Source organism: Equus caballus, chromosome 26 (genome assembly GCF_041296265.1).
Source record: "Equus caballus isolate H_3958 breed thoroughbred chromosome 26, TB-T2T, whole genome shotgun sequence".
Lineage (NCBI taxonomy): Eukaryota > Metazoa > Chordata > Mammalia > Perissodactyla > Equidae > Equus > Equus caballus.
This window is the reverse complement of record NC_091709.1, coordinates 37586757-37730935: the sequence shown is the minus strand read 5'-3', so window position 1 is coordinate 37730935 and position 144179 is coordinate 37586757. Positions and strand designations below refer to the sequence as shown.

At 43.4% G+C, this 144179-nt stretch overlaps 2 protein-coding genes and 2 long non-coding RNA genes across 5 annotated transcripts; all 4 read right to left on the bottom strand.

Moving 5' to 3' along the window:
- Window positions 1-4188: 4188 nt before the first annotated feature.
- On the bottom strand, window positions 4189-14617 carry LOC138920943 (uncharacterized). Its single transcript, XR_011433021.1, has 4 exons — window positions 13832-14617; window positions 12999-13153; window positions 10055-10189; window positions 4189-4727 (listed from the first exon to the last, which is right to left on the bottom strand). It is a non-coding gene; the product is annotated as an uncharacterized lncRNA (long non-coding RNA).
- Window positions 14618-16076: 1459 nt separating this feature from the next.
- On the bottom strand, window positions 16077-19506 carry LOC138920944 (uncharacterized). Its single transcript, XR_011433022.1, has 2 exons — window positions 19394-19506; window positions 16077-17456 (listed from the first exon to the last, which is right to left on the bottom strand). It is a non-coding gene; the product is annotated as an uncharacterized lncRNA (long non-coding RNA).
- Window positions 19507-43291: 23785 nt separating this feature from the next.
- MRPS6 (mitochondrial ribosomal protein S6) lies at window positions 43292-120229 on the bottom strand. Its single transcript, NM_001433627.1, is given in 3 exon segments — window positions 43292-50935; window positions 68758-68897; window positions 120071-120229. Coding segments are annotated over 3 exon segments (375 nt in total). The 5' UTR covers window positions 120116-120229; the 3' UTR covers window positions 43292-50745.
- SLC5A3 (solute carrier family 5 member 3) lies at window positions 85190-120569 on the bottom strand. Of its 2 annotated transcripts, XM_070252066.1 has the most exons (2): window positions 120514-120569; window positions 85190-96833 (listed from the first exon to the last, which is right to left on the bottom strand). In XM_070252066.1, the coding sequence occupies exon 2, from the start codon at window positions 96492-96494 to the stop codon at window positions 94338-94340; it is 2157 nt and encodes a 718-aa protein (XP_070108167.1). In that variant the 5' UTR covers window positions 96495-96833; window positions 120514-120569; the 3' UTR covers window positions 85190-94337.
- Window positions 120570-144179: the final 23610 nt, after the last annotated feature.

The window sequence follows — 144179 nt, the reverse complement described above, 5'->3', positions numbered from 1 at the left end:
GGGGCTGGAACACAGGCTCCCGGCGCCTCCCCCTTCTGTCTGGCTGACTCCTTTCCTTCCCCCGCGGACACGCATCCCCCTCCCCCGCAGTGGCGGACTGCGCAAGATGTCCCTCCGTTGTGGCCCTGGAATTTTCTGCGCGTCTTTGGATCCTAGCCCTGATCCTGTTGCGTTGGTTTGCTTGGTGGCTTAGGTCCCCCTCTGCACCTTCATTATATTTACATCTTTGCTGACTCCTAACCCTTCGCTCTCTAGGACCCACCGGCCTCTTCTGGAAGGGCGCCGTAGTTCCCTGGTGGAAGGATCGAGAAAGGTACCCCTTTCATTCATTCTCCCCACACACATTGAGTTGCAAAGCCCGGGGGCTGACCTTGGGGGACAATTCCAGCCAGGACTTATAGCTTGAGTAGGTAAGGCAGAGGTGGGGACGGTGATTTATAACACACACCAAATCGCAGGGGGAACAATGCCACCATAGGTACCCCCTCCCCCCCAATGGCACAGGCATCGCCAGCTTTTCTTTGATTTGCTGAAAGCTTTTGTCGCAGAGAGTTGGGGAGAACGAGAGAAAACCTAGCTTCTCGCAGGGGGACTGGCGGCAAAAGCACCTAGAAACCGGGCGGTTTGATGGACGCCGCGAGCGGACCCGGCTGGGAATGCGGAGCGCGCGTCGCCGCCAGGGGCCGCCGCCGCCGCCGCCGCCGAGCGCATGGAATTTTCCACCGCCCGGCCGAGCTTGCACAACTGCGTCTCATTGGCCCAGCGGGGGTGTCTGTCCCCGCGTGGGGACGCAGATTAGATTAGCCAGGGAGTCCTCCTCAGTGGTCTTGGCAGGGTTCTGATTAGTCAGGTCATCGGGGCCAGGGAGGGAAGGGGAGGGGCGGGGAGGGGAGGGGAGAGGGGGGAGAGAGGGGGGAGGAGGGGGGAGGGGAGGAGATGGGAGAGGGAGGAGGGAGGGAGTCAGGAGGAGCCCACGTCTGTTTTCAAACCCAGCTCAGCTGCAGCCTTTGGATGTCACCTTTCCGCACAGAAAATGCTCCAGTGAGCTGGGAGCAGTGGAGGGTAGACATCAGAATTTGCCTCATCGTAGTAAAATTCCCCTAGAAACCACTGAAAAATAAGATTTCCAATGCCTGAGTCCTGCCGCCTCCCCCGTCTCTCGCCTGACTTTTAACCCTTTGAGCCTGCCCTGCTATCAACAGATTCTCTTTTGACAGTGACTTTCACAGACTCTGCAATCCAATCAGAACTTCAGAACCAAACTGGTCCCCCCCTTCCCAGGGTCAATCAAGAAAGGCAGACAGTAACAGACAATTAGAAATGGGGAGAGTGGACCTTTGCTGTCTGCTGGATCAGCGTGGACTCCTCACACTGACATTAAACTATGCAGCAAGACAGAGAGAACATCATTGTGCTCACATAGATTGTTGCCTTAATGGAATTTATGTCGGAGCTCATCATGTTGACTTATGATTAAAAATACTCCCCTTGTTTTGTTTTCTCCTGAAGTTTCTGGCATTAGGAAGCTCTTTTTCTGAGAGAGATTGTTAAATCTGCCACAAAGGCTGGCTGTGGCCCTCAGTTGGTGTTTGATGAGTGAATGAATGATGTGCCCTGTGGTCAGGGTCCTTAAAATGACAGCAGGGTCCTAGTGCTGGCTGCATCATTTTCTAGTCATGTGACCTTGGACAACTCATAATTTCTTTAAGCCTCAGATTCCTTACTTTGAAAATGGTGCTAATAGGTTCCTCGAAAAGTTAAATAGAGAATTACCATATGACCCAGCTATTCCACTCCTAAGTATATAACAAAAGGAATGAAAATACGTGCTCAAAACAGATACTTGTACAGGAATGTTCATAGCAGGAATGTTATTCACAATAGCCAAAAGGTGGAAACAACCCAAGTGTCCATCAATAGAGGGATAAACAAAATGTACAGTCTATACAATGGAGTATTACTCTGCCATAGAAAGGAATGAAGCACTGATATGTCCTATGACACGGGTGAGCCTCAAAAACATTATGCTAAGTGAAAGAAGTCAGACACAACGGGCCACATATTGTATGATTTCATCCGTATGAAATATCCAGCATAGGTCAATCCATTGAGACAGAAAGCAGGTGGTGGTTGCCAGGGGCTGGAGCTTAATGAGTCCAGAGTTTTCTTTGGGGAGTGATGAAAATGTTTTGGAACTAGGTAGAGGGGGTGGTTGCACAACGTTGTGAATGCACTAAATGCCACTGAAATGTTCGCTTTCCAATGGTGAATTTTATGTTGTATGAATTTCACATCAATGAAAAAGCTTTAATGGAGCTAATAATAAAAATACCTGCCTGAGGATTAAATGTGACATCTGCATAGAGATGTTTGAGCAAGTTAAACGTCTGTTCTTTGAATCCCTCACCCTATTCCCTGGGCCGTGTGGATCTGTGCGAACATGGACTTTGTGATGTTGCTCTCAGCTCCAGCACCAGATGCTCCACAGTGGTCTGTCTTGCAGGCAGAAGGGCCTTGAGGGACCATGAAAACCACTGAAAATGCCAAATGGTAGGGTTGGAGTATTTAAAATTTTCCATACAGGCTCCCAGAGGAGACAGTTGCAGAACAGGCGCGTGGCCCGCTGCTCAGACTGGGAACCAGGCTCTACCACGTTCCACGCGTGGGACCTGAGCCCGAGGCTCTTGCTGAGAGTCAGTTCTCTCATCTAAACAGTGGGTTTTATTGAGGTACCTGCAGGATAGGGATGTTGTCAGAATTAAGCTAATGAATGTATGTGCTAGAAAGAGCGTATAGGCTTACCAAATGTTAGCTGGCAAAGGTACGCAACCAAGACTAACAGTGGGTGGTTGGTGCTCTGCTGGGGGCTGGTGGGGTGAGGAAGACAAGGGGCCACTTTGAGCAGTTCAAGCAAAAAGGGGAGGCGCTTTGAAGTTGTTTTGAAGTTGCTTTGAGCAGTGTGCAGCACTACAACGTGGGAGGGGAGAAGGGAAATTGGGGGACAGAGGACAATAATAAGAAGAGAGAGAGACGTAGACCGTCCAAGGGGATATTCTGAACATAAAGGAAGGAGGAGCTGTCGGGTACCCAGAGTGGGTCAGAAACAGTCTCCAAAGGGCGTGGGAGGAGCCTTCTTTTGTTGTAACAGCAAAACGAGGACTGAAATTTTGTCCCCTGAACCAGGGCACTTGCCGAGTCCAGCTCTCAGAGCAGAATCCGCTGTGCCAAGTGACTCCCTCAGAGGAAAGCCACTAATGAACTAAACTCAGTAGAGACTCACCCTGCACACGCCCCTGAACCCTCGTCTCCGTCCCACCTGAGTTCCCACCAGGAGAGTGAATCTTTCTGCAAAGCGGCTTGAGGCCGACAGCCTTCAGCAGCAGAAGGGCTGCTGTGCCGTGCAGACCTGAATGGGAATTAGGACGCTTCATGGTTCCCTATGGTGACTCTGACTCAACTTGGGTAATATCAAGCATCGTCCTAATGGTCCCAATCCCCTCATTGTGACTGGAGCCCCCCACTCCCCAGTGATGTGCCAGTGTGAAAACCCAGAGGCGCCACAAACGAAGCGCTGGTCTGCGATACAGCCCCCTGCATGGTCAGTCTGTGTCCCCAGAGCCGTTCCCACCAGCCGCAGGGCGGGGAGCCAGTGAGCTGGCTCTCCAGAAAGAATAGGTCACGGAGCCCCAGAAGGACAGGACGTTTGTCTTTGTTGGAATGCATTGTCCTCAGCCTGTCTTCAGTCTTTCTTAGAGATAGAGATAAAGATAGAGATAACAAGTGTATCAAATCAGTACATTGTACACCTTAAACTTTACGATGCTACGTGTCCATTATATCTCAATAAAGCTGGAAAAAAGACGTATAGATTTAGACACACACACACTAACTGTTAACACTATATTAATACTGAGATTCTGCAAAAAACTGAATATAAAAAAGCAGAGGTGGCTCCTACTAAAAAAAAATTTGAAACCACAGTTCCACATGACTTTTTTTCTGCCTATGGTACGTCTCCCCCTCCTGCCATCCTGCCACCCCGCCCCTCCCCACTCCCACCTCTGCCCCTCTAACATTAACACAGGTAAAATACTTGCCTTGGGTGGCAGGAAACTCACATTTAAGTGAACTAAGCAATTAAGTGTATTTAGTGATTGGAGCCGTAACTGATTTCAGGTGCATCTTAAGTTTTTCAATACAAGTAATACATGTTTATTGTGGAAATTTTAAAAACACAAGTAAGCAAGAAAAACATTTAAAACATTGAAGCACCCCAATCTTGCCATTCAGAAGTTACTACTATTAAAATTTTAAATTCCAGTGGATACTTGCACGTGTATACGTGTACATGTATGGGGGACCAATTGAGAATGATGAACTTGGGGTCCCCACAAGCTCATCTGGGGCTGGAGAGAGCTGGGAGGTTGATGCTGGATGCACGGAGGCATGGGGTCAGGCAGGCCTGTAGAAATGAGGTCAGCAGGACCACTGGCATGGCCTCTGGTCCCCAGCCTGCCCTTGAGCCACAGTTCAGCCCCATGGAACAGCCCCTGTTCATCTTCCTAGTTCTCTGCAGAAACCAGCATGACCCCACGCAGCACAGGACCAAGGCAAGTGTTTGCAGTAAAGTGAGCATGAGGCAGGCATCTGGGGCAGACCTCTCAGAGGCACCCGCGGCAAGAGCGGGGCTGGGATGGTCCTCACGCACCTCTGCAAGTGATGGAAACCTAGAAGCCAGAGCGAGAATTTGAGGGATCCTGGTCCAAACGGGTGGGAAACACCCTCCAGTCCCTTCAGAGATAGCTGGGGGAGATTGAGGAGGAAGGTGCTACCATTTCTCAAATGACGGCCACCAGCCAAGGGATTTTGAACAATTACAATTCATGTGACTTCATTTTTTTCCAAAAACTGGTGAAGCCTGGGAGAGCTAGTGTTTATATATATTTTTAAATATAAAATTGGATCATACCGTAATGTGATTAGTAAACTGGGTTTTTTTTTGCTTAACAAGATCTCATGAATATTTTTTTCACGTAGGTCAAGAGATCACAACAACAATGTTTTTCTAACTGTTTTCTATTGTTTTACCAAATTCTAGAGACCAATGAAGGCATTTCAGGGCCCCTACAGAAGAGAGTAGATTTTGCAGGTGGAAGGAGAAGATTATGAATTCCTACCCCCAGTTCACCAAGAATAGTCTACTTTTGGGGCCGGCCCAGTGGCATAGTGGTTAAGTTCATGTGCTCTGCTTCGGCCACCAGGGGTTCATGGGTTTGGATCCCAAGCACGAACCTACACACCACTCATCAAGCTGTGCTGTGGCGGCGTCCCACATACAAAATAGAGGAAGATTGGTAACAGACGTTAGCTCAGGGCCAGTCTTTCTTACCAAAAAAAGAGAATAGTCTACTGTTAACAGTTCTATATACTAGGATTCTATGAAAGACTGAATATTAAAAAGAGGAAGTGTCCACTGCTAGAAATAATTTGAAACCACAGTTCTGAGTGATTTTTTTAATGCTGTAAAGCATTTCATTGTGCAGATAAATGATAATGTATTAATCAAGCCTCTGTTTTTGGACATTTAGGTTGCATGTAAGTTAGGAGTTGTGTTCAAATCCAAATGTCACACTCCTGAGACACAATCACTTAAACAAATTAGGGTTTTCTTTTTCTCATATAATGAAAAGTCTGGAAGGAGACAGTGCTGACATCGGGTCAGTGGGTAATGGATCTCCAACATCCCATCAGAGTTCCAGGCAGGATACAGGGGAAGAGGGGGCAGAGGTCATAGGTCAGAAGGGGGCTGGTAACTGAGTTGATTGCCCTCATCAAGTTTTCCTGGAGATGCCTCCCAGTGACCTGTGCTTACACCTCACTGTCCATCCTTTTGCCCAGAGTCCAGAAAAGGTTTTTAGCTAAGCACGCTGCTCCCCGTCTCCCCGCCTCCCCACAAAACTGGGATTCTGTTAGCGAGGAAGATTAGAAAAACAGCTAAACCATTGTCTGAAAATCCTTTTCATTGTATCTTTAAAGCTACATCACACCCTACTTTTTAACTTAAGGTCAAGTCATAGAAATGAAATTATTCCTTTGGCTGAGGATCTTTCCAAGACTTCTCAAACAAGTTGCCTTTTAGAAACCTTGTACTAATTGACCTTCCCACCAGCAGCGTCTAATAAAAAAGTATCTCCTTCACATAAACATTGGTATAATCTTTTTATTTCTACTCTTTGCTACCTTGATAAGCAAAAGTTTTCATGATTTTTTCCTTAATTGTTTAAAAATATTTTGTAAATACAGGCTTGTTTTGATTCATTATCAGTGTGAGGGGAATGCGCTCGAGGAGTACTTTGTAAATTTTACCTGTGCACTAATAACCTGGGATTATTAAAATGCAGATTCTGATGCAAGAGGTCTGGGGGCCCCTGAGAATCTGCCTTTCCGAGAAGCTCCTGGATGCCCGGTGCGGTGCTGCTGGTCCGCAGACCTACTTTGAGGAGTGAGCTCCCAGGTGCCCTCTCAGAGCAATTTCATTCTAAGAGAGAGGACCTCTGTACTGCTGAGTGAGAAGTGCTTTCTGCCCTGAAGAGGAGCTCTGCACACGCAGGAGGGTCAGGCTGGCAAGCATGCCCAGGGGAGATTGGGTCTTGAAGCCAAGTCTCTGCGCAGATGCTGCTGCAGAGGGAATAACTTAATCCTGCTCCATTCGACATGAGATTCCTGGGTGAGCTGGGAGCCCCCTGCAAAAAGTGAGGGCCCCCTTCAACGGGGTAAAGTCTGGGGTGGGGGACGATAAGAGAGCCAAGCACCTCTGCAGCTATTGTCCAAAAAGACCAAGAGACTGGAAACGTCCAGGGCAGGAACAATGAGTGCCACTTGTGGGCGCCGGGGAAAACGCCAGGGCATTGTAAGGGTCGATTGTTAAAATACTGATTTGAGTTTGGGTCCCTTTATTCGCCACCCACACCAATTTCCAGTGGGTAGCCAAGCTTCACACTTCTTTGCCTCGGGGATGTGGGCCAGCTGGAAAGAGTCTTCCCTGCTTTTGCAAAAGCCAAGTCCCTAGATGAGATTATGCCAAGGGCCTGGAAGAGGAGAGGAGAAGGGGGAACAAGCGAGGAGAACGGGGAACAAGCGAGAAGGAATACAGAGCAGGGCGGCGCAGGAGGAGCTGCCGGGAGCTGGGGAGGCTGGAAGACCTCAGAGGGCACCCCAGCACCCGCACCCAGATTCCTGTCCCGGCGGATGCAGCTGAACCTCAGGGCATGAAGGACCCCATGCTAAGGCAGTGGCGGCAGGGAGAAGGGGGGAGAAGGGGATGGAAGCGGGTGTTTGGAGGGGTGACTTCTGTCTATCCTCCTTCTCTTGAAGCCCACATTGTCTGATCCTGAGAGAGCCACAGCATCTTTCTCTACTTTGAGTTTGCACAGTTCATCTGTTTCCGTCCTTTTACTTTTAGCCTATCTGTGGCCTTCCAGTCAAGCGTCTCTTGTAAACCTTTTTGTCATAATTGGACTGGGTCATGGCCTACAAACAATTAGGGGTGTGGCATTTATAGGGCGTTTATCAAAGTCCCCGAGGGTCATAAGATGAAAGAGTTTGTAACACCAGTGACGTAAATTAAGTACCTTTTTCATCAGTGGGCATACAAGGGAGATACATTCCACAGAGTGGAAAGTGAGGTCGTGGGACTGCAGCTCCCATGGTTGCTGGACACCCTGCAAGCCCAGCCCGGTGACCAGTGTGCAGGCCTTTCAACCTACAAAGAGCGTTTGAGAGAGAGTGTGTGTGTCCACCTACCAGGTGGCCTTAGCACATGGCGATGCCTGTTTCCCTAACAACAGGGCCCGTAAACAGTGAAACTGCCTCCCAGGAGCATGAGCACTCTCCCGTGGCACTTAACCCACACCTATGAATGTCACAGTGCCACCAGCAGAAAGCCATAGAGACCCAGAAATCTCAGAAAACACAGCCAAGAGAGAGAGCTGTCATTTCTCTGGTTCAGGAGTTCTCGGCCCTGGCTGCCCCTTAGAAGCTCCCATCTGAGGAGCTGTTTTAAGTTCTAATGCGCAGGCCCCATTCCAGGGTGATTCTAATTCATTGATCTGGGGTGGGGCTAGGCATCTGTATTTTTTTTAGGAGAGTTCACTTTGAATTAATATTCGTAAAGGCTACTTTAAATCCAATGTGCGATCAGATCCCTTTGCAGGCTGGAAATATCCCAGCAGGGCACCAGGTAGAAAGCCATCAGTTTTACACAGTCAAGTATATGTTATTCTGTGGCGTTACCAATGGCACTGGGGCTGGCTGCTTCGCAAGGACCACTCTGCTGAGATGGAACGTGACCAAGCGGTGCCAGGACCCATCAAATGCACCGGCCTGCTTGGGAACAGCATCTGATACTGAAGCTCCCTGTGGGAGAGGATCATGGCTACAAAACAGCGCACGGGAGCCCTGCTTGCCCCTCAGCAGATAATGAGGCCTGAACCGCAGTGTTACGTGACATCCATCTCCAAGGTCAATGCTAATGAACAGCTCTCTTTGCTTGGTTCCTTCCCTCATAGCAAATGTTTCAACTGTCTCCATTTCCCCCCTCGATTCAGAGTATGTTGTCCGGCATGTCTGAGCCGCTCCGAAAACAAGCCCATGTGTGGGTTTAGTGGAAATGAAATTATTTCCACGAGAAATGGCATTTCTTGTTCAGCCCCGCTTACAGGAGCTTACCCAACCAGCAGAGAGAAGAGCGGCGCCTTGCAAAGTATGAAGCACCCATTCTCCATCAGAGGGAAGCCGGCAGAAGTCAGGAGCTTCTGGCTTCAGGCAGAACGAGTGAGTCTGAGGCTCATTTTTTAAAGGAAAAATGCTCTTTTCTCTTCTGCTGCTCACAGCAACGCGTTCACGCTGTGAAGCCCCAAACCAGACCTTTTGAAAATGATATTGTTCTATGACAAGGAGGTTGGGAGAGACGGAAGGTTCTCAGTCAAAGGATGACAACTCTTTTCTGTCCCCTTGACCACAATGAACCCCATTCACTTATCCAGTCCAAGGATCCCATCCCTGTAGTCACTGTTCCCAGCTGGGGACTTGCCAAATGCCATTAACTAAAACCAAAGCTCCCTGCTGTCCGGCACCAGGTCCCACCTGCTGTCCCCACTTGGCAGCATTAGTCCCAGCCCTTCCTCCCCGGCCACCCTCCTCGGCCACCAGCTTCTTGGCTGCTGCAGAAGCAGAGGTAGTGTGTTGGGGAGCTGCATATCTCAGGTGGATGCGCAAAGCCCCATCCGTTTTCTGCAGACGTTTCAACACACAAAAGCCTGTGGGAGGCTGGAGAAGGGGGAGTTGGGAGGATTATGCGGGGCTCTTGTGGCCCAGAATATGATGCCTCTCTGCTACTTGGGAACAGCGGTAGAAGGCCACAGCCACCTGCTCCTGAACTTCGGGCCACTTGAGAGGAGCAGTCGAAGATGTTCTGTGCAAACGTTCCCTCACCAGTGTTCCCTTCGTTTTCAGTGGACAGTCGGCTTGCATCTTCAGCGGTTAACAGCCCAGCTCTTGCCCTAGATGGCCAGAGTGGACACCGTGAAGGCGAGAGAGGTGGGGAGAGAATGCAATTCCTTCTTAACCCCAAGGCAGGCGTGGCTTCATCAAACAGAAAGCCTTGAAAGTAAAAATAGATGGCATACTCACCTAGGATAGTTGTCCATGGTCTTTTTCTTTTTCTTTTTTGAGGAAGATTAGCCCTGACCTAACATCTGCTGCCAATCCTCCTCTTTTTGCTGAGGAAGACTGGCCTTGAGCTAACATCCCTGCCCATCTTCCTCTACTTTATATGTGGGATGCCTGCCACAGCATGGCTTGATAAGCAGTGTGTAGGTCCACACCTGGGATCTGAACCAGCAAACCCCGGGCCACCAAAGCAGAACGTGTGAACTTAATTGCTGCACCACCCAGCCAACCTGTATAATAGTCTTGATACATTGAATGGCCTTGGAGTTTACACCCGCTCACAAGGATCATGAGACGCCCTCGCTCAGACAGAAATTCTACTAACCAGATATTTGTGTGCGCTCGGCAGCCAGTTGTTTGGAGGGCAACATTACTCTCGAGGATCCTTTCCCTGTGTTCGCTGTCTCCAGGTGGGAACTTAAGAGGTTTGATTACTTCCTTGTGGCATTGTTTCCTGGAGCTGGAACTTACAATATGCAATTCAAAGAATAAACAAATCGCAGAGGCTCCTCTATACACCCAATACTCAGAGGCAGATTTTTCTGCGTGAAGAAGGACTTGGAGATAAATGACTCCTTCAAGTGACCCCGCATTGCTCTCCGTGGCTGCTCTGTGGATGCCTTGGGGAAGCAACACCACATGAGGAATGAGCAGACCTGGATTCCGATCTTAGTCCTGAAGTATGTGTGAAGTGTGGTGTGCACGTGTGCATGCATGTGCATGTGCAGGTGTGTTTCCACATGCACACACTCATGGTCATTTTCCAGGTCTTGTTTTCCCTCACCTGGCAAACAGCAATGATGGTACCTGAGCCAGCGACCTCACAGGGTTGCCTGGTAGAGCACATAAGAAATGGGTGTTTTAGGGTTCTCCAGAGAAACAGAATCATCAGGATAAATAGAGCTACAGATAGACTGAGAAATTTATTATAAGGAACAGGCTCTTGCAATTATGGAGGCTGACAAGTCCTGAGATCTGCCGGGTGAGTTGGCCAGCTAGGGCCCCAGGAGAGCCAAGGGTGTAGTTCCAGTTTAAGTCCAAAGGCCTGAGAATGAGGAGAACCAATGGTGAAGTTCTAGCCTGAAGGTCAGCAGGCTCAGGACCCGAGAAGAGCTGATATTTCAGTTCAAGTCCAAAAGCAGGAAAAATCTGATGTCCCAGCTCAATCAGTCAGGCAAGAGGAGTTATTTCTTAATCAGGGGGGAGTCAGCCTTTTTGTTCTATCCATGCCTTCAACTGATTGGATGAGGCCCCCCCACATCGGGGAGGGCAATCTGCTTTACTCAGTCTACTGATTTAAATGTTAATCTCACAGAAACACCCTCACAGAAACACTCAGAATAATGTTTGACCCACTATCTGGGCACCCCGTGGGCCGTTCAAGTTGACACAAAATGAACCATCACAGTAGAGTGAAAGGCAGCCTCGAGTACTGGAAAGAATGCCATTTCTGGAGTCCAACAGCCCAGGTCAAGTTCTGACTTTCTTACTTACTAGGTGTGTGATCTGTAGCTTACTCAGTCTCTCTGGGGCTGCCCCCATTACCTCTTTGGTAACTCGAGGATAGCAAAAGAATCAGCATATATACATATGCGACCCATAGCAGGCACCAAAGCCTCTGTGGTTTTGGATGCAGAAAGCACTTTCTTCAAGTTCAATTTGCCCTTTGCATTTAATGTACATTATTATTTTAGGCAAAAGAGACTTTTGCACATAGAAAATATAAGAGGAATAAAAGACGAATTAATATCAAGGAAGAAAAATAACAGACCAGACGATGATACAGACCTTGTTGGCACTTCCCTACTCTTAAATTAGGAGAAGAAAATCTGGGGGTTTGGGGGAGCCATCAGAACTACTGAACTGTGTGCCTCCTCTCCTTTAATGAAACGCCTTTATTTCCCCAGGAGGTCTGTGGGCCCATATTTACCTTGGAGCCTCATGGCGGGGTGGCTGTGGTCTTTGCAGAGTATGGACATGTTTCACATTATATGCACGGCTGTTGGATGAACGTGAAACCTAATACATCTGGGACCTGATACCATCATCCACCATAAAAGAAAAATATTTTCCCGTCTAGAAATCAAGTTGGAAGACCTCTCGCACAGTTGCTTTGGGTTTTAAAGGTCCCGTAATGACTGCAAAGATGGCCTGTTCATCCAGATAAGACTGGAGCCAACCTGACACCTCATTGCAGTACTGGTTCCTCTTCCAAAGTCCTGTTAAGCATGTGGGTGGTGTTAACAGCGTCCTTCTGGCAGCTAAAATGGACCAAGAGAATGGCATAATGGTTGGAGAAAACCTAGATGGTACAGCAAGAAATGCAGAGGCTGGACTGGCCAGTGGAGACTGCTGGGGGCCAGCGTGACGGCTCTAACAGAGTGTGAGGTATTTGGGGTTTGGCAAACCCTAAGCAACCGGCTGCCAAGCCCAGCTACCCCCTTGTCCCCCTAGTGTATTTCAAAGGAAATTAAATCCACATGTTTCTGATTTGCTGACACTTAAAGCTCATCCAGAGGTGGTTTTGCAAGAGTGGTTTGGACACAAGAAGCCTAGAGAAACTTTCATTATTATTATTTTTTCATTTTGAAATGCAGACCTGTACGCTTACATAATAAATGCCATGCCTAAAAAATCAGAGCCTAGTTTTGCCTTCCCAAAACTTTCTGTCCTGGGCCCACAAGAGACAGATAATTGAAGTCAATTAGAGACGGCAAACAGTGACTTTAATATCCAACCTAGAAATGCATCTTGAAAATGGCACCCTTAATGGCCCCTTTTGATTGGGCTATACCTAAGAACTGCCAAAGCTAGAGTTCAAAAATATATGCCCAGGATGGATTGAGTCTATAGATTTCATTATTTCCTCAGACTCTGGCCAAGGAGAGAAAAACCTAAATTCAAGATGGTGTCCATGGTAGGTCCTGGGAACCCAGGTCCAAGTATTTGGGCGTGGGGCCTCAAGGACAAGAAGCCATCACAAAGGTGTTCTGTAGAATGTTCTGAAACGTCCTGCCATGTCGTTGAATGAAAACTAGATAAGCTGCAACTCAAATTCTGCTTCAGAGAAATAGAATCACATTATACACTTAGAAAGAATTAAAGTTTCTGGATGTGACATGTGACCTCTTCAAGTCCAGTCACATGAAAACTATTGGCCAGAGAGATCAGGGACCGAAGGGTCTTTTTCTTCTGACCACAGGTTAACATTTTTGGTTTCCCCGTTTCCCTCCCATAGCCCATGCATGTAGCTTTTCCTCAAGATTCACCTGAGAGTTGGCTTCCTCCGCTGCTCCGAGTTGTCCTGACAGAATTGGTGGCTCTGTTCTCTCCGTCTGCTCCCATCTCTTTTCCCAGCCCTGGGCCATCAGCTGCTTGATGGGCAGTTTACGTGTTGGTCTCCACCACGGGCATCCCCCAGCCCCTAGCTCGGGGGACAGAACATGGTAAGTGTGCTGTAAACCTTTGATGAATGAGAAGATGAAGGCTGAGAAAAAGAACTGGAAGCTACTATGCCGTCCCCAGCTGCTCTGTTCTTGGATTTCTCTGGGTATGTGTGTACGCTCCTTGCTTCCTCTTGCCCTAGAGCCTTCACACCTGCTCCTTCCACAGCCCATTTTTAAAATCCAGATAACCCTTGCTTATGAGGTCTCAGCTTAGACATCCTTTCCTCTGGGAGACTTTTTTTTTTCCAGCCCAGCTTGGGGTGCCTCCCCCAGGATGTGCTTCGTCGGTCCGTCCTCTGCACACTGAATACATATTCATATTTAACTGATTAAGTACAAGATCATCTTCCTTGCCTCCCCTTCCCACCAGACTGCTGGCTGCTGGAGGCCAGGAACCACATCTGTCTCCTTCACCATCTCTCCAGCGCCTGGTGCTGAGAAATCGGTATTGGTTACTGACCGACTTCTCACAGTAGCCCCGCCGGCAGCCTTGGCCAGCAAGATGGCTCATTTCTGTGAACTGTACAAACCCCAAGAGCAATGAGAGCGTTTTTAGACACTTTGAAACCAGTACCCGCTTGAATTAGTTTGCTCAGGCTTCCGTAACAAAATACCACACATGGATGGCTTGAAACAACAGAAATGTATTGGCTCACAGTTCTGGAGGCCGGAAGTCCGAGATCAAGGTGTGCGTAGGGTTGGTTCCTTCTGAGGGCTGAGACGAAGGATCTGCTCCAGGCCTCTCCCGGAACTCCTAGCGGTTTGCTGACAGTCTTTGGCACCCCTTGGCTTGTAGAAAGATCACCCAATCTTTGCCTCCCTTGTCACATGGCATTCTCCTTATGTGCACGTCTGTCTCTGTGTCCAAGTTTCTCCATTTTATAAGGACATCAGTCATATTGGGTTAGGCCAGTATTGATGACCTCATCTTAACTTGATCATCTGCAAAGACCCTATTTTCCAAATAAGGTCACTTCCACACGTGCTGAGAATTAAGACTTCAGTGTCTTTTGGGGGAACACAATTCAACCTATGACACCACTCTTCTGGTAAAGAGAGAAGAAAAAGGCAGCTTAAAATTGACGTTGAAATACAGTAACTATTTGATTGATAGTCCAAACCGGGGCATTTTTCTAGACTCAAAGGGGGTGCTATTAATAATTTTCCAGGAACAACAGGCATAAACCAGGGCTGTCCCAGGCAGGCAGTCCGGGACACATATAGCCACTCTGCGTGGCAAGGCTCATTGCCCAGCCTTCCTCATGCAAAGATGCGTTGTACTTTCACGTCAAATCCCCCTTTGTTTGTGTTCCCAGCAAGTCTAGTCTGTTTTATACACAGTCGCAGCGAGACCAAGGGATTAGCTGTCTTCCGGCTGTAGTTAATTCATTGTTTCCAGTTACCAAATGCAAAACCAATCTCAGCAATTAATTTGGCCTGATTCAATCTAACCCTCTTACACCTGTTCCTCTGTTTAATTAGGCTCTAATCTCCCCAGGGGAGGTGGAGGCACGGGGGACCATTACCTAAGTCTTAGATTAAGAGGACAGCGTCGGTCACCCCACCATCGCCATCACGCATCAGCAACATCTCTGCAACAGCCCCAGCCCTTCAGTCTAGAAATTCATACTGACCACTGTGGACCCCAGCACGGCTGGGGAAATGATCCCTTTTTCTGTTATGGACTTTCTTTCATGTCCTCCCAAGGGAAGGAAATGTTCCCAGTGGTCCTTCTTTCTGAGGTAATTGTTGGACAGGAGTCAGCCAGTTAAAGCTGCCCATCTAATTAACAGAGTCTGTTATGATTTATCAGGATAATGAAGTGGGGAACAAAGACATCAATTTTTTTTTCTTTCTTGATATTTTGGCCACTTTTTTTCCTTTTCGAAGATGATCCAACGTTAATGAGAAGCGAGTCACTTATTGTTGGGGTGCAAATAGAGAGATAAATGACATCAGTAATTAAGTCTCAAGCCCTCTTTGGTACGCGGAGCCATTTGTCAGGCAATATTATTCACTTAATTAATTCCATTAGGGCTACCACATTTCTCCAAATCCAGCCATTCAACCGTCAGCAATGATAATTTGTATGGTACAAAAATAGAATGGTTAATAAATGCATAGTGAACCCAAAAAGAAAGTACTTTAGCCACCACAGGAAACCTAACTAGAAGCTTTGATTTGAGAACATGTCAAGTGTCCACGGCCAGCCATGCACCTCTTCCCGTCACGGTCGAACAAACGCCTTGGGTATTCCTGAGGTCAAATGCCTGGGAGGGAAAAAGAGGACATCAGATTGGTCCAGCTCACCTTCTTATGCCATATCATTGGTCATTGTCAAGGCCTCTGGTCAGCTGCCCATGTAGCCAGAGAGGGGACAAGGTGACATGGAATGTGACTATGGGCCAATTCTAAGGGCAGTACAATGGGAGGGACGTTTTCCAGAACAGCAGTTCTTAAACTGTATAGTCAGTTTTTGTCTGCTTTCTTTCCTCCCTTTTGTCAGAAGAGAATTCTGACCCTCCTTCTGACGATCCATCCCTCATTGCTCACAACTCAACTTAATTCTGTCTCTGTTGATGCTCGTGTTAATAAAAAAAACAAACCCACATTGTCTTTAATGCCCTTATCCTTTCCGCTCTCCTTTTCAACTCTTGCCAACTTGTCTCAGAATTCTTTCTCTCTTTCTTAGTGAGAAACGTGCCTTCAGAAAAAGAGAAGGTAACAGTCTAGAACCACATTTAAGAAAACCTAACTACAGGAATTTAGTATCATGACATTCTAAAGAGAAAGGCAAGCCACTCCTTCATAATCTTGACAAATCCCCAATTACCTCTCCATCCGCCTGCAGATCAACCTGTCCTTCCAGCATCAATATTAGCATAAACAAAATACTATCTCTGTGTTTCATTTATTGCTTTATTCTGCTTTGATTGGTGACTAATACTACGGGAGCGCTGTGATCTGCTCTATTTCACTGTGCCGCAGCGCTATTTCAGCTGGATTCAGGATTAAATATGCCTTTGTGTGCTGGCGTGGGAACCTATCTACCATTCCTAGGAAAACAGCTCACATTCCAAACAGCTGACTTCCAAAGTCCAGGACGGAATCTGCTTGTCGGCTGGGTAGCACCTACACAGTTCTAGCCTCTTTTCTCACCCCCCACCCAGTTCACCTAGTAATCTTTTGTTCCCTGAGCCCGTTCTCTGGGCAGGAGTGTGAAATCAACATGGGAGGCCACCAAAGCTCACGAGCCAAGTGAGAAGGAAAAGGCCTCGGACAGTCGTTCTCAAACTTGAGCCAGCATCAGAATCATCTGGAAGGCTTGTCAGAACAGATTGTTGAAGATCCGGGTGGGACCCAAGAATTGGCATTTCTAATCTCCCTCCTAGTACAAAATTTGCCTTTGGAAAAAGATGGTCTCATCCAGGAATCACACTTTGAGATCCACTTGCCTAGATCATACAGGTACAGAGAGGGACAGGCAGGTAACTAGATTCTCAGAATCCCGAGAGTCCAGCCAACAACCTGGCTGACGCAAAGGCCACCTTTCCCCGGGATGGATCAGGACAGAAGCAAAAAAGCCCTCCTTGGGTCTCCTCCTCCTTTACCTTTAGGCATGCCCTAGAGTGAGACCAACAGTTTCCTTGGAATAGGCCAACATCACTTGCAGTTTAATAATTTGTAACAGATTTGGACATAATCTATTACTACTATAGAGTGCAGAAGACTCCCAAGATCGTAGGGTTCTGAATGTTTGTGAAAATGTTCTGTTTTGTTTTGTTTTCTGTTTCTCCTGGATGTCACACATACTCATGGATATTCAACAGGTCTGACGAGGCTTGGGGATCTTCTCCTACTGTTCTTCGTGGAAGACCTAGATACTCATAAACCTGTTATAGCTGGATGGGGATGTGAAGGTTCTAATTCTACACGCTGTGATGCCAGTGGTCATCTAGCCCAGTGTTTGCCAAACTTCTCTTTGAACCCTATTCACAGAGATATACAATCCAACCAACCCCTGAGCAATTCACATTCATGTCTTCATTCTATTGTATCATTTTAGTGTCTCAGTCTGGGTTCCGCGCAGGAAACAGAGCCTGTGACAAGGGTTTCTGTAAAGGAAGGTTATTTTGGAGAATGATCCCAGCAGACAGGAGTCCCTAGACTCCTGGAAGGAGTAAAGTGGGGAAGGAGGCAGTGAAGGTGGCCACGTGATCCATCTCATCTTCTGTGAGGACCTTCTAAGAAGCTGGGTAGAATGCGCATAGAATTTTCAGCCTGAGGGAAGAAAAATGGAAGCATTAGCCCATAGACTCCCATTCCCTTTTGGAGGGTTTCCTCATGGGGTGTTGACTTCCTCACAATTTCCAGGTTGTACACACATATACCAAGATACCATCTCAGAGAAGCCCAGGACCGAAAGGGAGCCCTATGGTGCAGCTGAAATGAGGCACCATCTGGTTACACCTGCAAAAAGCTTGTTGCCCCGGCAATGGGTGGCATCAAAGGTGGGCCAGAAAGTGAGAGTCACGTATAGAAGATGTCCAATAAGGTGTATTATGAAAATATAGAAACTGGGAGTAAAAAATATTTTATATTTTATCCACATGTATTATAAACCTCATATTAGTATAATCTTTAATACTCAATATATTTAAAAATTTAAATGAATGTGAAGATCAACATCAAATTTCAGGAGGGTGTGTTTAAAACCCATAAACCTTACAATGTGCCTACATGCTCTATTTCTAGAAACTTCTACCATTTCTGTACCCAAAAGATCCAGGAAACAGTGAATAAAGAATAAATTTCATGATAACCATTTCAAGGCCACCAGATACAGGGAGGAAGTTAATAAAAGAGTTATTTTGGGTTAGTTGTTTGGTGCTTACATTAAAATATAGGCTGAAAGTAATTAGGAGTTGGGGCATCAAAAATTGCCTTCATGACCTCATGTCTGAAATTCTTATATTTTGTGCTTAAAAAAATCAACTAGCTGCTATTTATAATCACTTCTGTACAATCATTTGTTCTTTATAAATGAAAACCCAAATTAGACATAATTGTCACTGTCTTTTCTTTCTGTAACACTAAGTTTCTGAGGTCCAAGGGCATCATCGGAGGAATAGATTTTGATGAGAAAAAGACCATTTTCAGATAAAGTGAAGACTATCATCAGACAATTTACTGAATTATTAACATGAATTTCAGCATCTGTGTTGCTAATGCTTCTAGTCTTTAACAAATGATCCATTGAGGATATGGACCAAAGAACATATGGCTAAGAATAAAGGCCATTTGAAACTGCCCAATGGCTAGAAGCATTGAGAGTTCACCTCACAGAGTAATTGACTGAGGCCAGCTCAGAGCATGCTCAGTTGGGCTGCCTGCCCTGCCTGCCGCGCAAGCTACATGATACCCACTTGGGGGCTCCGGAATCGTTCTGTGATGAAAGAAGTATTTAAATACCTTCTATAAATTTTCTATCATGGAAATATTCAAAAATAGGCGAAAGTGCAGCAACTAGAATAATGAGCCCTCAGCGTCTTCACCCAGCTCAATTATCATGGCCAATCTTAAATACGTTTTAATTTTTTTCTTTTTTTTTAATTTAAACAGGCGTTTTTGCTCCTAAAGACAGGAAACCCGGGAAGATTTTCATGACCCCCTGAGGGTTTGTGACCTGCTGTTTCTTTGGGTCACTGACCTTGTTCAATCCTCTCTTTATACAAGGGAATGCTATGCTTCTCCCATTCTCTCTGGCTATCTCTCAGCTTGCAGCAAATTAAGTGGACTCTGTCTATGATTTCAGCAATGGTGACATATAATCCCAGTGTTAAAGGATGGAATTTTCCAGTGCAAGAAGCAGCAGAAAGCGAACAGAGGAACGTTGCCATGAGCAGAGGCTCCTCAACACAGTATCTCCAACTGTGCTACAAAGCAATCCAGCGTTTGGATGAAAAGTGAAAAAAAGAAATCTGACAATGGAGGGATTGTTCTCCCTCCACAAGCAATCCTACTATTTCTAACCCCTCGACGGGCTGTGCTGGCAACAGGCAGACATCGCCTGGGTCTTCCCTTCAGTGGCCGGCAAGCCCAAGGGCAAAGGGGAAAAGGACCTGCTGTTTTCCAGGAGATCAAGATCACCCCAGGATTGCAGCCACCAGAACCTTTTTTCACAAAACGAAGATGGGGTGAACGGGGCAGCTACTCACCTTGTCTCATTTGTTCACGAAGAACCCAAAGCCAGCAACATGGAACAGCTTCTTGCTTTTTGTCCAACTACTTGCCTACTACTCTAGAAAAACAACCACAGTCTGCCAAGAATCTGCAATCTCCTAAATCTCAAAATAATGACTAGCCTATCCAGTGTTTCCATCCAAGGAATTGTTGGTTCCTATACAAGAAAACCCTTAGGGGTGAGAGTCAGGAATCCAAGAAAAGCATGTGGTTATTTTTGCCACACTTTGGAAAGAAAGGGAAGTCTATTTTTGACATCAGCTATTCAGCTTTCAAATAACATCAACCCATAAAGCATACCTAATTTAAATGTTGATTCCAAATTTTACTTAACTTTGAGGCTTGCTGGTCTCCTTCGATTCTCTTGCTTCAAGCACATGCACACACATTCACACGTACACTCTATTTCCTTGGCATATTTGAGCTAAAGTTGTGGAATAGGTAAAGGAATTAATGCCCCCATTTGCACATGACAACTTTCATCTTTCTTTAAAAAATAATAAACAGGAGTGATCAAGTGGAGAGTTTTGATTGCTTCATTCATATTACAACACTCCTAAGACTGGTCATGGCACTCAATACAATTAGTCATTAAAGAAGGAACTATGTGCTCATGAGATATAAAGGGAAAGTGAAATGCAGAGGGGAAAGGAGAGAGGAAAGGAATCACACAGTAGTTTTGGAGTATTACAGCGGGTACATGAGTCATTGCACATCAACCCTGAACTGGAGGAGAGCTCAGACATGAAGTTCACTGAGGGCTTGTGAAAACTAATAATGACTGTAAGGTCACTGACAACCTAATCACCGCATTTGCACACAGACACGAAAATGACTTCCCCACGTGGGGGCCCATTGCTTGAAGGGAAAGCCAAGAATATGCGTTGCATTGTTTTGAAGAGAAAAAATATATATATATTTCTAGTAGTCATGAAAGCATTTGAAGTCCAGGGTTCAGCTAGTCTTTTAGTGAAAAAACAGAAAGCCACACCATTTTACCAAAATGATTCCTAACATGAAAGAATGGAGTTGTTTTTGGAGATGTTGTTTCCTATTGCTCATCTAAAGTAAAATAAAATGACAAAAAGCAAGCAGCTTCCCCTGCCCTCTTCACCTCTGCTTTATCAGTCTGCCACTTGCTCTGAACTCCTGGAAATGTCGGCAGATCTTTTCTCTCTAGCTGCTTATGGACAGGACTTCTCACTCCTGGTAGCTACCTTGATCTATCATTGTAGCCCGCCCCTGCCAGTACTTTAAGTAGGCACTTAAACAGTATTGTTGAATGACCAAATGCATTTAGTAATTGTAAGATTTTAGTCATATCTATCAAATTACCCTCTTTTTATGAAAATAGGAGACATGGAAGTGAAAGAAAATAAAAGTCACAGGTGTAGGTTTTGTATCAAACTTCTCCAGATATAGAAAGTAATACAAACATTAAACTAAAAGGAAACTGAATTAGAACCCCAATAGAATGACCAGTCATGCTGGTGCACCCATTGGCGCCCATTGGCACCCGTGGGACTTCCCATTTCAGGACTGAAACTCCCACATCCTGGGAAACCCCTCAGTCCTGAGCAAACCTTAAGACTGTTGATCACCCTGCAGGCTATCAAGGACTCTCAGAGACCAAAATCCAAACGTTGACTTAGTTGGAAATCAGCAGGATTTGAGAGGGCTCATTACACATGCACCTTACATCCTATACCCACCTCCCTATAAAGCTCCATCTCAGCCACCTGTTTATTGCCCTCATTGCACTAAAATAGTGTGATTATTTTTGTTTATTAATTTACCTTCTGGTCTTCCTACTCAATGTGAGGTCCATGTGGTCAAGGCAGTCATCCAGCTTGTTTCCCACTGAATCCCTGGAACATTCCTCAGTAAACTGAAGACATTGGAGGAACTTGGCCTTGGGCTAGAACTCTCTCCCAATCACAGAATCCGACAGAATTACTGTATTCTACTAATTCTAAGATGCACAATTTTTTCACAGTTTAACATCTCTGGAATCCGGATGCATCTCAATCAATGGTGCCTTTCAAAAGCCATCAGCCAAGTGGCAGTCCTAACATTGCTGCCATTGCCTTTGCATGTGCATCCACTTGGTCATAGCTGTTCACATTGTCCTCACTTCAATGAGGTATGTGCATCTGTTACATTAACCTGCGAGCTTAACTGCCATTTAGAAATGTCCTCAAAAAAATTCCACTATGATTCAACATCGAAATAACAAGCTATTTTGTACTCAGAAAGGCACAGAAGCCAAGCAGTAGGATGTAAATGCGATATTAGTGAAGAGTATTTGTCACAGAGGAATGATCCTACGTCCACGTTTTCTTGCAAAGGAACAACCAAGTGCCTTAGAAACCTCAGAAGGGAAGATATCCACAAAGTCAGGCAAGCTGTGCTAGTTTCTATTACTGAAATATTTGTTTCATTGCCAAATCCCTCAGAAGAGATGAAGATTAATTTGAAAGGAATCTGATGTGATTGATTCGTATGTCACTCAGGACTGCTGTTAAAGGCACCCATCATGGTCTATTGGCAGTGTTTTTCCTTATTGGTGCAGAAAATAATGGAGGATCTTACAGTGAAGGGTATCTTAGAGTTGATTTAATGAAATAAGTATTCCATAGACCAGTCAGGTCTATGGAACAGCCCTCCCAGGGACCACCAAGGAAATTGCTGGTACATAACAGGGTCAGTAAAGTGTGGCAACTCATTCGGTCCGTACAGCTTTTCCAGAACACTCTGGTGATTGAGTTCTTTATCAGCCCCTACTACTGGCTGAGCATGAGAAGGGCTCTCTGATTCTAATACCACCTTTAGTTGTGAGGTCCCTGTGAATTTCTCATTGGTGCCATCTCATGAAAAGTACGTTGTTGTGATTGCCCAGTTTTGTCCTTCAGCCCAGACACCTTGCTAAGCCTGAACGATGCTCATTTGTACAATCTTATTATTGTCTCAGCACTGTACCTACCAAGCCCTGTCTTACAGGACCTGAGAAATCTCAAAGCCTAATTCCAATGTGTCCTTTTTGGGACAGTTATCTACCGTCTTTGGTGACAACAGCTGCATAATTCTGGAGAAAGGATTTGTGTATTTAATTGTGTCCCCTGTATAGGATGGAAGCAAGAGATGCTCAGAAACACTGCAGGTACCACAGCATAAGTCAACAAGTAGAAAAGTAGAGTTAGGAGAGTCATTAGAGAGAGTCCAGTTCATAATTATCAACAGTGATCATATGTTGGGTTAAACAAAATGTGTCCATTTCTTAAAGTCTTTAGAGTCTCTCAATGCATTGTTATATATTTAAGTCATTTCATAGTGTGTTCATTCATTTATTCATGAAATAATTGAGTGCCTACTACATGTCAGTCCACTCTATTAGGCTCAGGGTATGGAAGGAGAAAGAAAAAAGACACAATTTCTACACAGTATATAGCATAGAATGGATTTTTAACCTGGGCCTCACAGACCCTCTCCCAAAGTGTTTCATGAACTTGGTTGGGAAAAAAATTACAACAATGCCTTCACTGACCTCTCACCCCTGAAAATCATTGATTTGTCTCTGTCACTACAGTTTTATTTTCTCTAGAATTTCATATAAACGAATCATACAATATGCAGAACTTTTGAGATTGGCTTCTCTCACTCAGCATAACGCCTTCGAGATTCATCCAAGTTGTGTGTGTCAATAGTTCATCCCTTTTCATTGCTAAATTGAGTAGCATTCCATAGGGATGTACCACAGTTTATTTAACCATTCACCCACTAAAGGACATTTGGATTGCTTCCAGTCATTGAGGATTATGAATAGAGCTGCTATAAACATTCATGTCCAGGTTTTTGTGTGAACATAAGTTTTCCATTCACTTGGGAAAATACCTGGGAGTGGGATTGCTGGGTCATACGTTAAGTGGGTGTTTAGATTTATAAGAAACAGCCAAGTGGTTTTCCAGAGTGGCTGTGCAATTTGGCATTCCCAACTGGCAATGTATGAGAGTTCCAATTGCTTTGCTTTGTCATAAGCACTTGGTATTTTCGGTATTTTTTATTTTCGCCATTCTATTTCACCATTCTCGGTATGTTGTTATTTCTGATCAGGGTTTAATTTGCATTTCTCTAATGGTCAATGATGTTGAACATCCCTTCATGTGTTTACGTATTGCTGGATATTCGCTGGTCTTTTGTTGAGGATTTTTGTTTCTGTGTTCATGAGGGATATTGTTCTGTCCTTTTCTTTTATTGTACCATCTTTGTCTGGTTTTGGCATCACAGTAATGCTGGCCTCATAAAAAGAGTTGGGAAGTGTTCCCTTCTATTCTGTTTTCTAAAAGAGACTGTGTAGAATTCATTGCATTTCTTCTTTAAATATTTGGTAGAATTTGCTAGTGAAACCGTCTGGGCCCATAGATTTCTTTTACAGAAGATTTTTAAATACAAATTCAACTTTTAAAATAGTTATAGGGCTACTCAACTTATCTATATTTCATCTTGAGTGAGTTTTGGTAGTTTGCGTTTTTTTGCATAATTTGTTCATTTTATCTAAATTGTTGCATTTATGACAGAGTCTATAGTGATAAGCCCTCTTTCGTTCTTGATATTGGTAATTTGTGCTCTCTCTCTCTCTTTCGCTGCTGGTCTCATTAGAGATTTATCCATTTTATTGAACTTCCTAAAAAGTCAAGTTTTGGTTTCATCAATTTTTCTCAATTGTTTTTGAAATAATTTTTAATTTCATTGATTTATACTCTTCTATTACTCCATTTCTTTTGCTTGTTTTGGGTTTATTTTGTTCTTTGTCTAATTTCTTAAGGTAGCAGCTTGGACTATTGGTCTGATACCTTTCTCTCTTCTGAAATGAGCATTTTAATTCTATACATTTCCCTCTAAGCACTGCTTTACCTGCACCCTATAAAGTTTGATGTGTTACACTTTGATATTCGTTCAGTCCAAAATATTTTATAATTTCCCTGAGACTTCCTCTTTGACTCACAGATTATTTAGAAGTGTGTTTAATTTCTAAGGGTTTGGAATTTTTCCAATCCTTCAGTTATTGATTTGTAGTCTAATTCCATTACAGTCAGAGAACATACTTTGTATGATTTCAACTCTTTAAATTTGTTAAAAATTGGTCTTATGAACTAAGATCTGGTTTATCTTGGTGCAGGTTCCACGTACACTTGAGAAGAATGTGAATCCTGCCGTTTTTGGGTGGAGTGTTCTATAAATGTCAGTTAGAACCAGTTGTTTATAGTATTATTCATTTTTCTATACTTTACACTTGCAGGTTTTCTGTCTGCTAGTCCTATTGATTACTGAGAGAGGAACGTCAAAGTCTCCAATTAATATTGTGGATTTGCCTATTTCTTATTTCAGTCCTGTTAGTTTTAACTTTACGTATTTACAAGGTCTTTTATTTGGCACATACTTATTTAGGATTGTATGTCTTCTTGATGAGTTGATCTTTTTATTATTATGTATTGTCCCTTTTTATCCGTGGTAATTTTCTTTGCTCTGAAGTCTGCTTTGCCTGATATTACTCCAGCCACTTCAGCCTGCTTCTGATTAGTGATATATATTTTCCGTCTTTTGCTTCTAGCCTACCTAGATCATTATATTTGCAATGAGTTTCTTGTAAGCAGTATATAACTGAGTCATTTAAAAACCTTGGTTCTGACAACCTGACTTGTAATCAGAGTGTTGAGTCCATTTATATTTAATGTAATTACTGGTATTTAGGCCATTTTGTTATTTGTTTTCTGTTTGTCTCTTTATTTTTAGTTTCTGTATTTTCCCTTTTCTTGCTTTCTTTTAGGTTATTTAAACATTTTTTAGTTTTCTATTCTAATTTAATTATTGCATTTTTACTATATATCTCTTTGTGTAACTTTTAAGTGGTTGTTCTAAGGATTAAAATATACATACTTAACTTTTCATAGTCTATGTAGAATCACTTTTTACCACTGAAAGTGATATATTAACACCATGTAGCTTCCATTACCCTCCCTCCTTTATGTTGTAGTTATTGTATTTGTTACATCAGCATACACTGAAAATCCCACTAGACTACATAGCACTATAAATGTTATAAATTTTGTTTTTAACCATCAACATATGCTATAGAAGTCAAGAGGAGAAGAATAGTCTATTAGATTTACCCATGTATTTACCATTTCTGTCGTTCCTCCTTCATTTTCGATGTTCTAACTTTCCTCCTGTTGTCACTTCTCATTTGTCTGAAGAACTGTCCTTTAGCAGTAGAGCTGGTGACAATGAAGTGTCTCAGTTTTCTTTCACCTGAGAATGTCTTTATTTCATCTTCATTCCTGCAGGATATTTTTTACTGGATATAGAATTGTGGGTTGGCAGTTCTTTTAAAGTATTCTTTAAGAATGTTCCATTTCCTTCTGGAGAAATCTGTGGCTATTTGAATCACATTCCCCCCATAAGTAATGTATTGGTTTCTTCTGGCTGCTTTCAATATTTTTTCCTTTAGTTTTAAGCAGTTTGATAACAATGTGTCTGGGCATGGATCTCTTTGGGGTTATCTTGTTTGAGATTTCCTAGACTTTTTGAGTCTGTAGGTTTATGTCTTCCAGACTTGGCAAGTTTTCAGCCATTGTTTCTTCAAACATTTTCTATGCACCGTATCCTTTCTTTCCAGGACTCCAAGGACAAGATTGTTAAGAATTTTTGGTATATTCCCACAGGTTGATGAAGCTCTGCTCTTTTTTATTTTTAATCTTCCTATTCTGTATTGTTCGGACTTTATAGTTTCTATTGATCTATGTGGAAATTCACAGATTCTTCTATCATCTCCATTTTGCTATTGAGCCCATCCAATGAGATTTTTATTTTGGTTATAGTATTTCTCCATTCTAAAGTTTCCTTTTGGTTCTTCTTTATGTCTTATATTTCTTCTCTGAGACTTTTTATCTTTGCATTCATTTTAAGAATGTTTGCTCTTACATGTTGGAGTATTTTTATAATAGCTGTTTTAAATTCTGTGTTATCTGAGTATTGGCTTCTGTTAATTGTCTTTTCCAATACAAATTGACATTTCTTCAATTCTCCATACGTGCTGAGTAATTTTTAATTGTATCCTTGACATTTTGATGATCATGTTACAAGATCTAGATTTTGTCTAAATCCTATGGAGAATGTTGATTTTTTTTTTTTTAACAGATTCTACCAGGTTGAGTTCAGGTCACAAGTTCCAACCAGTCTTCTATGGGTTGTGGTCCTAATATAAGTTCTGTTTCCCAAGACTTCGGATCTGTCCCTGTGTACACAAACCAGTGGCCAGTCTGAAACCTGGACAATGGTCTACTTTGCAGTTTAGTTCTCAAAGTCTATAATATGCTATTTAGGGTCAGGTCTATTCTTGTGCATCTCAGGGTCGAGCCCAGAAGTTCATAAACAACTTCATGGGGTTGCTTTCCCTCGCTCTTCCCTCTCTCTGGTACTTTCCAGTTCCCAGGGGCTCAACTTTTTGGTCCTCTGGCCAAAAAGCTGGGGCTTTACTTAGCCTGCCCTTCTATTCACTTCCCACAACTGCATCTGTGTCCAGGGACAAGGAGTGGGAAGACTGAAAGAAAAAAAGCATTGAGAGTTAGCCCCACACTCTTGGGACCACAGCTCTTCTGATCAGAGGGAAGATTCTCCTCCTTCAGTTTTAGGATCCTGTCAGCTCTCATGCCCCTGACACCACAGGATTGCTTGGGGGCTGGGGCACAAGAGAATGAAGAAAAGAAAAAGCAAAACAAAACAGGGGATTTCTTCACCACTTCTAAGTATTAGGAGACCTCCTTCCTGCTCCCTAGGGCACAACCTGAGGCTCTCTCTATGGGCACCATTGCCCACTTCTGGGTTTCAGGCTGTGCTGAATCCAGGCTGGGTGGTTCCAGAGGGGGAAAAAGGTAACTCACCATCAGTTCAGGGGTACTTCAGATTCTGCCTTCTTCACCAGTCGGCCAGCTACCACTTGCTTTTCAGAGTCTTCAAGTAGCTACTCCATGCCTTCTGGGCTGGTTTTATAGCAGCATTCACTGAGAGACAGTGTGGAATGTGCTTACTCCATTTTGCCCTGAACCAGAACCCAATGTGTTTCATTTCACGCATTTAAAAACATGATTTTGAGATAAGATCCATAGGCCACATCAGCTTCCAAAGAGGTCCACAGCACAGAAAGGACCCTTAGTCCAAAGGGAGAGACAGACATATCAACAATCACTTGCAAATCAGCATTGTACCTGCTCAGGAGGGGCAGCTATGATCTTTGGAAGCCGTTGGAGAGCACCTAGCCTAGTTTGGGATGAGGGAAGTCTTCCTAGTGAGCAGGGGAGGAAGAGTGTTCTCAGCAGATGGAAAGTCACGCTCATGAGCCAGAAAAGAACCAGAGCGTGGAAAGTGTGGGTCATGGCAAGCAGTTCAGAATGGCCAAGACGTGAACTTCTCTTGGCTCCTGAGACCATGCCCAGAAGAGAATCACATTGTTTCCTTAGATAGCACTGGTGGACTATTAAATTCAATGAAACGCTAAGTCCATTGGAAGCTGTCATCTTGATGATATCCATCAAAGAATCCAGTTCCAGATCTCCATCGCAGTTCTATACATAGACTCTGCTATGTAGGCATTTAACATTTGAATAAGGAATCCATTCATTTTGTATGCTTGGCAACAAACCCTGTTGTGGATACATATACCATTGGATAGCTATTTTAAATCGCTGTTTCAGAGATCAAGAATCCAATGAGGAGACTGAAAGCAAAATACAAAGATGAAGAACGCAAAAGAATAAAATAACCAAAGGGAAAAATGTTAATTCCTTCTTTTCATTATTATAAACGAGAAGAACAACCACAGATAACTGACATAATCAGTATAATGCATTTCTTTGTGCTTTCTGACAAATTCAAATTTGTAGGAGCTTGGGGCAGGGCACAGAAATAAATAGGAGGAAACAGAGAAAGTGTGCTAATAAATAAAAAAGGAACTAAATTCCCAAGGCAGGTAAATCCAGCATGCAATAACACAGATTCAGATCTCTGGAGACAAACACACAGGCCTGCCGTGAGAAATCTAGTGGCTTTGCCACAGAGACTATGGGCTGAATCTGACCTCAGGCACAGACCTTATTTCCTCACCAGGCAATAGAGGGATATTTTGAAAAAAAGAAAAAAGAAAGAAAAGACTGTGTATTCACACCACTATAGAGTTTTTTACGTAAAATATGACTGGCTAAGGATAAAATAGACAACAAAGAGATAGTTCATTTAATTTACCTTAAGAAAGCATTTGGTGCCATCCTGTGCAACACAACTTGCTTGAAAATCAAAATGGCAAAAGAGAACAAATTGAAAGACTTTTACTCAGGCGCTCGACTAACCTTCATTGAGCATCTACTATAGACCAAGCCTGCACTAGGGGTGTGTTATGCACTGAATTGTGTCCCCCAAGTTCATATGTTGAAGGCTTAACCTTCAGTATCTCAGAATGTGACTGTATTTGGAGATAGGGCCTTTAAAAAGGTCATTAAGGTTAAATGAAGTCATTAGGGTGGGCCCTAATCCAATGTGACTGGTGTCTTTAAACTAAGAGGAAATTTGGAGACACAAAGAGACGCTAGGAATGTGTGCAGAGGAAGGACCATATGAGCACACAGCAAGAAGGCAGCCATCTGCAGTCCAAGGAGAGAGGCCTCAAAAGAAATCAAACCTGCCAACACCTTGATCTTGGACTTCCGGCTTCCAGAACTGTGGAAAGTAAATTTCTGTTGTTTAAGCCCCCAGGCTGTGGTACTCTGTTACAACAGCCCGAGCTGACTAAATACAAGTGAGAAGGTGAATGGAGCTCACACGCTCAGCAGGAAGCTGACCCAGAGACAAATGGTAACAGTACCCACAACACTGGTGGGGTGATGAGCAAGCCTGCAGGCCTGTAAACAGAGCACAAAGGGAAAAGGAAGTGATTGTGGGAAACATCAAGAGACTCAAAGGATAAACTCAACTTCAAAACCGTCAACATTGCTAGTCCTCTAGAAACTGGATTCATCCTGGGATTGGTCAGACTGAAAATGTCATCGAAAGTCAGCCTCTGAATCTGAAGCTTCCCCCTTACCCAATCAAGGTGTTTGAGATCCTCTTGCCTTCCGGGAACAAACTACCCCCAAGCAATTAGCTGAAAAGTGCAGCATGCTAACAGTTTATATCCATCCCTCAGCCTTGAACTTTCTCATGATGTTACCAGTAAACAAGAGGATCTGAATGATCAATGATATGATTGATCTCAGAGCATAGAGCAAAAATTCAATAAAATGAATGAATTCAGTTCAATTAAAAAAATTCAATTCAATAGAAAATCATCAATAAAATATAAGAGCTAGGGAGTATAGATTCAAGAATATTGCATAGTGGGAGAATATTGGCTGTTGAATATTAGGAGTTGCAGAAAAAGAGAAAAAAACAATATGGAGAAGCAAACTTGAAAAACAAAGAGAAGAAAACACTCTTTAACTGAATAAACACCAATTTTTGGACCAGAATGTAAACTCTAAGTATCGAGCAAGATTAATAATAATAATGTGAAAAGCAACAAAAGAATCACACCTGGACATAATCTGCTGAATGCCCAAACACCAGCTACTAGAGAATGAAAACAAATTCTTGACATAGAGAAGAGAATTCAAATGGCACCAGATTCCTCACTGGAAACCCTTGGAACGCTGAGGCTGTGGAGCCAGGCTTAAGGCTTTTGAGAGATAAGGCTCTGATCCAACATCCCTCTGCTTGGACAATATATCATGCATATGGGAGGCGAGGGAAAGACACTTTGAGATTTGCAAGGACTTAAACAAGCATACTATCCACATTCCATTTTTGAGAAAAGACTTAGGACTCTTCTGGATTAAGGAAAATCAAATCAAAAAAAAAAGATACACGGGTGAACTTCCAATTACCAATGAGGATGGGGACAAGATGAGTAGGAAGAATTTAAGAGAAAAACAAAACTTGATCAGGAAAAATAAGGAAAGTAAAAACTAAAAGGTAAGAAGAAACTGATAAATAGTAAAAGAAGAGACAAGATGAAAAAGTAAGACCAAAGATATCAGACATCTCAATAAATGTGACTAGATTAAATTCCTCCATTGAACAACAAATATTCTGAAACAGAGTTTTACAGCACTATTTGTTATGTGCTATTTATTAGAAGCAGCCAAACGAAATTACGAAGAAAGCTGGAAGAGAAAGAGATGGCAAAATATATCAGGCAAAGGTAAACAAAAGGAGAGTAGAGGGAATGTGAAGACCAGATACAGTGGGAGTTAAGAGCAATAGCTTCAAATGGGACAAAAAGGAATATTTTACAATGATAATAGGTACAACTCTAAAGAGAAGATGAGTCAGGAGCCATTCTATATTCCTTAATGACATTGTTTCCAAATATATAGGGCAAAATTTTTCAAAAACAAAAGAAATGGGTGAAACCACAGTCACCGTAGGATACTTTGAAATTGACAGATCAAGTTATCAAACAAGAAGTGAAGATCTGGAGAAAATGAGTAACAGATAAGCTGAATGTCATAGATCTGTGTACACCTCTAGACTAAACTTAGGAAACAAATTATCTTCAAATACTCATAAACGATTTTACAACAATTGACTGTGATAAGTGTCTTAGTTGAGGCTGCCATAACAGCATACCATACACTGGGCAGCTTAAATAACAAACATTTATTGCTCACAGTTCTGGAGGCTGAAATCCAAGATCAGAGTGCCAGAATGGTCCAGTTCTTGGTGGGGGCCCTGGTCCTGGTTTACAGATGGCCATCTTCTTCTTGTATTCTCATCTGGTAGAGAGAGAGAGGAAGCAAGTGCTTGTGTCTTTTCTTAGAAGGACACTAATCCCATTCATGAGGGCTCTACTCTAATCACCTCCCAAAGGCCCCACCCCCTAATACCATCACATTGGCGGTTAAGGATTAGAGCTTCAATCTATGAATTTGAGGGGGACGCAAACATTCAGTCCATAACAATCAGGCCACAAAGGAAACCGTAAAGATAGAGGCATTCTGGTCAATGTGGAAGACTGGATGATGAGAAAGGATGTCCTGTTCCCAATGAATGGAAATATTGAGTAAAATACAAAAACAGAATATTGTTACATAGCTGAGCTCAAAACCAAACAGAGAGAAACCAGGAAAAAAAGAGGTGACACAAAGCAGTGAGCAGTAGCTAAAATATCAGTAACAGTCAAGGCCTCACAGCATCAAACAATGGTCTGGACATCTGGGCAGAGATTGGGGGAGCATACTGGATGAGGAGCCAGGCTGCTGAGCCAAGGGTGGCTGGAGCTGGAAGGAGCCACGTGATAAAACCAGGAGTTATCAAGAGCAATTTGTCTCCTGAAACCACACTAGAAGAATTCTAGCCGTGGACCCAGGAAGCTTGCCTCAGACCCAGACCAAGCCACAGATGGGGAAAGAACTACCCATGAGTGATTGGAATGAATGAATGAATGAATATATTACAAAGTTTTCTCCTGTTCATGAATCCAGAACCGCCCCCACATTCATTATTGGGATTCAACTGCAAAACTACTTCTGGGTGCCTGAATCTTTTACCTGATTACCAACTAGAAGTGTTACCAGTAAGGACCACAGACAACGGCATGTGTCGGTGCACCCTGCTTCTTCACCTGAAGAAACATTTGTTGGAAAACACAAAACCACACTCTGCAGCTCGTTCTTTTTACCATTCCTCCCACCCTGCTCTGCCAGCCTGAGGTCAAGTGCATCCTGCCAGAGATGGTACACTTCTGGAAATGTCACCATAGTGCCAGCTATGTGGCAGGCATCGCACATTTCAGAAACTGGAAGAAGGTCAGGCTTTGGAGACACGGAAGCTGGGGACTTCAGAAAGTATTGCACTTCTCTTAACCTCAGTTTCCCTGTCTGAAAATGGGAATGATAACTATTTTTGAAGGCTATCATGAGAATCAATGTAGGATAGTAACTATAGTAAACAAATGAGTATTATTATTATTAGGTGTTTAGATATAAATAGTTTCCTTGATTTAAGTAAAAAATTGCCCCAATGATTTATTTTTATTTTTGGTTTAAGCATTTTGCTAGAGTTCTTTTTTACTGCCAAATAATATTCCATTGTATGGATATACTCATTATTTATTCATTCGCCAGTTGATGGACATTTGGGTTCTTTCTACTTTTTGGCTATTATGCATAATGCTGCCATGAACATTTGCGTACAAGTGTTTTGTGTGGACACACGTTCTTCAGTTCTGCTGGGTATATACCCAGCAGGGGGTTGCTGGGTTATATGGGAACCCTGTGGCTAATTTTTTAAGGAGCTACCAGACTGTTTTCCAACGCAGTTGCACCATTTTACATTCCCACCAGCAGTATGTGAGGGATCTGATTTCTCCACATCAGTAAAATGCTTTTTAAAGCAACTGATGAGCAACTGACTACACAAAAATGGGACATTCAGCATCCCCACCGCTTCCCTGGAGAGCATCACAAGTTGGCAAAGTTCCGCTTCAGTTTTATTTGTACAAATTGAAACAGAAGCAATAGGGTTTGATCAAAGTCCTTCTGCTAAATTGTGGGGACTTCAGGCACAGCAAGCACCCTCGCTTGTGATTCCATTTTCCCTCCTAGAAATGAAGACAGAGGCAGAAGCGTCTCATTAAAGTACCTACTTAGTCCAACAAGGTAGAAAACAAGGTAAGACAGCAGTAGAAAACACGGTCAAAAACAGTAAGAAATGTGGATTCAAACCTAAGAATTTAGAACATGTCAAAAAGCTTCACATGAAATACAATGAGATCTTTTGCAAGCCTGCTTGAGCGATTAAGGAACCTCCGTGCTTCCAAGGAGAGAGGTTTTCCTTGTGCTCTTTCCAGGCCTAAGAAAGCAAAGACCAAGGTGATGGAGAAGTGGTTTGGGGAGCCAAGGTGTCTGTAACCAAAGGCTGTACGAAAATGCCTAGAGGTAAGCAATGTTTTCAACTGATTTGAATAGAAAGACAGAAGAGCAAAATGAATAGCATGCTCAAACTTCTCTTCGGAAGCCCAAACCATCGTATTCTGCAGCATATTGCATCCTTGGAGAGAATCATCAACAGTGGATGAAAGACATTGGATGTGATGCATGGGGTGGCCATACTTTGAATCTTATGTCTACCTACATTGAATTGCAAGGGTTCATAAGGAGAGTTCTTTCGAGCGGTCAGAGGCAAAAAATCATCATGGTACAGAATGACTAATAGGATGCTACATCTGTTTTCCACAATCAACTACAGGAGGGAAAAAAACACAACGGAGTATTCTTTTATGCTTCCCCTACGCAATTCAAAGCACAAGGCAGTAGGTAGAGTAATAAAATTAAATATGCTATAATGGAAAAAAACAATTCCACTATAAATAAGCTTTATTACTCCATCTGAGAAAGAAAACAGGCAGCTGGATAGTGTGTGTCTCTTCCCTTTCAAAACCAAACCATAATCAAAAGCAAACAGGTTCAAAAACACAACAGAGATAAAAGCGGAATTTGCAGCTGTGCTAGAGACAACCACGGAGGGAAACAGCCCCCACACAGTGAGTGCACAGAAATGTGCTGGCTTGTTTTATTTGGGTGATGCCTATGAAGGATCAGACCCTTTCAGTGGGGGCCCCAAACACTCTACAGTGGGGACCAGCAGTCAGGGGCCTGCAGCGGCTTGTGGCATCTGAGCCTTGGCCAGGAGCCATATTAGCAGCCCCAGGGTGGGAGGCAGGAGTGGGGTTTGATAATCTGCAGATTGTCATCCAAGAGTGAAATCCAGCCCTGCAGCTCCAGAGGCCTCTGGTGCTGTATGTTGCTGTCTGTTGCTTAAAAGGTGGGTCAGTGCCTCCACAGCTTCCTCATCTGCGGCCTCTTGTGAGACAGAAGAGGCTGTGTTCTGGGAAAGGCCTAGAATGAGGCATCTAAACCATATAGGTTGGCATCTGAGGTTTGCCTGTGTCTCTGTGCCTTCGGGCAGGTCAAGCTGTGACCTTAGTCAGACACTCTGCTAGTTGCATCACCCAAATAATTCTTATGACCTCTCATGGCTGACTTCCTCCATTCATGCCTCTCATCCTGGGAATTGTCGGGCATGGCACAAAATGTTGGCTCCTCTGCTCACCAGGCATCACCAGGTAGGTGGTCCTGTTGCCACCGCCAGGAGTTATCACCGTCAGGGAGGGGTTCAACATCCCCACAGGTGCCTCCTTTGGCTCCTGGCCACTCTCTGCCTTGACTCCTCTACTCCAATGAGCTTTAGCCCCGACTTCTCCCACAATCGCGCCAGCATCTTGATTTCCGCTGAATCCATCCCCCTCTGAAATCTTATTCTCTAACGTGAAATTTTCATCCATCAGGTTCTCATTTCAGAATCCTAATTGTTCTATCACTCAGAATTCCCTCCTTTCCATTCTGGCAGCACTGGTTGGACCCACACCCAATCCTCTCAGCTAGCTGTTAGGGTTGGAAAAAATCCAATTACCTTTTGCTTACCAAGGGGTTGGCTAATCATGGATTACATGAAAACTGACGAATCCTTCCCCTTCAAAGAATAACCATAAAAACATCTCCCCAGATGAGAATCAACGCCATGCTCTTAAAGCTACTGTCCTGATATCACTTCTCCTCCTGCTTGCCAAAAATTTATTTAACTCATTAATGAGCAAATCAGCAGGATAAGAAAGATGGTTCACAATGCATTTGCAGAATTTACTGGCATTTATAAACAAAACAGAATATTAAAATGACTGCTAGGTTAGATACAAAACTAGTTAAAGCCCTACACAGGAATAAAACCATAACCTCTGTGGGTATCTTTTCTAAGGAAGAGAAATTGACAAGTTAACATATAACTTTACCATGTCTGGGCTTATCAACTAGTAAATAGTAAAGTCAAACACAGGTATATTCTCCTCAAGAATTAAATAGTCCTTGGGTAAGTCTGTCAAACCATGCCTCAGTGTGATATCGAGAGGACACACCCCTTTGCCTTATTTCTGAGTTTTGGATCATTTTTCTTAACAATCCCTAAAGAGAGAAAATTTTAAACTAGTTATCCCAAAATATCCACACTTATTTCTTCCTGAACTTAGAAAATAAAAGAAAAAAAAAAAAAACATAAGCACATCACTCATACTCTGTTGGGCTCTTGATGACCAAAGAATGATTGTCACCAGGTAGAATTTCAGACAGCACGACTCGGCGGTAGGAATGGTAATTTGGCAGCCCTCCCATCGCACAGATGGCCACCAGCTCTGTCAAGACCAGTCCCGGCCAAGAATACAAACACTTCGAGTTCCAGGATAGGTTGTTCAGGAATGGATTCGGTGAGTTTATACTTTCATCGAGACATCAGATTGGAACTTCAAGGAACCTTCTGGAAAGTCTCCCTGGATCTTTTAGGACAGATGGTGTTTCTTATCTTCAGTCCTCCCAGGACTGAGGGAGCCCACTGTCAGCCCTTGCCAGGCTCTCATCAGCCTCCCTGGCAAGGATCTCTTCTTCAAGCTCTCTCTTAATCAATTTAAGGTCATTTCTTCTTCTATCCACAATTGATCAGTCTTCATCTAAAATCTCTTTACTTACTTAAGACAATTTTTAAGCCATAAGTTCTTTTAGGCTAAATAATCCAAGCTGTTATCATCTTCTTAATTCTTTCTTTTTTTTCTTCTTCTTCTTCCCAAAGCCCTCCCAGTACATGGTTGTATATTCTGTGAGTGCCTCTGGTTGTGCTATCTTCTTAATTCTATTTTTAGTTGTGCTTCCCTGAGCCTTCTTGGGTCTCTCATAAGACCACGAAGAGCATAATAAAGCCCCCAGGGACCATGACTTCACAAACCACGTCTACTATCCTCCCCACCATCAGAGCTTTCTCTAAACAAAAGCCTGGCCTCACTCACACATTCGCTGTGATGACCCGTTAGGTTGTTTCTCATGTTTTTTTTGCTCACTCAGTCTTTCTTCATTATTATTGGAAATATTTCTACTATATTCTTCAGCACATAGTCATTGTTTTAAAAAAATAGCAATTATAGTTAACAAGAAGAGGAAAATAAAAAAATACCCATCATCACATTTCTCAGAGACAATTCTGCTCATACGTTGGCGCCTAATATTTCCGGGTTTTTCCTGATTATTTTTTTTTTTTAAAGAAGAGATCAGGCTGTATCATACTGCCCTTAAGCTATTTTATTCATCCAATAACAACTGGGGTCCCACACTCTCCTGCTTCCCCGGCTGTTGGGTCACAGCATTAGGCTGTCACCATTGCTGCAACCCAATTCAACACAAAAGCAGCTGCTAGTCTCAGAAGCAGTCCTAGTAGCAGTTCAGATCAGTTTAGGAGGCAAAATAAAATGATTTTTACTACTACTAACGCTGATTTATTTGGACCTAAGAGAAACAAGCCTAATAGGTGGAAGAATGACACACTGGCAAGCACACAAGAGGTGCTCAGACGGGAAGGCTGGGCTGAGATATTCATTCAAACCAGAACCTCTGCTTTGCTCTGTCTTCTGAGTCCACTCAGGTTTATACCAGGGACCTTCTCCAGGACACTCTGGGCCCCAGTGAGCTGACCAGGCTGCTACGTAAATGCCCTAACATAAGGACCTGCCTACTTTGTCACTGTAGGAGTGGCTGTCATCCTAGGTTGGCTTGCTTAATGCCTACCCAAGTCCTTCCTTGTGGATGACCCTGACGCTGCTTGGTTTTCTTCCAAATTGGTGCGAACCTAATGATGCTTCTGTGCTCAAAATTATGCCAAGATCCAGTCACTGATTTTCTAGTCTATGTTATGGACTCCTGTTCGTATTATACTGACCCTTCTCTATTTTTTACCATCTTTATAAAGCTGGTTCTCTTTTATTGATGCAAATCTGTTTTATTTTCCTATGCAGTTTATGCATCTAAAATACCATCAGGCGTTATTTAAATTTCATTTTATTCCCACTGATACGTCATAAATATTTTCTGATGCTATTATATGTTGATTTCTAATGGTGGCATGGTAAATCCACACATAATTTATTTCAATAGTCTCCTACTGTAGAGCATTTAGGTGATTTTCAACTTTTTGCTTTTATTTAAGAACAATTTGGTGAACATCCTGGTACCTTAACTCTGAGTGCATCATGATTCAAGGTAAATGGCCAAGAGTGGAACTGCTGGGCCCCAGGGCATGGATTTTTTATGGCTTTTCTACCCACTGCCAACTCACCCTTGTTAGTTTGTGATTTTACATCTACAGGTATTTTGCTTTACTTTTTCGTACTAATCTTTATCCAGTTTTTGACCAATCCATTCTCCATGTGAGACGTATGGAAGACAAGGCTGCTGGAGCCAGCTGACAGAGGACGAGAGGTTTCACAGCCCAGGACACTTTCACTTTAAATCTACCATTTTCTCTTGGAAAATTCCTCTTCACTCATCCAACTGCAATGTGTCAGGCACCATCCTAGCCTGAGGATGCATCAATGAACCAGCCAGATAAAATTCATATCCCAAGGGAGCTTACATTCCACCTGGGGGGAGACATACGCTATAGATATAGGTAAATAAAAACCTATATCAGATGGCAAAATAAGTGCAGTGGTGAAAAATTCAGCAGGGTAAGGGAGTGGGGAAAGCAGGGTGTGGGCTGTGATTCTAAGCAGGGTGGTCAGGAAAGGCCCCACTGGGAAGGTGATACTGGACCAAGCCCTGAAGGAGAGGTGGGACCATGCCCCCGTTAAGATCCCGCACTCTGGGCCAGACTGCATCTGATCCAGTAACTAGCTGTGCCACCTTGAGCTAGTCTCTTAACTCCTCTGTACCTGGGTTTCCTCTGCTGCAAAACGAGGAGTGTTAGTACCCACGGCATAGGGTTGTTAAGAGAACCACATGAATTAGTAAGTTAATGTTCATAAATTACTTGGAACTGTGCCTGGTGTATAATAAACATTATGTGTGTGTCTATTAAATATGAAGATGCAAGGAAGCGTTCAGGCAGAAAGTGCTGCTGGAACAAAAGGCATGGGAGCCAGTGTACCTAAAGCAGAGTTGGGGGAAGGAGGTGCAGTGGGAGATAAGGTGGGAGGGAATGAGGAGACCAGATGAATCAGGTTTTATAGGCCATTAGAAGGACTTGTGCCTTTCCTTCCGATGAAATAGGAGCCTGGGGAGAGGGTTTAAGCAGAGGAGTGATTGCTCGAGCTGCTGGGTTGAGGTCAGACCAGAGGGCACCCAGAGTAGAAGCAGGGAGTCCCACAAGGAGGTGGAGTGGGTTGAATATTGTCTTCCAAAATGCCTGTCCACCTGGAGCCTCAGAATGTGGCCTTATTTGGAAATAGCATCTTTGTGGATTTAATCAGTTAAGGATCCGGAGGTGAAATCATCCTGGACTTATGGTGGGCTCTCATCAAAATCTGATATCCTAAGAAGAGGAACAGACACAGACACACATAGGGAGGAAGGCCATGTGAAGACAGAGGCAGAATTGGGGCGATGCTGCCACGAGCGAAGGACCATCTGGAGCTGCTCGAAGCTGGAAGAGGCAAGGAAGCATCCTCCTCTAGAGCCTTTGGAGGGAGTGCACCCTGCTGACAGTTTGATTTCATACTTCCAGGCTCCAGAACTATGCGAGAATAAATTTCTGTTGTTTAAGTCACCCAGTTTGTGGTACTTTGTTACAGCAGCCCCAAGAAACTAATACAGGAGGTTGTTGCAGTCTAGGAGAGAGATGATATGGTTTGGACCCCGATGGTGGCAGTGGAGGTGATGAGAAGTGGTTAGATTCAGGTAAGTTTTGAAGGTGAGAAAACAGGATTTGCCGAGGGGACTGGATTGGGGATGTGAAAGAAAGAGAGGAGCCCAGGATGATTCTAAGACTTTTGACGTAAGCCAATGGACGGTGGGAAAACTCTCTTGAGAGTGGGCTTGGGAGGGAAGCAGGAGCTCAATTTTGAATATGCAAAGTCTGAGATGTCTGTTAGGCTTTCAAGGGAAGACGTGGTGAAGACCACTGGAGATTCCCATGTGGAGCCGAGGAGAGACATCTGTGCTGGAGACAAAAATTGGGGAGTTTTAAGGTCTGTATATATATACTTAAAACCAGAAGAGTGGATGAGATTACCCAGAGAGTGAGAGCAGACAGAGAAGAGGTCGAGGGCTGAGCCTGGAACACTCCAACACTGAAAGTCAGGGAAACGCAGAGGAACCAGCAAAGCAGCCCACGGAGGATTCCAGAGTCAGGAAGAGCAGAGCCTGTGATGCCCTAGAAACTGAGCAAAGAAGGCCTTTCAAGGGGGAGGGTGTGAGCACCTGTGAGCTGCTGATGGGAGTGAACTGAGGACTGAGGGGGCAGTGGATTTACAGACTTCAACACAAGTCGGGTAGGGGCAAAAGCCTCATGTGGGTGAGTTCAAGAGGGAGTGGGGAATGCACTTCAACACAAAAGGTTGGGCTTCTTTTTGTTTCTTCTGCCATTATTTTCATTAAAGAGACTGAGAAGAGAAGAAAGGACGAGCATACATAACTCTCTTGAGAAGTTTTTTCAGAGAGAATTAACAGTGTGTTTTCACCGACGGGAATGACCAGAGACGGGGGAAATTCGATGATGCAGGAGCGAGGAGGAAATGCGCTGGAGCCGTGACCCAGCATGTGCTGGGCACAGGGGAGACGTGAGCCCTCTGTAGCATCACGGGCAGTCCCTCCAGGAGGGGAGCTAGAGGATGTGGTTACAGATGCGAGGGGGACAGCAGGTGTGGTTTGAGCATTTGTGGAACTTTCATTCTGATTGCCTTAATTTTTTCAGTAAAATAGCGAGCTAAGTCATCAGCTGAGAAGTGGGGGCACAAAGGTTCTGGAAGACTGGGGAGAAGGGAAGGAAGGAATATTTATCTGGGAAGGTTGGGAGTCAACGGACTAGGGAGATACTGCTGTGCCGGGAGTGCCAAAGGCCCACATGTGGTAAGTGCTGGTGAACTTATAGAGACCAGGCAGCAGAGATTCGTCTTTCTCCAGCCACATTCAACCGCCCTGGGGCAGGCACCGAGTGGGTTAAGCATTTGAATGTAACAAGTGAGAGGGGATCTAGAGAGTTGATGAGTGATTGCAGTGATGGGATTTAAGCTGGGTTAGGGAGGGAAGTGATGGCATGAGGGAGGTGAGACACAAAGAAAAGATGGTAGGATTGGTAGGTCCCATTGGTGTTGAGAGAGTGGATTGTTTGAGCTAGGGTACAAGTGGGAGGGAGCTGGAAAGATAGGGGTGGGATGCCTGAAATTGAGATGTTGGATGATATAGCTATTGGTAATGAATAGTATAACCCTGGAGCAGGTGAGTAAGGGAAGATGGGTGGCAAGATCATTGGAGGAGAGGCCAGGGTATTAGAAAGAATCATCTAAGTGGATACTGAAATCACCCAGAATCATATGAGATTGGGTTGAAAGAGTAGCAGTGAGCCAGGAGCCAAAGTCTTCAAGGAATGAGAGGATGTGGCCTGGGGTCCTTAGATGACCAGCTGGACCCAGTGGTTTAGTCTGATGGTATGAGAATCAAGTCTAGGAGGTTTAGAAGGACTGGAGAGACAATAGTCGGGATGGGGTAGAGGACGCCTGCACTGCCTCTAGGCCTAGTAGGAAAAGGGTCATGGAGCGAAAGGAGCCACCACTGAGAGGGCTCCAAGGGAAGCAGCGGCTCCAGGGGCAATCCCAGAAGCAAGAAGAGGAAGGAAATGTTTCAGAATAGGTTGAGGAAATCAGAGCTTTGGCTGGTGACTGTGAGTTCAAGGGGCACAGAGAACAAGTTTCAGGACCGGAGGGGGAGATGGGTCAAAAGGTGGAATATCCTGAGCTATATGGGATTGGCTTGCCGAGGGTGAGGGATGACCTGGAAATCCTGGCCTTCTCGTGGTGACTCTCACAAACAGGAATAAAGGGCATCGTAATATTAGTCCCAAAGTTCCCAAGGCAGATAGCAGAACCAGGCTGTGTGTGTGTATGGCAAGAGGGAGGTGTCGAGTTTGGGGAGGCAAAAGTGAAAGGGAGTGTTGCCAGAAGCATGTAGCATCTGGGGCCCCCTCTTCTCTTGCTGTCCGTGGCAGGGTGAGGCCAGGGTGGTGGTCTTAGACCCTCCTGAACTGCACTCGTATAGTAAGCATTGCCTTTCTGTTTTCTTAGGTTAGAAAAATGACAATTAATCAAAGAAAGAAACTAGCAAAATATATAAAAAGGCAACAGGGGAAAAAACCCAGAATGACCATTACCACGAAAATAAGCTCACGTTTATTATTAAGAGAGAAAATACAAGTTTAAAAAAGAGGTATCTCTTTGACACTCATTAGATCAGCAAAATTTCTTTTTAAGAAAAAAAGCACGATATTACCATTTATTGGGAGGTATTTGAAAACAGGAACTCTCAAATCTTGCTGCTGGGTGTGTAAATTGGTAAAGACTCACAAGAGAAATTTGTCAAGAACTAGGAAAGATGAAAATGAAAATACCCAATGAGCCAGCAATTCAACGTCTGGTGAAATACTCACATGTATGCCCCAGGAGATATTGGCCAGGAAGTTCACTGCAGGGTCACTCAAAACACTGTAAACTTGGACTTGCCCATTAAGAGGCAAGTGGACAAGGCAATGTAGTCATCGCTGGCACCCTATAGGCAGCGGAGATCAATGTACTAGATCTACATGAGAGAGCTCAAATGATAGTGTTGAATGAAAAAAGCCACGTGGCTGAGGCCTCCAGACCATGAATCTGTTTAGTTCATTAAAAATCCACAAAGCAGTATGATAAATTACAGCTGCTTCTATATAATGAAACATAAAATGGACATAAATGATACACACTGACTTCAGAATGATGGCCTCCTCTTGGGAAGGAAGGAATAGGATAAGAAGTAGTACAAAAGAGAACTTCAACTATATCTAACATTTTATTTCTTTAAAAGATCTGAAGGGAATAGAGAAAAACACAGTATCTGTTAAAGCTGAGTGCTGAATACCTCATTATATTATAGTATCTCCTGGACTTTTATGTGGGTTAGAACTTCTTAAAAAGTAGAATGTTTCTAGTTTATCTATCCACGTGCAAGTTTTAGGAAAGCAAGCAGAGTATGAACGGTGCTGTAAGGACAGGGAGAATCATTGCATAGCTTCCCATTTCACCAGAATAGAGATTTAACCCCAAACCGTTGCATTCTGATTAGGAGGAATAAGGGAGTACTGAGCAAACAGGGATGTCTTCAACATTTGCTTAACCACCATAACTAACTAATTCCATATTACTATATTTAGATCTGGTAAGAGGCATATGGAAGAAGAACAAGTTTTCAAAACATTGGTCATAACTGCTAACTTTGTAAAATCAGCGCCTTTAAAATTCCTTGTGATCTTGCTTTGTGAACAACCTTTTGCTGTTGCTTTAAAGGTAATTAAAATGTATCTGATTTGGAGAGTGTTAGGAAAACCCTTGAGATACCACAGGCCCTGAGGGGGGGCTGCTATACTCCTTATTTCATTACCCGCTTCCTTCCATGGCCTTAAATAAACCCCACCGCATCTGCCCTCTCCTAATGCTGGGAGATCAACGGAGCACTGTGTCCAAGTTCTTCTCTCACAGTCTGGCTTTTTCTGGCCACCTCGCCAAACCCTTCTGCGGAGGCACTAAGCGCTCCTTTCAGAGAGAGGGGCCCTGGCTCGTGCAGATGTACAGCTCCCTAGTGGACAGGAGCCAGGGCGGAGGATGAAACTAAGTGTGGATGGGGAGGGAAGGCATGGTGGCGGGAGACAAACCAGGCAAGCAGAATAAGAACAATGGTGGGAATAAAAATCTCCTTTATTGCAGATAAAAGTCAGAGAATTAGAGAAAGATGTCAAAGAGGTCCTTAGCAGGAAAACAAAGCACAAACCCCAGAGTCAAACACAGTTGATTCTAGCGATAGGTATGTCCTATAAAGTTGCCGGGAACACTGAATTAGAGAACACCATTGCTCCTAGAGGAAATGCAGGGTTAGGTTCCTGCAAGCTTCTGATCATAACATTTATGTCAACCCATCAATATCCAATCTTGCCTTATGTGTGTTTCTTTGTAAAGACACCTTATTTAATGTATATTGTTGAGTCGTTAACGTTGAAGAAGGCCAAGAGCACTATAACTCACATGTGAACAAAGCTCATGTAACACAGTTACTTTCTCCATAAGGCACATCACTGCCTTCTCATGCTTAGGGACACTGCACAGCACTGCAGCACGACACTTGGGGGCTGTTTTAAACAGCAAAATAACCAACAAAAAGCACACAAATGCAAAAACATGACACGAAATACACCACAAAAAAGGCACATTTGCAATATGACAGCTGAAACAAGAAGGTAGAGTGTTTCCTTGTTCAACCTAGGCTGGGAACGGACTTGTCAGAAGACTCAAATTTTTGCCACTCTTATCAGTCAATGACCTTGAAAAGACTATGCGTGTTGATTTGGGGGTTACCAATAAATTTTTGCGAGTGGGCAAATTGGCAAACACACAATCTTCAAATAATGAGAATTGAATGTACCAGTTAACAGAATTTGACATCTCTGTCAAAAAAGTATCTAGTCTTCCACAGAGGCGCTTACACTTTCGGATTCACTTGGACAAAGGGTGCCACATGCATGTCACACCATTTAGCTCAATACAAGCTTTACGGAAACAGTGGAGTCTCCCACTCATTTGGAATGGCGAGGTCAAGAGTCCATTTTGCATAATCCCTACTTCTGATGGTGACCACTGAACAACGCATCCTTCTCTTTTCTGCTCGCAATGGAATCCTCTCGGGGCAAATCTTCCCTGGGAAACAGGATGAAATCACACTTCCTTCCCCAGAGAAGTCACAGCTTGGTACAGGTGTTCTGGGGAAAAGGGTTCAGATGTGATACCCAGACAGCCATTCTTCCCCCTTGCAGCGACTCAAGGGTCTTGAGCACTTTGGTGACGTGGTCCGGTTTCAGGAGTCTGACTTTTGCTAATTTCCCCGTTGGGCTGGCGGGGGCTGGGAGTGTGCAGAGTTATCTTGGTATTGCTGCTGTTGCTATAAATGGAGTGGTTAATTTTGAGGGTCTTGGTGCCCCTCTCCAAAAAGCAGGCTTTGTCACCCCCAAAGGACTTCTTGGTTGCCACACTGTTTTCCTTCTGAGGACTAATAATGCCTCGTGCCTGTGTTTGGCTCTAAGTCCACATCCCTTAAAGCTTTGTTCTCAGCAGAAAGAACGCCGGCAATTAGAACCCAGCAAATGACTGTGTTGGCCTCTGGGACTCCCTTTGCTGTTTTCTTGTGATCAAGTAGAGCGCCTATTCTCTTTAGAGTCAGCCCCTCAGAACCGAAATAACAGCTATGCTTATGAGAAGCTGAAAAGAAGTGTGCACATAAGCCCCTGAGAAATTCTTTTAACCCTTCTCCATCTCCCCACCCCACCAGCCAGCAGGTTCCTGACTTACTGATGGAATAACCCTTCGGCAAACCGGGCAGTGAGACTCGGTCCAGAGCCTCATACACTTGGAAGGCTCTTCAAGACCAGCTGGCTCCCCGGCCACATTTTCCATGTGAAGACACTGAAGCCTGAGGCTGAGGGAAGATAAAGAATTGTCCAAGATCACGTGGCTCCTGAGTGGCAATGCAGGGCCACTGAGGAGGTCTCTGACCCGAAGTTCTATGCTCATTCCATTACTACGTTTTTCTTCTGGGTGACCAAGAATCCCACAAATTACTCTGGAAACTTCCCAACATCAACACCATAATGGCCCACGCCCAGGGGCAGAAGACAGGGCAGGGACTGGCAAATGGTTCTTCAGGGCGATTCCAGGTTCAGTAGTCTCTCGCTGAGCCCTCCTGACACAAATGACAGCAGCCCAGACCCCAACAACGAAAGAGTGATGTGTACTTTTCAAATGCGCCCCGACACGGCATTTCAGAGCACACCCACTGCCGTTAGGGAGCACTGTGTGCAAGCCCTTCCACCGTCCAGTCCACTCTGCCTGCAGGTGAACATGGGAAAACCTTGCCTCCACCCTCCTTGTCCCAATCCATGGTGAATTTGTAAAATCATATTTCTCTCACAAATATGTGAACAGCATGGGGGGTTGGTCAATTAGGAGGCACATTTCATAGCAAGTTAATATGCCCAGTGCTCATTCTTGGCTCTTTGAAAAGACCCCTTAGTAGTTATGAAATGTCCTCATCAGTAGACAGCGACCTGGACCCTCCCCTGAGAGAATTCCCAACCTCTCCCACCCTCCAAGCCCTTTCCCACCATCACAGCCCATTTACCCACTCCCAGGTATTCCCGTATCACACCGTGCAGTTCTGTCACCTCCCATCTCCCATCAGCCATGCTCCACACTAGCCATTCTCACGCTGGCTTAAATGCCATCTCTGCTGGAAAGCCACGCCTCCTCCCATTCCAAGTAGTAACGAATCCAGTTGTCCGTTTCCACAGCACTCGCTTCGAATCTCAATTATTATTTGTATTAGGGCCTGTTTTCTGATACTATTTCCACCTATCTCTGAGAGCCCTGAGATCAGGCACACTGCCCATTCAACTTTGCATCCTGCCCAGGGCAGGACCTGCCATGTGTGCGCTCTATAAATACATCCCTGGAGTAGTGTGGAGAGAAAAAAAGCTCTGTGGGAAATTACACAGCAGGGAAAAACATGCAAAAAGCAGGCCTGGTCTCCAGGGTGCACTCACGGTTTTTTCTGTTGTTCTCAGGAGAAGACCTGAAATTAAAAAGACTCCCAAGGAGCCCCAGATCCTCTCTTCCCCTCCTCCAGTGCTGAAGCCTGGGGCCCCGGGCTGGGTGTGAGGTAGGGAGGGCGCAGGGGCGTAGGTGGCTCAGAGCAGGCCCCTCAGAGCACGGCCTGGGCTGCTGGGAGGGATCCGCCTCCAGAGGGCGCAGTGGATCACAGGGAGACTTTTGAATCAACACTCCCAACTCCTCCCTTTGTAGCCTTGGACGAGTCACTTATTTTCTCTGAGCTCCAGGTGCCTCATCTGTACAATGGGTGTAATTCCTGCCTTGTGGAATTCTGAGGAGGGTAAAGGAAGATGATCCATTTGAGCTCTTGCTAAAAGCATCCTCAGGTGTGTTGGGTTGTGTACCTCAGGTGGGTTGAGGTAGACAACTGCTGGTCCAGATCAACTAGAAGTATGGAAACGCAACTCATGCTTTCAACACTCCTGTAACCCTTTCATCAAATATTTCATCTCCATCAACAGGAACCTGGTCTTCCGGCAAAAATCTAAAAGGCTCATCTGGGCTTAACGGTCCTTCCTTGTTGACACTCATGGTACAGCACTAATCGTCTCCGAGGCAGACGCTTGCTGAATGCCTCCACTTCAAGTGTCTCCAGGAAGCAGCTTTCGAGGCGCATCTGAGACTAGCTTCTTGGGTGCACAGCCTCCGTCTCTCTCTCCACCTCCCTGAGCCCACACCTCAGGCAAAAACGAAGTACTTCTGGAAGCTCGATCCTGTCCAAAGTGGACCACAAATAGTCAAGGTGACAAATCCGAGGAGGAAGCCTTTTTGTGGGGACGTGAGCCCAGAGGGAGCACTCTGGGGTAGCTGCTTCGCCTTGAGACCCGCCTCTTGCGCTTCTGCGGCTCACCTCACTTCAGCAGACTCCCACCCTTGCATGCGTATTCCTCGGGGGTCTTGTCTCCCAGATCTGACCCCTCGATTCCTTGCCATGTCTCCTCTCTTGCCCTCTGTTCTCCGTCCTCCAGCTCGGGGGCTCAGGGCCTCTGCATGCACTGTGTCCTCCTCACATCACAGGACGGGCTCCTCATCCTCCGGCTCTCAGCCCGACCACGTCCCTGCCCTTCCCTTGGCAGCAGGCCCCCATTTAGCTCCACCACACTTTTCTGCCTCCCCAGCTGTCAGCCCACCAGGACAGGGACTCTTCGCTCACTGAAGGAGTGGACCACCAAACTGCTCCCCTGACCACCAGCCCGGGCAGGAGGACCCCATACTCTCGGCTCTGCCAGTAAATATGCAGCCTGGAAATGACCTGCATACATGCCCCGCTCAGGCACCGCACACTCTAACAGCCTGCAAAGGGGCAACGGCCCTTTAGCGTCTGAGGGTCCAGCTATGAATCAGTGGCTCAGGGGGAAGGGACAGTGGCTTCATTTTGGAACTTCCAAGGAGAGGAACTGGCACACAGCACAGCTGTCCTACTTAGCCAGCCTCCTTGCTAACACTCTCTAAACTGTGCCACAGGATTCTGAACACTTGTGTGACCTGGAATGCCCAATGGCGTCAATCGTCCTCCCAGGGACTAGCAAATGCAGGAAAAGAAAGTGCCAGCACCACACTCAGGCCATAAGGACAACTGCTACTACCTGAGTGGCAACAATTCACCCCAGACAAGCAAGGGCCTTGTTTAACCTGAGAGGACAAAGACATCCTCGATGTTGTTGGATGGAAAAGACCACGTGGTGACAGCGTCCCCAGATCAGGAACCCAGCTCTCAGTTGGTAGCTGTGGGGTCAAGGTCAAATCATTTTGCGCCTGTTTCCTCATCCCAAACACAGGCGTGACAACACTCCCTCAAAGGACTGCTGGAAGGACCGAGGTCAGAGAGAACACGTGTGCAGCACAGCACATATAGCACATGGCATGCAGTGTGCACGCAGTAACCTTAAAGGTTGCTATGGAAAGTTACCTCCAACAGCACCTGAGTGAACGCACATCGAGGTGCAAACCGTGTGGTAGAGGAGTTGGTGCTCTCGAGCCCTGGCTGACAGCCCGCGCTTTCAGGAAATACCTAATGGAACAGGAAGTGGCATATTTTCCCAGATAATCTTCATTTCATCCCTTTTATTTCCAGTCTATCGTTCTTAATAGCCCTCTTTACTGAACCATTGCTCTTCAAAAGACTTTTTATAGCTTTTTGCCCTTGGAGGAAGTTGAAGCTGGATGCTGTCTGAGCTCTTAAGTGATGAATCTGGTTAGGAGCCAGGCTCCTCCTGGCTCCTGGGGCATCTCTCTTGCACATCTCTCTGTGCTTCAGTCCCACTGTGGTTCAAAGGGAGGCAGAGGCCAGATCTCTGGGCCCCCTCCTGCTTTAACAGGATCTGATTGTACAAATTAACATAACCAGAGAGTCCACCTCGTCTCTGGCACTTCCTCCAACATTTTATGCATAGCTTTGTCAGCTGGGTTGCTGAGAGAACAAGAGAAAAGTCGGAAAGGCTCATCAGTTTCTTCTAACTCACCGGCTCTGAGGAGACGCCAGAGACTGTTCCAGAAGAAAGCCTCACCATCACCCACCACAGAAGCCACCCCGCTCCCAGGGACCCCGGGTCCTCGGCTTCCCAGGCCTGTGGTGGAGACCACGTGTGGAACTTTTTAAAGAAGTTTTTTAAAAGGCAGGTAGCACTTACTGATTCTAAGACTGTGGCGTAAATTCAGGCTTACGAAACAGATTATCTGGAACTGACCAGGAATGAAATTTCAGTTAGTTTCTCAGTGGGTTTTCTGGTGGGTTGAGGGAGTTAAGAGTTGGAGGCAAATTAGAGCCCGCCAGCTGTGTTCTCTTCTGTAACTCCTGATCCTCTTCAAACTCACCTCACTGCTGATAGAGCCAGTTGCAAAGCCAGGATGCTGGATGCTGGCTTCATTTCCTTCTTAAGAGCTGTGCCGGGCAGAGCAGACCGTCTCTGCCTAGACAGTGCTCATTCCTTTACGTGAGTTAAACTAAGGTTACCACAGAAAATACAGGACACCCAGGTAAATTTGCATTTCAAATAAACAACGCATCAGTTGTTGCTATAAGTATGTTCTAGGCAGTATTTGGAGCATACTTATGCGAAAGAATGACATATTTATCTGAAATTCAAATTTAACTGACTATCCTGCATTTTTATTTGCTAAATTTGGTAACCCTAATTATAAGCATTTCAAGCAAAGACTAGTTGGTTCTTAGTCTCAAAGAACAGTCATGCGTCGCTTAATGACAGGGATCCGTTCTGAGAAATGTGTTGTTAGGTGATTTCATCGTTGTGCGAACATCAAGAGTGTACTTAGACAAACCTAGATGGGAGAGCCTACCACACAGCTAGGCTACATGGTACTAAACTTATGGGACCACCCTGTATTTGCAGCCCGTCGTTGACTGAGATGTCATTATGCGGAGCACGACCATATAACAACATGCCGAACCCAACCTCTCCCCTGCAAAAAAAATCCTCGAAATAAAACTTGTCTTTTTATTTCCAGGACATCTTTTTAAAAAACAGATTTTTATGAGTATCAAATAAAAAACAAAAAAAGGAGAGCTGTATCTTCATACAAGTCCCCCTAAATTAAGAGCTCAGTATGTCACCAGCCACAGGCTCTGTGCCAGCTACTCTTTGGGCCTCCCCAACTCAAAAGCACTTGGCTTTCAACTCATCAGAGGAGTGGGCAGAAGGGAGGAGGAGCAGAACTCAGAGGCGGCTACCTCCCAAAAGGGGCATGCCAGGGCCGAGGGACAGCGGAGGAGGCAGGTGCTCATGGCAAAGGAACGAGAGGGAGCAGTGTGAGACCTCATGTAGACGTGTCTCTCCACAAAAAGCAGCACCCACCACAACAAGTTAACTGTGAGATACAAAGTTCCTGATTTTATAGAATACACAATGCCCATTAGTCAAGAGACAGACACCCCCCCACTCGGCCCTAACCCCTGCTTCTCCCCGTCTCTGCAATCGGGCTGGAAAGCGGGTCACCCTTCCCACACACGGCCAGCCTTCTGGGCAGATGGGCGCTGCGAGGCCTGGGGTAATGCACTGTGCCGGGTAGGGGAAGACACAAAACACTTCCTGCAGTTTTTTAAAATCATGTTTTACTCTGGTAAGAAGTTACTCACATAATGCAGCGGCCTTAAAATTTTATTTTGCATGGTTATACAGCCTGAACGACTGGCTCGCGATCCAAGGCAGTTTTCCTGAGTTTTGCTGTTCAAGATGATATTGGTGTCGTTGCAGGGCACAAAGTCCTCACTGACAAAGAAATCACACTAATGAAACAAAATCAAAACCAGTGTACTGGGACCACAGATGACAAAGTGGCTCTAAGCAAGCCATTCCCACACCTCTCAGAGCAAAGGGAATCAAGAGCCAAAAAATACCTTTTAAAAATCAAATGGCACCTGGAACACACTCTTGTATAAAGGTCAAGCTTGTAAATTATTAATCCACGATGCTCAAAAGTGAGAGACTTAAACATAAGGCTAAAATCTGGTGAATCTTCTCACTTCCTCTTCTTCATGGAATAGAGTTTCTCTTCAAGTGGGACCGGGACAATCCCTCCACACTCTTTTACTTCCTGGGTCAGAGGGTGTTTTACAACATTCGGTCTAATCACATCAATGTCTCGAGACAAGTACTCCATTATGCTTTCAACAGCTGTTGGTGGTGCATAAAAATCCACCAAGAAATACCTGCAATAAAATAAAAATTTGTGAATTCCTGCTTTCTGAAATACAACAATTCCGCTAATTTGGTCAATGTTTTCATTTTACTCCTTCCCCAGATAAAGACATCAGCCACACACACACACTCTTTGTCAAGATAGAAATGCCAGCTGACCAGCAAAACAGAAGTGTAGTGTATACCCAATATCCCTTTTCCTACGGCCTTTTCCCGTTACACTCGCGTAAAAATCTGAATCCAAACAAACTTTGTGGTAGCAAAAAAGCAGTGTGACACTACATACAGCGGGAAACACAAGAAGTATGGTAAACTTAGGGGTGCGAGGACCGAACTTGCTGTTCAACAAGACTCAATTTTTCAAACCATTAGTTGACGTTTTTTGTGAAAACATGTATTAGTCTTCTAATTTTCCAAAGGAGTTTTCAAGTGACTCAATGTACCTAAGAGATACAGTAAGTACAATCAGCCACACTTTACAAATGAGGAAAAAGATTAAGAAAGGTCTGGGACTTGTCCAAGACTATCTTGCACATTCAAGAACTGACAAGGAACGAAAAGAAAATGACTTGAATCTTGGATGAGAGAAAGAATTTAACATTCCTCTACTCCGAACAGGCATCTCATAGAGCTCACTGGTCTTAAAGATCGACAACTGCATCAGCACTCAGCTGGGCAACAACACAAAGGAAGAAGCCTCTCTATTCCCGCCCGCCGCTCCTCTCAGTTCTGAACGTGCGAGCCTCCCTTGTATTGTGTGGTTTGGACCACAGCGTTGGTAAAGGACAGTTTCAATGCAGTGTTTCAGGATTCTGCGATGTTCCGGCTGGTTAAGATGACCTTTTGACATCACATCACTTACTTTGTTCTGGTACATTCTTCTCCCAAAGATATTCCCATCCTAGGTCTTTGCACTCAATGTTCCTTCTGCCAGAAATGTTCTGTGCCCATAACTCATCCCTCACTTCCATCATGTTTCTGTCCAAATGTCACCGTGTCAGAGAGGCCTTCTCTGACCACTTCTAAAGCAATATCGTCCTTGCCCCCACCCCCCCAGCCTCGTTACTCTATTTCACTTACTCAATGCTTTATTTTTTTTCCCACAGCACTTTATCACCACTGAAAGAGTATGTATATGTTTACTTTCTGTCTCACTCCACTAAGACATAACTGCTCTAGAAAGACGGATTTTGTTGCTCTATCCCCAGCACCCTGAACAGAGGCAAACATACAACAGATCCACAGTAAATACTTGACAGTGGTGGTGTTAGCACGAAAGGTGGGAGTCTCATAGAAAGCAGGAAAGACCAAATTGAACATGGACAAATTCAGCAAGGAAGGAAGTGATGAGAAAAAGGATGGAATTTTGTGTAATTCCACACAAACAGGGTTCAAAACTCATAAGAAAATTTCCCAAGCAACCATTCACTCTTAGCCAAGCCTAGTGGGAAAGTCATCCAAGTAAACAATAATTAAAAGTAAAAGGACAGAAAAACATTTATCATGTAAAAACATTAATCAAAAGAAAGCTCAAGTGGCTACAGTAATATCAGACAAAGTAGATTTCAGAACAAAGAAAATTACCAGGGGAAAAAAGACAATACATAATGCTGGGTTCACCAAGAAGGCACAACAGTCCTAAATGTGTCTGTAGCAGATAACAGAGCTTCAGCACAGAGGAAGCAAAAATTAACAGAACTGAAAAGACAAACAGACAAACCCACCACAATAGTTGGAGACTTTTAACGTTCCTCCCTCAGTAATGGATGGAACTAGCATACAGAAAATCAGCAAAGATAGAGAAAAAGTGAACACCACCATCAACCAATTTATCTGACATTTATAGAACCCTCCACCAGACAACAGCAGGATACGCACTGTTCTCAAGCACACGGAACATTTACCAAGGTCGACCACATTCTGGGCCATGAAGCAAGTCTCAACAAATCTAAAGGGATTCGAGTCACACAGAAAAATCTTGGAAAAAATCCCAAAATACTTGGAAACTAAACATATATCTATGGGTCAAATAACCTACAGATCAAAGAAGAAATCAAAAGGGAAAACATAAACTACTTTGAAATGAACAAAAATGAAAACAACATTAAAAAACTGGGGGGATGCCACGAAAGCAGTACTTAAGAGGACATTTATAGCACTAAACACCTTCGTAGCAAAAGAAAAAGGCCTCAAGTCAATGATCTCAGCTTCCACCTTAAGAAACTGAAAAAAGAGGAGCAAATTAAATGTAAAGTAAGACAATACTATTAATGCTAATAACAAAGATCAGAGCAGAAACCTCTGAAATCAGGAAACAGAAAAACCATAGAGCAAATCAATGAAACCAAATACTAGTTCACTGAGAAGATCAATAAAACCGATATACCTCTAGTGAGACTGATCAATAAAAAGAGATAAGACACAAATTACCAATATTCGAGAATGAGAGAGGTGAAATGACTACTATTAAAAGGATGGTAAGGGAATATCATAAACAATTTCTGCAATAAATTTGACAACTTAGCCAAAAGTCCCTGAAAAATACCAACTACCAAAACTCACTCAAGAATAAACAGATAACCTGAATAGCCCTATATTTACTAAAGAAATTAAATTTGTAGTTACAAACCCTCCCGCAAAGAAAACTACAGACCCAAATGGCTTCACTGGTAAATTCTACCAAATGTTTAAGGGAAAAATACCAATTTTGATACAAACTGATCCAGAAAATAGGAAAACAATTCTGAACTTGTTTTATGAGGCCAGCATTACCCTGATACCAAGACAGACAAAGACGTTACAAGAAAAGAAAAAAACAGACCAATGTCCCTGACGAACATAAATGAAAAAATCCTAAACAAAATTTTAGCAAATTGACTACTATAATATATAAAAAGGACAATACAGGATGACCAAGTAGGGTTTAGCCCAAGAATGCAAGATTGGCTTAACATCTGAAAACCAATCAATGCAAATCACCATATTAGCAAATGAGAAAAAGAAAAATCACGTGATCAGTTCACTAGACACACACAAAAAAGCACTTAAATTCTCATGCCCATTTTTTATTACACTCGCAGCAAACTAGGGATAGAAAGGACCCTCTTCAACCTTATAAAGAGTATCTTTGAAAAACCTGCAACTAACATCATCCTAGCTGGTGATCTGGATGCTTTCCCCCTAAGATATGGAACAAACGAAAATATCTGCTTTCACCACTTCTATTCAACATTTTACTGCAGGTTCTTGTCAGTGCAAATAAGGCAAAATAAATATATGAATAAATAAAAGGCATCCAGCATGGGAAGGAAGAAGTAAAGACTGTCTTTATACATAAGTCATGATTGTGTATATGGAAAAATGTGAAAAAATTTATCAAAAAAAAAAGCTACTTGAACTAGTAAGTTTAGCAAGGTTACAAGATACAAGATCAATATACAAAAACTCAACTATATTTCTATATACTAGCAACAAATAATCAGACCTTAAATTAAATATAAAAATACTTAGGGATAATTCTGACAAAAGATGTGCAAGACCTGTACACTAAAAACCACAAAACGTTGCTGAAAGAATTTAGAGAAAACCTACACAAATGCAGAGGGATGTCTTGTCCATCGATAGAAAGATTCAAATTTATTTAGACATCAATTCTCCCAAAGTGACTTACAGATCCAAAAGAATCGCAATCAAAATCCTAGCAGACTTTTTTATTAGAAATTGACAAACTGATTCTAAAGTTCATATGAAAATTCAAAGAATGAGAACAGTCAAAACAACGCTGATAAAGCATAAAGTTGAAGGACTAACACTATCTGATTTCAAGACTTATTATAAAGCGACAGTAATCAAGACAGTGTGGTATTCATATAAAGACACACAAATAGATCAAGAGAACAGAGAGTCCTGAAATAGACCTATACATTTATGCACAACTGATTTTTGACAAAGCTGCAAACGCAATTCAGTGGAGAACGGACAGACTTTTCAACAAATGGTGCTGGAACAATTCAATATCTAGGTGCAAAAAAATGAAGTTTGATACATATCTGTACCATATACAAAAATGAACTCAAAATGCAGCACAGATCTAAACATAAAACATAAACCTATACAACTAGAAGAAAACACAGGAGAAAACCTTCGTGACCTTGGGTTAAGCAGGGACACCTTAGACACAATCCATAAAAGAAAAATTTGATAAATTAGACATCAAAATTAAAAAGTGCTCTTTCAAAGAGACTGTTAAGATAATAAAAAGACAAGCTACAGGCTAGGATTTGTAAATCACACGTCTGATAAAGAACTTGATTCTAGAATACAAAGAACTCACAAAATTTAATTTTTAATAAAAGCCATTTTTAAAAAATGGGCATAAGATCTGAAGAGCATTTCACCGAAGATATACAATGGTGAAGAAGCACATGAAAAGATGCTCAATACAATTAGTCATTAGAGAAATGCAAATGAAAACGACAGAGAGAAACCTACTAGAACGGCTATAATTAAAAACACTGACCATACCAAGTGCTGCTGAGGACGCAGAAGAACAGGCATTCTCATGCACTGCTAGGGGGAAGCAAAAATGATACAACCACTTCGGAAAACAGCTTGGCATTTTCTTAAAGACAAACATATCCCCGCTATTATGATCAAGCCATTTCACTCCTAGGTATTTACCCAAGAAAATTAAAGAATGTGCCCATACAACAACTTGTACATGAATGTTTATAGCAGTTTTATTTATAAACAACACTAATATCCATCAATATGTAAACTGATAAGCAAACTGTGGTATATCCATACAATGGCATACTATTTGGCAATAAAAAGAAATAAACTATTGATACAGACTATTGACGAATGTCATCACAATTTTGCTGAGTGAAAGAAACTAGAGTAAAAAAGAGTACATACTGTCTGATTCTACCTAAATAACACACATCAACCTTATTCAATTGCACACTTTAAATATGTGCAGTTTAATGTTTGTCAATTATATCTTTATAAAGCTGTTGACATAAAAGAGGAATGTAGGAAATTGAAGTGGCAGGACTCAGTGAATGATTTGATATGGGGGGGTGGTGAGGGAGCAATTACAGCTAACGAAGACTCGCAGGGTTTCTCGAGAAATGAAATAAAAACAGCGTAAACTCCTCCAATACCTGGCAAACTTCTTGAGGCATGACTTGCACACTTGCTCGCTCATGAAACCACCATTTGGGCTCACTCTGAAAATTCCACACCAGCTTGGCCAAATTTTCCAAGGTTTAATTCCACTTATTTCTACTCCACATAGCAGACAGCAGGATTGCAACCATCCAACTTAAGAACCGCTCATTTGTTCCACATTTAATTATGGTCATGCATCACGTAACAATGGGGACACGTTCTAAGAAACGCATCTTTAGGCAAATTCATCTTTGTGTGACCATCACAGAGTGTACTTACACAAACCTAGACAGTACAGCCTACTACACACCTAGGTGTATGGTAGAGCCTACTGCTCCTAGGCGACAAACCTGTACAGCACGTTACTGTGCTGCATACTGTAGGCGAGTGTAATACAGTGGTAAGTATTTGTGCATCTAAACATATCTAAACATAGAAAAGGTAAAATCAAAATATAGTACACCTGTATAGGGCACTTACCATGAAGGGAGCTTGCTGGACTGGACATTGCTCTGGGGGAGTGAGTGAGTGGTGAGTGAACATGAAGGCTAGGGCGTTACTGGACACTCCTGTGGACTGTGTTAACACTGTACACGTGGGCTACATTAAATTTATTAATAATAATAAATTAACCTTGGCATACTGTAACTTTGTTACTTGATAAACTTTAATTTTTTTTAGCTTTTTGACTCTTGTAATAATGCTTGGCTTAAACACACATTTTACAGCTGTACAAAAATTTCCTTTCTTTATAACCTTATTCTATAAGCTTTTTTCTATTTAAAAATTTTTCTTTATTAAAGTTTTCTGTTAAAAACTAAGACACAAACACACACATTAGCCTAGGCCTACACAGCGTCAGGATGATCAATATCACCGTCTTCACCTTCACATCTTGACCCACTGGAAGGTCTTCAGGGGCAGTAACACTCATGGAGCTGTCACCTCCTGTGATAACAGTGCCTTCTTCTGGAACACCTCCTGAAGGACCTGCCTGAGGCTCTTCTTGAGGAGGTGCCACTCTTTGCAGAAACATGTCCATGGTGGTTTGCTTGGTTTTGTTTATCACAGATTTTCTTGTAAGCAGATAATCCACCACGAACATTCCTGTCTATTAATGAAAGCTTTTCAGTGTTATGTTCCACGTTTTCACACTTTTCAAAGAGCTTGTTGAAGTCTGCAAATGCTTCTGCTAAATCCTTCACTGAAAATTTTTCTTGAGTGTCCCTCTTTTCCTTCTCCTGCAGTTTCCTTTTCTCTTGCCTCTTCTTCAGCTATGTCCGCCTGTTCCAGTTCCAACAAGTCCTCAGTAGTCAGTTCCTCAGGAACCACCTCTAGGAGCTCCTCCATGTCATCCTCATCCACACCTGAGTTAAAGTCGTTTGCCATCTCAACACAGCCTTGTTGATTTCTGCAACCTCCTCATCCTTGGCAAATCCTTTGATGTCACGGACAAACCTCCTGAGTGTCTTCTTCCAGATTCCATTCATACACTCCTTTGTGACATCACCCCAAGCCTAAGCAAGGTTCTTGGTGTAGTCATAGTGTAATCCTTCCAGAATGGTCTCAATGTCTTCCTCAGTTGCAGCAAATAGCCTGGGCAAATGTCCTCCTCAGGGGGTAGGCCTTAAAAGCTGCTAAAACTCCTTGATCCATTGGTTGGATCAAAGAGGTGGTGTCTGGAGGCAGAAACACCACTTTGATATTGGGATGAAGATCACCAATAAAAGGAGGATGTCCAGGACATCAACAATAAACAAAATCTTGAAAGGTATGTTATTCTCCAAATAGCACCTCTCCATTTTGCTGGCATAGCAATTCAGGAGGGCATCTTGGAAGAGGAGTTGGGTCATCCATGACCTCTTATTGCTCCTGTAGTGCACTGGCAGTGTATGCTTATTGATACGCTTGAAGATCCTGGGGTTCCCACTGTGCCAGGTCACAAAGTTTCAATTTGTAGCCTGCAATACTGCCCGCAAGTCAGACTGTTATCCTGTCCTTAAAAGCCTTGAAACCTTTTGTTGACTTGGCCTCCTTATGGATAAAAGTACTTTCAAGCATCTGTTTCCAGCATAGGGAGGTTCATCCATATTGACTATCTTCTCTGGCAAGTAATTTTCCTCCACAGTCAGCTCATCCAGTTTCCAAAAATTCCTCAGCTGCCTTCACATCAGCACTCGCAGACTCACCACTTTCACATTATGTGACGAACAACATTCTTTAATCATTTAAACCACCCACACCTAGCAGCAAATTCAACATCACAATCGGATCCAGCCTTTTCTTTCATCAATTGCAAACCAACTTTTTGCTTTGGCCATTATCGTCACAGTGCTGAGGACACGCTTCCGTGCCTGGTCTTCAGTCCAGGTCATTAGAAGCTTCTCCAGGCCCTTCTTGAATTTTTGTTGGTCTCCTTGCCTTCAATGAGGCAGATCCTTTAACAGCCTTCATCACTTTGTTCTTGTTCTCCAAGATTGTGGCTATGGCAGAATGGGACATGCCTGCCTGGGGAGTAATAACCATCACTGATTTTCCACCTTCATAGTCCTTGATCACTTTTAATTTTGTTTCCAGATCAATCGCTCAACATGGCCTCTTTTTTTTTGAGGAAGATTAGCCCTGAGCTAACATCTGCCACCAATCCTCCTCTTTTTGCTGAGGAAGATTGGCCCTGAGCTACACTCTGTGCCAATCTTCCTCTATTTTATATGTGGGATGCCCGCCACAGCATGGCTTGATAAGCGGTGTGCAGGTCTGCACCCGAGATCCAAACTGGGCCACCAAAGTGGAACGTGTGAACTTAACCACTGCACCACCAGGCTGGCCCCTCAATATGGCCTCTTATTAGCAACATGAGCAGTGGATAGTGTGTGCTTAGGAGCCATGATGAACAAAGTGACACAAGATTAAATCAAGCACAAGAGAGAATGATGCAATCAAGAGATGAGATGTTTGAAGCCGCTGCTGGTGAAACACAGCATAAGGTTTTACAGCAAATTTTTTTTTATAAGTAGAAAGAGTATACTCTAAACTAATGATAAAAAGTATACAGTACAGTAAATACACAAACCAGTAACACAGCTGTCTTTTATCACTATCAAGGATTATACACTGTACTGATAATTGAACATGCTACACTTTTATGTAACTGGCAGCACAGGTTTGTTTACCACACCACATCACCACATACACACGAGTAAAGTGTGGCACTATGACGTTACGACAGCTATGACATTACAAAGGTTAGGACAACACCAGGAGATAGGAATTCTTCAGGTCCATTATAATCTTATGGGACAACCATCATACATGTAGTCCACTGTTGACCAAAATGTGGTATATGACTGTATTGATTACTTACCTTGAGCAAGGATCTGGATTGGAGCCTAAAATATAAGTGTGATTAACCTTAAATTTCCTTTTCCTTGCCACTCCCCAGCCCTTAACCCACTCCCCCAACCCCCAAATAACTTTGGCTGCCTGGGGGCCAGGGCATGGACAGCTGTCACTCAACATAGCACCCAGCACCTCTTTCTTCCCTTTTTACCCATTTGTTCTTTCATTCAGCACTCATCAAAATGTCCTTCCAAACTACCATGGACAAGTCATGACCTCACCCTTTGACTGCCAACATTCCCACTGTACTTAATTCTATGAAGGGCATTTTTTCTTTAAACACATATGCATCCTCTCTGAGCTCCTTCCTCTTTCCTTGACTTCTGTCCAGTTTTCCTGGAAGACTCTTCCTCTTCTGCTTTATCACACTTAAAGCCCTGTGCTTACAGCCTAAGGGTCTGTGCTGGTGAAATGCCACGTACTACCTAGGGTAACACGGAGGGAAGTGCTCAGCAAGGGCCTGACACGCTCTGGGCACTCAGTAACCCAAGCAATCCCCACTGCCAGTCCTGGACATGCTCCAAGTCCCCTCCCTCCAGAAAGTCCACAAGCGTCTCCTCTCCTGAGTTAAGCCTGCCTTTCGTTACAGTCAAGTATTAAAGTTAGTCAGATACCATATCTGGGTTCAGCAAGCATTGTTTTCATCCATTCTCCATTCAACTGCACCACAGAGGCCTTTCTGTGGGCTAGCCTTTGAATCTAAACCTGTTTCTAAGAGAAAGTGTGTTTACAGTTGCCAACAACCAACTCAGCTGCCCACAAATCAATTCTCTTTCAGTCTTCCTGAACGGTGTTCTCCATACACTGGTCCTCACCAAACAATCCTAAGAAATATACTCAAAGCTTTTGGATACCATTTTGCAATAAGGGTAAAAAGGATACCCAAGGATGAAGACTAGATGCCAGATACATCAGAAGCCTCTTACTTCAGAAATTAAAGGGAATGTCTTACTAGAACTTTCTAATTTTCAAATTGCTCTCACATCTTTTAAAGAGCTTCTGAGGAAGAGGATGAAAGGGAAGTGGAAGTTCCACTCCATGTGGCAATTCAGGAAATGGAGGAAGAGGAAGTGGTGTTGGCACTGGTTTGGGTTCAGCAGCCCTCTCCCCAGCAACAACTACTACTCTAGCAGTTTTCAAACTGGTTTCCTACACTTGCCTCCTCTGAGTTTTATAACAGTCAAGTCATGAGCTCAAGGTCACTCAGCTACTAAGGGGCCACAACCAGGATTGTAACAGAGAAGGCCTTTTGACTCCAGGACACAAGAAGCCACAGGTAACTTCAGGGACCAAGGGGTTACAGAACCACAGAATGTGAAGTGTGGGAGAGGACCATGAAGACACGGCATCCAACCCTTTCAGGTTTCTTATGAGGAAACTGATCTGCTCCACGTCACGAAGTGAGAGGCAGGAACCAAGCAGAAGCCCTGGACAAACTCCATCTCCACCTGCCTTAGTGACCCAAGTAGACAGGTCCAGTCTCCAGACCCCATGGTTCTCTACTCTGTCAACATCTCTTGCTACCTAGCAGCCAGCATTTTGGAGGTTTCTCAAGGACAAAATGAAGCCCTAGAAAAAGGGCCTGAAAATCCTAAGCTTGGCTTCTGGAGGCTCCCCACTACGACCAAACCCCTCGAGCCTTTGCCTTCTTTGACCTACTCTGCCCTCCCTCTACCCGTCATGACACTCCTCTAGCAACCAAACCCAAACAAGAGCAGTGGCCAAAATGCAAATGGGTTTGTGCCCACAACCACAGCTGTGACAGTCACTTCATGCTTATCACCCTGCTGATCTGTGCCTGGAGCTCATGTGGGCAAAGACTGCTTCTACTCCCATGCTCCTTATTACACCATGGAAATTTCCACAAAAAGGAACCACCACCAAAACAGAGAAGGGGGGAATGGCTCAGAGATGGACAGATCTTCCTGTATTCATCACTCCCCGTTGAAAGCTGAACCTCTTACCTCCCCACCTCCCTCCCAGGGAACCAAGAAGTCCCTCCCCATCACGAGGGAACCAAGCAGAAGCCCTGGACAAACTCAATCTCCACCTGCCTTAGTGACCCAAGCACACGGGTCAACAGTCCATTATGGCTTCCCACACAGGAAAGAACGTGACCAATTCCTGGTTGCTGCCAGTATATATTCTTTTTTCTCACCTAGTTATCTTGGGCAAACTTAACTGATCAACGAATATCTACTAAGGCCAAACCTCAGAAGGAGGCTAACAAGATGAGGTACACACGGCCTCAACCTCCTGAACATTTAGGCCAGCTGGGGAGAGAAGTCACAGGGCCGCTGTGCTAGCAGAAACCCAGGCTTCCACTACTTCCACAAGATGCCCAGTTCTGCAGGAGAGAGTGGAAATGACGTGGGGTCAGCGACACCTGACTCCCAGCGGCTGGGTTTTCTAACTACAGATGACCTGAGGCATGACAATAAGACTTTTTTCAGATATGAAAGACGCACCAAGTGCAGCCTGGCATCTGCATTTTTACACATGAAGGAAGTGAGGCCCAGGAACAACCTCCTTGGAGCTGTAGTTCTGGGCGGCTTCTGAGGCCTCTAAGGAGCCCTTCCGCAGGACAGTACTGGGCCCTAACAGACCTGTAAAAATGGGAGTTAGGTTGCAAAAATGACCTTGGAACTCCCCTGACACCCACTCCCTCCATCTTGCTGAAGGCTGCCATGGAGAAGCCATTCTGAAATCCAGATGAGCTGCTGTTAGGGGCCCAAAGAGGGGCTCAGTGTCTCCAGAGGCATCTGAGAGCCATGTGCCCCACCTTCCTCCTGGCCCTACGAGAGGGGAGGATCAAGAGGACTCAATAACCGCAATGAGATATCAACGTCTGCTTCTCCCCCTAACCAAGCTGGCAGAACCAAAACACAAGACCACAAGTCACAACACATGCGGACTCTTTCTTATCTCCAGCTTCATGATAAGCTCCTCAGTCAAGGTAGAATAGTTCAGAATTATGACTACAGTCGCAACTGCCTAAATAAACGCAAAAGTTGAGATTCCAATATGAAAAAAATATATTAGTTCCCCAAATAGTTTTCCATTCTCTACTCTGACTCTAATCAATGATTAATAGATGGGCAGAGCGTTTTGAAAAACCCCAGCTTAGCAATCTAAAATCTAATTATGTTATACGTTTCCAGGACCTTCAGCCATGTGCTCAGCGGCGCCAGTGAAATGGTTCTGCACACCAGGCAGCCAGGGTGGACGGAAGCATCACCATCGCCTTAGACACAAAGCCCAACAGTGTTTACATTTAAAGGTGTGTTTTCCCACGTGTGGTTATCTACAAGGTAGACACCAGCTTTAGCCAAGCAGCTCTCTTTTCTTTAGAAAAGCACTTAACTTTTATCAGCACCAACTCTGCACAAGTGGAAGTAAGATGACTGATACTGGCCGAGGAGAGAAAGTACAAAAAAAGGTGCAGTCCACTAACGCGTTTCTCCTCCCAGATTCTGAGGTTCAAAAGCCGGAGGAACAGCGAACTATTCTGTAGGTTGAACCTGCCCACACGGTCTTCAAGGTGAAAATTTACCCTCCTTTGTAGTTCTTAAGACACTCACACTACAAAACTCTCCACTACCATGACAAACTCCAGAGAGATCCGGGAAGACCCGGAGAAATGGCTTCCCCAGGACAGACTGAGCCCAATGCTGGAAAACGAAGCCAGCAAGAAGACTCCACCCAGAGCAGCAGCACGAGGGAGCCAGCAGCTCTCACTGTTCTTTCTGCTCCTCCTCCCTAGGGTCCTAGCGCTGAGCACCACTCAGTCACCTTCTGACACAAGTCTATGTAGACAGCCCAGGGCTGCCAGCCCCCAGCTCCGCAACCCCCCATGTTCAGGGAGGAAACGTGTCTTCTTGCAATGCTCCTAAATGTAAAGGTTCTATTTGTTTTTTATTTCACGTTTGTCTTAACCCTGTATTTACAAGTTTCCCATAAAAAGTGCTTGCTTGAACTTGAGTTATATTCTTTGTCTTTGTCTCTCTCAGCCACACACTCACAGCCTCCCATTCCCCCTGGCAGACAAGTGGAAATTTCCACTGAAGCGCTCAGTGGTTCACAGTGGGTGGGAGGTGGAGGAGGGGGATGGGAGGGATCTGAAGCCATGAAGCATCTTCGAGCTTTTTTGAAAATAGAAAACAGATCTGTCTGAATGCCAGTTTCTAGACTGTATCGGTTAAACCTTGCTGGATTCAGGCTTCACTGAGGCAGTGAATTATTCACCTTAAAACCAAGATACCCTCTGCATGGAAAAGCCCCATTCTTTTTTATCTGTTTATTCTCATACATTTTAAAAACCACCAAACCTGCTGCAGAATCCTTACAAATCTTGGGGCGCTGCCACTAAAAAGAAACCTCCAAGGCCACAGCAGCCCTGCCTTGAAACCCCGTCATGGAGCAGCTACACACAAGAATGGGGTCAGGATGCTGGCCTGGACTCAATGCTGGCAGAAGAGCACGAGAACATGGAAATGTTAGCTAACGGGAAAACTACAGAGGAGAATCAATCTCCTCTAGAGAGGGTGCCAGCTCTCTTGGAGTAAGCTGCAGACACATTTGGGGAACAAGTCAGTAAAATTCCACTGGTTCACCATACAGCCTGCTATTTTTATCCTTCTGCTTACCCGTAAATAGAAGGGCATCTTATATGTAGGCCAGCAGATCTTTGCTATAAGCACCTATTCACACTTTAAAGCGGATGAGAACAGAGAAAGAAGGGAGAAAACAGGCAAGAAAAACCTCCTTCACTACTTAAGAGTTCTTACACAGACGCATTCTGCCGTCACCCCAATCTCACTGCAGTAAAATGAGACCCGGTAGAAACAGACAAAGCCAATCTGGGGCACGCTGTTACAAACAGGCACAAGCCCGGCACTAAATACGGACCCCGATTTCTTCTATAGTTCCCTCTCATGCACCAGCAGGCACTCACGAGTCTCAGTCCAGCCCCATCTAGTGGGAAGACAGCCTTCAACTAGTACGTGCAGCCCTGGAGTACGATGCTGAAGTGGTTCTGGCAGAGGGTGATGGACACTGTGATGCAGTAAAATGCCTGCCCCTTTCTAGCAAGGGTCTGAATGAGTATCTGCTCCCACTGCTCCCCGCTGCATGTGTGACATCTTCCCCTTTCTGACTGCGAGGAACACTACGATTTTTCCACAACACCAACCCTGCCCTTCCCACAGAGTCGATGACGCTATGAAAGGTACAAAGGAGAGAGGAGCTAGGGGGCCTCCAAGAGACCAAAGCAAATCCAGAACAGAGAATGAACCGTAAGCCTTCTAAGACCTCTCAGCTCTGAATCATGCTCCAGGGGTTTCCAGACACCGCTTGGCAACAACGGGGCGGGGGAGTGGGGGGACAGTGAGCGAGGCCAGAAGCCCCCATCTGGAAAGCTGGGAGAAGACCCAAACTTCCCAACCACCCCAACCTGGTCCAAACAGCAACAGGAGGATCTGGTCAACTCCTCCCTGTTCCTAAATTCACATCACGTGGGAGACAACTAATGTGGGACGCGGCTTCCCTAGAAGAACAGTCTTACTTATAGCTGAAATATCAACCGCATCCCCGACAAAGGGGACGTGACCCAGGATCCACTCTGCGGCCAGGTGCAACGCAGAGCAGCATTTTTAAAAACAAGTTTTCAAATGGTGTTCAGCTGTACGTAAATGACTATCCCATTTCTACTGAGCCTCAGAGATTTTGAGTTAAGTAACTTTCCGTGGATCAGCCTAGGAACTTAACCATCAAATTGTTCCAATGGGAAAATAGGTTGCTAGCTATAAACCAAAGACTTTCAGACAAATTTCTGGAATGGAACCTCTTTCTAAAGGGGGGACTGACCAAATTAGTATTTGGAATATAACGATTGTATTTTGGGGGCATAAACCGCATAAAAAGGCTTGACACAATAATAAACACCAGCTACAACTTTCAAGGTACTACCTCTTCCTCCTTCACAAATACTCCTGAAGTAGCAGGATCTCTCTGAGCAAAGCACTTTTGCACTCTCATTTCTCTCTCAGGTTCACTTGGCATGTGTGCAACAGGGTGTGGATCCGGGGGAAGGAGGTGAGCATGGGAGAACAGGAGAGGCAATCACCCCACATGATGGGACGTAACTGCAACAGAGACGCCTGGCTGTCGGCCTGGGCTGGTGACCCTGCTGTGCTGGGCCTCTGCTTACACCTCCTTGCTGGCGCCTAGGTTAGCCATATGCAGGCAAGCCCCTGATTCAGCTGAAAACTCCTTGAGATCAGGAACCACAACAATCACAAGAACCATCCTGAGACCCGGGAATACCACTACGACATATTGTTTGTTCTCATAAAACGTAAAAGCAACATACACATAATACCAAGAGCACCACTGTGCAATGTGGATTCTCAGAGGACATCTAGGCTCACTCATTAGCCAGCTATAAAACTGGCTCTCGCACACCAGCCTTGGGATTCGAATCAGTGCCCCACCAAAATCACAGATCCATGTAATGGCCTCCAGGACTGTTCAAAAAGAGCAAAAAACTTCTGAATGCTGATAAATGTGCAACAGACAAGACTGCTCTGTTTCTCCTTAGAGCACTTCCTAAGAGCGAGCCTGCCCAGCACCCAGCACACCCTGGCACGTAATCTGCTTACTACATGTTTGTAACATCTCCTGTGGCTACATGCAACACACATAAACAACTTGTCAAACGAACAAAATGCCTGCTACAAATGTCGCTGAGGTTAGTGATACGGAAGAACCGGCTAAAGCCAGAAGAATTTCCGACTACGCTGAAGCTCCACCCTGCAGACACCTGACATACCACTCAACTCTACCCTCACATCCAGGGAATTCCAAACCACAGCCTCATTTACGAGAAGTCACTGAGAAGGGTATCCGTGAGCGTTACAAAAATAAAAGAAAACATGGTCAAATAAAATCGATAAATGAAGGCATCTTACCGAAGGGCTTCTGACCATTTACGTGCTAACATGTGCTGTGAATCTCGAGAAGGGATCAGATCAGGCAAGTCTTCCCAAGTGAACTGATCACACACACACACCCCCCATTTTTCGGTGGAGCATACCTGTATAACTAGTGTAGCAGAGACCACACTTCAGAAAACATCACCGTAAACAAATAAATACCAGACAGTGATTTATCCCAGAAAAACAAGCTTAAAACATGACATGAGTGACTGGGGCTGGTCACCACCTTTCTGTGTCTATATATAACACACCTTAAGAATGTTGCTTCCCTAGGGGTCGGCCCCGTGGCCGAGTGGTTAAGTTCGTGCACTCCGCTGCAGCGGCCTGGGCCGCCAGTTTAGATCCTGGGTGTGGACATGGCACCACCTGTCAGGCCACGCTGAGGCGGCGTCCCACAAGCCACAACTAAAAGGACCTGCAACTAAGATACACAACTATGTACGGGGGGGAATTGGGGAGATAAAGCACTAAAGAAAAAGAAAAAGAATGAATGTTGCTTCTGCTTTGCTGAAGAATCTGAAAGTAAAAGAACCAGAATAAAACCCTTAAATGTAAATGAACTACGTGAGAGCAACCCAGTCCTTGGTGGGGCACGTATACCTTGTCAGGAATCTGGAACGTGGGGCTAATGCTGTTAGCAGTTCTGGCGTAGTTCCAGGTGAGTTCTTCCAGGATCTGAACTTATCCAGCCATAAAAGAGAAACAGCACCACCCCACCCCACCACTGCACACAGAGGCCTGAAAACTGAGTTAGTACAACGGCTCTCAAAGTGTGGTCCTGGGACAGCAGCAGGAGCACGACCCAGACGCTTATGAGAAGTGCAAATTCTAGGATGCTGGTCATACCAGTCCTCAACAAAGTCAAATCCTCCACTTGGAAAAATGGCAGAAGCAGCACTCCTACCGCACATCCCTGAAAATGCACAAATGAGAAACTGACTTCCCCCCGTTCAGTGCGTACCATCAGAGAACCGAGCTAAGAAGTCTTGGCTAAATTTTATGAGCTTCTCTTTAAACCAAAAGGCAAAAGGATTCATAGCCTCGCTCTTAAGTCCTTTGTGGTTAAGTTAAGGAAAAAACGTTACCCACAACCTCCATCCCTCACTGTTGTTATGATTGTGGAAGAGGAACAGCCACTGTGCATTTCACGTTGCCTAGCAACACCTCAGGCACTCTTCAGAGGTGTTCTTACGACGCTGAACACCAGCACAAAACAAGGTGAAGCAATCAAAAGACGAAATGTGCAGGATGTGCCACGTCTCGGCAGAAGGTTTAAATGCAGTCAGAAAGCCTCGGTGGGAGGCAGGACTCCACTCAGGCCTGTCCTGCACCCACCCAAGACCGCGAGCTCCACGTGACTGAAAGCAGCACTCACACAAGAGCCAGGACTGTCCACAGAGCACATCCTCAGAGATGATCTCATTCAATCCCCTGACGACGTGGGTGGCTTCGGTATCCAAGGAAGCAGGGATGAGAGAAGCTAAACGACTTGCTCTAGGCCACAGCTGGCGAGTACCAGAGAGCTGATCTACTCCTGGACTTTTTCCACCATGCTAAAACCAGATTCCCATCTTCTCTATCACCGACTTCTAGGAAACCCAACACTATGAGGAGATTCTTCCTCCAAACCAGAACCACGGGTGTGAAAAAGACACCCTTAGGACCTAGAGAAGCTTCAAATCAATTCAATACACAAGCTGATCTCAAAGGATTTCTACAAAGATAGTTATTACTACAGAATCAAATCTTTGACATACGTTTGAGGAAGTTGGTATACCCCACATGAGAAAAAATTCCATTACAGAAAATTGTGATTATTGGTTAGAGCAGGTAAAAACACTTTTCTATTGTGGGTTAGGCTCTGGTTATATACGTTAGTCATAAGAAGTACATTCTGCTTGTTATTTGCAACCTGCATATTTACAAAGGACGCATTATGTATTGTTCACTGAGGTGTTTTAAAGGCAAAAGTTAAAGAAATGCCAGGGGGAAACAGTGCTTACGTTGATGAGAAAAGTTTCCCATAAACAAAAGCTTATAAACCTGTTGCTCCTAGCGTGACCTGTCTTTGTACTCTGATCATAGTTTATTACGGGCCAGCATAACGGCATCCCATTCACAACACAACATTGCTAGGGTGTGTACCTGGATACCACCTGGCACAACGGGAGTGACTGTGAAATCACAATGATTCCTAAGATTAATTGAACAGTATTCTTTACTGAGCGCATCAAAGACATTTTCAAGTGGTTCCTGAAGACACTTACCCTCCTCGACTGTGCTGCCGGCTGTGGGCCGAGATCCGGTAAGGAAGTGCTCGCTCCCCCAGGTTCTCCAGGTCCCTCACTATCGCCCCTCTGTCCAACAGGGCTTCTATCGTGCGTTTCAAAGCAGCAGCAGTCTCTGGCTGTTTTTTCATTTTTGTTTTTAAAAAGAAGAAAAAACACATCAAAATCAATATAAGAACTAAAAGGATTAAGTCTGGTCAGTTCCAATCATAACAGCTCTATTGGTAGGGGTCTTTGGGTAAAAGCAATAGAAACTGTCTTTGGCTAACTTAAAATTTAAAAAACAAAGAGAGAGAGAGAACGCCACATTTATTGTAAGGATATGAGATAGCTCACAGATACGAAGGAAAATCTGAAGAACCAGGCCTCGGAGAGTTGAGGGACCAGAGCAGCTCCAGGGATGTGCGAGGCAGGAACTAATGAGTGGCTTCTTCAGAGCACCTTGGCCAGGATCAATCAGCGCCAGTCACGGTCAGTCCTTGTATCCCATGACTCAGAATTCAAACTCCAGGGGAAGAGCATCCTCTTGGCAGGACACTTTGATTGACCATCCCACCAAAACCATAACCAGTAGGAAAAGGGATCGTCCCCCAAAGACAAATTGAGAGAGTATAACCAGCAGGGGGAAAGGATGAGTAAGACTCAATCTCTGCCCTCGTGGAGCTTACAATCTAACAAAGGGATTAACACGAACACCCATGAAAAAGACTGGGAAGCAGAACACAGGAAGTGACACAGGGAGCAGAGAGCTCAGGGAAGGAGAAAGCACATTCGCTGAGAGATGGGTTTCATTAAGGAAACTTTACTTGAGAGGAGCCCAGAAAAACAGCAACAGGAGATGCAAAGAACAAATGCACCAGGCACCGGGTAAAGCAGCAAAGTCAAGAAAGCAGGAGCACATGGAGGAAACAGCCAGGAGTCCCACCGGAGGAAGCTCAGGACAAGGGCAAGCTGAGAAGTGAGATTAAAGGTTGGGTACAAGTATATAAGTAAGAATTACCTGACATAAAAAATAAAATTCAAACAATATAAAATCCCATCATCCAGAGATAACAGACTTTAAACGTTTTGGAGAATTTCTTTTGAGATATCTCTCTATGCATATGTATACACAAAAACTTTTGGAAGAAAAGATACTTTACAAGGGTAAATCTAAGAAGATGCAACTAACGTAATGTGGAGAATGAGGGAGAGATGAGGCGAAAGAGGGGCACTCACATATAGAGGCTGGGAGAATGGTATTATTATTAACAGCTAAAGGAAATCTAGAGAAGCTGATCGGGGACAAGAACAGATGCATCTGGCTTAGGACATGCTGAGTCTGAGATGCCCAAAGCTCCTCTAGGTTGACCTCTCCAGATGTAGAAGAAAATAAGCTCAAAAGAGGGTGCATGAGAATTACACATTTAATAGTCATCTGCATAGAAGGGCTACCTGAAGGCCCAGGGGTAGGTGAGGTCAATGAGGGAAGGGGGTAGAGGGAGGAGAAAAGACATCAACAACAGAACCTTGGGGAACACAAACATTTGCGGGCTAAAAAGAAGACTCGAATCAGAGAAGCAAATAGAAAAGGTATAGTCAAACAGTACAAGGAAACTCAGGCCTGCCTTGTCACAGAAATGAAGGAAAAAGGCAGTCTCCAGGATGACAGGGTAGAGGATGGAGAAGAAGAAAGAGCCACAGTATGGTGGCTGCACGGTCACTTGGCAAGATGGAGCTGGAAGCCAGATTGCAACGGTAGAGGTGTGACAGCAATGAAGAGAAAGAAACAGCACCAACGCCAGCACTAGAGGGGCAAACAAGCGTGAGCAAAGTGTTACAGGAGAGAAGAAACACGAGCAAGTCAGTAGTGAAAGGGGGATGAGCCAGGCAAAGGATAAAATGTAGGATTTTAAAACAACCATTACAACGACGGCAGCTATGATTTATGGCGTAACTCTCTACGCCCAACATTGGTCTAGCGCTTTACTGTTACATATTTAATCTTCACCAAAAAAAAGAGCAAAGAAGGTTCACAGATTTGGAAATTGGGGCTCTGAGAGATGCCATGACTTTGACATTACAGGGCAGCTAATAAGTGTAAAAGCCTGACGCAAGGACAAGGAACCGTACAAAGCAGAGTCAGGGGAGGCGGCCAGAGGACTCCTTGGCAAGGAAAAGGGAGCTCCTCCTCAAAGACATAGTGAAGGGACGCAGGCAAAGAGATATTGAAGTGCAGGAGGGAACTTAAGAAAAGACTACCTTCCGGTGACTCATTCTGGATCAAATGGAAGAAAACTGCACAACAAGTTTAAGTGTGCATTCCGGTACTCAGAGAAAATCCACTATATGCCTGCACATCTTCCTTCTGACGCACACTGCTAAAGTGCGGTGAATGCACTAAGAATTAGTTTAAGGTTTAGAAATAAAATTTTCACTTTCATTTCTATTGTAGCCCACCAGGGACTTTAAAAATTCCTACTGAAATTATATTTATTTATGTATTTAACCAACCTTATGATAAAAGAGAAATTTCCTGGAAACAATAAAAATAGGGGCCAAAACCTCTTCACATTAATACTAACTAGGTAAAAAGTCCATGGCAATCTCTCCGTATGACTGTATACAAACATATTTTTATACAGTTCTAATCGACATGGAGACTAAGTTCTTCTCGCATTTCATTAGTTCAGAGACATTTCCAAATTTCTGCAGAAGCCTCATTACTAACAGCAGGGCAATATTTCATTTCATTAAAAATGCTATTTCTTGACCTGGTATTGCATCAATTATAAGGTGGATGAATAGTCTCGCCAAAGAATGAATGGATAAGGCTTAAAAAAAAAAAACCTGAATTGAGTCTTCTGATTAGCTATCCAAATCATAAATTTTAATTTCAGTTTTGCCTGGTTAAAAAGGAATATATCTCAATACCTCATCTTGTTTAAATTCCAACTGAAGTGTTTACAGTATAAAACACAGAGCACCCTCTTCTGAAAGTAAGAGCTTGTGAAATAAAGATTTTCTTCTGTCCAGAAAAGGGGAAGGGCTACCCAACAAGAAGGTAACTTAGAAAATATCACAACGTGTCTTCTTTGACTTTGGTACGTCAAGGTCAAATGGGAGACTGCTTGGATGGCCACAACCATTTCACTGTAATTTCAAATTACACAAAAGATTAAAAAGAAAGATGAGGAGGGGCAAAAATATTTCTTTTACGTTAGGGGAGCTAGACTTGTCCCATAAATGTTACCTCATCACTCTAAACCAGGGGTCAGCAAACCAGAGCCTGTGGGCCCAATTCTTGGACTCACTACTTGTTTTTGCAAATAAAGTTTCATGGGAACACAGACAGCTCATGCATTTATATACTGTCCACGGCTGCTTTCATGCTAAAGGCACAGCTGTAATTAAGCAGAGACTGTATGGCCCACAAAGCCTGAACTATGTACTATCTGGCCGACCTCTGCTCTACATTGGAATAGGTCGAGGGCAGCCAGCAAGGCCTTAATCCACTCATCCTAAAATGCACCACAAACAAAACCATGAGCCTGGGTCACTGCGGTGCAGACAGTGAACTCCCCATGGGACGGGTCGTCAGGCAGACACGCAGGGCACCAACCCAGCTGGACAACATCAGCCTGGTGGATCAAGTCACCGCGGGATGCAGAAGCGATTCTACGAATCTGCACCACGCCACCCACCAAGCTCCTAATCTCCTCACCAACCCAAGTTGCCATCTTCAACTGTCCTCATTTGGTGAAACTCACAGATCTACTAAAATACAATTCTTAGACTTCAAAAAAAACAAAGTTCTGCTCGATCCAGCACAATGTTCAGTTTGTGAAAACATATGGTCTACAGGAAGCCAAGCACGTCACTGCCGTAATTCTCACTTACGAGGCCTCTGAACCATAGAATTCCAACTACTCCAAGACAGGCTGTGCGTGCTCCTTATGGGCTCCCCCACCCAGTCTGAATGCAACTCCCTAAGACGCTCCTCCAATCCACCATATGTTAATGAAACACAATTTTGGCAAGGCACAGACTGGGGGGCTGAAAACGTTCACTTGAAGAAAATACAGAAAAGCAACTGAATGAATGTGAATGGAAACTAGGAAACCTGGATTCCAGTCCCAGCTCATTCACTAAGGAGTTATACAATCCTGGGTAAATTATTAAAATTTATCAATTTTAAACTTGTGTCTGTCTCCTCATGTCCTAAATTGAGGGTTCTCAGCAAATTTTCTGTCTCTACAAGCTTCGCATGAACAGCACTCATTTCTCAAAATATCCTGGGAGTATACAAAGTCTGAGCAAAGTGTCTTTGCTTTTCACCTCCTCATTCCGACATCCTTGTCACTCAAAAGTGCCCCCGCGCCCCGCGCTCTCCACGTCCTTCCCGTTACTGTTACACAGCACTGAGGCGTCTACGAAGGTTCTTTCATCACTAGAACCTACATTCAGGAGAGCAAGGACTTGGTCTGTCTTGGCTACAACTGCAGTCGCAAAGTCTGAAACAGTCTGTATTACGGAGCAGGCACTAGAAATGGCTGTCAAGGAAACGAACATAGCAATTAGGCCTCCCTAAGCGGGTCTCTTGCTTGCTTCCTCCCATTTTTTCTCGAGGAATCCTAGGTTTCCTCATATCTCTACTATGACTTGAAGCCACTTTTCATATACAACATAGCTTGCTATCAGGGTAGTGACTGTAACACAGGAGCAAAATTACAATATGACTGTTTTTCTATTTATTTCATGTAGTGCCAGAATGCTGCTGTTAACACTGATACTGTAGTTTAAAAGAATTCAGAATTCATCTAATAGACGTGAAACTAAGTATTTCATGTATTTAAAAAATATCAAGTTCAAATATATATACAAATATAAATGTTAAACTTAGATTGTTCTAATTATTTGCTGATAAGATAAAAGTACTATCCAAAACATTTACACTAAACAATACTTTAAAAAATTCATCCTAGGAGCCGCCCAGTGGCTGAGTTCCCACACTCCGCTTCAGCAGCCCAGGGTTTCCTGGTTCAGATCCCAGGCATAGACCTACACACAGCTCATCAAGCCATGCTGTGGCGGCATCCCACATACAAAATAGAGGAAGACTGGCACAGATGTTAGCTCAACAACACTCTTCCTCAAGCAAAAAGAGGAAATTGGCAATATGTTATCTCAGGGCCAATCTTCCTCATAAAAAAAATCATTCTAGACAAAATTAAATACAATTTTTGATCTTAGTATTATTAATTACTGAAAGTACTCATGTTCAAGCTACAAAAGAAGACTTAGGGAAAACCCAACAGCTAACCTCAAAGATTTGCAGGGCTACCGTGCAAAAGACAGATATGTTTTATTTTGGTTGGACCCTCAAAGTTAGTCAGGAATCAAAGGTAAAAACTACAGAGAAACAGAGCCTTGTGCATAAACAAGGACACATTTCTAAAAATTACAGCTATATGAAAGTGAAACAGGCTGCCCTGTGAAGCAGTGGCCTTCCCATCACTAGGAGAGCACAGACACAGGATGACTATTCCATTAGTCTTTGCACTGGGCAGGAGGCTGGACTCACTAACTTTTTCTAAAGCCCCTGCCAAGATTATACTATTCTGGCGCCACTCATCGTTCTGAAGGACACTCTGAAGGGCAAACGGCTTTTCAAAAAAATCGACAGTTGCATGATGGTGAGGAATACCTTGACCACTAGTAAAATTTGGTGCTGCTGCCTGGATTTATGTGACGGCACCCGCTGTCTCACCCACTCCTGCTTCTGCAATGATCCCCTGGAAGGGTCCCTGGGAAGCCCAAGTCTACATTTTGAAAAGTGCAGTTCTACACAGTCTACTGGGCAACGTCTCTACAACAAAGACAAGAGGAAAAAGATGGGAAAATAAAAGGAAAGACATCTCTACTTGCCCCCAAAATAACATCCCCATCCAGTAAGGTTATTCAAACTAAGAATTCATGGGAGTATCATACACAGCACCATTTGGCCAATGACCAATGTTTAATGTAATTAAACATATTGTCACTCCAGAAGAGAGGCTTGTCAACAAAATTATCTCCTAAATTAGACTCTCTGGGAAAATCAGTTTCAAGCCAGAGGCCCGTGGGTGCACCCAGCTATCACTACAACACCCTTACAGTTGACCAGGAAATAAACAGCACACAGAATTCACAACATTTAATGGCGTGTGGCATCTACCCACATCCTACTGTTCTCACTTTACAAAGAGTTGTACAACTCCCAGGAGCAAGAAGACGTAGGGAAGGCGAAGTCAGGTCAGAAAACCATCCAAATCTGTGAAAATCTAAGTGTAAAAGCCTTTCCCATTCTTTGCTGCATCCTGCTTTTGGGGTTTATCTCCTTAAAAGTTTTTCCTTGAAATTTACATTTTCAAATAGAGAGGACATCCCTGGCAATTCTGCATTGAGATTTTCACTGCAATTTGAAACAGAAAATGTGTGAGCAACTTTCAACAGCCGAACAGGCTTCAGGGAAGTTCTGTCAGTAGCAGACCTCGGAATAACAGCACAGATAACCATCCACCTCAAACGTGTGCAGCGCCAGCCCTGCCCAGGACATCTGCAGAGCCCACCTCCGGAAACGGTCCCCCCAGAACTGCTCTATCAAATATTTTCATGACTCATGAGAACCCCTCTTGCCCCACAAGTGGTTGAATCAAGAGCTCCAGTCCTGTAGGTAATTAAGGGCTAAAAATTATTAAGCGCAGAAGCTATTTAAAAAATTCAATAAAGACAAGTCTAGAACACTAAAAAAGTAAAGATACACAAACACAGCTCGAACGTGACTATCCTTACCTACACGGACTATGTTATACTCTGTATAACTTGTAGGTAAGTGAGTAGGAGAGTTCACTTTTATGGGCTTTTTAAAAGTCAAAGATAGAAAATGCTTTTGACAACTTAACTGCTCTACTACTTTGCTCATGAATCCTATCCAATAAAAGAGATGGGAACCAATACACATGAAGTGTACGAGGCAAGTGGCAAATACTGTAATGCAGTGAAAAACTGTTTCTTTTTACAAGCCACTGTTGTGTGCTCTGAAAACACAAAAACAACTCAAATCTTTAAAGTAACGTGAGATTAAATAGTGTAGATTCACAGTGTAGACGTATCAAGTGGTCATTTAACTATGAACACTCCGGAGCCCTAAGAGATGCTGAAGTGCGTATTAAATGAACAGCCCTCGTGACTATGACATTTAATTTACACGATCACCTTTATGAGAAACAGTTATGGGGGGCCACCTAGAAATTTTTATTGGAGAACAAGTGTAAAGTAATTTTAACGTCACAAATCAGCTGTAAGAGTAGGGCTCTACATCTGTGTCTGGAAATGAGTGAGAGCAAACTGCACGACTGCATAAGCACGCCCAGCTCTGCGGGCAGCAGGAATCAGAGTGGACCTCACGAAACTGCCGTCGGGGGGCATCAAGAACAGTCCGACACCGACCCTCTTTTAAGGCTCAACCTCGCATTCATCTGGAAACGTTCCTCTCAAGAGTCTTCCTCAAGACAAGCATTTCCAAGTTGCTCACTGTGAAATTCGCCTCCAAAAGGACAGCCACAGGGATGTGACACACAGAGTCCCACCCCTTTAGAGTCTATGATGTAGTTATGAAGACAGACACACGTAAGCAACCAATAAGAGGGAGGGTGAAACACAAGCAAGAGCAACACAAAAAACAACAATGCTACAAGAGCAGAGAAGGAGCAATGACTGCTGACTGGGGGGCTGGAGAGGGCGGACTTCAGCCAGACCCTGAGGCTGAACGCCTCTGAGAGGCGGAGAGGTGCTCTCAGAGGGGGTCTGGACTGAGAGCAGGACAGAAGGCCAGGAAGCAGGTTCTGATGGAATTCTTATTTGGGGTATAATCAATGTGGGCACTGTGTCTGGTATAGGTAGAAGCCATTGCTTTTTTCCACTCATGGCAATTTTTTGCCTAGAATATTAACATTTCAGTTTCTTCAAACACTCAGCTACACTGTTGGGAAAAATATAAACTTCCTGGAGGACAATTTGGCAATATTATATTAGTTTAAAATGTGTATACCTCCAATCCCTCAGCCACTTCTAGGAACTTACTCTACAACAACTGCCACACCCACGCACAAGGATTTAGCTATGAAAACCTCACTGCAAAGTTATTAGGACAGTGAACAAAAGGGAATACAGTTGTCCACTAATAGGAGACCGGTTCAACAAATTATTTTCATTGATTGAACAAGTATTATGCAACTATTAAAAAATGAGATGTTGGTGCCAGCCTGGTGGCCCAGTGGTTAAGTTTGCACACACTCCTTTGGAGGCCCGGGGTTTGCCAGTTCGGATCCTGGGCATGGACCTACACACCACTCATCAAGCCATACTTGTGGTGGCATCCCATATACAAGTTAGAGGAAGATCGGCACAGGTGTTAGAAGATTGGCTCAGGGCCAATCTTCCTCACCAAAACAAAACAAAAAACGGGATGTGGATCCTTATATACTGACATGAAAATATTTTAATAATAAAGGAAAAAAATCAGCATGTAGGGTAAATACGTTTTTTTCAAAAGAAAAAAAGTACTTATACACACATACATGGAAAAAAGTCCAGAGGAACATACAGTAAAATTTTACTATTTTCCCCTAGGCAGTAATATGGGAGGGGTATTCTGTTTTCTTTTTTCCACACTTTGCTTTATTATCTGTGTTTTGGTTTTGTTTTTACAATGAACCATTAAAAGGTGTTTTACAAACTTCTTTTTGGACAATTCAATTTTGTTTCGTCTTAAGAAGAATTTCTTCCTCTAAGTCTATGCCAACTGGTATCTAAATATAGATGCCATCATGTGTGAAATCTGTGTTAAAAGCCCTAAGTCTATGCCTCAAAATTGAGAACTCATTCACTGACTCTCTATCCACACAGATCCACATATTTTAATGATATAACGGTCAGAGAGGTATAGATGGCCAGCTCTCGGTAGTTACTGAAAGAGCCTTGCAAGCTGTACTTCCAGCATCAGGAGCGGTTACAACTGGCTGCTCTGCCTCTTGTGAATCGGAGGGAAAACTGGAATCCAGAAGTCAGGAGCCCAGAGATCACTGGTTCTAGAATCAGAGGAGACCAGAGATGTGACGGGACACAGTCAAGTCTGGCCCTGAGAACACAGTGGCCAATAAAACCAAGGTGATGAGAAAAGTAAGAGGAACTTTCCCATTCTACACCACGCAGCCAGGACTGAGATTCTTGAGACCTGAGAATCTAACATGAAAATGTATTCTTCGGGGTATGTGATGAAAATAAAAAGAACCCAGGGAAGAATGGAGGAAAAAAATCAGAAGCGGAGGGGTCCAATGACAGCTGAGTTCAGCAGAGATTAATCTGTGTCAATAACAAAGTGCAAATAATAAAGCAGAGAGTCACGGTTCATAATGCATGGCTGAATTTGCAAATGTAAAGGCAGTAGGATGACCAGTAGAGTAACTTTGCCTGCAAAGTAGGCAGAATGCTATTAAGTCATAAACCAGACTTGCATGAAGTGCAGTGGCTGTCCAACAGACATCTGCAGCCAGCCCACACTGAGACATCAATACCAGTACTGGTATCAAAAAGCTATAAGCAAATGTAAAGAACTAACCCAGAGAGCAAGAAGGAAGTCACGGGAACATGAGATCCAACTTTGAATTTACCAGTTGTCAATTACTTATGTGCCTAGGTTAACAGTTAATCTGTGCGGTTTTGTAATACACATATGCAGTACAAACCATAATGCAGTTTTGTACCTTAATTAATCCACTTCTTCCCAAGGTCTCAAGTCAAAAGAATATCATTAAGATGTCATCTATAGCCAAATTTCGGGGCTCCCTTGCATATGACCAAGCATTCCTTTCATGATTTGAGTAAGTCAAAGGAAAATGGCAGAATCCCCAGGGCATTCTAGAGCATGTGGCATCATCCTGGGAGCTTTAAAAGGAGATGCCTGTGTCTCACCCTCAGATATTTCCATTCCACTGACCTGGGGACTCAAAAATCTTGGGGACCAGCATTTTTTAAAGCTGGACAAAGGTGAGAACCACATTCTAGTAGGAAGCTGGCTAGCTTCTCATCACCCCACAAAGATGAATGATTCTGGCTGAAATGCAGTTTATAAAGGACTTTCAGCAATGATCTTCTCCAATTCTAATTCAAAAAACATAAAAGCTCCACTTTCCTCACAGTAATAAAGGAGCCCTCCTTGAATGTGAAATGGAGAAATGACAATCCCAAGTGACGACTACTTGTGGTTAACACTACTTTGACAGCTGGAAACAATGCCAAAATTAAGGTACCCATGCTTGCTATTCTGCGGACATTCCAAAATCCACAATCTTTTTACTGGGAGATTTCCGTTTCTATCCTCCCCATCCCCCCTCCAGATGCACTTACAGATGAATAAAAGATGGGAACCAGGGAGACTGGCAGGAGTCCTGGTTACTATGGCAGCAAGCAAATGAAATGCCAAAGCTCAGGAAACTGATAGTGAGAGCAGGAATCAGGTAGACATCATCGAGCTACGCCGGTCTTGTTGATTGCTCTCCTTCATGCACAATTCAGTTCCCTGCCTTCGCCTTGTATTTCAGCCTCTATAGAGAGTAGAAGTGGGACAGCACAGGAATGACAGGGAGACCAGAGGAGGTAAGAATCAGCAAAGGATTTTGATACTAGAGACAACAGAGTTACAAGAAAATTCTGTTTAGATCCTGTGAATCTTCGAGGTGTCAGTAGATGGGCTTTAGCAAAAGTACTAGTTAGCTGACTGCTTTAAGAGAAATTTTTTTAAATGTGCACTGACAGGATCAGAAACTTGGCCTTTGGTGAGAGAGACAGATTTGCATACCTTGCTAAATAACAGACCAAACATGTGTCCACCAACCAGGCCACTGCAGTAGTGCTTAACTTAAGTGATGGGAGGAAGGTACTTAAGGCATTGCACTACTCTGAAGAGCAGGGAAGGGAAAGGGTATAAAAAGCACAGAGGGATTAAAAGAAGAAAAACATTCTTCAAGATCCGGCTACTTCCTAGAAGTGTGCCTTCCCTCCATAATTCCACGTGTCTCTCTCTCATTCCACAGAGTCATCCCTTGGCATCTGAGGGGGGTTGGTTACAGGGCCCCCGTGGATACCAAAATCCGCAGATGCTCAAGTCGCTTAGTCAGCCCCTTAGTTGGACGTGGAGCTCACAGATTTGGAGGGCTGACGGTACATCTTGCAAGTGTAACCACTTACAAGCACATCTCCTTCCCTAACTAAGCCCCTTCAATTTGCTTCTTGCTCCTCTTTACTAGACGCTGGGGTTGCAAAGAACCTGGCACACAGGATGTGCTCCATAAATGTGTGATGACTACATAAGTTAAAGAACAAATGGAAACATGAGAGATGAAAATTGCTAACTGTACTTAATTCAACTAGAAAGGAGGAAAGGATTAAACCAAGCCATAAAATTCAAGGAGAAATAAGATCTTTGCTGCAAAGAGGAAAACAGCACCATTTCTTTTTTTCTATTTTTTTTGAAATGAGAGATGCATAATAAAGCTCCTGTTAGTCAAAAAAAAAAAAAAAAAAGAGGCAGTCAAGCAACTAGGAATAAACACGCGAAAGATGGAAACGAAAACAAAGATACAGTCAGAGACTCACAAAGGTACCTCCAAACTTCTAAAGATTCTTGGGATGTAACCAAAAAACTTGGACGTTCTGCTATTAGAGTGTACAGGGAATATTACAAGACCCAGACCCTGAAGAGCTAAGAAAACTTGTGGAATCTGAGTCAGGCAGCCTCATGTAGAGATAACATGGTTTTACAGGGAATTTGCCATAAGGTAGGACAACGAAATCTCAAAAGAAAAGTTGGAAGGAGAGTAAAACCCAATGGAACGGCAGTCCTCATTTTATTTCTCATCCTTACAGTCTAACGTCGGCAGGGTCTACCCTGCAGTACTTGTTCAGTCTGGAGGCCACATAGAAAAGGGACAGCAATTGCCTCAAAGGTGTCCAGAAAAAAAAAAGACCAGGATGATAAAGAGTTTGAAATTCGTGTCCTGTGCTGCACACATCAGAGAATGGAAGCGGTCTGATTTTGAGACTTAACAGGATACTTATCCTGAATATTTATCTTCAAATACTTAAAGGGAAGAAAAGATAACACTCCAGAGGCAGAACTTAGACTACTGAATGAAAGTCAGAGGTAGGGGCTGGCCCAGTGGCATAGTGGTTAAGTTCACATGCTCTGCTTCAGCTGCCCGGGGTTCGAGGGTTTGGATCCCGGGCACAGACCTACACAGTGCTCATCAAGCCATGCTGTGGTGGCGTCCCACACACAAAATAGAGGAAGACTGGCACAATCTTCCTCAAGCAAAAAGAGGAAGATTAGCAACAAACGCTAGTTCAGGACAAAAGCAAGTCAGAGGTGGATTTGAGGTCAATAAGAAAACCCTTTAAAATCAGAACTCTCTGAAAATGAAATGAACATTCTAGGAGGGGAGACTGGTATAGTTCTTGTGGGTGGTGGCTACACAGGTTTCTGCCTCAAAACTACAGTTGATTCTCATTACTTGTGGAATCTATGTATGCCAACTCACCTACCAGCTAAAATTTGCTTTTTACCCCCAAATCAACATTCCCATCACTTTTAGTCATTTGCAGACAAGCGCATGCACTGAGTGGTGGAAACTTCCAGTCACTCAATACACACATTCCCAGCTAAGGTCCAACGACGTCACTCTCTGCCTTCTTGTTTCAGCTCTCCTACCACAAACAAGTGTCCTTTCACACAGTGTCATGTTCTTTGCATTTTTGTGTTCTTTGTTGGTGATTTCTCTGTTGAAAATGGCCCCTGAGTAGCGATGAAGTGCTGTCTAGTGTTCCTAAGTGCAAGAAGGAAGTGATGCACCTTACGAAGAAAAGATGTGTATTAGATAAGCTTCCTTCTGGCACGAGTTACAGTGCTGTTGGCCTTGAGCTCAATGTTTACAAATCAAAAATATATCCTAAATATGATGTCTTTAAACAGAAACACATATAAAACAAGGTTATGGACTGATCACTCAACAAAAATGTGGTGACCAGCCAGAGGCTCACAAGAACCTGACCATGTACTTCCCCAAGGGGGAATGACTTAGGGGCCATGACTCAGTATTCACCCACTCAGTGTGAGACAACTTTACAGAGACAGAACTACCACAGCCATATCCACTACACTGTACATCTGCTCATGTTTCATGGACTGAGCACGGGTGTTAAATTTCACAATAGAAAGGTCTGGATGGCTGGGATGCATGCATTGTACAGCTTCTAAGGCCCCTTCAAAATGTGAACAATCACTAATTTTGCACTCAAAGAGATGAGCAGAATTTTAAAACTCCAACTGTGCTTCTGGTCATCAACACGTTCTTTTAGCGGAGAAATGGGCAAGAGACTCTGAAATTTCAACTTTCAAATGCTAAGTGAAGAGTGGATTCCAGGACTTCCTAGTAAGTTGGAAGATTCAACACAAGTATCTAATTATGCTGTCTCCTGAAAACATATGAGAACCACTGTAAAGGGATTTTTTTTTTTAATGGACAACTCGGCAAGAATGAGGGAGAAAAGAGGGGAAAACATCAATAAAACGTTAGAAGCAAGCAAGCAGATGGAGAAAAGCAGCAATGGGGAAAACCAAGTCAACCATATTTACACTGTAGAATTCCTCAAAAGATCTGGGAGTTGGCTCCATTGGGTAACTCTGAAAGTGGGGGTGAAATGGGAGACTAAAAAATGAAGAAAGTTGGCCCAAACTTTAAAAAGTGGTTGAAGCCCTAGATGCGTGTTTGGAGGTTTATTCCCAGGATTGGATAAAGCAGAGGGAAGTCTCTGGACTGGAGGACACAGGCACAGCTCTAAGTGAGAGTATCACACTAAAAAGGGATTGAGAAAAAAATGCTCACTGAATGCTGACACCCCTGTGCTCTTTCCCCACTTAGCTTCCAAAATAATGGTCCTTTCATCCTTCAATCAAAACTCTAAGAATCTTCTTTGGGGAATGTGACCCGCTCTAAAGATACTGCAGGAGTCATCCAACAAAGAGGCAGGCCGTGAAGGCCAGACAATGAAGTCGAAAAGCTCCACCCATGCGTTCAGAGAATTTTTAGTCCACCCTATTAAATAAGCAGACGACCAACACCAGCACACATTTGCAAAACGCCTTTAACATGAGGCCAATACAAAAAGAAAAACTAGAGCGAACAAACAATGCAGGAGGAGAAAACTTCAGCATCTTCACAGATGAGAAGATACAGCATCCACGAACCAAGAACAAGAGGCTATAAAGAAGATTTGAGGAACAAAGAAGCACTTAAAAATTAAAAACCTGGGAGAGATTTAAAAGAAATTCTCTTTCAACAGAAGGGGTGGAAGACAAGGTTTAGAAATACCCCTATAAAGAGCAAAAAGAGAGATGAAAATTAAAAGACAAAAGACTCTATGAAACCAACTGGACCAGTCCAGAAGGTCTGAGAGCTGACCAAAAAGGGGTTCCAAAAAGGAGAAAACAGCAGAACTGTTTCATTATCCCAGAACTGACGGACACTGAGTTGCCAAACTGGAAGAGCCCACTGAGGGCCAGTACAATGAAAGAAAAGCTTTCATCAAGGTGCCTAATTGTGCAATTTCAGAACACAGGGGCTAGAAAAAAATGGTCTTACGCTCACAAATTTCCAAAGGAAAATACTTTCCAACCTAGAATTCTATATTCAGCCAAACTTTCCAACAAATATAAGAATAAAGACATTTTTAGACATGCAAGAACTTTTTTTAATTCTAAGGAACTGTAGGATTGAAAAAAATACGTAAATGCGTCATTATCAGATTTCTTGCTGTTGTAGAAGGGAGATGCAAACATAGAATGGAAGAAGGCTAAAAGGAAACTTCTGGTGCTGGTTGAGAATCGGAGGCATCAGGAGATGTGTACATGAATTTCCCAGCCCTGTACACTGAGAAGGACCCATAAGCGATGACGGTGTTCACTCCCCTAAGAATGAGCACACCAGTCCTGGGTCCTAAACACCATTCTCTAGCGAATGCCTGACACCCTGACTGGGGCAGGGAAGGACAAGACGAGCCCAAAACACCTTGTGCTGGAAATAAGCAAGCACTCAAAAAATGACAGAAACATGTCACAAAGGACACAAAAATTAGCCTAAAGGGTATCCCGCTAGCTAAATCTGGAAACATTTGAGCAAAATAATGACAGTAAAAATAATCCATGAGTTCAAACTGATAAATACATGTGGAAAAGTGGAAGCTCTTGATTTCAGTATAGCCAAAAAAAGTTAGAAAAATTGTTTTACATCATCATCATAACGTAGGCAAGAATTATCAACGGATGCTAAAACTAGGGGTTCAAGTTTGATGAGGAATAAGTTATTTACACAGTCTCCGACTATCTTCCCATAAATTACTTTATTACCAAAGGGAAAACCAGTAACTAGACAATGCAGAAACCTGGTTACACCACCTTAACCAAGTACGAAAGTTAACGTCAACAATAATGGGAGAACACATCACACGCCTCCAAATGGGAAGCTCTGAGGACATATTCTGGCTTATGTTGTACTCTTCCCACAAACACACAGTGTGAATCTAATGAGGAAACAGATAAATCCAAATTGAGGAGGGGCCTTCACAAAATGACCGCCTTCTAAACTTCAAAAATGTGAATACCGTGAAAGACGAAGACAAGCTGAGGAGCTGTTCCAGATTAAAGGAGACAGACATAAAAGCTAAATGCGATGGACTGGCTTCTGAACTTAAAAGAAAAGTTCCTATAAAAGGACACTATTGGAACAGCAATATTTGAATTAAAAACCTAGATTAAAATATTGTATCACTGTTATTTTCCAGATTATGATAATTACTTTGTGAGTATACGAGTGAGTGTCCTTAGGAAACATATCCCTAAGTACTTAGGGGGTAGAAGGGAATGATGTCTGCTTGAATGGTTCAGAAAAGCATGTATGATTGGGGAGAATGACAAAACAAATGTGGCAAAATGTTAACTACTAGTGAATCTGGATGACGATGATGCCTGGGTTCTTCATACTATTCTTACAACTCTCCTATAATTTGAAATTATTTCAAAATTACAAGTGAAAAAACTAAGACTATTTTGATTTACTCAATGGCTGACTGACATATAACTCAATTCTCAGTCGATACCTGTGAGTCCATGCTTACCGAGGTAAAGAAAAGAAGTCACTGATGGGGGAAACTCATTGGATCCATTCAGGAGCCAAGGGAAAAGGACCCGGGGTGTAACCTCTTCAACTCTGAGACACAGATCACTGTATATTTTTGAGGGTAGACGTGCTCATACTGAAAAAACTCAGTCACAGAAATGTAAATTTTTAATTTTATTCAAAGTTGGTACAGAAGTGCTAACATTTCCATAAAATAATTACTATACTTCAGTTACAGGACAAAATACCACAGAAAAGAATATACTTTGCAAGAAATGTAGTTCATCTTAAGTTTCCAAATACTTCTGAAGGCTAATGCAGCAGCTGGCAAAATAACACACAGTACACAAAGAACAGTGTATTGTACAGAGTCAGTAATGAAAACTGACAGCTCTTTAGCAGATCTGCTTCCTTTTTTTTTTTTATTTTTTAAACAATAACACTTTTAAAAACACATTAAACCAAGATCATACATGTCTACAATTTTAAAAATCAGATTGTATACAGTAGGTTAGAATTGTCAAGTTAGAATTGTCGTGTATGGTTAACAATCCTAAATCTACAATTTCAATTGTATTCCTTTCAATATGGAAGTAACCTGGTTTATACCAAATTCTACTTTCTGCTTGCAACTAAAACATTGTACAATGAGACAGACTCGATGAGTCAAACCTTAAAAAAAAAAAAGCTATGGACAATGAAGGGTACACTGGAAATCAGTTTACAATTCAAAAAACACCAATAACTCAACAATTTCATTTATAATCACATTTGGCCTACAATGCATAACTGACGAAATGATACATGTACACAATATACACCCCCAGTGCACAGACTGGTCTCTTACAGAAAATCTGAACAAAGCATAAAAGGCAGGACACTGGGAAAACATTTTTCAATGGAGACATCTTTTAAAAATGCATTAATACTTACATATCAAAATTACTAGATAAAAGCAGCAGTATTCTGCTGACATTTGGCTTAAAAATAAAGAAATGAATGAAGCAATTTCACAGGATATTAGAAAAGGAATTGGTTTTCTTCTTGAAGAAGACTACTATCTTTTGCACAGCAACTATTTTTGATATCCACCTTATCAAAAAAAAAGCACTGAGAAGCGTAACATAGTTCATAGGTGACTGCCAACACAGGTCTGCGCAACAGAAAACAGATGTCCAAGCAAAGAATGGATGAACCCCTGCTCTATTTCTGCACTCTGCTGGCAATCTATAAACCGAAGCAATATTGGTGGGAGAAAGCAGGGGAACAGATTCCATACCATCATCTGACACTCATGTAATATGTCATTATTAAAAAAAATAAAGCTTTTGCATTTTAGCAACCCCACAGAAAAGTCCATGAGCAAGACTTGTTGATCTGTTTGCCACTCAAAAGTTAGAGATCTCACAGTGAAATTAGAAAATTCTAATTATACATATTTACACCGCTAGAACTTTCACCTAGACTAATTAAAGCAATTTCCCATGGAATTATAAATGAAAGGATATCCCACCAAAGGAATCTTCAAAAGCATTCTTTAAGTACTTACAAGCTATCTTAAATTTAAAAACAACATTTAAAGGTACGGAACACATACTACAGTCATGCACTGCAGAACGACATTTCTGTCAACCACGGACCACATATCCAACGGTGGTCCACAAGCTTAGTACCAGAGCCTAGTGTGCAGAGGCTATCCCATCTAGGTCTGTGTAAGCAACTCTGCGATGTTCACACGAGGACGTGCTTCTCAGCGCATATCCCAGTCATTCAGCGATGCATGACTGTATCCAGGACCAACAGGTTCTAACTGCTCTGCCTTATCACATATTGCTAAACCAAAGATGTTCCTCAAATCGCTCCTTTTTCCTACATTTCTGGCACTCCTCTCCCCTCACCCCCTCAAAGCCTGTGGTTTTACATTCTAAAATGCTGCTGCAGGTTCACACCCAGCTACTTTTTGCTAGAGGGGGAAATCTCTCCCTCAGAGTGTTCAGTTACCTCTTCTAAAACACACCACGTTACTCTACACCAGCTTTCATCTTCATTCCACGTATTACGAGAGCTGACCAGGTCTTTCCCTCAGAAGATAAATATACAAAATGGAGGTGAGTGGAAACAAAGGTAGTCACTTCTCTCCTGTTTTGACAGTTGTATCTTTTAACATAGGGGCAAAATCCAGGACAAACACGTATCGGACTATTCGGATGAAGAAAGTGAGGGGTGACACAAGGGCAATGCCAAGTGGAAGAAAGCACATGATCTTCTTTCACACACACAGTCACGGACTTCATCTAATCTATTCTTGAAGCGGGTGATGGAACAAGCACGGATTCTAACGGATCCTTGAGACTCTTACAACCACTGTGCAAAGCAAAGCAGTCCACTTGGCAGATCTGTCTCAGAATCAGTTTGATGCCCAGAACAGATCAAATTCTGCTCTTTTAAAATGAAGTGCAGTCAAGCATAAGAAAAAAGAAAGATAATTTCATCTCTTACATACAAACCTACACAAAGATTAAAGACAAGGAGTATTTGCCCTGGAGAGTGTGAAATTTCTCCATGTTTTTAGGGTACTATATTCATGGGAAGTAAAATTTTATAAAAATTTAAGATTAAAAAAAAAAACAACTCCAATGGCTCTACAGCTTAAAGCAGAAGTCTGTCAAACTGTTCCACACCCCCAGAAGTCTGTCCCCGTTCCTTCAGTTCCAGATCACAGGAAGAGCCCACAGACCCCATCTGAGCCAGTGACCCCCAAATTTAACCACAGCATTCTTGACATTTGTATTCTCTCCCTCCACCAAAGGAGCACAACTTACTCAGATTACTACACTGAATCGCTTACCACTTAAGATCCATAACTTGGACATCTCACCATCTAGGGCTTTCGTGGTCCTCATCCTAACAGCTCCCGAGCCAAACACCCGGTGGGCTTTAGGACTGGCACTTGTGGGCTACTGAGAGTACCGTTAGTCTTGTGCTTTCTACACGTGGAGATACACACACGTGTGAACAGGATTTTGTGCTTTCTATGGACCTTTACTTTAAGCTCTTTCCCTACCATGGAATGTGAACTGCTGTCACATACTTGCTCTTAGATATGCCTACGAAATGTACACTGGAAAAACCATAAAGTTAAATATACTCACAGAATTAATAAGTAACCTTATATTTTTAATTAAGGATATAAAAGAAACAAATACAGATGAATAAATAACATTTAAGCTGCAACATGAATTAGAGCTACTTACTTTCCTGGAACCTAAATAAAGGCTGCATATAAAGTATGTAAATATAAATGTATTTTTTCTATTTCCTTCACTAGTTGTAACAAACTTTAAAAAGAGGAATTGTAACAAATTAGAATTCTCAATCAAGAAAGGGAAAGGTATAAACTAGCAGAGTCAATATTGGCAACCAGAAGGCACTAATCAAAACACATAAACCTCAGGAGCTATTATATTATGGAACACCCTATACATTAGCCTTTGCCAATTTGAGATTTCAATAATAGCCTAATTTCAGTTTCCAACTATTAGAACAAAAAGTGAGTTACTAAGGAATACTTTACTTATGGAAGTCTGGGTATCCCGATAAAGTGAAAAATGATCTAGACCGGTTTGTCTAGAGGCAATAAAAAAGGTAAACACTCCTTATTCAGGAATACTAGGGTACAAGGTGAATTTACCAAGTTAAATCTAAGTCTCCACTAAGGCTGTGGTTATCTACTGTCAACTTGTGCTGTTGCCGAAATCACTGCAATAGGTATTTCCCTCACTGACAGAGTTCACTGCAGCTTACAGTGTCTTGACCTGCGGGTGGGGCTTCATCGCCAGGGGCAACAATCACTGCATAGTGCTTTTTTTCCAAGGAGAGCAAAGCCACGGCTCCTGCACTGAGGAGAATCTGAGACCACTGTGCTTTGTCTTGACTTGCTCTTCAGCTGCTTGTTCATTCTAGCATCCCTCTCTTCAAACATGCCATCCATCCAGGTAAGCAAATCAAACTTAAAAGTTGTTACGTAAAGGAAGGTTACTGGTTTAAGTCTACGGCCTCAGATAACGGTCCTCTCCTAAAAAGTAAAGGATGTGATCAGTAATGATACAGAAACATCAAACCTTTTTTGTCTATTTCTGAGTAAAAGACTATATGCCAATGGTTACCGGCTGTTAGGTACCAGATAAACGGGCTGCTTAACCCAAAACAAAAAACTAAATCCTATCTTTTATAAAGGATTTGAGATGGAAACAAAAACATAAATTACATCAATTCTCACAACATTCCTTTAAAGGTGAATCAGTAGTTTAAAGGCTTACTCCCAGCACTGGAGAGAGAAGTTTGGGGGAAAAAAACATTTCTGAGACTATGGGAATAACGGTGCGGGACTCAGCGCTGGCAAAGCCTACTAATTATTTTGAACCTTAGCTAAATTCTGCTGTAGAAGTCAAACCAGCTGAAGACCTCATCTTCCAACAGAGGGGAGGGGCGGACAAAAAGCACACCAAGTTAAGAGAATTAATGGAGAAAACGGGGTTTGCAGCCCTGAGGTAAGTCAACCAAGTCCAACCACGTGTAGTAATCCAAAGACGACTTCTTACGTGATCCAACTTCACACCTAACCAGTACAAAAGGGTTTCTCTATACGCCAACTGACCAGTTCCAATGTCTTCCTTTAACTACTGCATGAACAGGGCTTTTTGGCATTAAAACAAACTCCATTTCTCTGCACTGTCATACCACCATTTTAAAGAAAGCTGCATGAATTTTAACTACTGCTGCCTCCCTAATTTTTGAGAAAATACTGATTATTATTAGTGAATGCACAGGCTGAGAAAATTATTCTTGAGAATTAAGTTTAAGCTAATAGAAATTTAGTATATTTTAAAATAACTGTATTTAATTGTGTGGATCCAAGTCTTCAAAACTGGAGCAAAGCAGCACTTTTGCCACGAATGGCAGTAAGCCTGAAAGGGAATTAAGCTGACAAAAGGTCAAAACAGGAATTTCCTAAGTGCTGAAAGAATTGGTGAAGAGTTAAAGCAATGAGAGGAAAGACAAATAAAGGGGAAGACCAGTCTCTCTGAGCGGTAGGTGGGTCTACACACAAATAGGAACACAGCCTACCTGTGAAGGCTACTGAGGCTAACGTCAACGCTGAAATGACTTAAGCAATTTAACGCCTGGCTAATCAGGAATCTGACAAATCCTCAAGCTTAAAAGTATTTTTTCTACTAAAGTATCACTATCAAATATCATTCATTTAATCTCAAATATGTTAATAAACTCCTATTTCACAATAATTGACAAGAAACCAGGGTTTAACAGGCTGGATCTCATTCATTGGTACCTAATCTATGTGGGGAGGGATGTACACCACCTGACAGCCAAGATGCCTCAAGTTCTAGAATTCAATGAACATGATTCTATGTCTGCACATCTTAAGCTAATGTGTATCCTTCACTAACTTAAGTCTGTACCACCCAGGTACTCCCCAGCATTTTAATAGTTGTTCTAACTTCTTAGGAAAACCTTGTCCTGGCAAGTCTCTGAAGTCACATAATTTAACAGAAACGGGCTTTACACATCTCTCAACCCAAACCTGGAGAACAGGGAGGTGTCACTACGAGATACCCATGTGCTCCTTTCCAGCCATTATACCTCAGGTGAAAATGACACAGGAAAAGTATAAGGAAAGCAAGTAAGCTGTATACTGTCAAGTGCCAACACTGACGGGTCTAACCTTTTAACAGCTAATACAGCCAGTTTATAGTGCAGTAAAGAACGAGAAGAACCCACAGACTACATTAAACGCTATTCAAAGAAAGGGGAAGAGCCACGCACCCAGTATAGGAGAGAAAGGAATGGACTGAGAAATGCAGATGCTTAAAAGACTTTAATCACCCTGGACAAGATTTTTCAACCACACCCCCATAGGCGCTTAGCCTCAGGTTAGAGAACTGAATGACAACCTTCCCACCCAATTCTTAAAACGTGAAGTTTCACAGAGCCATGGGTCTCTGCCAATTACTTGAGGTGCCATCCCTAAAAGCTATGCCTATGTGACCCTGGTCAGCCTCTTTGTGCAAAAAGACAATGGATCCTTTGAGCCACGTGAAAAGGAAGCCTTGAGAGATCAGATCTGCTGAATTAAGGCCAAAGGACACAGCACCATTGTCACTGCTTGATGCTTCTCTGACCTAAGGGTAAGAGTGATAAACTCACCAGGAAAGAATGGCTGGGGAAAAAGACTGGCTCAGCTGTTTCAAAAGCTGCTTACTATCTTGGGGTGGCAGGACAAATTAGAGGTCCCACAAAGGAGCCAATAATGAATTGGCATACCACAGTAATAACCTCTTCTCATCAGATCTTGAGACTAAGACTGTCTGAAAGTTCAAAAGTTTAAGAACTAGGGATACCATTAACAGCAGATAGGACAGTATTTGTCTCCACCTTTGAAGACAAGTGTCCTCACTTCTTTCTGACTCTTAGCTAACTATTTTAGTCAATATCACTTGATCAATTCTGAACGTCAGTCTAAGCCAATATAAAAATACATACACGTTAATGTCCAGACATCAGTGTCACCACTTAGGACCCATTTAAAGTATGAACGTTTTGCTAGCTTAAAACAGACCACGTATCATTCCAAGAACAATCTAATGAAATACAGACTGAAGAATGGTCTGCTGAAATGAAGCTGCAATCAGCAATTCACATACTTATTCAAGCACATTATCTATTACTGGGAAGCAATAAGAAGGGCAAGCTTCAGGGACTTCAGTCTAAATAAAGTGATGTTTATACTGGCAAGAATAAACAATCCTAATGGATAAGCTAAAGTCATTCCTTATTTACAGACGCTAATACTCTAAACTTGACCTACTGCTATGTACACACAGACAGACACAAGATGATGTATTTTATGTATTGTACTACACCGACAACAGAGAGAAGGTAGGGGGACCCTAATACTCCAAACTGTTAGGACTCAACATTAAATAAAGAGGAAAAAATCCACATAAACACCACCTATTCATTAATGCTGTAAATAGAAGGGTTAAGAAGGCTGCCCAGCCAGTATGTCAGTCCTCACTGCTGAGTTACACAGCAATGTGTTCAGAGTCAAAGAAAATTTTAATTCCTACAACTTAATGCCAATTTGAAAAATCTAAGATCCTATTATTTCCCTAAATACCAAATGGCTGTCTCGAAGAACGTCATTTCCTTTGAGAAAAGAGGACAAACCATGAACCCAGATTTAGACACCTGGTTTTCTGTTCTTCCCAACAGACTGTAACCTTGGACATGTCACAGCCTCAGCCTCCACACAAGAAAAGGATGGTCCCTATTTATTTGGCCCCCATTTATAAACCCTAAGAATGAAATTGAGAAAAAAATTCTACAAGGCACTCTAAGCTCTCAGAAATCATGCTATTCATACATGAATTATTTTTTCATCAACAGACTCAGTCCATCAGAAAGCCCCCTGGAGATGGGAAGACATTATGCTACCTGATAATTTCTAAAATCAACTTTGGACTAATCAAGTCCATCATAATGAACTAGTTTACAGAATACAAAAAATTTAAAGTCATTAGGACTGAGTTTTGATTCAAAATCTATAAAAGTATCTAAAAAAGTAATAATTTTCCCTAAAGAATATAAGCTTAATAAAATCATGCAATTTAAAAAGTATCAGAGATTACAGGAAAGTCAAACAAAGTAGATACACAATTAGTTTCCTTCATCTGTCATGGAGGAAAAAGGACAGTGTTGAGTACACACAGACACAGAACTACATAATCTGCAAGAGCTTTAACATCTTTCGTAACCTGTCCTCACAAAGGGGAATTACAGTCTGTGAAAAACAGATTCCCATCCATGAAAGTTGCAACTGGGTACCGAGCCATGTCAAGATAGAAGGTCCTACAACTATACAAGTCCCGTAATATCCATGAGACACACCATTAAATCCAGAAGCTGTTGTTCATGGCACCTCTTGAACATGCTATCCATTCTACAGAAAAACTAAAGTGACAATCTACCAATGGCAAAGCATGCACTCTTCAGTTTTCTGTTACTGATAACCAGTTTGCAATCGAACATCCTCATGCTCTAAGTCACCGTAACTTTCTAAACGGAAATGTAGACGACATGTACAGATGGCAAGTCTTTTGAAAAAAAGTAAATCAGGAAAAAAAAATTACCAAGGATACAATGTGATTTCAGAATTAAATTTTCCCTCTGAAAACTCAAGCTCAAAATATCATGATCTAATCAAGTAGGGCAACCCAACACAAAGGCAGTGTCAATTTTTCTTCAAAGTTCTGAACATATCTTCCAAGTGGATCCACTTGGGAGGGCATCTGGCTAATAAAGAATGTTACCAAACGACAAGAACAAAGCTAGAGAACTAGCGGAGTATGAGTAACCAGCTGTTCAGCTTACAGTGATTGAACACTGCTTGGCGGCTGCCAATTCCCAAACTAGAAAAACAATCTTAATTTTGGTCAATAAATTTGGGGATCATCAGCAATGTTTACTTCATTTTCTCCCCGATAATCAATTTAAAAATACAATCATGACATATAACTTTATAAAGACAGACCTGGTGATCACTTGAGTATGGTTCACTTAAACATCAAAGAAGGAGAAAAAGAAATGGAATAAATTTTCCCAAAACTCCATATATTGGTGGTTCAAGAATAGCTACAGGAAAACATTCTTCTTCCTTTCTTTTGGTAATCAGAATCCAAATACTCATGCTAATGGCAAACTAACTAACAAACTAACTTGTCCCGAAACAAGTACCCCACAAGCACATCAGTCAGATTTTCGGTACATGATTGATTATACAATGTCTACAAATTCAGGTTTTTTAATGGTGGTAGGGATTACAGAGACAGAGGAAAAAACTTTTAAATGCGCAAGTCTTCCACTCCAGGTTAAGGAGGTCTAACCGAGATGTGGCAGTGCACACAGTATACCTTATCGTCATATCTTAGCATATATTCTGCCCTAAGTGTGCTATGAGAATAATTGGTCTCTCCTTACTTTGGTATGGAAAATTTTAAACCACATTTGCACAATTCAATCTGTTAAACAAGTTTTACTTCATTTAGGTTGAAAATTTACTTTCATCCATCTCTGGGAAAATAAAGTCTTGCAAATAGATGATTTTCTGCTAAGTAAAATTTGGCTAAAACCTACAGCGTAAACAATGCCTGAGAGATGCAACAGTTACATAAGTTTTTTTTCAAAGACCAGTATTTTCTTAAGTTAATGTCTCATCATATCCTTAAAAGTTCACAAGGAGAAATAAACAAACATGAAAATTCCAAGTGAACACACAGCAACAAGTCCAATATTTAGTATTAGTTTAACTTGCGGAGGCTCTTCCAGCATCTGTAAACAAACAGCCTCCTCCTCCATCAGGTCTCTGAGACTCCTCTTGCTGAGGCTCTTACTTTTAAAGCCACAGAACCAATCTATGAACTTCCAGTACCGGCTTCCATCCTCTGTTTCTTTCTTTCTCTCTTTCTCACCCATGAGAGCTGCTTGCCCATTGGAATAAGCATCTACTGGTGTTTCTGCTTCTGAATGACCTAAGGAAGCCACTGGGTTGCCCTCCTCTCTGCAGGTCACCAACAGATTAACATCTTCCGGCTGAAGGCCCTTAATGCTATCTTCAGATTTCCCATTGGGAATGATGTGGTTGATGGACTCACTATTCTCACTGCATCTCAGAATGCTCTTCTCTTGCATCTTGTACGGTTCGTCTTTTGGGGAGCAGCTCTCCTTCACCACCACGCTCTTCTTAGACCAAAAGGTGGTGGTACGAATCTGTTCCTTCGTGGGAGGTGGCGTGAGAAGGCTAACAATTACAGTAATGAGTCCTGTGACCCAAAACAATGCTGTGGCCACATACATGTAATGGATGTCTTTGATGAAGCCTGGCCTGTTATCAGGTTGGTCACATTCTGGGGCACGGTAGGCAAAGGCTAGTGTCAAACGGACTGCTCCAAGAATAAAGCCGGCCATTCCACCATAGAAAGCCCCTTGTTCATTGCAGCGCTTCCAGAAAATGGACAGAAGGAACAGGGCCGCAACCGGGGGCGTCAGGTAATCTGCTACCTCCTGAATGTAAAGGTACATCTGGCCTCCTTGCATCTCCACGATGATTGGCACCCATGCAATGCTGATCACCACCATAAAAGCCACAAATATCCTCCCCACAATCATGAGTTCCCGGGAGCTTGCACTCTTGCGGATGAGTTTGTATACATCGAGGGTGAATATGGTACTGGCACTGTTAAAGATAGAGTCCAAGTCACTCATCAGAGCCGCAATCATCACTGCCATCATTAAGCCCCGGAGGCCCACGGGAACCAGCTTCATCACCAGGCGTGGGTAAGCAATATTAGAGCACCCAGCTCTGCTTCCACACACTTGCATGCAGTGCTCTGGGTTGATGCAAGCTATATCATCAGCAAACAGTATCCTGGAAATCATTCCTGGGACAACTATGATAAACATTGGTAGAAGCTTTAAGAAGCCAGCCATAAGAGTAGAGCCTTTGGCATGAGCAATGTTTTTAGCCGCTAGGACCCTCTGCACGATGACTTGGTCAGCACACCAGTACCATACTGAAGCTGGGGTCTGCCCAAGAACGAATCCAGGCCAAGGAACATCTTCATCTGTTGGATTCCGCAACATTTTCAGTGCATCTGTCTTAGGGTGGACATTACAAGAATTTGTGTTGGAAAGGTTGTATGTCAACAAGATGGAAGTGACATTGGGTGAGGCCAACATGTACCTTCTCTTAACTTCCTCAAACCCGCCAATCTCCATCATGCTAATAATCATAAGCGTGAGTGCCCCAACGATCATGAGTAGAGCCTGTAGAGTGTCTGTGTAGATCACTGCAACAAGGCCTCCGGTGACAGTCAGCAAAGCAGTCATGCCAATGAGCAGGATAACAGACACATAAAGGTTCCAACCCAAAGACTCTTGGATAAAGAGGGCACCTGAATACAAATCCACTGAGAGCTTGGTGAAGATATAGAGAATCAGAGACAAGGCTGCAAAATAGACCTGAATCCTATGGCCACCAAATCGCTTGGACAAGTATTCAGGCATGGTGTATACCCCTGACCGGATGTAAATCGGGATGAACACCCATCCCAGAAGTTGCAAAAGCAGTAAGGCATTGAATTCCCATGCGCCCACTGCAAATCCACTTGCAGCTCCAGATCCTGCCAGCCCAATGAAGTGCTCACTCCCAATATTGCTCACAAACAGAGAGGCACCAATCGCTACCCAGGTCATAGAGCGCCCCGCCAGGAAGTATCCACTCACGGTGCTTCTATTAGATTTCCACATGGCAAAAAAACCAATGCACATGACCAGGATAAAATACAGGGCCACTATGGCAATGTCTGCTGTCTCCAGTACAGCCCTCATTTTGGTAACTTTGAGAATAAAAGTGTCCAACGACAGAAGTGTCCGACTTTTTATTTACACATTAGTAACCCCAGCCAAGTCTGTAAACCATACGTGAACTGGACTACACAGAGCAACAAAGCAGGTCAAAGTCTTTGTCCTTTGGTTTGCTGTCTTGATGGTGGTGGTTGTGATAAACTTTGAAGGAGACAGTTTAAATTTTCCTCCGCTTCTTAATTGGGATTGAGAACTTAGCTCGTACTCTTAATCCACTCTCCACAAGACCATCAGCATTTACTCAGGTGCTGGAGGAGAAATTCTGAGTTGCAGCTAAGTCTAGTGAAGCCTACTGTACCAACCCTGCAAGGCAGCAAAGACAAAAGACAAAGATTGAATTAGAGGAGGGTCTCACCAAGTGATGAGGAAACTTTCAGTCTAGCAAAACGGCGCAACAAGACATTCTTTATAAAAAGGAAAAAACTTTTAAAATACACTTCGGTTCCACGGGAAAGAGCAGTCTATACTATCACATCTGATAAAGTCAGTGAGAACATTCATCATTTTGAACTGAGAACAAAAATTCATCAAGCTCATAACTAACTGGCCTAAATTCTCTAGCAACTAGGAACTGCCTACGATGACACTGCCCTTTCTTCTCTTATTGTGGTAGTTTCAGATCGGAACAGGTACCAAGATCTTAAGCACCTAGGGGGCAGGAGTGGGGAGAGGGGCGGGAGGACGCTAATTATTCATAATAAGGGCACCAACGAATCTTCAAATACTACGAATCCTAAGAGTAATGCACTTTATAGTGAGTTAGGGTCCTGGATGGAACACACAAGTGGTGTTTACTAGGTGTTATCATCTACCCCCCGCCCCGAACACAAAACCAAATATCATCGCTTAGTCTGTGCAAATCTATTGTTATAAAGTTTTCCTAAATTCGTACTACAAGTGTCCATCTATGCTAGTTATCATACAGTAACCTAGAAATTGTGAGATGACTCCTGCCCTAAAGGGAAATAAGACATTCCACACAAAAAAACTAGGAACATACAACTTACAAAACCACCCTAAAATTTTATTCTTTTCATTAGCTAGAAGGAAGACATTGGAAGAAAAAAAAAATTCAAAAAGGTAATTTGCTTCCCTTCCTTTTCATGAGGCAATTATTTCCAAGAGAATCTCTCAGAGGATAAAGGCATTGACTCAGGTTTGATTTTACTGAATATTTTTTCCTTTTAATGCTTTCTTGTTGAAGGGTTTAGAAAGCAAGGAGAGAAGGGAGAAGGAGAAAAGTTTTCTGAAAGACTGAAAAATAATTTGATTATTGTATCTTCCAAACCTCAACAAAACAGACATTTCACAACCATTAGATAATAAATTATCTTCAATAAGTCAATCAGATATTTTTCAGTCCTAGTTGAAGAAAATTGTTCTGCACAACAGATATTTAAATTTACCTAAAATCGAGTTTATGAATTTGATGGTTTTTTCCTGGAAAAGAGAAATTCTGAATCTTCAAAGTCAATTATAATTGTAGCTGAAAGATCAATCCGTAATACACTTTGTTATTCAACCTAATGCCTTGCACACATTAACTTCTAGAGTGATTTCTCCTTTTGTGATAAGGCAAACTCAGAGTGAAGTCTATGCTTGACAATGCAGATACTTTTTGATGAATCCAGGCATTTTCCTTTAAAATTCAGTAGCAAACTTAAGTCCTACAAATGACACTAAAGAGACTTCTTTTCAAAACTGTTCGAAATACACCACAGTACTAAAAACTAAAAAACACACCTCTCACTGGCAAAGGAAGGAGCTGGAAAACCTGCCTACAGATAACCGCCCTACAGAATTAGGTTATTGGGTCTAATTCATAAAGCTGCCTAGATAGAAACATCTTCACCCCATCACTATGTCTTTTGTTCAGTATAAAACACTACAATAATTATACTAAGAAAACTGAGTAAAATCCTTCCTCCTAAAAGCCAGTGGCATAAGTAAAACTGCCGCAGACAACAGCATAAAATACACTAAAAGCTGGAAGTTGTGTCACTTCATACTTGCCAAATCCTGAAGCTGGTCATATTTCTAAGACCACTTCCCCACCCCAAAGACTTTCCAGTTTTTAAAGAAATACTTGGACATTATTTAGGAAAAATCATCTAAATTTCAACAAAATCTAATCAAATGACCAATAAACACTAATTATTTAAAGGGTACCTTTAATGTTCCAGTATCAGGGTCAAGTCCTTAATTACAAGGACAAGTGTCGCTGGCAGTTCTAAGGCCTGCCTTCGACAGCGCTCTCCCTGCCACCCCACATCCAGGCCACAGCCTCGCCACTGGTTTCGACTCACACAGAAGCCTAGCTCACTGGTCCGAAGGGCCCTTTCGGGAGTGGCTCTTCTTGATGGCAGTAGTTGACCATGTGTTTCCCCAAGAAGGGACACACACCCGAGTGCTTTGTTTTTGTCTGGGGGGGAGGGGTGCGTGCTGTAGTAGCCACTGTAGAAACTTATGTGTTGAGAGAACCAAGTGCTCAGAAACAAAGCAAGCACTTCCCTCCTGGATCACCAGGAAGCCCTGCTGGGATCAGTAACAGTGCTTTTCACTGTCAAATACGATTTATCCACGTCAGAAATCTACGCCATACTCTGCTCCCTGATGTATGCTCAGACCGGCTAAAATTCTTTTTTTCATTTTTTTGAAGATCGGCACCTGAGCTAACATCTGCTGCTAATCTTTTTTTTTTTTTCCTTTTTCTCCCCAAAGCTCCCAGTACACAGTTGTATATTCTAGTTGCAGGTCCTTCTAGTTGTGGCATGTGGGATGCCGCCTCAGTGTGGCCTGATGAGTGGTGCCATGTCCATGCCCGGGATCGGAACCGGAGAAACCCTGGGCCACCGAAGCGGAGCGCGCGAACTTAACCACTCGGCCACAGGGCGGCCCCTGAAATTCTCATGCTACATCTAACCTCTGACTTCTCTAGAACAGCAGGGAAACTAGAGAGAAAAGGTGCTCTGCCCACAGGCGAGGTAGCAGGGAGCGGTCAAACACTAGCTCAAGCTGAGTCCTCAGCTCTCTCTGCCTTCGAAAGCCACTGCCCACAGTCCCCGTCTCACTGGGTACCATACCAGTCTGTGGGCAGGTTTAAGATTTTTCCAATTTAAACAAAAAACATCCAGAGACCAGCACCTGGTAAAAGACTGAAAAAGGAAAAACAAAACCAAAAATAGGTCAATTTAGTTTGTAGAAAAATATAAGATACTATAACACATTGCAGCTAAATTTCACATTCTAGTCACGAACTGTCAGAGCCTTGAACTTCAGTCTTTTAGGAGATAAATTGTGCATACCTTAAAAATGATTCCAAATAAAATAGGCAACATGAGTTTCACATATTTTTTCTCTTTTAAAGAAGTAAACATCTTTACAACAAAAATACAATGAACACTATCCAGAGTTCCTTTATTTTTAGGAAGAATATATACATGGAAAATTTTTTTCTTCAGCTAAAATAAAATTTTTTATATTTTTGTATTTCTAGGACTAAGCTGGTTTACAATTCAAGGAAATCTCTTCAGTGAGAAACATGAGACAAGTAATAAAATAGGTATAGTAAATATGGGAGTTGGTTCCTTGGTAGTACATTTTTAAGACAATTATTTCTAGAATGAGAGTAATATCCATAGAATGTATAAAGAAATGGTCCCCTAGTGGCAACAGGCAAAATAGATTTCACCAAATCCCAACACAAGGATGTTTTGAAACAGAGCAGATTCCCCTCCAAAGGAGGGAGCTTTCTTCTCAGAAAGCAATTATTTTCTTGAAAGTTTTCTACAAAATTAGAATACAGTTTTGGTACTGTTTCATGTATCTGGGTGAATTAAATTAAAACTGATTAATCCAAATAGAGAAGGACACATAGATATTTGCTGTATGTGAACTAGTCCAGACCAAATTTAAACCAGTCGTTAAACTCCTTCAGGTAATAGAACCAAAATATGATTAGTTACAATGACCAAATCCAACATCTTTCTTCTAATATCTTGCGAGACTACATAATTTATCTTTCAAACTAGGAAATTATTAGTAGGAAATTATTCTGGGACAATCTGTAAAATCCAGGATGTATGGTCACTTTATCTAAAAAGAAAGTTACCTGTCATAAAAACCAAATAGAGAACAAGAAAAACAGTCCCTTAAGCCACCAGGGCCCCAAATCATAATAAATTCAATGAGGCACAGGGGCTAAACAAAGGTTAGAATACAGTGACCTTAAAAGTGACCAAACAACAATATTTTTAGCTTTGGAGTCATTTAAAAACCACACACTCAAAGGACAATCCGAACAGGCCCAACCCAGCACTGTCAACAGTAGGCTTGCCAAGTCTCGCTCATATTCTGATCCAAAGAAAAATACTCACTTTACCAGTAATTCAAGGGGTATAGAACAGACACCTCTGGAAACTTACATGAGTAGGTGGCATGGTCAAGAAAGCAGACAAGCTTTGAAGGGCTGGGGTCCAAGCTCTGTCACTCCTAACTGCAGGATTTTAGGCAAATTAATCTCTAGAAGCCTCAACTGTCTTGTTTGTAAAATGCAACCATCATCCAGCTCCTAATGATTTAAGAAGGAATGAGTAACATATAGAAAGCACGCAATATTGCTGAGTGCAACAGGCAGGTGCTCAGGAAATGTCACTTTACCTTCCACAACTCACAGACTGGAAGTGACGAGGTCGGCTCCTTTCAGAGTAAACTGTCCACCATCCGCCAGGCATATTAGGATCCTCATCATAGATAAAATAACGATTTAAATCAGTTCTCTCACAAATATTTTAAAGAGTCTCCCAATGACCTCATCAACTGTTAGCTCCTATTTACATCACTTCATTCGAATACAAAAAAATAAGTAAATTTATATGAAATTCTACTTAGGGACTTTCATACCTGTTTTCACTTTTGTCATCGTGGTCTAGTAAAGGCTTCAAGGTCTCGTAAAGCAAATTCCACCAGTGGAATGGATTGATAGCGCTTGGTACAGAGTACATACGTACTCATCCAGGACCTTCCTCAACCCTCCCTTACTTTACAAACGTAGAGCATGGATCCGGTAGTGGTTTATTAGGGACACTTCAAAGCCAAAACGCGTGTTCCAGATACAACTGACATGAAGTCCAGCCAATGTTAAATTACAGGTGGAGCTGAAGACAACAATGTATTTAATTGTATGATCTAACAGCCCCCAAAACATTTAAGGAGTCTGCCCTTAAATTTCTCTGACAGAACATTTCCATTATACCTACAACCCTGGCTATTCGAAACCTACGAAATGTATGAAACCAACTGAACTCAAGTGACATTCAAATTGTACTCTGATGATCTCTCCTCCCTCTGAACCATGGGGTTGGGGGCAGGCGAAGCAGGGCCTGAAGCCCCTCAGCAGCCCTTCACCAAACGAAACAGCTCTTTCAGCAACCTCAAAGACTGGGGAGGGAGCGTTAGGAGGGGTGGCCCCATCTAAGTAAAGCATTCTTCAAATCAAAGCTTCTTCACCTAGGAGAGTTCATAAACCACCAGGTTTATCATTTCATCCACACACAGACATCCCCCAAGATATACTCACTTCTTAAGCTGCTTCTGTCAACATATAGGTCTGGCTCACAATGTTTTTGTTTTTTTTTAAAAAAAGTCTCAGAGAATGAAGACTGTTTGGTATGGGGCCAACTGTGAAACTACCACTGGTTTCACCTCTTCTGTGGATGATACTAGATCAGGTATATGGAGCAAACTCCAACAACCTTCTTGAGAGAAACGGAAATACGAAGTAACAGGGCCGCAGCGCCCATGATGCATTAGGTCATGGAATCTCAACGGCTACACACGTGTGTTCACTCTCACTGGGAAGAATTCAAGAGACCGGGCACTACTCACTTGTGAAAGACTGGTGGTCAAAGATAAGTGAGTGAGAGAATGGAGAGAAATTAAACCTGCCACTTACTGACCTGAGTCCTCACACCTCGTGCCTCGCATGTTGTGCACATTACTTTAATCCTCACGACAATCGTGGGGTAAGGACAATTACTATAATCATTTTACAGATGAGAAAACTGAGACCCCGGAGGGCGTGTGGCCTGCCCCAGGCTGCGGTTATCTGTGTTTACATCAGGATTTGCATGTGTCTGTCCAAAGACCGTCTGATCCTAATCACTAAGCAGCATCACCTTCAATGAAAAGGACATTTCTTTATTGATAGAAACAAACAGTATTAACTAATAAGAGATCAGTCAACATCATCCATGTTTAAAAATCTGTGCTTGCAGAGAAAATACCTGAGATGTATACATAACAAATGTTAACAAAATAGACTGCAAACAGCACAGAGGATAAAATCCAACTGAAGTATTCATGTACGATCATACCTGAATGGATATATGGATGGAGAAAATGAAGAGACTCAAAACAGAGAAGTCCCAGGGACAGGCTTCTTAGGTGAGTGTAAACACAGCGGTGAGGCCAGGGCTCACCCAGGTTCTCAGCAGCAAGTGCAAGGCTTTCGCCTTGTGCCCTTCCTCAGTATTAATTAACCCTTCCACCTGAGAATAAAAAACTAAGTCTCCATGTCTCGTCTACACCTGACTTTGCTACCGTGGACTGGACGAAGCTATCCAAGCCAAGCTGCCTTCACCTGCTCACGCCCACATCTTTAACACGTCAGGTGAAAAGAATCGGCTATGCAGGCTCTACAGACCGAAGAGTTCTCACAGTGGAGTCCACAGACCCCTGTTCTTACTGAAGGAAGTGTCTGTGACTGCGTACCATCTTGCCTGGCAGTGTGCAGAACTCGGCTAGTACCTCTGAACCTGTGCTACTCCATCTTCCTCATCCCTGAGAATGGCGACTTTGTCCTCACTAGCGCTCAAGCCCCAAAGTACCAATCATCCTGGACTGCTTGCTCACTTTCCCTCTCAACCCACACAAAGTCAATCCATTAGCCTGTTGGCTCTACCTCAAAAATATATCCAGAATCAGACTACTTATTTCAACTGCTAGCCCCCTGGTCCCAATCACCGTCCCATTTCATCCGGTTAACTAACTGCCCTAAGCCTCTTAACCGGTCTCCAAGCTTCGGCCCTTGGCCCACCAAGAGGGCCTTAATTAACACAACAAACAGCCGTCCATTTACTCACAATGTACCAAACACGCCTCTGGGCCTTGACAGCGGCTGCTCCCGGCGCAGGGTACACTCTGCATCCAGATTTTCACAAGACTTGCTCTCCTCTCATTTATGTCTTTGCTCAAAAGTAATTTCCCTAACCATGTCAGCCCCTCCTGAATCCTGCTTCATTTTTTTTCATAGCACTCAACACCTTAATAAAACTTGCTTATTGTCTCCTGGCTACCCAAATGTAAACTCCACGAGGGCAGAGATTGCCTGTGTTGTTCACTGACGTGGTCTGTGTCTAGAACACTGACTTGCACACTGCAAGTGCTCAAATGTTCATTAAATAAGTGAATCAAATATCAACGACCAAGTACCTGATCGAGTGCTAAATTCCCAATATCCTACACAATCATCAATACCGGCTTTAAGCAATAAGAGATGGCAGATTAAAAGGCCAAGAAGAGAGCATTTCCTCCCCCACTGAAGTGCTCAGCAATCTCCAACAGCTCTAACTGAGGGTGTGTGGAATGACAAGGAAATCAAACTAGGCAAGAATGCCCTTTGTGCAGATAAAAATCTCAATGGGCCATGACGTAGTAAGAATCCGTATCTGGAGTCACCATCTCATCCTACCTACACCGCAGGGTGACCCACTTCCCTTCATTGTACCAACTCCGCTTCAGAATGTGGTCCAGATTTTACCCCTGCAGTTACCAACACCCACTTCACAGTGTGCGGTGACATGTGCAGGCTCCCCCCCCCCCGCGCAAGCACCTCTTGTATGAGTCCTGTCCATGCGGTCAAGCAGCACTTCCCTTCAGCTCACTCTACACAAGTCCAAGCTCTTGTTGATGTCAACTTACTAAAAACCTCTCCCTTCTCCCCCTCCATTATACTTGATGAGTTAAATGTTCCAGCAAAATTCAAAAGGTTATTTTAATAACTACCATTTACCAACATTAGTTAGTGCTAATTAGTTAGGGCAACATGTTTACACTACACCCCTAATGCAGCTCCTCTAAGCCCCACAAAAGCCCCAAGAGGTAAGCACGGCAATTATCCCCAACTTACAGATGAGGAAACTGAGGACATGCCAGAGGATCACTAAGACAGTCCACAAACAGCTGCTGTGAAGTGAAGATGAACAATGTGTCCTTTTACAACTCTCCCCAGGAAGATATACATAAAAAAGGAGAAATGAAGCCAGGTCAGGAAAAATCTAGCTAATCATTACAGAAGGAATGACGCAGACAGGAAATCACCCTTCACAGCCCCTAAAGAAATGATGGACCTGGGCAATGATTACAATGGACGCTGGAAGCTTAGGTGAGAGGCTGACAGGGGCTTTAGAATGGATGGATGAGGCCGCCAACACCTGCAAGAACAAGAATTAATCTTATCGCTAAAAGGCAGACGTGTGTGCTTCCTGATGTGATGCTACACCCAGGAACACTTCTGCACTCTCGCAAAACAAAACAACCTGAAGCTGGTCAAATTTCTAAATACCAGTTTACAGAAAATACCCGGAATAGAAGAACCCATAAAACACCAGGAAATGATCAACCTAGTTCAGAAAGGGAGGAAGGGTGGGGAAGCTCTTACAGAGTAAAAACTTCAGAGGCCATCACGTAAATGTAACTTGGGGACCTTGTTTGGACTCCAATTCAAGCAAGCCAACTGTGGAGAAACATCTGAGACAGTTCTAGAAAAGGGACCAAGGATATCAGAGGTTAAGGAACTGTAGTTCAGCGTCATAAATGCACTGCGGTGGTTTTTTTAAAAGCCCCTATCTTTTAGACACACGCTAAATATTTACAGGCGAAATTTTATATCTGCATTTGCTTTAAAGCACTCCAGCAATACCTGACTCAGAATCATCAATAGATGCTAAAACCAGGGGAAGACTGTTGTCACTCCATAAATCACTAACTACAAAAGGAAAAGAGATACATGTACAATGGAGCAATCTTGTGGCTATCACCTAAACCCAGTGATGGCTTAACATCAACAGTTGGACACCGACATGCCTCCTGATATGATGCACTGACATCCCTATGGAATACTCCTGCCAGTAACATTGAACTCATCTCTGATCAAGAGAAAGGAACCAGACAAATCCAAACTGAGGGACTCTGCAGACCAACGGGCCACTGTCATTTATGACAAAGGCTCAAGAACTGTTCTAGATCAAGGAAACCAAGGAACAACTAAATGCATGATCCTTGACTGAATACTATATTAAAAACTAACGGACAGGGGTGGGCCCCATGGCGTAGTGTTTAAGTTCATGCACGCCGCTCCAGTGGCCTGGGCTTCTCCAGTTTGGATCCCGGCTGCGGACCTACACACCACTCATCAAGCCATGCTGTGGCAGCATCCCACATACAAAACAGAGGAACACTGACATGGACGTTAGCTCAGGGACAATCTTCCTCAAGCAAAAAGAGGAAAACTGGCAACAGATGCTAGCTCAGGGCCAATATTCCTCACCAAACAATAAATAAACAAACCTAAAGGATATTACTGGAGTAACAGTAAATTTGAACATGAGTTGAACTTTTTATAATAGTACTGTATCAATGTCAAATTTGAGTGTAATGGTTATGTTGTGGTTAGGACGAAGGCCCTTATTCCTAAAAAACACAGGTCAAGATGCCTGCAACTCTCAAATGGTGCAGATACAAAAACAGCAAATGTGGCAAGTTCTAACAACTGGTGATCTAGGCGAGAAGCAGACAGGTGTTAATTCAACTTTCTTGTAACTCTTTTAAAAGCTTAAAATTTTAAGATAAAGAAACTATAAAATACTCCAGCAAAAGAAAAGGGGGAGGGGAGGACTGGAGATGAAGCAAGAATGGTAAATGCTGATTAACTGCTGAAACTGGGTGATGGGTACAATATGGAGATTCGTTCAACTATTTAACTTTCATGCGTGCCCGAGTTTGTCTTAATTCTCACTTCGATAAAATGAGAAAAACATGTACTTCAAGGCAGCAGCATCAAGACAGATTACTAGATAAAAAAGTCCTGTGGAAAAAAATTAAGTATGAAAACAACTGTTACACACTGTCATTTCTTCCAGTAAAGGCTTGACGAGAACCTGAAACAAAAGCCTGCTGAGTGGAACACAAGCTGACGCAACCACTCCCCGCCCTCCGCACCTGTCCCCCCACCCTCCCACTTCCACCCCCAGGTACCGGCCAGGCCCGCTCCCTGCGCCAGGTAAGGCTCTGCTGCACCCGAGCACTCGCACAAAAGGGAATGTGCACACTTTGTCCTCTAACCTCCTTTGTCTTTCCTCATAGCACTTGCTCGTTTGCCTCCCTTCCTAGGATGTAAGCCCGTGAAGGCTGGGACCTCGTCCTACAGTCTATACTCCCCAAACACACGGGGGTGCTGGCACCTAAGCGGCACTCAAGACAGATGCGAAGGATCTCCTCCAACCTGAAGGGCCTTCAACTCGACTTCTGCTGTGGTGTACACTCTGTTACCGATGTGGCCATCAAAGGTGGAGCTCCTGGTTTGAGACTGCCTTCAGAATCCTGGCTTCGCCACTCACTGAGCTGTGTGACCCTGGGCACATTTCTGCTTCAGTTTTTTCATGTGTAAAATGCAGATCACACTATCTTACGCCTAAGATGGCCAAGTATTCAAGGGGGGGAAACTTATCCATATATAAAACAATCCATACACACATGCCCCTGTTTAATGAGCCACCACGGATTGGGTATTATAAACCATAAGGTTTACAGAGGGAGCACATCCAACCGGGTCAACTCTGTGGTTCACCCTCATGTTTTCTGTTATCCTACTTGGTTCCAATTTCATGTTCCTAGAAAAACCATTCCTAGAACAACAGATGCCAAAAAGTTTCTCATTTTTCCGTGTGACTGAGGCCAGAAAATGTAAACCCAAGTCTCCCTGGTAGACCAGACCCTGATGCTCCCAGCAGGCCAAGTCACAAACAGAAGATCCTGAAATTACCATGATTCCTCAAGCAGATACTTTTGCTCGAAAAATTTAAAAACTTCCTAATTTTCCCCAAGGTTTGGAGAATACTGTTAAGATTTTCAAGTAGTAAAACATAAGACCACAAACAGGATAACCCTGAGAGCATCTGGAAGGACTGTGAGAAACTGTGGCCCAAACGGAACCAAAGTGAACAGGAAACTGAGGCACGGTGTGTGGACTACGACTGCAACTCAACGTTTATCTCGTATTTCAAAGACAGGACAAGAAGTAGACTGGCATAAAAATTCAGAGAAATCGGATCAGAACTGCTTTCCTTGGATGTCAGAAGGTAGGAGATCTTGAAATTACAAATTCCAATTATTTCATTCTAATCAGACAAAACAGTTAACAAAGAAAATAGTATTAGGAGGAATTCCTTCTCTTCACTTTAATCTTCTTAAACTGAGTTTGCAAAAACTCCTGGCCCTCAGTCCACATGTGACAATGGCATTCCTGAGAGCAACAGTGCTCCCAGAGTCTGCTGGACTTAAGATATCCCCGATGGAAACTTGGTGTCTAAGGGTTTCAAGACAGTATGCTTCACACAACAGCTTTCTCAGGTCCCTGCTGACAAACAGTAGTAATATACCAGCAAAAAGATGACAAAACCACCTACTATTGGGTCGCATATTTACCTAACAGGCTCGAGCAATTTTAAAATAGGAGACTTAAGTACACCTTTCCTGAAACATATGCCTGGCAAAGATCTTACCCCCAAATGTAGCTTTTCTTTTTTCTTTTTTTTTTTTTTTTTGAGGAAGATTAGCCCTGAGCTAACTACTGCCAATCCTCCTCTTTTTGCTGAGGAAGACTGGCCCTGAGCTAACATCCATGCCCATCTTCCTCCACTTTATTCGTGGGACGCCTACCACAGCGTGGCTTGCCAAGCGGGGCCATGTCCGCACCCGGAATCCGAACAGGCAAACCCCAGGCTGCCGAAGCGGAACACGCAAACTTAACCGCTTAGCCACCAGGCTGGCCCCCTAAATTTAGCTTTTCATTCAGCAAGACAAACTCATCCGAAATCTGAATCAAAACCAGTTTTGAACGATGTTCTGTATTCATAATTTGCACACAGGACATCTGAACACAAACTCAAAACAGGGCAGATATCCAGGACTTGAACTGGTTCTCCACCCTTCTAACAGCAGCAAAGGCTGCACGTGGGCTCCCACACAAGGATCCTCCCAGCACTGGAAATCCAAGCGCAGCTCAGGTCTGAGCACCACAATGCGTGTTTTCTTGCTCTGGACTGCAACCACAACCACCTGCCTCTTAGAGCTGCATTTGGGTTTCTTCACCTGACAGAATGAAAGCATCTTCACAGCCAGGGTAGGTGTCAAGGAGAATGTTTTAAAAACCAAAGTCTAAACAAAGACAGACGGGGAATTCTTGATTCTGGGGCAGAAGCAGGCAAATGCCAGTTCATGAGCATTGAGCGCTCGAGGCCGAGGTTTTGTTAAGCCCATGCTTTCACTTGCAATTCCATTTTTAAGCTCTCATCCACACCAAGCTCTACTGAAGCATTCCCAAAGTGGGCAGCGATTCCCTTAACTAGGGCACTGTAATCACAGTAAAAAGGATAGGGGGGCCAAGGGACAGAACAAATCAACTGTACCCTGGACTTGAAAGGTAGGGAAGAACAAACTGGACCTGAGATTTTTATCTGCAATCTGCTGTTATGTAGCTGGGGTGAGAGTGGGGAAGTGAAAACGACAGAAAGGGAAAGCAAGTCAGGTAATATACCTTGGCTTCCATTCCATGGAAACATGAAGGCCCGTCGAAAACAAAAATATTGTATCTTCCCCCTTGTTCAACACTATGACTAGAGGAGCACCTAAACGTTTTCATGCTAATACTATCTTCCAAGGATCACGGGTCATATAAGTTAACGTAACCTTCAGAGACACATCCTGAGAAAAAAACGGTACTTTCTAGACAGAGCAGTCTTTGCCCAGAAGCAGTATTTCAAACCCCTAAGTTTAGGGGTTTGTTAGGACTCATTGTTGGTACGAGTGTAAACCAAATTGTACTAATGCATGCTTAAAATAGGCAATCACCCAGACATCCAAAGAAAAAGCGGACTGAGTACCAGTTTGACAGTTTACACTGTCACACTTCAGTCCTGGTGCGCCTCTCCAAAGCCCGTAAGTCTACTTTAGCCTAAACGGGCAAACATAATCCAACAGTCCAAAACTGAAATTGATACTACTGTTAAGAACTGAACATGTTTGCCCTTCACTCTGTAACTATTAGTCCTATTGTAAACCAATGACCAATTAACAAGGTGGGTTTTGTCAGCATGTGAGCAGCAATTTCTGAAACCTAAATACTAAAAGAGGTCTAAGGCAATTAAGGACGTATTTAAGGAACATCTAAAGCCAATTATCTAAATCAGAAATTACAGTACGGTAGCCATATCTGACCAACAGATACATTTCATTTAGGCCACGGTGCTTAAATATTTTTGAGTTAGTTGCCAACATCTTAAAAATCAGATTTCCTGTAAAATCTGGATTTCTGGCTAGGAATAGGATGGAAAAGGACAAGCCGGCTGATCCAGGCCCACACTCCCCATGGCCATAACAGACGGGAGTGTAAGCACCAGCACCACCAGCACCCACTCCCCTCCTCCAGCAGCTCTTCCATTTTGCCACAGGCCAACGCAACCCGGTTCAGTCCTGAATTAAACCACTCCAGGGGCCAGCTTCATGGTCAAGTGGTTAAGTTTGCATACTCTGCTTCAGTGGCGCTGGGCTCACCAGTTTGGATCCTGGGTGCAGACCTACACACCACTCATCAAACCATGCTGTGGTGGCATCCCACACAGAGGAACTAGAAAGCCTTACAACTAGGTATATCCTACGTACTGAGTAGGTACATATTACCAACTATGTACTAAGCCTTTGGGGAGAAAAAAAAAAGGGGGGGGACTGGCAACAGATTTTAACTCCGGGCCAATCTTCCTCACACACAAAAAAAATAAAAAGTGGAAACAATAGCATTTAAAAAAATGAAACACTTCAAATTATGACAAAGTAATCTAAAGCTGAGGATAACCATTCATACTTACCCAGTTTAGAAACACAATAGCTAAAAGAATTCAACACACAACCTGTCTATTCCTCAGGCAACTTTGTCAAATAGCTTTTATTAACTCATGAATACATTTACACTTCACATTGCCATCTCCCAAACAGAATGAAAATAATTTAGAAGTTACCAGCATTCCTATTCTTCTTGGTCACATTCTTGTTTCTTCATCTGTTATACACACACACATTTCTCAAGCCTGTTTCATTTGGTATCCAACACCCTATCCTATGCAATATCCCATTATGCAGCTTCAGAGTAAAATAAAATAATCAGGTACCAAAAAAGTCACAAATTAAGTCTGAAATAAAGTTAGATTTAAAAGACTGACAGTTAATTTCACATAAAAAATGCATACTCTCTTGTAAAAGGTCTTATTTTGGACTTGGATTGCAGGTACTCCCGGCTTACAAGACAATTACTAAAATCAATTACGTGTGTTAATGCAAGATACACATTCCAGCAACATGTGCCATAATGTAAAATAATACTTCTAATTCCTTTATAAAAATAAAATCTGTACCAATAGGAATGGAACAAATCTCTTAAAATCACCAATTAAAAGGAAAAATGAGAACCACCATTCTATTTACTAGATGGGATGCTGCTAGATTCATGAAATCTTTGACTACAGCCAATTAGATCTTTAAATTTACTTGTTTGAATTTTTGTGTTCATTAACAGTAGTAAACTTATATATAATGAAATGCACCACATATCTTATATCATTATACAACAAAAAAAATATAAAACCAATCCCTTAAAAAAAAGGAAAAATGTAATTTTATAATACATTGCTGCATCAAAAAGGAAAAAGGAAAACACCGACTGAAAATACCATACAGAAGGAGAAATCGACTGGGCTATCATCTGCTCCACCTGTGGATTCTACTGAAAAGGGGGCCATCCTTACAGCTTTAGCACTTTGGCAATTAGCAATCAAATATTTACTAAATCAATTAAAATACTAAGTTTTTCCCCCTGCATCTGCCTTAAATCACCTTAACGCTTAGCAGTCTACCTAAAATAATTTTTTAGATTTTCCCTATTCTTCACTTTTCCCAACCTTCTCACCTGAAAGACACATTAAGTCTTACTAAGTACTAGTTATATAAAGTCTGATGGGCGAAATGAACACAAAGCCCAGATGCATGTTATTTTACTTGTTGATGAGGAGTCCCAGGGCACACAGTGCCTGGCAAAGGCCAGTAGCTGCTGAGTAAATGATATACATCTGTCTGACAAAAAGGTTGTTCGGAGCTGGCAGAGTTCACAGGATCCCTCACACATGCTACATCTCACAGATGCATCTCATAAGCTTGCCCTTGCTTAATTAGCATGCGAGCTATTATGTAGCATGGCTCATGTTCACTAATTCAAATATTTATTGAACAGGTGCTATATTCCAAGTCTGACTCGGTCTCAGATTCTGATAACCTACATATAAGAAATTTATCTTTTGGAGTCTCTTCATCCATAAAGTGGGAATAATGGAAAACTAGGCAGTGAAGTCTAATAAACTCGCCTGAGATCACAAAGTCACTTTAATGACATACCAAATAGCTACCACCTCCAAAGTCATGTTACCACTTTATCTTCAAAGACTCTCCAACTTAGGGATCACTCCCATGTTACAGATGAGGATCCAAGAGGGTTAAGATGCTAGGAGGCAGGTGCCAGGAAGCAAAGCCAGGTTGATCCATCTCTAAAGCTCTTTCTAGTTCCCAGTGCCAGTTCTTTGTTTACTCCGACGTAACACAACCAGTATCTTCATTCGGGATCTTATGTTCTTCTATTCGTTTAGAAAACAAAAATCAGGGCACTTACTGAAGCGAAGGCTTCGTATCCAAAACAATCATATCCAAAAGTAATAGGTTAAAAAACAAATTAAGGCTAAAGCAGGAAATCAAAAAATCATACATACATACCTTAAACATTTTATTTAACACAAACGTAAATTCCCCTGCCAATGTTAACATGGGGTCAAAGCGCTGGGAGAATAAGATCGACGATGATGAGTTCCTTGCTGCTTGAAGTTCCTTCCGCTTGATCTCAACCACATCTATAAATGCAGCATCTACAATTTCCATTTTCCATTTCATTAAAGTGGAAAGCTTTAAGAAATCCTCATAAAGCAGTCTACATACAGAATCCTCGTGGGCGATTGTTACTCTTCCTCTCAAACTTTCAGATGTTGCAGCCACATCTAGTTCTACAGCCATTATTTTAGTGACTCACCTGTAAGTCTTTCCAAAGAATCCAACTTGGTTTTCGGGGAAAAAAATTAGTTTGCACTCACTTCATCAGTTTAGATGATATTTAAACTATTTTTATTATTATGAAAACAACATTACCTGCCCTGAAATAGTCTTGGAAACCAACACAATTTCTGGTAAGGATACAACTCGCCCAGCACAAGCAAAGGGCACTGACTTGAAAGCAACTTACTAGCACAAGAGGTGAGCAGGCTATCTCACATCCAAGAACTGTTTTAAAGCGATGAGAGCAGTAATCCCAGTAAAGCAGCTAAGTGAGCATCAACCTATGTGCAAAGCAGAGCAGAAGACAGAAATCAAACAGACTTGGACCTCAAGAATTTGTAGTCTAGCAAAGAAAATAAGAAACATCCACCAATTAACTGTAATATAAAGTAGAAAATGATCCATGTGATGAAACACACAACACTACCATGCAAGTCCGAAGGAACGATTATACTAGTCTGTAATTCCTAACAGCACAGGTCCCCAGTGTCTGTTTAACCTACCAAATGAGTTAAAATGAACTTGAAGCAGGTTTTCAGGGCGATGATGGGGTAATGTGGAAAGAGAGGGCATTCCAAGAAAAGCAGAGTGACACGGGCACGAAAGAAAAGGGAATGGTATTTCCAGGGTCTGCAGGAGCTCTGTTTACCTGGTACATGGAATGAAGAATGAAAAGGATGACGTTTAAAAAAAAAAAGGGCTGGAGAACTATCAGAGGTGGCCTTGGATGCCAGACTCACTCTGAATGTCTTGAAGAAGAGAGGTGCCCTGTACTTTGGCAATGCACCCAATCAACTCGAATGGGAAAGTAACGAGGTCAGGAGAAAGGCATCACTATACAATGCTTTGTATCATTTCCTTGTGAAAAATGCATCTCAACTTAATTCTTTTAAAGCATCTCAAGAACATATATTTTTGCACTCCAAGAAGCATATTTACAGGCATTAACTATCCTCCCCTCAGCAGTAGGTCAGAGAGACCAGCTAAGAAACTGCAGGAATCTAGTGAGAAATACGAGTGGTTCAATGAGGGGAGAGAAAGACCACATGGGACCAAGATGGCAGGGATACAAAGAGTTGAACTTGTTCAGCCCCAGGTGACAGAAGACAGAGAAGCCATAAACAGAAAGAAGTCAGACAAGTTTTGGGGTAGGCACTCATTAAGTCTGAGCCACACGAAAGAGTACAAAATGCCAGTTCTTAGCTTACTACCAAAAAAAGGCAAATTACCCAGATGAAAGTCAAAGGCGTAGTATATAAAGAGGAGGAAAAGGAAGGAATCAAAGCAGAAATGTCAGAAAATACCATGAGAAGCTGAGAGAAATGCTGAACCTAGGAAATTATGACTCTGGATACCCTAAGTCAGGGTCAGCAAATTTCTCCCGTAAAGGACCAGACAGCAAACATAAACAAATGAACAGGTTTTGTTCCAATACACCATACTTATGGACTCTGAAATTTGAATTTCATCTAATTTCCATGTCACGGAATATTCTTTAGATTTTTTCCCCAACTATTTAAAAATGCAAACTCCTTGCTTAGCTCACAGGCCATACAGATACAGGAGCAGCATGGCTCTGCCTGTGAGCCAGTGTGCCAACTCCTGCTCTAAGTCAGAGCAAGGATAAGACATCTGGATTAACCGTCCCTCTCCTAACTTTTGAGGGTAGTTTTTCCTTTATAAATTGATCACTTACCAGATATTCATTAAATTTGAATGGTTTCCTTAAATTTGACTAATTCCTTAAATTTGATTCCCCTAAGAGGTAACTACACGTGTTGATAATAATCCCTGTTGGCTAAGAATATTGTCTTCTACTAAAGACGACTGGCCTGGGGCCAGCCTGGTGGCACAGGGCTTAAGCTCAAGTGCTCTGCTTCAGCAGCCCAGGGTTCACAGGTTCGCATCCTGGGCGCCGACATGGCACCGCTTGTCAAGCCACGCTGCACCAGCATCCCATGTAAAACAGAGGAAAACTGGCACAGAAGTTAGCTTAGGACCAATCTTCCTCACAAAAATAAAAAAAAAAGAGGTACTCCTTACCTTGAACAAAAAAAGTATACCTGTGCTACAAACACAGCAGAGGCTCTAGATGGGAAGTATTACTTCAGAATTTGTCTCTCATTACCTCCAAACTCTTAGTTTTCTTTAAAGTGATTTTATAACCTAAAGGTGAGAAGATTCAATAGCAGTCTGCATCTAAATACCTAAATTTTAAAAACCTACTAAACATTAGTATTGAATGCGTGAGTCATGAACGACAGGAAAAAAATATAAGTGCCAAACGTTGACTTCCAACAAGCAGTCTTCAACAATACAAACCATGCGGCGTGGTGAGGAAGGACTCCTGACCCCCAAGCCACTCCTTGCGCCTTAGCTGTAGCTCAGGGGCAGGAACATGACTCCTTCTTCCATCACTGGCTGTGGCAATAAGCTGTAACCCAAGGAAACTTTAACACCAAATGAAAGTACAACACTGCCCACGAGGCTCCCGTATTTCATTACTGGATAAGTCCTTTAAGTTGTCTGGTTTCAAGCAGACAAAACACAAAGGGTAATTATTAAAAGATACAAGCTAAGATGTTCAGGAAGGGCCCAGGAGAAGAAAAAAAGACTAACTTAGCCACTTGACAGCTTAGAACAAAGATGCTTCCGTGTGAACTTCTGTCTGCCGCCACCTGAGAGCAGAAATACTGCTACTGCCTAGTTACCAAGTGTTGCCAAGCACGCCAAGCTACACGACCTACGGTTGGCCAGTCCCATGCTCGAGTTCGCTAGCACCCTATGCCTCCAAAAGGTATCTAAAATGCAAACATTTTGTAGATATTACTTTCAGAAGAACCTAACTCAGATACAACTCTAGAACAAATACAAAACTTTTACCAGGTTTTCCAACTAAGATGCTCTTCACTGTACAGTCAGAAAACCTACCACTTCCTACGTTTTATGAAGTGGAATATCACTACACTTCTATTTCTCAACGTACAAAACCCAGGTCGTAAATTAAACTCGCATTACATCATAAAACTCTTTACCTACAAAGAGCTATTTCAATGAGTTATCTTAAAATTTAAACTATAATCTGCTTTTCGATGAATTTAAGAATGAGGGGTATTAAACATACAGTAACTCATGAAATCTGTTTTAACGAAAAAGAACTTAAAATTTCCAAAGTATTTTTCTATTCTTTTATTTCTCTAAGAAAATATATATATGCAGGAAGATATATAAATGCTATTTTATTGTACATATATGCATTCATTTAGCAATTAAGCTACTTACTGCTTAAACCATTAACCTTTAATTCTTCATGTAAAAATCTCAGAGTAGCAATGAGAAGATTTCAAGAAAAAATATTTTCCCAGGGCTTTCACAACTCCAAATATGCAAACTCTGGGCAAATGTAATAAGACGTGATAACTAAAGTGTTCCTCAACTAAGTAATAAAAGAATATATATGTTCTGCATAAATCTTTTTTTCACCTCAAAATTCCTCTTCCAGAACCCATCCCAAAATTTTCTACAGTTTACGGTTTTTCCCAGGCTTCTCCACACAGTATGCAGCTTTATCACTCATGCATTGGCAATTCAGTCTTTTACTAACTGAAATTAAATGCCAATCTTTAAAATCTAATTTCAAAGTACAATCAAAGGACCTCAGCCATCTTCTCAGACTCTCAAGAGAAGGGACCTCAGAAATCAGTGTCAGGCCTCACCCACGAAATGCATGACCCGTCCTCCATCTACCTGCACATTCCCACTGCACGAGGTCAGGGTGGAGGTCACCAGCTCACAAGCAGTCTGTTTCTTTTTCAGCTGTTGGAAAAGGTCACAGGCTGAGTTGACACTGCCTGGAAACCTGCAGCCTGTGGTCTTCCCTCTGTAGCTTTGTCCTTCCCCACTACTGCCTTGAATACTGTGTCTTCCAGAAGTGAATACAACTCTCTGATGCTATCTGATATAGGTATAGCAAGACTTTCAAACTCTTTTTATTCTGGAGAGTCTTCTACAAATATGGTCTAACTCTGGCCTAAGCAACTATCTTTTCAAACAGCTTTAACCATCACCTTTGAAGGCCTGGTCTCACAACATGCATTATTTTACTGTGTCCATTTCAGAACTTGCCCACACTTTTGCCTACTTCTCATGCTAAATTAAAAATTGGGGGAAAATAGAAATTAGACAACTTTTTATGTACACACACGAAAATAAAATTCAAGCTAAAGGCACCTGCAAATAAATTTCCTCTCACGAGGCCTGGTATCTACATTCGTGAATACACAAACTTGAAAGTGCAACAAAAGCAGAGACTCACTATAATTAGCTTCCAATTAGTAAACTGAGAAAAAGCACTGGAACTTCCAAGTGACCGATTAACACACAATTGTATAGCTCAATAAGGACTCATTTTATATCCTACACCCTGAAATCTTTCAATGGGGACTCCCACAGGTGACTCTGCTACAATGAATGGGTCTCCAAGAGACGCTCTGAGAGCCTCAACACAGTATCTGCATTTTAAATTTAAAAATTCTTGTCTGCAGGATTTTAAGGAGCCCAGCCAGGGGTCAAAGGAAGTAAAACAATGGGCGAGGGGGGAATAATACACTCCAAAGAGACTAGGAATGCTCTTCAGACTTACAGAGCACCAGAGAAAAGAACAGACAGGAAAATGCCTCTGGGAATCCAAGCAAAGGCTGGAAAACTACAGCCTCTCAACTTCTGGGTCTGCGGTAAGAGTTGTTTAACATAGCATATTTCCTCAATTCCAAGACACACAAATTATTTGGGGGGTAGGGGGAAGCTGTCACATTAAAGGGGCACACTAAGACACATACAGTTCAGAAGGGAAAAATATGCAACTTAGAATTGAGGAGTTCCAAGAGGTTTCCTGCAGCAGCAGCAGCAACTGCTGACTGGAACTGCATTTTCCCAGGGCTGCCAAAGGTGGACAAGCTCACAGTGGCCTTTTGCATTAAATAAATCTAGTGTTAACTTTTTCGTTTTTTCCCAATATTGACCCTATCTTAGAATCCCATTGTCCTATAATGAAAGCAAGCAAAACTGTTCAAAATCAGAAAGTCTTTGTGTTGGCTACACCTTTACAACTACTCAAAAATAAGTTTTATGAACCAAAAAGAGCAGAAGCTTTTTTTTCTTGTTTAATCTCACTTTACTTAGCTCAAAGAACTCTTCAACACATCTTCCCCATTGTTACAACGTCCTATCTGTAGTGATGGCACCTCCGCCTCCAGAGAAGGTTCACCTTGATTTATCCGCTAAGGTGTTTTTTCCCCCCACCCTGCTCTCCTGTGAGGATTTCAAGTAAACTACTGAATTATTATTTTAACCAAACTGTACTATGTGGTTTATGTGAACTAGAGTAAAAAAATACATGTTCCACATACAGGAGCAAACAAAAAAACAGCAGCAAAAAAAAAAAACCAAGTAACATGGTAAAGGAAATATATTTAATATACTTGCAGCCATGTTAACCAAGGTACTTGGCAGCTGTGCTAAAGACAAAGAAGAGTTCACAGTTTTCATTTCACAGGTTTATGGAACACACAAATATTATGCCTCTACTCTGACTCTTCAGGGATCACCTACTTTCTCCCTAAAACAAGGTAAGACAAAAGAAATTTCAATAAACGCATTTTCCCAGGTTCTCTGGTTATCTCCTAAAAAGTACAGATTAAAGGGACAGCCTAAACAATTTCCACGTAATTAAAAATGTTTCCTTTTTAATCAGTGCTTTCTGTCTTTGATTGTTTCTATTCTCTTTAAGCAGTGTATCTTACTACGGAGGGAGGCCCCAGAAAGGGGGAGTGCATACTCCAGAGATTACCAATACAATCTTTATCTTCTCCCAAATTCTGGAAGCACCAGCTTGGGGACACAATGGCATGCATGACCAGCCTCTCTAGACCTGATCCAGAGACACTGGTGTCCCTTCCCACTTTATGGTGTGCAAAGAATGTAACATTTTCCTAAAGCTCCGTGAGGGTCAGTTTTTCTATAGAAGCTGGACCATGACCCCAGGCTTCAATTCAACCAAACTTCCTAAGAGCCACTCCTCCAAATTGACCCAAAGCATGATTCAAACATAAAACGTGGTCAGGCCTCCAGCGCTGTTTAACAAGCTACGCTTCCAAAGTTCAGACACAGCACGGTTTTTATCTTTTTATTATACCTGGGGTTGGGGGAGGAAAAAAAAAAAAGCATACACCACACTCTACGTTACCGACTTCATGGAAGGATGGGGATTTCGGCGACGGCTGGAGGAGTACCTGACCCAGAGCCGGGGACGAAGAGCTGCCTCCGGGCCGCGGGCCCCTGTCCTCGGCCACACCATCACCTGAAGGGAACGGGCTGCAGGGTCGCTTATCATCCCTCCGAACCTGAAATCCCCGAGCGCGAGATCGAGCGAAAGCAGGGGGAGCCAAGTTTCTTCCGGGAGGCGCAAAAAAAAAGGCCACAACTTGGATGAATGAGACGGGGCTAAGGGCACCCGGAGCAGGAGTTTCGCTGACGTCGGAAAGAGAGAAGTCAAAGCCGTCGGCAGGTGAGCGCGGGGAGGAGCGGCCGTGGTCCAGACAACTGCACACACACGCTTGGGAGGAGGCTGCACGGAGCGCGGACGGTTCCGGGGCGGCCGGAGGGCGGAGCGGGGCTGGGGTGGGCGGCGGCGGCGGCGGGGCCGGCGACGAGGCAGCTTCGCGACGGCGGGAGCGGGGCCGGGGCCCGCCGGGGGCTCGCGTGGCCCTCCCGCGGGGGGACCTTCCCGGGACTCCGCGGGCCGCCCCGCCCCCCGCCCGGCCGCCCGCCCGCGTGCGGAGCACACCCTCCCGCAGCCGCGCGCCCGCGCCGGCACACCCCCGCCTCCCGCGCGCACGCGGCCCCGCCGCGCCGGCCGGCCCACGCGCGCCCCCTCGGCGCGGACGCCCGCCCGCAGCCCCGGCCTCCTCCCGGCCGCGCGCGGAGGGCGGGGGGCGGCGGCCTAGCGGCTGCATGGGCACCCGCGCGGGAAGGCGGGCTCGGAGGGGAAGGTCACTTACCCGCTGCATGGCTTTCAGGATCAAAGCCAGCTCGTAGCGGGGCATGCCCGAACGCACCGCACGCGGCTCCGGACCGAGCGGGCTCCTGGGACACCGGAGGGGCGGGGACCGCGGGACCTCACGGACTGCTGGGCCGGAAGACTCCCGGGCAGCGAAAGCACGCTGCAGCCGCGCGAGCCCGGGCTTAAAGGCTCTGGCAGCTGCGCAGACGCTCCGCCACGCCCCCGGCAGGCCACGCCCCCCGCGCGCCACGCCCCGCCCCCTCCTTAAGGCGGCCGCGCCGCGCCCCCTCGACAGCCCCGCTCCCCGCGGCGCACCGCCCCGGCCGGGACCCCCTGCCCGGCCGCCGGTGCGAGGGGGCGGCTCTCGGGCTCCGCCGGCATTGGCCAGCGGGGGCCGCCCGCCCCCTCCGACCCTGCCGCCGCCGCCTCCGCGCCTGCTACCTAGGGTTCTCGAACCAGCTGGAACTTTCCATGCCTTCCGTCTCATACTGGGCGGCGGGCGAGCGTGCGCCCCGTGTGCGCGTGCGCCACGGTGCGGTTTCGTCCGTGCGCGCGCCCCCCTCACCCGCGGCTCCTCGCCGCCGAGGACCCTTTCTGCGGCCGCGCCGCTCCGGGCGGGGTGGCGGCCGCGCCCGGGGCTCTGCCGGCCCACGTTCCCCCCTAAGAGTGTGCGGGCTGCACGGGGCGCACGGGGTGCTCCGGGCGGGTGGGGGGGCCCGGGGAGGTTTCCCCCCTCCGCCAGCGCCCACTTTCCGAGGCCCCTTCCCCGGCGAGGAGGGCGCAGGCTGTGGGCCGCCGTGCGCGAGTCCGGGTCGGGCCCCTTCCCTGGCCAGCTGCCTGACCTTGGGCCGGCTCCTGCGGAAAGGGGACGTGAAGGGCACCTACTTCCCAGGGCTGTCGTGCCTTTGAGTGATTTGCTGCACGTAAACGGCTGAGAACGATGCCTGCCTGCACAGACGCAGGGAGGCGCGACGCGGGCATTTGTTGTTGTGCGAGCTCGGCCTGAACCACGTGTTGTTGCCATAGGCAGGCTGATACTTTGGCTCAATTCAATATTCTTTAAATGTTTGCTTGGCGTTCGTTTAGAGGACCAGCTGAGTACTTAGAAAGCCGTTTAGTGACCATCTGGGATCGTGAGTGTGCCCTGGAGGGAGGGGAATCTCAACCTGCATTCCCGTTACCCCCCCAAATGCATACAGGGCTCACCTCTTCCTTCAGCCATTGTCTGTCCTCTCCCTGGTAGGAGTTGTACCAAATGCATTTTTCTCCAGCGCCACTCCTCAGAGATTGAGCCCCCTGCAACTGCCCATGCTTCCCCCATTAAAAGGGTCTGTATGTGAAAAGTTTAACTTTAAAGCGATTTAATGATAATAGATGAAACTTACTGAGCAATTACTATGTATCAGGCACCATGCTGAGGCATTTACTCGTAAAATTCACACAACAGCGCTATGAGGCAAGTACTGTTACTGACTCCGTATTAGGGATTCAGAAATATAAGCAATATAACCGCGCAAAGGATATCTAACTAGCCCCAGGTCAAACAGGTAATAATAGAGACAAACTTTGGATCCAGACTATATGAAGGCTGAGCCCATACCCCTAGTCTGGCCCCTGGTTCTCCTACCACATAGATTAAGGTGCTGTTATTAGTAGACTTACCAGGTACTCCATGTAAGCCAAGAATAAAGAGTCCCTTTGTCACATTATCCAGAGAGCTTACTGTTTCTCATCTCCTACCTCCCATCCCCCACCACAGATAAGGATGGCTGGAACACAATCTTTTCTGTGATATCTGGGTTTTAACATTTTATATTCCTGGACTTCACAGTCCATGTTCTTCCAAAGAGAAATGACACACGTATTAATACAAATTACCTGGTTAGTATAGACTGACTTCACCTTTGGTTAAAAGAGTAGAATATTATAAATAAATAACAGCAGGACCTTCAGAAATGAGTTACAGGTTTTCCAGGATGGTCCCTATTTCAGCTGTCCCTTCTGTTATCAACCACATGGCCCCCTTGGGAATGAGAAAATAGGGCCCCCAAAGCAACATGCCGGGCCTAGACCAGGGCAATACCATGAGCTGACTTCAACTTTTAGTATTTCCTTTTGGAAGCTCCACAGTTTTTCCCTAGTGCCCAGGGGTGAGTAAGGATGTGGCTTCTTCCTCTCCTCCTTCCTTTAACCTGACAAGTGTATAAGGAAATTAGCCTGATTGCATAATGCCTCAACACAGGGAGCACCCGCCAGCCCTCCCAGTCTGGCGGCTGCCCGTCGGCTCATTCTGTTTCTTCTGAAAGAAAGGACAGCTACCTTGATTTTCCCCCTTCAACTTTTTTTAAAAAGCACAGCACCAGAATGCTGGTTGGTTCATTAAAAAATAATAATAAAATCACAAGGAATGCTGCTGCGAATTTAGTGTCTCCCTGCTATAACCGCAAATTTTAATTCACCAAAAAGACTTTTTGAATTTTGTGCTATGTATAGTCAGCCTCTAGAATTATAAAGCATTTTTTGTTATTAGTGCCTTGGAGTTGATTCTAACCCCTAGAGACTCTGTGCACGGAAGAGCGGAACCCTGCCTGCCCTGTCTGCACCATCCTCTCATCTTCTAGCGCTGTATCAGACGATGCTCTGCTGCTGTTCATGGAATTTTCATGGCCAGTTTTGTCAGAAGTGGGTGGCCAGGTCCTTCTTCCTAGTCTGTCTAGTCTGGAAGCTCCACTGAAACTCCGCCATGGGTGACCCTGCCGGTATTTGAAATACTGATGGCCTAGCTTTCAGCATCACAGCAACACACAGCTGCCACAGTATGACAACCAACAGACAGGTGGTGTGGTTCCCTGACCAGGAAATGAACCTGGGCCATCATGGTAAGAGCACCGAATCTTAACCACTAGGCCACCAGGACTGGCTTATAAGACATTACTGCAGTATTAAATGTATTAATTGAAAAATTATTCCGATACTTAGGAATAAGCTTAACCAAGGAGGTGAAATATCTGTACATTGAAGACTATAAAATGCTGATGAAAAATTAAACCAGACACAAATAATGGAAAAATATCCATGTTCATGGATGGGAAGAATTAATATTGTTAAAAGTCCATACTACCCAAAGCGATCTACAGTTTCAATGCGATCTCTATCAAAATCCCAATGATGCTTTTTAGAGAAATAGAAAAAAGCAATCCTAAAATTCATATGGAACCACAAAAGACTCTGAATAGCCAAAGCAATTTTGAGGGAAAAGAACAAAGCTGGAGGGGTCGGCCCAATAGCACAGCAGTTAAATGCTCACATTCCACTTCAGCGGCCCAGGAGGGTTCACCAGTTCGGATCCCGGGTGCGGACATAGCACAGCTTGGCAAGCCATGCTCTGGTAGGCATCCCACGTATAAAGTAGAGGAAGATGGGCACGGATGTTAGCTCAGGGTCAGTCTTGCTCAGCAAAAAGAGGAGGATTGGCAGCAGATGCTGGCTCAGGGCTAATCTTCCTAAAAAAAAAAAAAAAAAAAGAACAAAGTTGGAGGTGTCATACTTTCTGATTTGAAAGTACATTCCGAAGCTATAGTAATCAAAACAGTACGGTACTGGCATAAAAACAGACCTATAGACCAAGGGAACAGAATAGAGAGGCCAGAAAGAAACCCATGTGTATATGGTCAACTGATCTTCAGTAAGGGTCCAAGAATACATAATAGGGAAGGGAGTCACTTCAATTTATAGTGTTGGGAAAACTGGATATCCACATGCAAAAGAATGAAATTGGATGCTTATCTTACACCACAAACAAAAAATCAACTCAAAATGGATTAAAGGCTTAAATATAAAACCTGAAACCATAAAACTCCTAGAAGAAAACATAGGGGAAAACTTCTTGACATTTGCCTTGGTATTGATTTCTTGGATATGACACCAAGAGCACAGGCAGCAAAAGCAAAAATAGACAAGTGGGATTGCATCAAATTAGAAAGCTGCTACACAGCAAAGGAAGTAAACAGTAAAATGAAAAGGCAACCTACAAAATGGGAGCAAATATTTGCAAATTATGTATCTGATAAGGGGTTAAAATACAAAATATAGGGGCTGCCTGGTGGCATGGTGGTAAAGTTCGAATGCTCCGCTTCAGCAGCCCAGGGTTCACCAACTGGGATCCTGGGCTCGGACCTACACCCTGCTTGTCAAGCCATGCTGTGTCAGTGCCCCACATACAAAATAAAGGAAGATTAGCACAGATGTTAGCTCAGTGATAACCTTCCTCAAGCAAAAAGAGAAAGATTGGCAACAGATGTTAGCTCAGGGCCAATCTTCCTAACAATAACAACAACAACAAAAATCCAAAATATAGAAGGAATTCATACAACTAAATAGAAAAAAAAGAAACCTGATTAAAAAATGGGCAGAGGAACTGAATAGACATTTTTCCAAAGAAGGCATACAAATGAGCAACAGGTATGTGAAAAGGTGCTCAACATCACTAAGCATCAGGGAAATGCAAATCAATACCACAATGAGATAGCACCTCACACCTGTTAGAATGGCTATGATCAAAAAGGCAAGAGATAACAAGTGCTGGCAAGGGTGTGGAGAGAGGGAACCCTTGTGCACTGTTGGTGCAAATGTACATTGTCACAGCGACTATGGAAAACAGTCTGGAGGTTCCTCAAAAAGTTAAAGATAGAACTTCCGTGTGATCCAGCAATCTTTCTTCTGGTTATATAGCTAAAGGAGTTGAAATCGAGATCTCGAAGAAATATCTGCACTCCCATGTTCATCGCAGCATCATTCACAGTAGCCAAGACGTAAAAGCAGTCTAAATGTCCATGGGCAGATAAAGAAAATGAGTAAAGAAAATGTGGTACGATGAAATATTATTCAGCCTTTAAAAAGAAGGAAATCTTGCTATTTGTGACAACATGGATGAAGCTGGAGGACATTATGTAAGTGAAATAAGCCAGACACAGAAGGACAAATACTATGTGACACCACTTATAAAAGGTATCCAAAATAGTCAAACTGCTAGAAGCAGAGAGAACAGTGGTTCACGGGAGCTGAGAGACGGGGAAATGGGGAGATATTACTCAGAATACAAAGTTTCAGTTATACAAGAAAAAAGTTACTCTGTAACTTACAGTTTCCAAAACATTTAATATGGTGTCTGTTTAAGATTTGATTATCCACAAATCTTGGTTCATTTTCAAGTAAGTTATTATGAAGGGGAATAGGAAAGAAAACATAAGAACGGAAGTCAAAATCTGGTCCTATTTCAAAAAAGTAACCTCAGTGTATGCGCTGGGTCAGTTTAATCACCATTACCTTCTTATTTTACGTTACTGGACAGTGAGTCTTGACCTTGAGCTCACACTGGATCAGTAATTCTCAAAGATATCTCAAAGATAGACCTTGTGTCTCTAAATACAATCCTCAGAAAATGAAGAAATGTGGATCTTTTCGATTAACAAAGAAAATAATCCCACAGTCGAACCAGGTCATGTTTTAAGCTGTCAGTCATCACTCCCGTCAGCCTGTCATCTTCTCCCTGATGAGAGTGATCTCCATTTCTGGTGGACGGATACTCCCCCTCCTGAATCCCACTTTCCTAAGACCTGGAGTTGTTCCATAGCTAATTGCTCCCAGGACCTGGACCTATAAAATCCAGTTTCTCTTAGAATTTATCTTCTGCTGCTCAGAATGTATCTTTGTTCCTCAGCCGAAGGCACAGACCCAAGTCACAACATTTCAAATTTATTTTGTTTTTAAATGTTTTACCAGTGAACCCGCTAGTATTTCCTAAACCTCCTCCACACACCCTCGCCCACCCTTCCAGACCCTTTTGGCCACGTTACTTGCCTTGGATTCCTTTTGTCTTCTCAGTAAGCCTCTAGGAAATACCTAGACTAGCTTTTACCTATCTCACTCCGTCAGCTTGCCTGTTGTGAGCTTTGCAGAATAAAATACTGTGTGCAACTTCTGTTATTAGGTCAGGCATTTGGGGAGCTCCTTAAACATTTCCTCTCTTTTAATTCACCAATTTCTAAATTATTTTTCAAATTTTGATCAAGTAAGGTTTTGGTGGGGAGGCACTCAAATTTGGGCACCACTTACATGAAAAAATAAGATAAAGCAAAGGTTGTCTAAACGTTGGTTTCCCTTTCTTTCACCCCTGCCTACCCTCCCCTGCAAAAAAATTATGGGATGTTTGTGGGAGATCTTTTCCTTACCACAATATCTTTTTTTAGGAAAGAAATGCTTAATATAGTTTTTCACTTTATGACTTTAAAAAGACAGAATTCTTCCTGCATCTCCACTTCCTGGAGTTAGTTTTTCTTAAAACGTTATTATCTAACATTATTTTAAAGTGTCCCCAACAGCCTATTACAGCCCCACAAGTGTTCTTAATGTTAAATGTCAATAATGTTGCAGGTATCAAACAGTTTTAAGTTCTTTCACCACAGGTGCAAAATCCAGAAGAACGCACGTGGAAGGATTTTAGATTTAGCAAAAGTAGCAAAGGCCATGAGCTGGAGAGGGTTGTGGGAAGGTGAAACAGCATCTGCAGGAGTCTTCAGGGGGCGAGGCACTGACAAAGGCTGGTGGGAGCACCGGGTCAAATAAACTAGGGGGCGGTCACTCAGGCTGAGGCTAGAGAGCTGTGCAAGCCAGGCCTGCTCAGTACGTAGGAGTTTTAAGGCTAGAGGTGAAAGGACAGACTGTGATCAAGGCCAAATGGATTCAAAGGGGACATGTGTGCAAGCAGGGACGAACCCAGAGGGCACTGCACAGGCCAAAGGGGGGAGGGGGCTAATGCAGGTTGAAGGAATCTGTAGGATTTGGCAGCTGACTGGATGTTTGAGGGGCAACTATCGAGGCAACTGTCAACATTGGTTCCTAGATTTCTTCTCAAGAAACGTTCTGGACCGACTCCTTTGTTCTGGCCAAGCCTATATGTGGTATCTCCTCAGCTCCTAATTCATAAAGCTTATATTACAATTTAATGTGTTAGTCTTTTTTCTCCAGATATCTTATCTTCGTAAATCTTCAGAGCAAGATTATAATCTTCTGAAGAACTGAGGCGATATCTTTTATTGCTCTAAATCATCTCCCTATTCAGGGCTTTACTCAAAAGCCTAAAGTCCTAAAGCTTGCACGGGATCCACCACCTAAAGGGCCACCCAAGGGCTGTTGAAAGGTGGGTGTCATGACACCGCCAGTCAACACTTCCTGATAAGAAGGTCAATATACACGTATCATCTCAAAGTCCAGCCCTCTGTGAGACCAGGTTACTGGGGCTCTGTTGATCCATGTGGGGAGTATGCCCTCATTATAACCCGACAGGGCTAGGCAGAGATTTCATCAAAGGAGCAAAATCCATAGGTGCTAGATTATGCCCCATGGTTACACAGCCCCCATTGAGTCAGCGTCAAGTTCGCCTCGACAAAAAAAGAGTTGTGCCCTTGATCTGACCTTCGTTGGACTTTGCTTTTACTAAGAAAGAAAATGACAGGTACGTAAGAGTGTGTGGGAGGCAGAAGGGATTGCAACAGACAACACATTCAGGAAGTAAATGATCGTTTGCAATGGGAAAGGTACCTGCTAGAAAACAAGCCCCTCAAAAGCCACTATGAGGAAGATTTTATACTTTAGAATGTATCAAATCAGGATAGAACAGTTTAGTATTAGTATCTATTTTTTTCAAATTCCCATATTTTTAAAAAAATAAACATAATGGCAATAATAGCAGCAGCTATCTAAATGCCAAAAGAAAAATCTCCTTACATGCAATTAAAATGACAAGCTAATTGGGAGCTATCAGGTGATGCTTCGCAAATAAATCATCTTGAGCTTTCAGCCTAGGTTTACTGAGCCCATAGAATACGCAGGAAGTATCTTGGCATTTTAGCTCCCAACTTGAATAAAGAAATCCACAACTGACCCTAATATTAAATATATAATCCCTAAGAAAACTTTAAATAACCGTGTTTACCAAATGCTCATTGATAATACTATTGCAAAGGGAACAAGTCGTTTTAGTGATAATCATTACATGTAGCCTTTTTACTAAGTGATTGCTACACAGGGTTAACTGTTGCAATGATCAGTTACTTACAAAAGCTTTTGTGTTTTTCTTTTCCCCTCTGCTCCAAAATGTTCAGAATCTAAATGAGACGGCCTTTGGGACCAAGAATGACACCTTCTCCTCAATCAATGCTGTGCCTAGTCGACATTAGAGAGCACCCAGAGTGGAGACTCTCCTCCTGTTGCTAATGATTCCGTGATTAAGAAATGACGGGTCTCTGGATGCAGCTTAGCAGGGAGCTTGGTCTGGTGATGAGGAAGACCAACGTCAGGCCTTGAGAGCAGCGCTATTAAACTTCACTCCAGCTGTGGACCCATGGCTGCTTCGAGCCCTGGGTAATTGCCGCAGGCAACAGGCCAGGTCCAGGAACCTTTCTTCCCTCGCCTCACCGCCACTCACTTGGGGCCTGTGAAGGACATCCTCACACTGTGGCCAAAGGATCTTTCTGAAAAATCTGAGTCTCTCCACAGCTGAAGTACTTCAGTAGCTCCCCATTGCCTTCAGGGTAAAGTCCAAACTCCTCCACAGGGGTTTATGAGGCCCTTCCTTCTGTAGGTGCCACCTGTCTACCTCAGCCCTCCCGCCACTCCTCACCATGTCACTCCATTCTGTTTGCAAGTCCCTGAGCCCTGCACCTACTTTCCCTGCTGCCCTTTGCCATCTGTCTGGAACACGTTGCACTCCCTTCGCCTAATCTACTCCTATTACCCTCCCCACCCTTTCTTAAAACCATGAGACATGCAGACAGAGATTGCACAAAACACATATGCAGAACTTAAAGAATAATTAGTTAACAAGCATCCCACATCCCAGAACCCTCTTCTGTGCCTCTCTAGAAACATAACCCCTCCCCTCCCCACTTTCCTTTTTTTTTTTTATGGTCTTACCATCTGTGTATGCACTTCCTAAGCAGTAGCTTATATCTGCCTGCTTTTTTTTTTTGGTGAGGAAGATTGGCCCTGAGCTGACATCTGTTGCCAATCCTTCTCTTTTTGCTTTGTGGGACACCACCGCAGCATGACTTATTGAGCGGTATGTAGGTCCACAACTGGGATCTGAACCTGTGAACCGTGGGCTGCCAAGCAGAGTGTGCAAACTTAACCGCTACATCACCAGGCTGGCCCCTTGCCTGCTTTTTGAATGTTGTATGAGTGTCTTGCTTATTCCCCCTCAACACTGTGTTTATGAGATTCATCCAAGTTATTGAGTGTAGCTGTAGTTTGTTATTTTCATTGCGGATATTATTCCATTGTACAACTAAACCACTATTTATCTGTTCTGCTGATGGATGTTTCCTTTGTGGATGTCTGTTACAAATAACACTCCTGGGAACATTCTTGTACATGTAGACCAGTGCACCTGTGAACAATTGCAAAGAGTTCCTTTAAAGGCTGTGCCTAGGACTGCAATGCTGTCTCCCAGGGTATGCAAAACTTCAACTTTGCTACACAATGCCAGACAGCTTCCAAAGCGATGCTAACCAATTTGCACTTCTGTCAGCAGTATATGTGAATTTGCTAATTCCCCTTCTCTGCTCAGGTCTCAGTTTTGGCCACTGTCCTGCAGAAAGCCAACCCCAACCTTGAAAGTCTGGACCAGGTGCACTCCGTTTATATTCCTCTAGCACCTGTGCTTACTCCGTCATCACACTAATCATACCTTGTTGCATGCACGCGACAGATGTGACAAGATGCTGCTCTGATCCTAGCTGCTGTCCCTCTGAGTCCACCGCTCCATTAGTGCTGAGGCCGCACTAACGGCCGCCCCTCGGGCTGCTCCCAGTCAAGGACTGAGCTCAGTGGAGGCATGAATCCAGGACACACACGGGACTCCTCTGACAGGTGACTTGGGCTCAAGGGCTTCTAGTGACCTGGCCAAACCTTTCCTGGAACTGCCCTGCACTCCCTTTGTCCTTCACAGGCATTTCCTCCAAGAAAGCTCTTACGAATCTTATCCTATCTTGGTATCTGCTTCTGAGAGAACCTGAACTAGCACAATGTAATTTCCTCTTTACTTTGTGGCCTTAGCAATGAATGCATAAACTCTGAGAAGAGAAGCTCTTGTGCCTTCAGTGCCAAAGAGGGACTGGCGCATGGTAGGTGCTGAGTAAATATTGGAGAATGAATGAATGCATAATGAAATGAGATGCCCACTCGGTATGAACGTGTTTCTCACGTCATCCCAAAAGCAGAAGAAAACTGCTTGGCTCAACTCGGACACCTGCCTTCTTTCCATGGGTCTGGCCACAGGCTGTACTTCCTACTTAAAAGGTGTGGCCAGTATGCAATGGTGGACAAAGGAGCTAAGATTTCACTTTCCTTCCATGAGGGAAAAGCAAAGTCTCCCACTAGGTCATTGGCTTAGGAAACCTTCACTTCTCCTCATTCCGTAGTTCAGAAGTCTCTGACCACAACCCCACCTCCCAGACTTGCGAGAATCCTAGTCATCTTTGCTGAGTGGCAAAGAGAGGGGGCCTGTGGTAGGTAACCTCTAAGATGGTATCCTATGACCCCCACATACTGGTATTATACTTTATGTAGTTCCTTGTCCTTGAGTGTGAGCCAGATTTAAAGACTTCAAAAGAACTGAATACAGCTGAAAGGATAAGATATAACTTCTGAGTTTAGGTTATAAAAGACCAGGGCTTCCATTTTATAGTCTCAGTGGTAAAGTGCAGAAGACAGTGGATTTAGAAACAGAAGACCTAAGTGTAGTCTTTATCTCTGTGGCCCTGGTCGAGTCATTTAATCTCTTTACATTGTACGTTCCTTATCTGTTAAAAGGGAGTGGTGACACCTAACTCATTCGTATGATTGTTTTATGCAGGAAATTATATGAGCCAACTTTTATTAAGTGTTGCTCATAGCAATACTTAATACTTAATACACTTAATACTCGTAGTAATCCTATGGGTGGATACTGTTATCATCCTCATTTTATAGATGAGCAAACTGAGGCACAAAGATATTTAAAACTTGCCCAAAGTAGTACAGCTAGTAAGTGATGGAGCCAGGATTTGCACACAGCAATCTGGCTCCAAAGCCCACACCAGGAACACAACTCTATCTATGGGTGAAAGCACTTTCTCTAAAATGTTATAGGATATAAATCACACAGTGGTGTACCGGTGTGAAGATAGATACAACAATCATCAGAGCAGAATAGGTTCATAAATAGACCCACACACATATGCTCAACTGGTTTTCAACAAAGCTGCAAAGGCAATCTAGTGGAGAAAAGATAGTCTTTTCAACAAATGATTCTGGAACAATTGAATGTCTATAGGCCAGAAAATGAACTTTGATCAATATCTCACACTGTATGGAAAAATTAACTTAAAATTGATCATAGACACAAATGTAAAATACAAAGTTATAAAACCTCCAGAAGAAAATCTTTGTGACCCTGAATTAAACAGAGATTTCTTAATTGCAATACCAAAAGCACGATTCATAAAGGAAAACACTTACAAATTGGACTTCATCAAAGTTAAGAACTTCTACTCTTGAAAAGACAGTTAAGAAACAAGTCAGAGACCAGGAGAAAATATTTACAAATCACCTGTCTGATAAAGGATTTGTGTCCAAAATATATAGGAAACTTGAAATTCAAAACTCAATAATAAGAAGATAACCCAATTTCTAAAATGGTCAAAAAATATGAACAGACATTTCATCAAAGAAGATGACAAATAAGCACATGAGAAGATGCTCGACATCATTAGTCATTAGGAAAATGCACGTTAAAACCACAATGAGGGGCCGGCCCTGTAGCCAAGTGGTTAAGTTCACGTGCTCCATCTTGGCAGCCCAGGGTTTCAATGGTTCGGATCATGGCTGGGGACATGGCACTGCTCATCAGGCCATGCTGAGGTGGCGTCCCACAGCACAACCAGAAGGACCTACAAGTAGAATATACAACTATGTACTGGGGGCTTTGAGGAGAAGAAGAAGAAGAAGAAGAAAAAGAACATTGGCAACAGATGTTAGCTCAAGTGCCAACATTTGGGAAAAAAAAAAAAAGAAATGGAACCAGAAAGATAATTTAGGTTTCTTTAAAAAAAAAAAAAACAAAAACCGCAATGAGAGACCACTCCATACCTATTAGAATGGCTAAAATTAAAAAGACAAGACCAAATGTTGGTGAGGAGATGGAGCAACTGAAACTCTGATATGCTGCTGATGGGAATAGAAAATCATGTGATCATTTTGGAAATTTCTTAAAATGCTATAGAAAACCTACCATAGGACCTGGCCATCTACTCCTAAGTATTTAGCAAAGATAAATGAAAATATGTGCCACTACAAAGATTTGTACACAAATGTTCATAGCAGCTTTATTTCTAATAGGCAAAAACTGGAAACAACTCAAATGACCATCAACAGATAAACAAATTGTGATAACGTCCACACAATAGAATACTACTCAGCAATAAGAAGGAGTGGACTACTGAGAGATTCCACAACAAAGGTGAATTTCAATTATGCTAAGTGAAAGAAGACAGACAAAAAAAGAGTACATACCGAATGATGCCATTTATAAAAAATTCTAGAAGGTTCAAACTGTGGTGAGAGAAAACAAATCAGTTGTTGCTTGAGGTGGAAGTGAAGCAGAGAGATTACAAAGGGACATGAGGGAACTTTTGGGGGATGATGGATATATTTATTATCTTGATTAGGGACATAGTTTCATGGATGTATACATATGTTAAAACTTATCAAATTGTATACTTTCATTTTATTGTGTATCAATTATACCTCAAAAAAGCTGTAAAAAATATAAATCATTCACGTCATTATTATGTTCTGAGGAAAGTCCTTTAGGTCATTGCACTGATATTCCTCACCCCTCATCTTTCTCTGTTTCCCCTTCCCCAAATTCCTGGATAAGAGGTCAACACCACACCTACCTCTGGTATTCATATCGATTAAGCAAAAAAGACAAACAAACAAACAAAAACAGTCCATGTGGAAAGAATTTTGTTTAGTTCTACAGAAGATGCAAAGATGGATAAGAAATAGTCCATGTCTTCAAGAAGTTATAATCCAGGAAGAGACGGAAGATATCAGTTCTCTTAAAATGAAGTTGTCTAACCAAGTTTAAGCATCAATTCTGAAAAATAGAAAATATATAAAAAAATAGTGATTAACTGCCGAATGAAGGGTATAGGAAAAAATTTCCAAAGAGACATTACTTTGGGCTGGAATGGTTTGGGAATGTTTCATGTAGGATGTGGGATTTGAGCTGGAATGTGAAGAATGGATAACATTTAGATAGATGGGAGGAGGAAAGAGAATGAACACAAGATGTTTTGGTGGGGTCGGAGGATGGTGACTTTGAGGGAGTAAGATTGATGGGAAGAAAGGTTTCTGTAGAAGATTCACAGGACTTAACTCTACAAAAGTAGGACCAGGGTTGGAGGGTCGTGGGCGCCAGGCAGAGTCTAAACTCCCAGCCTTGATTTCATCTTAACCTGAAGAAGAACTTGTGAGGTAGTGAACGCTTCCTCATTGGAAGCATTCAGCAGAGTGTTGGAGCATCTATGAGGAACGTGGCAAGGAGATAACTTCCCTGAAGGGACAAGTTCTTCCCAATCCTGAGGCACTGGTCACAGATTCACGGGCTTTGAAGGCATCATTGGAGGCAGCACTGGATATTTGTCTGATAGTATCTTGGTTCCTCTTGGAGGTGGTGCCTGACTCCATGCCAGAGTCAACAGAGATGTCTTTTCACCTACTCCACCCCATGTTCAGCCAGGGAATGAAAGATGATTCAGGTGCAACCACCACACTCTCTCCCATGATTTTGAATCCTGCATGAGTGACTCAGTGACATGAGGAACAGTTAGAAGTCATTCCTCATGCTGACCAGACCCTTCCTGCTCCACGGCTGCAGCTATGCTTTCTGCTAACCAGCCACCCAGAGTATTCTCGATTCCTGGCCAGTACTCTGGCCTCTGGTCAATTCTGTGATTCCTCCAAATAACAATCCAATAAATTTCATTTTTGCCTAAGACGTGAGAGTCTGTTTCTGTTGCTTAAAGCCAAGAACCCTGACTGATGGAGAACTCTTCAGATCTCAGTGCTTCAGTTCCCTGCATAACCTATTGGCCTTAGTTCAACACCCTGACACCACATGGAACAAGTCTATCCTCTCTTCCACAGGAGCTCTTCCGATGTCTAAAGACAGCTCACTGGCCCATCCTAACTCTTTCCTTCCTTGGGATAAATGCCTCCGTGTTCTTTTGGGCGCTCTTCATCTCACATGGGCTAGGTTGCTTCTCCAGCCTAGACACTTTTTCCAAGGATGCTTAGCTGTTCGTTCAGACCTCTGTGAATGAATACTTGTTGAAATAAATACTTGTTGAGTGAGTGAATCCCATCAATTAAAGCTTTTTCTTTTGGCTACAATACCTTTTGTAGGAAACAGTCATTCGTTTTTGTTTTTCCCTACAAAGACTATGTTATAGTTAGGGTACTGGTTCAGCTATTGACGCAAAAGTCAAAATAACAGTGACTTAAATAAGACGGTTTATTCTTCTCACATGGAAAGGTCTAAATGTAAGTAGGGCTGGGGACCCAGGGTCTTTTCAATTTCTTGCTCTCCATTTACAACACATGGCTTCTATCTTGTGGTCGAGCATGGCCATTTCTGCGTCCAGCACATTTTCACATTTCAGGAGCAGAAAAGGAAAAGAGAAGAAAAGTCTTGGGGCATTCATTTTAAGGAGTGTTTCAGAAGTTGCGCTCATCACCTGCACTCATTGTCCACGGGTCAGAACTTAGTCCTGTGGACTTGCCTTGCCTTCAAGAGGGACTGGGAAATGTGGCTTTAGCTGGGACATGATGGTGAACTAGCAGTTTCTACCACAGAACATACAATGCAATTTGGATATCTTCCAATAAACTGCTCTAAGTATAATGAGACGCTACACAAGTTGCAAGTAGTTAATTGTAAATTTCTTATGCTCAATGTTGGATGTTTTGCAAGTGATTATTTTATTTGCAAGTGATTATTCAACTTTAGGTAAATTGAATTGAATTACCTAAAATTCAATCTTAGGTAAATTCATGGGCTTATCAGGGTAAACGCCTTGGACCAGTTTCTGTACTTATGACCCAAAAGTAAGATCTACATTGGAAACTTCCTCTAATTGAGAAAACAAGCAGCTATTTCTTTTGAAAACAAAACCTACAAGTTTGCTTCATACGGTGAGTTTAATATATTGTCACACATATTGGATAGTATTCTTTTGGTTACAAATAATAGAAACTGACTCTAGTTTGTCTGGAAAGGAGGGATGAACTATTATAAGTGTACCAGATGTCTCCCAGGACTCAAGGTGATGTGCGGCTGACTTGGCCTCTGGAACAGGGTGCCCCCTCATCTTTTGTTTCTGTTTCTCTGCCATCACCGTAACTCTTCTCTCTCTGGAAGTACCCTTTTTCTCTGCTGTCCAGACTTCACAGTAGATAATGGCTATTCTCAGCTCCTTGGTCTACATATAATCCCTTTAGCCACTTAGAAATAGTCTGAGGCTCACCTTCAATTGGCACTTTTATTAGCCTTGCTTGGGTTAGTGGTCCACCTTGGGCCAATCAGACATGTCTAAAGAGTAGGTCAAATCATATCATTATGACAGCCAGTAGCTACCTCTGAACCCTGTAGATTTGGGGGGTTATGGTTGGGGAAAAATGGTTTGAAGCAAAAGGGAGGCTAGACAGGCATAGCAATAGGCATCTCTTCCACCCATGCATATGTGGAGGGTTGTCATAAGCAGAATGGAATTTGGAAATGTAGCTGTGAGATCTATGACACTGAGACAGGCTAGAAACATGGCATAGTTCAGTTGGAGGAGAAACTGTGTCTTCCTCAAGACTTTTTTGGTTGTAAGTAACAGAAACCCATCTAAAATTTCTTAAGCATGTCACTTGAGGTTTGTTTGTTTGTTTGCTGAGGAAGATTCACTCTGAGCAAACATCTGTTGCCAATCTTCCTCTTTTTTTGTATGTGAGCCACCACCACAGCACGGCCAATGACAAGCAAGTGGTGTAGCTCCGTGCCTGGGAACCGAACCCAGGCTGCTGAAGCAGAGCATGCAGAACTTAACTACTAGGCCACTGGGGCTGGCCCTCACTTGAGATTTTCAATATCTGAAGAAGGTTTGTATGTGCAGAGGATAATTTACAGTTACTTGTTTTAATGAATACTCAAGCTGTTAAAGTTGTGATTTTTTAAAAAAGTCTTTATTTTTTAGAGCAGTTTTAGGTTCACAGTAAAATTGAGCAGGAGATACAGAGATTTCCCATATACCCCCTGCCCCTACACATACACAGCCTTTACCATTATTAACATCCCCCATGAGAATAATACATTTGTTACAGTTGGTGAACCTACACTGACACATTGTCATTGCCCAAAGTCCATAGTTTACATTAGAGCTCACTTCTGATGTTGTCCATTCCGTGGGTTTGGACAAATGTATGATATGTATCTGTTATCAGAGTATCATACAGAGTATTTTCACTTCCCTAAAAACCCTCCGTGTGCCACCTATTCATCCTTCCCTCCTCCCTAACCCTTGGCAATTATTGCTCTTTTTACTGTCTCTGTAATTTTTTTTTTAAAGATTGGCACCTGAGCTAACATCTGTTGCCAATCTTCTTTCCTCTTCTTCTTCTTCTTCTCCCCAAAGCCCCCAAGTACATAGTTGTATATTCTAGTTGTAGATCCTTCTGGTTCTGCTATGTGGGACACCGCCTCAGCATAGCTTGATGAGCGGTGCCATGTCTGCACCCAGGATCTGAACAGGCAAAACCCTGGGCCACTGAAGCGGAGCACCCGAACTTAACCACTTGGCCACAGGGCCAGCCCCTGTCTCCATAATTTTGCCTTTTCCAGAATGTCATATAATTGGAATATTACAGTATGTAGCCTTTTTAGACAGGACACCAAAGGCACAATCCATGGAAGAAAGAACAACCAATTGAAAAATGGGCCGGAGGCCAGCCCCATGGCCGAGTAGTTAAGTTCGCGCTCTCCTCTTCAGCAGCCCAGGGTTTCACCAGTTTGGATCCTGGGTATGGACATGGCACTACTCATTAAGCCATGCTGAGATGGCATCCCACATGCCACAATCAGAAGGACCCACAACTAAAAAAAAAATGCAACTATATCCTGGGGGGATTTGGGGACAAAAAGCAGAAAAAAAAAAAAAAGATTGGCAACAGTTGTTAGCTCAGGTGCCAAGCTTTAAAAAAAAAAAATGGGTCAAATGAGGCCAGCCCTGTGGCATAGTGATTAAGTTCATGTGCTCCTTTCGGTGGCCTGAGATTCACAGGTTTGGATCCCTGGCACGGACCTAGGACCACTCATCAAGCCATGCTGTGGCAGCATCCCACATAAAATAGAGGAAAATTGGCACCGAGGTTAGCTCAGTGACAATCCTCCTCAAGCAAAAAGCAGAAGATTGTCAACAGACGTTAGCTCAGGGCCAATCTTCCTCACAAAAAAAAAGGGGCCAAAGACCTTAATAGATACCTCACCAAAGAAGATATACATGTGGCAAATAAGCATAAGAAAAGATGCTCCACATCATATATCATCAGGGAAATGCAAATTAAAACAACAATGAGATACCTCTACTTACCTATTAGAATGATCAATATCCAGAACACTGAAAGCATCAAATGCTGGTGAGGATGTGGGGCAACAGGAACTCTCATTTGTTACTGGAGGGATTGTAGAATGGTACAGCCGCTTTGGAAGACAACTTGGCAATTTCTTACAAAACTAAACCTACTCTTACCTTATGACCCAGCAATCATGCTTCTTGATATTTACTCAGAGAAGTTGAAAACTTCTCTCCACCCAAAAACCTGCATATGGATGTTGATAGCAGCTTTTTTTCATAATTTTCAAAGCTTGGAAGCCATCAAGATATCCTTCAGCAGGTGAATGGATGAAGAAATTATGGTACAAACTGCGGACTGTCATTCAGAAATTAAAAGAAATGAGCTATCAAGCCATGAAAAGACACGGAGGAAGTTTAAATGCATATTACTAAGCAAAAGAGGCCAATCTGAAAGCTGTGATATTTAAAAACCTAGGTTTTTAATAAGCCTTTATGTTTAACTCACGTCTTATTTATGTCTCGTAATTTTTACATAAAAGTAATATTAATCATTCTTTTTTCTCTCTGATTAACGTTGAATTGACTCAAGTCTAACATAGTAAGTCTTCCTAAATAATTAACCCTATTTATAAACTTATTATTTAATTTCCTAAAACATTTTAAGTATGTTTAAAATTAAAGTTATCTGTTTCTCTAAAACACCTCCAACACCTGATGTGGCAAACTTGTAAAACTGAGAAGTGAAATCTTTCTGTTTTAAGCAATTAGTGAAATTTAATAAATCTAGTGAAGGAAGTTTCTTAAGATTCACGGTGGATGACTGCCAAATGTTTTCTAGTGTTAATTCTTTCCTTTCTCCCCTTTAGCTAAAACCCTTGAGTTTTAGCTTAACTCAGGCGTTTTAGCTGGACACATGTCCACCCAACAATAAACTGCATTTTACAGCTAGCTGTAGCCGAGTGACTAAGTTTGGGACAACGGAATGTAAGCAGATAAGATGTGTGCTACCACCACATCATCTCCTCTAAGACACTCGACCTGGACTCGCTTCTTTCCCGCTTCCCTTGGTTGTGGTGGTGAGCCAGCATCAGTCATGCTGATGAAGCTAGCTCCCTAGGCCATGGCAGAGCCGAAGGAAGGAAGGAACCAGTTCCTTAGAAGGCCTCACGTATCAAACTTGCCCGGCCCACAGCCTTGGACAACTCACTACTTGACCATTACACGAGAGTGAAGTAAACTTCTACCGTCATTGAGCCATTGCACTTTGGAGTTAAACTGGACCCCAATCATACAACTTTCAAAGACTACCTAGCACACTTTTTAAATTATATCCTCTTAAACGTTTCAAAGTAAAATCACAAGTTTAATATGCTAGGTTCCCTAATATGTTCAGTTTTCTTCAGTGTATCAACTTCATTAAATAGCACATAGTTATAATGATGATTAAAAACCTATGCCTAACCTTGCCACAAAAGGAATGCTATATTTCACGGAATCTAAGATGTCTTTGATTATAAGATGCAACATTATTTAATATCAGTAAGGAAGAAGGAATACCACCATTTAGAATTATATGAATCACCTTCATCGTAGAATGCAATCCAATTTCCAAGATGTCAAAATTGATAAAATATAGGAATACTCTGACTTTGATTCAGCCCATCGTCTATAACTATCTCCACATTTTCCCATTTCCCCCTCCGAAAGGTGGAGGTTTGCTGTCTAAGGCCAACTGAGTCTAGTGGTGGAAGATTCAGGACCTTAAAGTAGTTACAGTTTCAAGTTCCCAGCAGAGAAGTAGAGACTAGACATGGACGTGGGTGCCTGGTACTTCCAGAGCGATTCTGCCTGAGCAGCTGTGAATACCAGGGTTGAAATATTAGAGTTGGAATCTGCCCGCTGTGTCAAGAGGAAACTCTGTGCTCATCCCTTTCACCTGGAATCTAGTTTCACAACGCTGTGTCATGTGTTTTCTGGGTAGCTTTCAAGTTTTCCTTTAACCTGTTTTAATTGAAGCTTCTTTCAACTTTTTATCACCCAGCTTGGGTAGGCGTACCCTATAAATACATGTGGACTCACACCCATGTACACACACCGCAGATTGCAGCTAATCTCTTTGCTGTAAGTTGAGGGTTAATTGAATGCTGTCTGCAACACTCTTTTTATATTCTATACTTTTGCCTACCTCATTGACCATTATTTTGTAATTATTACAGTGAAAAAGCAAAAACAGGGGTTTATTAAAGGATTCGAGAGTACAGCCTAGAATCCAGGAATGGGACATGCAGCAGGGGCTCTTGAGGAACTAGATGTGACATTTTTGGCTTCTCTGGGACTATATGTATCTGTCTCTGCTCTGCTCATGAGGTGTCTGACCCCGCCTCTCCCTTCTCCTCACCCCATCTTGACTCTGTGGAGACAAGCGCTCTCTGCTTTTCCCGGCCCACTGTGGAAGATGGCTAGCCCATACTCCGAGTGTCCTGAGGACACACATGCTGAGTTCAAGTGACTGCTGACCCTGACAGCCGTCTCTGTTCTGGAGAACGAATCTCTCTTGAGATCCGGCTCAGGAGGGGCATCCAGCCTGAATCCAAGAGAGCACGGCCAGGAGGTATAAACACTCGTTCTCAGGGAATGGCTGTCGTGGGGAGCTGGAGCCGGGGCGGATGTCACCAAGGTGGCTGTTTGTGGGCAGTAGAGCTTTGGGGTTAAGGACACAGAGCCAAAGCCAGACTGTCTGGATCCAAACTCAGGCCCTGCTACTTAAAGGCTGCGTGACCTTGACCAAGGAACTGAATTCTCTGGGTCTCAGTTTCTCCATCTGTAACATAACCAATTATACTTTAGGCATGGGTTTGTGGTGAAGATTATGTAATAATCTACGCAAAGCATGGGGAGACCTGCCTGCCATGTGGGAAATATTAAATAACTGTTGGATGTGTATTCTGATCGCAGAGAGAGACAAAGAAACAGAAGCAGGTGGCATGAATTTGCTCCCCTTCTCAGGCACTAGAATCATCACATTTGTTTATTTATTTGTTTGTTTATTTATCTATTTATCTGAATCAGAATGCCTGGTTTGGCTCCCACCTATCAAACCTGACAAGTGGTTCCATCTTAGTCGTGATTTGCCCCTGGATGCTCATTCTCCATTCAGACCGAAGTGATGCATCGTAAGGTAGGGGATTCCATCCCTCCAGGCCATGTGCGAGTGTGGGCTTCATTGATTCACTCACCGTGCCGTGGTCACTATATGTGCTAGGGACTGAGGACGCAATGGTGACCAAAACCACATACCTTTCTACCTCCTGAAGAAAAACTTAGGAGATAAAATCTCTCTTGGCGATTGAATGGATGTGGAGGGTGAGGGAGAGGAAGATGTCACCACTGACTTCTGGGCTCTTGGTCTATGTCATTGCATGGACACTGGTGACATTTAGGGAGAAGATGTGAGAGAGAAATTGCTATTTGGGGGGAGCAAAATACAGATGTTTGGTAACATTCTGCGTGAAAGTATGGCATTTAGAATCAGGCTGCCTGGGTTCCAGCCCAGCTTTGCTCTCACAGCTGTGCGACATCAGGCAAGTCCCTTAACCTCTCTTTTCAGTTGTTTTTTGTCTGAAAATGAGGAAGGAACCAGCCCTCACTGGCATGGCTGTTGTGATGATGAAATGCATTTATACACATAATGCATCCAAAACAGCACTTAGTCGCATAAATGTCAGCCTTCAGCTCATAAAGGGTTTGAGTGGCCTTTGAGACATCAGTGGAATGCAAGCTCCCCAGGGAGGGGTTGCTCTAGATGCTGTTGGATCCTGACTCCTGATCCAACACCCAACACATAGAGGGTGCTCAGTAAATACTGTTGGCAGGAGAGGTATGGATTTCATCTATAGAGTGGACTGTGGGGATCAACCTATGAGTCCTTGTGCAGGTGATCCTTGAAGCCTTTGGCTTGACTGAGTCCCTAAGCAGGGAGAGTATAGGGAAAACGGACCCGAGCTGGAGGCTTGAGGAGCATCAACCTCGGAGCCATGGGTTCTATTTGGGACATAGGTCTCTGCCATTTCTGCCCCTAGGGGTCCCTTCAGCATCATTCCCTTCAGGGTCCTGAAACACAAACATTCTAAGGGAATTCAAAGACTGCTTGAACCTTAGGATAAATGCCGGCCTCTCTCTCCTAGCGTAGTGTGGAAAAAAGTGGTTTTCTCCTTTCCCAGGTCTACAGATGTACAAAACAATAATATTGCAACACCACTGATGGTTTTTCTCCCTAATAATTCATCCTGCAGAGAGTCAACTGCAATACACACTGGCTGTCCTGTCACGTAGCCAAGCCTCTAGTGGACTATTCCATCCAGTAGCCCCTCCTTCTCCTCCCTCTGCTCTTGTCGGCAGACGTCCTGGGTACTGGAGATTGGCCTCTGAACTCTAACAGGAAGATCACACTGCCATGGCCGGTGTGCGTCCTTGGGCCAGCTGTCTGCTGGCTTGCTGATCCTGAGTTTCCCTGAGGGGACACCCCCGTGATGCCATCCTCCTGTCTTTGATGGCGTTATTTCCCTAAGGCCTGGAAGTCCACTCTCAGCATACCAGGATGGGGTACTTGGCCAGAGTGGCCCACAAGAGGGTGAGTCCTTGGAACCTTCAGGACTAGTGTCAGGGGTAGGCTTTCAGAATGAGCCTCAAGAACTTTCTGGTAGCTCTCCCTGCTCGCTGTGTGCTAAGCTTTCCACTATTTAATAGTTTTGCACATTTTGAATGCCAACACCCCAGGACAGAGCCCTGCCTGTCCCACCCCAGGGAGGGCGTCTGGTTCCGAGTGGAGGCCCTGCCCAGGAGGCTCCGGCCTGCTTCTATGAACCTCTCCAGATCAATAGATAAACCCCAGGCCACAGAGCACGGGGGGAGCCAGAGGAAGGACTGGGACAGCCTGGTTCTTGAAAAGCCTGGGAAGAGAAGGTAGTTGTCAAACTGAGTTTCAGGGTTTTAAAAAGCTATTTTTCTTATATGCATTTTCCATTATAAGAGCAGTATAATCTCATTAGAGAAAATCTGGAAAACAGGAAAAAAATTCCCATAATCTGAAAAGCCACTGTTGACACTTCAGAGGTTTCTTTCTAGACTTCCTCTGTATATGGGTCTTTATTTACATAGTTTTAATCATACTGTACATATCATTTTCCTTGATGTCTAATCAGGAGTATTTCCATGTCTTAACTAACCTTCGTAACTACTATTTAAAACTGTTGGGTTATATTCCACCCAAGAAAATGCCCTGGTCGGCTTAATCATTCCCCTGCTCCTGGGCATCTCAGTTCACACTTTTTCATTCTTCACTCTTATAACTAATTCCATGATGAACATCTTTGGGCATCAGACTTTTCTGCACATAGGAATGCTCCCTTTGGTTGGCCACCCAAAGTAGAATTTCTCAGGTCGTTTATGACTCCTTAGGTCTATTGTCACACTGTTTTTCCAAAGGAGGCACCAGCAGTGTGGAGCAGGCCTCAGATTAGAATCAGAACAGAGGGAAACACAGACTCGAGTAGCCAGGATCCTGTGTTCTCAGCAGCCAAGAAACTGCGACCAAACTTCCCCAGGGCGAGGGTAAGAGGTCAGAGGATCTAGGAAGAAGAACTGGGGGTGACTGGAAATGCCTGATTTATGTGGGAATCCGTGCCAAAAGAAAGTGAGTAATGAGTCTAGACATAATTGCCCACGTGTGGATGGTGTGTACCGGGCCCTCCCACCAGCTGTGCCACCCCAAACAGCTGATTGCTCAAGTGCTATTCAGCAGAGGCAGGTAGGGGAGAATCGCAGAAGAGCAGGTGAAAGTCTGGATCCCAGGGATGTAATGTTTAAAGGAGAAGCTGTAATCTCCATGGGGGTGGCATGGAAAGTTACTGAAAGACAGAAGCTGCACTATCCCAGTGGTTTGTGGAAGCCACCCCACCCTGCACCTCACCCAGGGCACCATATAAAAGGGAAATTCCAGCACCCACTCCCTGCTTGGTTCCAGGCTGCCCGCCTCAGCCCATTCCTCCCACCTTGTTCCATCCCATATTTCATCCTTTCAACTTTCAGTCTTATTGGACATTCTTTCATGCTTCAATTGTGTTCAATGGCAAGGCCCTTTGGCATCTGACATTGGTTCCTTCAAACCATAATTCTGGTTCCACCCGCTAGCCAGATAGTCACCTCTATGCTTCTTCCTTTCATGTGCCTCCAGGACCACCGCAGCCTCCATCCTGGAGGGCTCCTTCCCTGAGCTCTCTCCTTATGCTGTCGGGTTCCACACAACCTAGACCCTGCCAGCAGCCATCTCTTCTTCCAGCTCAGTCCTCTCTCCTGGGCTCCAGACCCACATTCCAGCTGACTATTAGA

Bases quoted from the DNA above. Each gene is read 5' to 3' on its own strand.
- SLC5A3 (XM_070252066.1), bottom strand. From the start codon at position 96,494: ATGAGGGCTGTACTGGAGACAGCAGACATTGCCATAGTGGCCCTGTAT.